At 37.1% G+C, this 144179-nt stretch overlaps 4 protein-coding genes and 1 non-coding gene across 5 annotated transcripts; 2 read left to right on the plus strand and 3 right to left on the minus strand.

Annotated features, from left to right (window-relative positions):
• Positions 1 to 2700: 2700 nt before the first annotated feature.
• NT5DC1 (5'-nucleotidase domain containing 1) lies at positions 2701 to 101556 on the plus strand. The gene is made up of 13 exons (XM_049771382.1): positions 2701 to 2720; positions 2776 to 2888; positions 8495 to 8586; positions 9915 to 9986; positions 13744 to 13850; positions 18826 to 18905; positions 20581 to 20665; positions 87285 to 87459; positions 90014 to 90111; positions 96047 to 96165; positions 97328 to 97480; positions 99922 to 100090; positions 101035 to 101556. The coding sequence occupies exons 2-13, from the start codon at positions 2796 to 2798 to the stop codon at positions 101148 to 101150; spliced, it is 1359 nt and encodes a 452-aa protein (XP_049627339.1). The 5' UTR covers positions 2701 to 2720; positions 2776 to 2795; the 3' UTR covers positions 101151 to 101556.
• On the minus strand, positions 23279 to 30019 carry COL10A1 (collagen type X alpha 1 chain). Its single transcript, XM_049771356.1, has 2 exons — positions 29866 to 30019; positions 23279 to 25179 (listed from the first exon to the last, which is right to left on the minus strand). Exons 1-2 carry the CDS (start codon positions 30017 to 30019, stop codon positions 23279 to 23281), a joined length of 2055 nt encoding a protein of 684 aa, XP_049627313.1.
• LOC126007547 (U1 spliceosomal RNA) lies at positions 77539 to 77703 on the plus strand. The gene has a single exon (XR_007495099.1). It is a non-coding gene; the product is annotated as a U1 spliceosomal RNA (small nuclear RNA).
• Positions 101557 to 111538: 9982 nt separating the features above from the next.
• On the minus strand, positions 111539 to 113439 carry TSPYL4 (TSPY like 4). Its single transcript, XM_049771364.1, has one exon. It carries the CDS (start codon positions 113378 to 113380, stop codon positions 112169 to 112171), a length of 1212 nt encoding a protein of 403 aa, XP_049627321.1. The 5' UTR covers positions 113381 to 113439; the 3' UTR covers positions 111539 to 112168.
• An 8614-nt stretch (positions 113440 to 122053) lies between these two features.
• Positions 122054 to 123214, minus strand: TSPYL1 (TSPY like 1). Its single transcript, XM_049772611.1, has one exon. It carries the CDS (start codon positions 123212 to 123214, stop codon positions 122054 to 122056), a length of 1161 nt encoding a protein of 386 aa, XP_049628568.1.
• Between the last annotated feature and the right edge of the window lie 20965 nt (positions 123215 to 144179).

The raw sequence follows: 144179 nt of genomic DNA on the forward strand, positions 1-144179 counted from the left end.
TTAAACTGAAGTTTGAGGTAATGGCCTGGAATGGTGAGAAGAACTCAAGGAAGAAATATAATTTTTAGCTAATGGAGTTGGATGATTTCTAAATTCTCCCAACAAAGCATAATTGCTTTAGGCTTTTTAGAAGAGGGGCTCTTTGAGTGGGCATGAAGACCAAAAGAAATATAATAGCTGCTGTTCAACAATAAATAGGGTAGTTGTTTAGTGTGTTCAGGGTAAATGAGCACCTCCAGTCCTTGAGTTCGGGGTTAGTTACAAATTAAGGTGTTTTATTTTTTCTTCAAGAAATGCCTTAGGTACCTATAATCACAACCATCAAAACCCTGTCCACAGTTCAACAGGAGCATTCAAGAAATCTTAGAAGGAGAAGTGTACCAAAATTAAATAAATAATGTATGCATTTTTAAAAGTATCCTTTTATATTCTTCACTAGAGCAATGAATAGGCTTGTTCTTTCTTTTATCTTACTTGAATGTCACTAAAGTGCCTATCCCCAAAATGAAATTAAATTTCTTTCATGAAAACTCATGTCTTTCAATGTGCAATTTACTTGGAAGTTTGGCCTGGCACGCATTGTACACAGGAGGCAAAGAAGAAAGCTCAGTTCTATGCAATTCTCTGCTAGTAAGTCATGAAAAAGGAAACTAATGTAAGCTATGAAAAAGTTGTTTTATTTTCTTGATTCATGGACATTAAAGGAATAGGACCGAGAATAGGTCTTGCTTTTCACAAGACCTACCCAGGTTCAATTCTAGGCACCCCACATAATTGCCCAAGCCTGTCAGAAGTGATCTCTGAGTTACAGAGCCAGGAGTAAGTCATGAGCACTGTCATGTGAGACCCCAAATACAAATATGTACATAGTTGTGGGCTCTTTCTTACCAATGAACAGCTTGAACCTTCTTGAGAATTCTTTTCTGTTCTTAGTCCACACAGATTTGTTTGGGGACTTTAAGAGTTACTATGGAACAAGTTAGTGATTTATTCAAATGAATCCACTAGGTATAATAAGTCTCCATCCAAATTGAGCTATCTATTGCAGTAAATTAGTCCCCTGATTGGTACATTAGCCTCCTAAGGGTTAGTGTATTAGTATTTGTAAGAGTTAAAGGTAATTCTCAATCAATTATATTTTCATTATGTCATAAATATTGATTTTTTTCCTATTGGACAAAATGTTCCTTTAAACTTAGAAGCAATAAAAAGATAATGGATATACACACATATATTCTCTTGTTAATGAGATTTGTATTTCTTTTATATAATGTTAACGATCTCAAAGTCTTATATACTTATATCCAGATGACCTCAGAGAAGTAAATATTCACATCTCTTATACACGTGTAAAGTCATACTAATTATGTACAGTGCTTAAGAGCGAAAACGTCAAGATAATTTCTTCCTCTATAGAATTAAAAGCTTGTAATTTTGTTAAGTTCTTTCCGCTGTAGTATGAAGGTTCCGGTGACTTTTCTCCCTTCCCTTACACCACAGAAAAAGTAACAAAATAAATAATAGTTTTATTCATCAATGTCATTTGGCAATATGATTCTGAATTATGGCTAATAACTTATTTTAGTTAAACACTCTTAGGAGAGATCCAGAGATTTTTTTTTCTGCTGAATGAAAGAAGTCAGAGGAAGAGGGATAGACATAGAATAATCTCATTCATTTGTGGGATATAAGAAAAAAAGAGACAGTATGGTAAAAATATCCATAGATAATAGAGATGAGGCCCAGGAGGACTAGTCCATGGTAGGAAGCTTGCCTCAAAGGGCACTTAGAGCAGAGAAGGGTCTACTAGGACAATGACAGTTGGAACTGATGGTTCTGGACAAGAACTGGGTGCTAAAAGGGGATAAAATGATATGCCCTTTCTTAACAAAAGTACAAAGCACAGTCAGAAAAGAAAAGAAAGGAAGGGAAAAAGGAGAACGAGAGGGAGAAAGAGACCCAAGAGAGCCAGGGAGAGGGAGGGTAGAGAGAAGGGGGGGGTATGAGATAGATATGAGAGAGAGAGGGGGGGGGGGGAGGGAGAGAGAGAGAGAGAGGGAGGGAGGGAGGGAGGGAGGGAGAGGGAGAGGGAGAGGGAGAGAGAGAGGGAGAGGGAGAGAGAGATTTCTTTTTGCAACCACGGTGCTTCAATCAAATAATTTAAAATGAAATCGCACACACGCTTCAGGTGGTGAAACTGTAGCTAGTCTCTCAAGACACGACTTAGTCATGTCTGGAACTGCACAACTTGATCCCAACTGTGGCCGGAGTGGTGGCGCAGGGCGTAAAGCGTCTGCCTTGCTAGCACTAGCCTAGGAATGACTGCTATTCCATCCCCCAGCGTCCCGTATGGTCCCCCAAGCCAGGAGCGATTTCTGAGAGCATAGCCAGGAGTAACCCCTGAGCGTCACCGGGTGTGGCCCCCAAACAAAACAAACAAAAATGCAAACAAGAGAACGCGTGGCCCTTCCCAGGACTGTCTTCTCCGCCCCGGGGCACCTCCAGGAGGGAGGCGAGTCGCGGTCCGAGAGCGCAGAGGACAGGACGGAGAGAGAGCAGCGGCCGGACGGGGGCGCTCGCGGGCGCGGGAAGTGCGGGCGGGCGGGCGGGCGGCCGGCGCGCAAGGGTCCCCAGGGGCGGCTGCGGCCCCGCCCCGCCCGGCCAGCTCCGCCCCGTCCCGCCCGCCCGTCCGCTCCGGTCGTCCCCTCCGGCCCCGCCCGCCCGCCCGCCCGCCGCGTCGTCCCCGCGCTCCCGGCCCCGTCCCGCGCGGGCCCAGCCCCGGTAGCCCCGCAGCCATGGCTCAGCACTTCTCTCTGGCCGCGTGCGACGTGGTCGGCTTCGACCTGGACCACACTCTGTGCCGCTACAACCTGCCCGAGAGCGCCCCGGTGAGTGGCGCCGCCGCCTCCCTCCATGGCGGCCGCCCGGGGCTCCCTCTTCCTTCCGGCGGGGCCCTGGGGCCGCCCCGCCTGCGCTGGAGCCCGCGGAAGTGAGCGAGCCGCCGGGTCCCGCATCTGCTTGCAGCCCGAGTCCCGGGCAGGCCGAGTTTGCGAGGGGCTCGGGCAGCCCAGGGGCAAAGGAGAGAATTCTGCAAGCTCCAGCTGGGCGAATGCAGTTTCCAGGGCAAAGATGGGGCCAGAAGAAAGTCGGGCTGTCCTTTGGAAATCCCCTCATTTCTTACCCAGGCTTGCAACCTCCTTGCAAGTGTTTCTGTACTTCCACGGCGTGCACTCTGCACCCCTAGTTAGGGCTTGTGTTTTTCCTAGCTGCATTATTTTTCCTTTTGCGTGTGCATGCTTTTATTTATTTATTTATTTATTTATTTATTTATTTTTTTGAACTCTGCTGTCAGCCAAGGGAGAGATGGATCTATGGCAGGGAGCGCTAACCGAAAATTTGCAACTTAGTTATTAGCCTTTTACCAAGAGGAGGAATGATCTAATGCGCGCCTTCTAAATGCTAATTGCACTTTGAATCCATCAGAACTGAGCAGAGCCCGCGCGAAGTTGGGCTCCGTGGTGCACATGGAGGAGGGGAGGTCAGGAGGCATGATGCCAACTTGGGAATGGGACTTGCTCTCCCCATTCTCTTGGTTTCACTGTCTACACTCTAAAAAGACCAGAACCACGTACACAGGCAGAAAAAAATAGCCTTAGGAACAGGTCAAAGTGAGGATTCCGCAGCCAGACTCTGGATATATTCCTGCTTCTCTGTGACTTTGGGCACATGCCTCGTCTCAAAACAGACCCTTGGATTGATTATTCATGCATGTTTTCTATGCTTCGGCATTGGAGTGGGGGGGGGTGACTACTCTTCTGCTTTCTAAGTTTTCTGCCCTCCTTTGCCCTATTGTGTAGCTGCTTCCTTGGTTATTCAGAGTTCAGAAGAGGTTTCTTAAGACTTTGGTCACTAGTTCTCTCGGTCGCTCATTCATATTCTCCCTCCCTTTCTCTTACCAAATCTCATCTTGGCTTATATTTTCATGAGTCCTGTGCTTATGTGCCGTTTCCTACGCCCCAGAAGTGTCCTAGCCCCTATTACAATTGGGGACAATAAAACAATACATATGCCTTCAAATGACTTTGTAATGAATGGGCCAGATGCTGAAAAGTTAGTTCAGTGCCCTGAGTGTTTGCAGGTCCTGGCTCTTCGTTTCTGTGCCAGGAGACCCCAGCTCTCATCTTACATGCCTTTCCCTTGGTAAACCTTAATGTCTTCACTTCTGCCTTCTACTCTCTTCAGTATGCCTTAAAACTTTACATAGTTTTTCATAGTACTTACATATGGTATTAAATTTTCCTGTTGGAGAATTTTCTTGAGAATTTCCTATGATTTCTTTCTTTTTTTTTTTTTTCTTTTTTTCTTTTTTTCTTTTTTTTTTTTTTTTTTTTTTTTTTTGGTTTTTGGGTCACACCCGGCAGTGCTCAGGGGTTATTCCTGGCTCCAGGCTCAGAAATTGCTCCTGGCAGGCACAGGGGACCATATGGGATGCCGGGATTCAAACCGATGACCTCCTGCATGAAAGGCAAACGCCTTACCTCCATGCTATCTCTCCGAGAATTTCCTATGATTTCTTAACATCTGCTCTCAGATACTTTATTGTCTGTTCTTTGTGCTGAGTTGAATACTTGGCATATGCCCGCTCTCATTGCCACCATTCTCACAAGCATTTTGCTTTTATGAAGTGCTTTCATCAATCCTACAACTGTAGGAGGTAGAGACGCTGTTATCACAGTTGCTTTATAAATATTGACAGTGAGACACAAGAAAGATTACCTAATCAGGTTACCAAGTACAGTGGTGTATAGATGGGTTTAATCAGGCTCTCTACCCTTATCATGAGTTAGGTGGTGCTGCCTGCCCAGAGGAGAGGCCTAGAGTGCAGGATAATTGAGTTAAGTCCCTGAATAAGAATAAAAGCCAGCAGTTAAGGAGTCAGCTCATTGGAGGTAGAAGATCTGTATCCAAGACTGGAGCCTCAAAACACACAACTAAAAAACTATATGGGTCACTTTGGTGTGTGCAGCAGGGGTAGAGATGCAGGAGAAGATGCTTGAGAAGTATTGGTGGCTGCATATGTGATTCTAAACATGTCCCCTATGCAGTTAATAGGTGCTCAGTGTTGTGCACAAGTAGAAATGGGGTTTCCTCTTTGCTGGCTCAGGAAAGGCATCCTCCAGCCAATGGCGTCTGTCCTCTGCTAGGGTTACAGACTCAAAAATCTTTGAGGCCCTGTCATTAACCTACCTGTGTAATTGAGTGGTGATGCCTATGGCCACAAGAATGCTTTTTCTAGTATGCTCAGGGAGACAGGGGCTTGATCTTGCCAGATGGACACTAGTAAGAGGAAACCTCCAGGAGAAGTCATTCAGTTTTTAAATGTTAGTTCATTTTCCAACACAACAGGATAATTCAATTTTAGCAAAGACAACTACAGAATGTCCATTTAAATTTGTATTTCAAATAACAAACAGTTCTGATATGTCATGGCCCATATAACTTGGGATATATTTACACTCAAAAGGTATGTTCTTTATCTGGAAATAGGTATTATTTCATATTGTATCTGGCAACCTGAAATGGGAAGCAAATATAATTTCTGCCCTTCCTATGGGCTACAGAACACTTACTTGCAACCACTTGGGGGTGATTATAAGTTATCTGAGATTAAGGGAATAACTTGTAGTAAAGGCTGGGCGAGGAAGACCATAGAGGCCCTGTGCTGACACAGCTTCTGTAGTAACTCAATATAATCTCTGGAAAAGCTCCAAGAACTAGGTTTTGGGATTAAAACAGGAGTTTCAAAAGCATAGGCTTCCTTATTTTTGCTCTGCACTCTTATGATTTTCTGCTTGCACACTGACCTCATTCTCCTATTACAGAAACTTCTCCAACATGTAAGAAACAATTCAGGGGCCCGGAGAGATAGCACAGCAGCGTTTGCCTTGCAAGCAGCCGATCCAGAACCAAAGGTGGTTGGTTCGAATTCCGGTGTCCCATATGGTCCCCCGTGCCTGCCAGGAGCTATTTCTGAGCAGACAGCCAGGAGTAACCCCTGAGCATCGCCAGGTGTGGCCCAAAAACCAAAAAAAAAAAAAAAAAAGAAACACAATTCAGTTACCTACTCCCATTGACAAATTGCTTTCTTTTTTGGAAGGAATCTGACCTCAATGAAATCACATTGCTAAGGTGTATATTCCTCATTGTTCTGGGCTGCATAAGCTCTGCTTGGATAAGAGGTAGTTCTGATGGGGTATAATAACCATTGACAGTTACTGTAGTGACACTTTTGGTTATAGTGGGTACATATATACCACGGAAATGGGGATTAATCTTAAAAATAAAATCACATGTGGGGCCGGAGAGATGGTTCAGTGGTAGGGCTTTTGCCTTGCACGCGGCTGAACCAGGACCTACCACGGTTTGATCCCCTATATGCCATATGGCCTCCAAGCCAGGAGCAATTTCTGAGCGCAGAGCCAGGAGTAACCCAGTAACACCCCTGACTGGGTGTGGCCAAAAAATAAAATAAAATAAAATAAAATAAAGTCATATGAATGATGATGAAAGCAATTGAGTTAAATTGAGTTTACTTGTATATGAGGCTCTGCTCTAAATTCTTTATATCTGTTATTCCCATAGCACTGATTCCTCTGAAGCAAGAACATGTTGTGTACTTTTTATTATTCATAGTTTTCAGTTCCTGAGTGACTCTATACATTTTCACTTCAATTAGTGTGTGTGCTTTTTTTTTGACAGAATGTAGATAGTGGTTTTCAGTCATTGTTTAGTCCTGTGTGTCCCTGACCTGTGCTCCATCCTATAGTAAGCTTGAGATATCCAGATGATTTTGAAAAACCGCCAGCATTGAAAACTGTTGATATAATGATGTAATGTATGTCTACTCACAGTTCTCAAGGCCACATTGCATTTCAGGAGATAATGATTTTATTTAGCTTTATAACTGACAACACCACTAGCTGACAAGGACATTTTGCTTTCTGCTCAGTCAACCCCTGCACAACCAAACCCATATGGCAGCCTTGTACAGGCCTCTGAGTTTCTTATTCTAGGTTGCCTTCTCTCACTCACCCACTTCCCTACTACATTTTGCAGTTTCCAGGTAAACATCACTGAAGGCCTCAGGGAGACCTCCCAGTGTATTTGCATGTCTCTGCCCCTTGAGACATCCTGGACTGTCCTGAGTTAATATCTATAGAGGGTGAGGCTGCTCATTGTGTTCTCTTGAATTCTGCTTAGACCACTGGTCTACTGTAAGGTTAAGTGTCTTCTGCTGACCTAAAAACAATCTGAAAGAGAATGGGCAAGGGCTAATGACTCTCATCCACCATTTACCTGCAGTTTAGTATGTAAAGTTTTTCAACAAAACTGAACTAAAGACCTGCTTTGTAAGTTTAAGCCACAGCTTCAGTTCCTGGTGCCACCATCTGCACCATGCTGGAAGCCTAGCTGCTCCATCATGTCAACTTGGCAATTCTACTCTCTGATTCTAATATCTCAAGCAGTTTCCTGCCACCAGGTGTGTGTGAACAACAGAAGGGTTGTTTAGTGCTAGTGCCACTAAAGAGAAGATGTTCCACAGCAGGACCACAAAGTGTGGCTCCTGGTGAGTGTGTGAGCAAGTACCTCAAGAAAGTTGTCTTGAGTATTTAAGCACTGCACCACCTTCACAGCCAATCATATGTGACCTTAGGTCATCACAAAAACTGCAGCAAGAAAAGCAGAGGGCAGGAGTCTAGAGAATTTAAAAGAAAAACAAAAACCAACAGTTGAGTCAGCTCTTCACAAAATAAAACACTTAAAACACTGGGATTCTTTTGTTATTGAGAAATCAAACCAGTTATCAAGCAGGTTTGTTCTTGCTTTTTCTTATGTCAATGAAATATTTTCTGTGTCTGAAGTCATATAAGCTCCATGATTCCTCCTTTAAATGACTACCTTGTCTCCAAGGAGATTTTCCTTTGAGTTTCCCTTAAGCTAAAAAAAATTATCCTAGGAAGGATAATTTGCTTATGAAAGAGCATTAGGCTGTTAATTTTGCAGTTAAACTTATTTCCTATCTGCCCAAGCTGAGCAATTCTTTAAGGTTTTCAAATCAGTGAAGTTCAGAATAATAGTGAGTTGCATATTGGTTGACTGGTTGATTAAATGAAGGAACCACCCAAGTGCAGCTTAGGAGTTCAGAGGGTTCCACTAGTACCTCTTTTCTAATTGCCAGGGTCTAATACAAGGGACTGAAGATGCAGTGCTCTTTAGATTCTGTAATGTTCAGAGGTGATCCCAGCTATACTATACCTGGTGTTGAGACTTCTAATAGAATACCTGGTGGTCCTCCAGGCATCATGACACTGTGCAGTAACTGGAACTCAACTGGGTTGGGCTCGTGCTAGACATGGAGCCCTAAATACATAACTATCTTCCAGCCCCTGAGTTACTTAATTAACTTTTTTTTTTACTTCTCTTTTATTTGCAGCTTATTTATAATAGCTTTGCTCAATTCTTAGTCAAGGAGAAAGGGTATGACAAGGAACTGCTTACTGTCACGCCAGAGGATTGGGATTTCTGGTAAGTTTAATTTTTAAGGTCTACACCTTCTTTGAGTCTTAATTGTTGCTGAAAATGTATTAATGCGCTCTCTTCAGTAGAAGTAGCACATGAAATAAGAAGGTGAGTAAAAGGACAAAAATGCCTCTGTACTGATACATTTTTTTCCTAAATGAATTAAAGTCCTATGCTTTAAGCTTTGACTTGGCTTGGTTAAGTCCTAAAATAAGCCAAATATATATGTAACTAATAGATTTTTGGTGTGGTTTAAGTTTGTGGTAATTAATAATTACAAAAACCATAAGAACTGTCTCTAGCATCCTTTCAAATAAAGAATTGGAAAAGAAGAGAGAGGGTGTTTCAATACATACTTAGATTGTGTTTTCTTAATCTAGGTAGGTTTTTTTGCATCTGAATTTCTTAGGGTTACTCTTTTTGAGTTAAGATTTCCAAGTGTGCAAGGCTGGTTTTTTTAATACCTCCTCATAAACTCCAAAAGCAAAATGTTATTAAGCCATTATAAATTGTTCAGTTGACAGTATTGATTCTGAAATGAGTGAAAAATATCTGCATAAATAGTTCTGGAGCAGAAATTTTCCTCTCAAACAGTTCTCCAATATTTGTTTCATCATTTTTGACTTGCCTGTTTAGAAAAAAGGAAGAAAAAATATATAAGCTATGAAAGTTCTGACTAGAAATTTTGCTGTGGATCCAAAGTCTCTAATGCTTCTAAAGTGGCCTACTATTTTTTTCTTTAATTCTTTTGCTATTTGGTGACTTATATCTCCTTGCTTTTTTAATCATGATAATTCCCATTTTACTCACCAAATCCCAGAACTCTTACTTTGAAGAACCTAAATCTTAGTATTTGACTTTTTTTTTTTAGTGGGTTTTAATAATATGCCTTTTCCAGAAGGCAACTTCTTTTATCCTGATTAAAATCAAGAAAAAGTCCAAAGAATATAGAAGAAATCCTGGCTAATAACTTCACTTGTAGACTATAAATATGTGTGTGCTTTATTTGATGGCAAACATTTGCTCATTGTAACAGAGACTTGTAGTGGTATTCATTTTCTTCTTTTCTGTGAGTGTGAAATTTCTTTTTTTAAACTCTGAAGGCTTTTATAAAGTAAGCAGGCTGTTCTTTATTTGCCCACATAACAGTTTTCATAATACGCTTGCTCTTTGGATATTTAATGTTAGATTCCTGGATATTCTTATTCATTTGATCAACATATCACTCATTTGAGTGGGAGAATCTCTTGTTAGAACTGAATTTTTAAAATACAATTTTTTTTTTTTTTTTGATTAGGCAACTATATGCTGATTGGTAAACTTTTCTCTTTCAGTTGCAAGGGCTTAGCTTTGGATCTGGAAGATGGGAGCTTCATTAAACTTGCAGATAATGGCACTGTGCTCAGGTAATCATTTTTAGTTGTAAGTTAAAATTTTGACTCATACTTTAAAAGAATCATATTTACAAGTTACTATAATTGAATTTTAGCAAATAGTCTAAAGTTCTAGCACCAATCAAACCAACAATGTCAGCTTTTTTCCATCATTGTTCCTAAATTTTCTCCCTCTAGTCTTCCACCTTCACGATCACATTTTACAATTTGATTATTATACTACTTACTGATAGCAGTATTAAATAAAACACTTCTAATGTCCTGAAAATACCCTTTTTGTAGTACTCATTCACTTCTCTTCCTTTGTCCCTGGCAATCAATAATCTTTATGCTATCTCTAGTTTCTTGCCAGATTCATAGTTCAAATCATATAGTAAACATTACTTCAGATTAACTGCATTTATTATGGATTTAATCTTCTTCCATGTCTTTTCATGACTGGTTAGCTCACTGTCCCTCCCCCCATGCACACACACACTGATTAATATTCTATTGTTTGGATGGGCTAGAGTTTATTTTAATCTACTAAAGATATTTTCTTTTTATTCAGTGGTATACATTTATATATTTACTCAATAATTATTGTTTTTACATGGGACAAAATTACACTGCCCAGATCTTTTCTTATGACAGCCAACTAGAACAGAAGAGATGCTTATAGTGATTATTATTCATTTTATGTTTTTGATGGGAAGCTCAGGGACGTGACTAGGACCACTCTTAGTGATTCTTGGCTAAATTGACCTACAATTCAGTACTAGGTTCAATATAGTGTGAATATATATATATATATATATATATATAGTGTTGTAGATGTTGTGGACCACTATAACTGGAGCCCCAGGCTCCAAAATGAAGTCCAGACAGATCTAGGTCTGGAAGCAAATATTGATATAGGAAATAATCCACACAGTGAGAAGTGAGAAGGTACAAGAACATGTTCAGGAAACCCAGTACTCAAGCAAGGAATCCCACCACTCAAGCCTGCTCCTAAGAAGGAAAGCTGCTCAGTGAAGGAATACAGAAGAGTGAGATCCTGCCTTCCTCAGACCCCTGCTTTTATTGACAACAACCAGGCCACACCCTAGTGTGAGATAGGAATACTAAATAGGGAATAATCCAGTAATCTCATCCCCAGATCACATGCAGGGTGGAGTTTGAATTGATTACTGGTGTGACCAGTAATCCAACAGACCATTAGGGCCATCCTGATGATGCTTGGAGTTTCTAGGGCTATACCCAATTATGGTCAGAAAGCCATGTGATGCTGGGAATGGAACCCGGTTGTTTTTAACCTTAGTACTTTCTCCTTGGATCCTTTATTTTTTTTATTTTTAAATAAAGTCTTTACTTAAGCACCAAGATTACATTTATGATTATAGTTGGGTTTCAGTCATAAACTCCCTTCACCAGTGCAACATTCCCACCACCAATGCCCACCCCCTTCTCAACTCCTGCCTGTATTTGAGACAGGCATTCTACTTCTACTTCTCTCACTCATCTAGATTGTCTTGATAGTTGTTAGTGTAGTTATTTCCCTAACTACACTCACCATTCTTCGTGGTGAGCTTCATATTGTGAACCAGTCCTTCTGTATTTTTTGTTCATTTAGCAACAAGAGAGAAAATGTATGCCGATATGTAGTGATGCCAAATGCAGCTTTGATTATGAACTTTAATTCTCCAGTGATAATCATATGTATTTGGTTATCTTTTTTTTTTTTTTTTTTTTTTTTTTTGGTTTTTGGGCCACACCCGGTGACGCTCAGGGGTTACTCCTGGCTATGCGCTCAGAAGTCGCTCCTGGCTTGGGGGACCATATGGGACGCCGGGGGATCGAACCGCGGTCCGTCTCCTAGGCTAGCGCAGGTAAGGCAGGCACCTTACCTCGAGCGCCACCGCCCGGCCCCGTATTTGGTTATCTTTAATCATGTGGGACATCCTACAGTTTCATTTTTTATTGTTATGTCTCTCTGACCCCACTCTTGCCTTTCTCCACAGTCCAACCCTCTCCATATAACTTCTTTGCTCACTAACAATTTCCTGCATTGTTTTATTATTCTGTTATGCCTGGTTGCATCCACTATGTGATTCCTTATTGATCACTTCTCATTAAGTATTTCCCATCTTTGCACAGAACTTTATCATGTTCATCTCTATATAAAAAGAACACCATTTGTTATTTTACCTTCACTTGCCCTCTTATTTCATTCTGCTTTTCTGCAGTAATGTGACACAAAAAGGAAAATGCTTTGCAGTATAATATCTAAATAAACTGCATAATATTGACTGGTTTTCAATGGTGTAAGATATATCTGTTTGAATTCATGTTTTTATGTTTTGTAACTACCCAGAAATGGAATGACAGATGATAGAACTGCTAATTTTATATTTTTATCACTCTCTTCACTGTTTTTCATAATGACTGTACCAGTATACATTCCCACCTACAGAGTTTGTTTTTTTCTACAGCACTTGTTGTTTCTACACTTGTTGTTTTGTCCTACAGCCATTTTCATAACTATGAGGTGATATTATTGCTTGAATTTGCATTTCCCTCATAATAAATGATGTTAATTATATTTTTATGTGCTTCTTGGCCATCTTTAAAAATCTTTAGAGAAGCATCAAGCCATCTTTCTAAATATCTTCTTTGGAGAAACATCAAGTTCTTCTGCCTGTTTTTAAGTTAATTTTTATTTTTTAAGTTAATTTTTATTATGGATTTTTAGTTCTCTGTACATAATGGATATTAACCCCTGTTGGACAGGTGATGTACCCATGTTTTCTTCCATGAGGAAGGTCTCTTTTTGTTTTACTGATAGTTTCTTCCACTCTGCAGAGCTTTTGAGTTAATCCAGTTCTGTATGTTTGCATTCTGCTTTTATTACCTTTACCATTGGAGTCAACTCTCCTAACAATATCCTAAGACTGATGTTAAGGGGCATAGTACTGGCGACTTCTTGTATTTTATGGACTTTCTTTTATTGCTATTCAGAGTTTGTAGCCTTTGTCTATATGTTACTGATTGTGTATTTAGCCATGTTGTCATAGCCTTGAGTGGGCATGTTGCTCCCCTACCTTGCCTTTTGCCCTCTTCCCCCATTTCCTGGTTGACTTGGCAACCTATCCCTCCTGTAGGCCAGGAACAACTCTCTTTTTAACTCTGTGCTTTCTTTTTCCTCCTTGATCTTTTCTGCTGCCAGATCACCCACTTAACTTTTTTTTTTTTTTTGCTTTGTCAGGGACTGCAGACTGTGGTGCAGTCATCTGGCACATGTGCTTCCAGTAAGCCATCTTCCAGTTCCTTTCTTGCCAGAAGAATATTATTATCATTAGGATTGCAGTAGCATTTGTAGACAGCACTGAGTTTGAACTCATGATGTACTTGCCAAGCAAGTGCCTTCAGCCATTGAACCATTTTCTTGGTTCCTGATTATTACAGGGAGACTCAGCTTAGATTTCTTGTTAAGTAGCAGCTCATTAGGAAAAGTTTGTGTGTCATATTTCTTCCAGAATTATAGTTTATATATCATAAAAGTACTAACAGTCTGTGACTTGCTCCTGATTGCTTGCTTTTAGCCTGTGAACTTCAGGAAATGCTAAAGCCATCCAGAGGACATAGTATTCAAATTAAGCAAGTGACCCATTGAAAACAAAAATACAAAACATAAACTTGGTTGGGCCTAGCAGGGCCAACAATAGCAGTGCCAGAGGAAGATATGTTCAGAAGAGCCATTGATGATAAGACGCTTCTTCTCTTCAAACAGAGCAAGCAATGGCACAAAAATGATGTCTCCAGAGGCTGTTGCAGAAGAATATGGCAGAAAGGAGTGGAAGCACTTCATGTCAGACACAGAGATGGCATGTCGCTCAGGTAAGACTCATTTGGGGGGGCCATGGTGACTTCCTTGATTTTGGTCCCTGTACCTGAAGCCTGAGGGTGCCCCTTTGCCTCCTTCCAGGCAGGGAGTACCAGGGAATAGCAGTTGTTTTAAAGAAAGGGTGTGTTTTCCATTTCTATCTGATTTCTCTCTGGCATTTTGTTGTTTTATTAAACATTTTTCTTATGATTTTTGAATTGGCATTTGTTCTTGAGGAAGGAATATTAGGACTTAGGTATAATAATTGCTCTCCTGTGCCCAAAACATGGCATGGATCAGAACCCCCCATATTGGGTGGGGCACTTACAGGGTTTGGGCCATGGAGATTGTGTTCGATGGCAACTTCTTGGCTGTCTTGTGCAGAAAAGTAGATGGGAAAACATTTTTTAGGTTTCTATATCTTTTGTAGTTGTAGGTGATCAGTCATTAATTTTATTTCTTCATCCCCTACCCCCACTTTTTCATGTCACTCTCTTTTTCTGTTCTTCAGAATTGTCTTACTTTCTATCAGATTTAGTATAATCTATTTTTCTCTTATTTTAAATGCTCTTCTGCATTTTTGCTTTCTTAATATGAAAGGATTTTTTCAAAAATGGTTGCAGATATTAGAAGATAGAGATGTAGCTCAGTGGTAGAACACTTGCTTTGTATGTGTATGGCCAGGGCTCTCACACATGCAAAGACATTTAAATAATAAAAATTGTGTACAAATAATAGAAAAACTTTACACTCCTCTTTCACTGCTTGATAAATCATTCAAGCAAAAGTGCAACAAGGAAACAGTGGCTCCTTATAGGAGAAAATGGCAGACATATATAAGGCCCTTCACCCAGGATATAAAATTAACATTACCAGACATTTCATATGGGACATTCTCACTCGTAATATTGGCCACAAGGCACAGGTGCCCACTCTTATCACTACTATTAAAACTATATTTTTAGAAATTTTTGCCATAACAAGTAGACAAAATATATTAAGAACATCTTTGTTGGAAAAAAGTTAAACTTACTCCATGCAGATAACATCTACAAAACTAAAACCTACAGAAAACCTAGAAATAATAGATTTGTACAGTAAACTTGTCAGCTATAAAATTAGAGTGCAGAAATCCCTGGCTTTCCTATATGCAAATAATAGAAGAGAAATTTTGAAAAAATCCCATTCATAGTTATCCCTTAGAAAATCAGATACCCAGAATCAGCTTAACAGAGGAAATGAAATGCTTTTACAAAGATAAATCCCTACTAAAAGAAATCAAAAGGATCACAAGGACATGGGTGTTCATGGGTTGAAATAATTAATATTGTCAAAATTACAGGCTTGCCCAAATACTATACAGATTAAGTGCTGTACTGATAAAAATGTTCATTACAGTTTCTAAAGGTATAAACATTATTGAAATTTATATGGCGTAATAAATCCCCATGAATATTCAAAGCAATCCTAGGGAAAAGGAAAATGGGAAACATCTCTTACCCAATTTTAAATTATAATATAAAGCAGTAATAATGAGAACAGTGTGTTCCTGGAGTAAGAACAGACTCTCAGAACAATGGAATATAATTAAATGCCCAGAGGTAGATCTTTGTGTATATGGATAGTTAATTTTAACAGAGGATCTAAAAGTATGAGTAGAACAGAAAAACCTCCTCAACAAATGGTGTTAGGAAAAAGAATGAACTCTAGCCCCTTCTAATAGCATGCAGAAAAGTGAAATCAAAATGGATTGAAGACCTAATATATATCTGCATCCACAAAAATCCAATAAAGTATGTTGAGGAACATATAGGTATAATGTTTGATGAATCTCAAGGTATCTTTAATGTTTCAATGCTATTAAGCAAAAGGAAACACGCAAATGAAACCAAATCAAATTAAAGTCCTTCTGTGCCTCAAAGTAAACAATGACCAGACTATAAAGATACCCCACAGACTGAGAAATATTTCTCACACTTATCTGGCAAAAGGTTTTATATTTGATATGTAAAGTACTGGAAGAACTTCAGAAAAAAAATAATAACCCATCAAAAAATGGGAGGGAGAGATTAACAGAAATGTCCTCAAAAAGGATATACAAATTACCAAAATATATATGAGAGTACTTCTCTGCATCACTCATCATCAGGGATTTCCAAAGCAAAACAGCAAAGAGATATTATTTCACATCAGTGAAACTGCTAAACTTCACAACCAACCAGTTGTTTGTGTGGATATGGTGGGAATTCACTGCTGATGGGAATCTCAACAAGTTTATTCTTTTTGGAAATCAATAAGGACATTTCTCAAAACTAAGAATTAGGCTTCCATACGATTCAGCAGTTCCACTTCTTTCATCAACCCCTAGGACCCAAAAACTATTCAAAAAAGGCATTCTGCACTTTTGCTTTTGTAGTAGCAGCATTATTTAGAATAGCCAAAATCTGGAAACAACCTGAGTAAGAATAACTGAATAAAGAAATTATAATTCATATACAGAGTGGAATACTACTCTAATGTAATAAAAGATGAAATCATACAACCCATGGATGGATTTAAAGAACATGTTGAATGAATTTAGTCAGAAGGACAGGGACAGAGACAGAATTACCTCATTTATATGTAATATATAAAGACAAAGAAATAACAAGTACCCCAAAGAAACAAACTGAGAACTGGTCTTTGGTAGGAAGCATATCACTACAGGCAGGCAACTGGGGAAAAGGAAAACAGAGACACAGGGACAGTGGTAGAAGAAACAAACACTAAGATGGAGAGTGTGGTGCCGATATGTTTTATGAATGAAACCTTGCCATTAAAAGTGTAAGTTACAGTGCCTAAAATAAAATTTAAAAAGTTTAGTCAAGGTGGGTAGTTCCATATCTGCATTCTCTCCCTTTACAGTTTGTCATACACCTGCTTGGCTTTAGAAAATATGATAAACTAAAAGTATTTCAAATTCCTTGTTACTATGATGTTAACTGTTATGTTTATTGTCATTGGAATTTTTTTTATATACGAGTATTTTTTTATATAGGGAGTTGAAAAAGTCAGGAAGAAAATATTCTTGGGCTAAAACGATAGCACAATGGGGAGGGCAGGACATTTGACTTATATGAGCCGACCCAGGTTCGATCAAACAAAAAACATGCTCTAGATGAAACAAAAAGTTGATAGGAAAAACTGAGATTCTGTGTTCAGGTTAGATATGGAATGTTTTTAGGTATCTCAAGTCTTAATAAATAGTACAAGTTCAATGGGCTAGTAGTCTTATGAAGATGATATTGAGAACTACTGTTGTTTCTCTGTGGAAGTAACTTCTGTCCCTTTTCCAAAAAGCTTGGCACAAATCTTCCCAAGCTGGGAAAAGACCATTCACCCAATCTGTGTTCCCACAGCTCTGCCCACTAGGGGGCGGCACTGTCTCATGGAATCCACAGCTTTCCTCTGTGCTTAATTTGCCTTTAAAAGAAATCAGGCAATTTCTGAGCGCGTAACCAGGAGTAACCCCTGAGCATCTAAGGGTGTGGCCCGAAAAACCAAAAAAAAAAAAAAAAAAGAAATTAAAAAAAAAAGAAATCAGAAAACATGTCATCCATTGTTCTGTGCAAAAGCTAAGATCGCTGTATACAGACGACTGGTTGTTACAACCAGGACTGGACAGTACGCATCCAGGGACCAACAACAAGAACAGCAACAAAAAGCTCTAGCCTAGCTTTTGGTCTACGATTTGTTCAACAAACAAGATCTCCAATTTCAGGGGTCTGACTGAGATAACCGCAACTGAACGGGTCTTCCAGAAACATAACGAAAGACCCAGGCTCCATCCTAGGAGCAACATAATGACCAAGACCACCAACTACAGAAGATGGATTAAAACGACACTGAAGAAGCAGAACTGCTAGAACCACAAAGAAAGACTTCATCATAAGCTCCATTACTTGAACTGCACAGTCACCAAGATCTCTAGATACAGAGGTCTGATGTTACCATCCAAGACGAAGTAGAAGTCTTCCATACACCACGAAAGTTGGACCATTTCTTGGTGTTCTTGAAAGGGATGGATGCTGTTTGCACACCTATGATTGGAATCAAACAAGGACCAAGGGACCATGGTATTGTTAAAAGATCTACCCAAGGACAGCAGATTACTAATTAAATCTTTGCCAAGGAAGGACTTAGATTAATGTTTCCCTAAGGTCAATTAGAAAGTCAAGCACAGAGTGTTTGCCTTGCAAGCAGCCGATCCAGGACCAAAGGTGGTTGGTTCAAATCAGGTGTCCCATATGGTCTCCCGTGCCTGCCAGGAGCTATTTCTGAGCAGACAGCCGGGAGTAACCCCTGAGCACCGCTGGGTGTGGCCCAAAAACCAAAAAAAAAAAAGTCAAGCCCCACACATCTCTGAGATACCAGTGTATTTGTCCTGCATTTCTGAGTCGTTTATCACTCAGTTTGTGCCATTGAAATGAAATTTAATAGGGCTGGAGAGAGTACAGCAGGTAAGGTGCTTGACTTGCACTCAGCTGACCCAGGTTCTATCCCCCAGCATCCCATATAGTCCCCTGAGCAAGGCCAGGAGGAACCCCTGAACATCACTGGATGTGACCCTAAATCAAAACAAAACAAAACAAAAATTTGTCTGATAGTTCATAAAATAGCATAAAAATGTACTGTGGTTTTGTTAGTGGACAATCATCACAGATAAAGCACAGTTGTATTTGAATTCCTTATGGTGGGTTTTAAAATTCAGGGACATTAATAACATAAATTGTGGCATTTTCATAATCCATATTGGGGCATAACCTCTTTTTACTTTCTAATATTTTTCAAAATAATTTAGTGTTTTTAATGAAATTAACAATATTATGTTTTTACTTTTATATAACTTCTTACTTACCCTTTAAAAAGATGATGCTTCTGTGGCCAGGTTTCTGTGTATACCACATCAATTAAGCACTAACTTGTCTTATTTTAATGTTTAATTTTCAGGAAAATATTATTTTTATGATAACTACTTTGATCTGCCAGGAGCGCTTCTGTGTGCCAGAGTTGTAGACACTTTAACAAAGGTAAGGACACATCTTTTAGAAACTGTGATAAATATTTAGTATTTAATCAGAGGATTATGTCTGTGTATTTTGAGTTGAGTGCTGCTTTTTTATGTGGGGGTTCCACACTGGCTGTGCTCAGGGCTTGCTTTACTCGTGGCTCTGTACTAATTAATATAAGACAGGGAAATGGGATGATGTTTTGGTTTGGTTGGTTTTTGGCCACACTTGGTGGTGCTCAGCGCTTACCACAGCCTCTGTGCTCAGGGATCACTACTGGTGGGCTCAGAGGACCATGTAGGATGCCAGAGATCAAACCTGGGATGGCTGCTTGCAGGGAAGCTCCCTGCCTCATGTACAATTGCTCCAGCCCAAGACATGAATAATTTTAATTTGTTTGTGTCTAAATTTAATACATGTTGACTTTCTCTTTGCATACCATATATTCAAATTGATACTTAGACCCATGAAAATGAGCCAGTTGGTTTTATATGAGAATCACATTTTTGCATTGTTGTCTTTTTAAATTATAATGATTGTATTAATAAATAACATAGGTTTATTTTTAATCAAAATTAAGGTTATTTTAGAATGTGTTAAGCAATATTGATATGTTTGTGTTGGTTTTTATTAATATTTGAGTCATTTTCTTATTTTATTCCAGTAATTGTGTTCATCTTCAAACGTTTCTGTTTGTATAATAGATACAACTGATGACTGATCTGTTTAAATGGAAAACACTAGTAGTTATATTTTCTAGCAAATCAAATTCTTTATAGTTATGTATTTTAATATAAAGAAATATAAATAACAATATAAAGAAATACTAAAATAGAATTTTTTTTTTATTTTTTGGGTCACACCTGGCAGCGCTCAGAGGTTACTTCTGGCTCTATGCTCAGAAATTGCTCCTGGCAGGCTCAGGGGGGGACCATATGGGATGCCGGGATTTGAACCACCGTCCTTCTTCATGCAAGGCAAAAGCCCTACATCCGTGCTATCTCTCTGGCCCCTAAAATAGAAATTTTAATATAAATTATTTACATTTTGCATTTGGAATTTTTTAAATATCTCTTCTTAGAGACTTGCACTTATTTTATAATTGAAAGTTAGGCAAATGTGGCCTAAATTTTAAGTAGTAAGCTTTGGGGAGTGTTTAAACCTCTTAAGAGAGGGCTGGCTTAGAGGATAGAGTACTTGACTTGCTCAGCACCAATCTGGGTTTAATTCTCAGCAACTCATATGGTCACCAGAGCCCCATCAGCAGTGATTCCTGAGCACAGAGCCAGGAGCAATCTCTAAGCACTGCCAGGTATGGGTTAAAACAAAAATAAAGAAAACCATGAAACATTTCAGCATTTTAGCCATATTGGTGTTGGAGTATTTGTAGTGACATTTTTTTTAATATTGTAAGCTATAACCTTGTAAATTTACTCATGTTTACAATAGTCTGTTATTGTTATGTACGAATCTTACTTTTATTTAGGTTAACTGAACTATATAATACTTAGTTGTGTGTCTTTGTAATAGTTATCCTTACGTAATTTTTTTTCTAAAATCAAAGATGAATGGAAGTTTATTAGCCTTGGATTTCTGTCACAAGTCCAAATTTTAGAGTACAGTAATATATAGCTGTTTCTCTGTTTTGCTTAAAAAGGACAATATTGCTTTTGTTTATTTGAAATTTTTCTTTTAGCACAACAATGGTCAAAAAACATTTGATTTTTGGAAGGATATAGTTGCTGCTATACAACACAATTACAAAATGTCAGCTTTCAAGGGTGAGTAATGAAGACAGACTTTCTAGTAGATATTTGTTAAATGCTTTCTATTTAATAAATTAGATGTTACCTGTTTTGCTGTCTCTGAATGAAAATTTAGTCAGATCCTAAATTTTGCCGTAAAGTAAAAAGCACTTAAATTTTAAAGGTTCTTTATTCTTGACTTTACATCACTGTAAATGACGGTATTTCTAGCATATTCTCTTTACATGTCTGCCAATCAGATTGTTTGTTATATTTTCCTGAAAATTCCACCTTTGCTTTTTCCTCTCATAGGCATTAAAGTTGGAGACACCTGTAATCATTAGTGTAGTATTTACAGACAGGTAGGGAAAGTGAAAATTCCATTCTCGTGGCTTAAATATAGGACTGATTGATCCAGAATGATCATATCCCTAGCTGCTGTCCAAGATTTCACGATTTTAAGAAGTAAAGAAATATCACTGTAGTATCTGTACCCTAGCTTCTTGAACCAGATTATTCTAATTCACACAGGGACTTTTGGATGCTTAAGAACTGTTTTCCATCATAGAAAGCTACTTGCTTTTGATTGATATGTTTTTTAAAAACGTTGCCTTTTCATATAATTTAAACCATCAAAATAATCCTAAATATTAAGATTTTAAAGCATGCCAAAATAATACACAGTAACTGCATAATTTTTGCTTAGACTTCATGTATTTCTGCTGCCTGCTTTTTCCATATGTTGAAGAGAAACATTGTTTCCTGTTGATGGTCTGTCTCCCTCATCGATACCCTATCACTAGGCCTGTTTCCTGGGTCATATGTGCTTCCATGAAGTCTTCACAGTATACTGAGTACTCAAGTAGGGAGCATCCCTGAGAACTGTTACACACACACACACACACACACACACACACACACACACACACACACACTATTATATCTTTTAGTAACCTTGTAAAATGAAACACACATACACACTATTCATTTTATTTTTTATAACCTTGTAAAATAAAAAGCCTTAGAAAATTAGTTGAGAATAACAAGTGCTGTTGAATAAATTTAACGCAAAAGTCTATTGATGTTATTTTATTACATTGTGAATAAGTAGGTAAACATTTCATGCTTTAATAAGTGAGGCACTTCCTAAAAGTTTTAAACAGTAATATAAAAACAAATACAGTACAGAGTATAAATAAATAATGTCTTTCCTTTCTAGTCAGATATTGAAAATATTGGCATTGTTTATAATTTTGCAAGAATAGAAGGTACAAGGCAAGGAAGATAGAAGTGCATATTTCACTATATTATGAACCCACAAAACCATATTACTTAAGTTCATTAAGGAATTGAGGAAAATCTTGCTGGATTAACTGGGTTCCATCCTATTCAGGATATGTTTGTTGCTCATTGGTCAGAAGCACCTTTGGATGGAAGCATCCTTTGGGTTGGTGCCAAAGAACCACCTGTTCTCTGCTGCAGGATGTGCTTGCTAATAAAGACCCTGGGTCTCAGGGAAAAAACGCTTGTAGTTTTGGTTTTTCGCCACTAAGCTTCCGCTTCTTATGAGCAGAAGGCTTTCATGTGGGTGTTCCTGAACCTGTATGGATTCTTTCCTTCGTTGGCATTTGCTTCCAATTTATGTCTCTTCAGTGTCCTGGACTTGGGACATGAGGCTTCTGCTGCAATTCTAATCATACTTGCATTGAATGAAAGAGACTTATTCACAACTTATTTCAAGTTGTGAAGAGTATTTAGAAAACTTTTTTGCAATTACAGCAAGTTGTGAAAAGGTTCATGACTAAAGCACCTTATTTCAAATTAATATTAATGTAATAGATTTTAATATGTCATTTTATTTTTAGTAAAAGGTATAAAAAGTTGATTTGCACCTGTATTTTGAGCAGACCCCGATGGAAGATCAGGGCCATATAGGTCTAGGAATTCATGCAGTAACAAAAATATCTTTGGCTGTTTGGTGTCTTTTCAATTTGAATGTTCAAGTATTTAAGTTCTTTCATGATTTATGATGCCTCCTCAGTATTTCCTAGATATTTCCCTGTTGATTCTTAAAGCCAGGTTTGTTTTAAAAGGATAATGCCAAGGTATTTAAGAGAAAATTTAATATAATTTAAAGCTTCACATTTGAGTGCTTTTTGAAGTCATTTTATTTATTAACTTACTTTTGTTATTTGCTGGGCTTCAGGATGAAGCTCTTGTTTTATTTATTTATTTTTGCCTTCTGGTCTACACCTAGCAGTGCTTGGGCCCAGGTCCATGTGATGCCAGGGTTAGAACTCAGGTTTCCTATATGCAGATTTTGCTTTCAGTCTATTGAGCTCCCTCTTTGGCCTTTCATGATACAAATCATAAATATTGAAGAAGGAGTTCACAGAAAGCTTTAAAAACTCTTTGAATTGCTTATGGAAATTTGATTCTTCACATATTTATCACTGGTACCCACTTTTTATAGAGGGAAAATTTCTTGATCTGAAAGCTTAATCCTGTATTTTGGAAAATTCAGATTTGAGACATTTTTTTCAGCCTACATCCATATGCATTTTGTGGGGTTCAGTGGAGTCAAGGCGGGTACGGGGTGAAGGGTGTTGCCTTTTCAAGCAGATTTCTATTATCTCTTTGAGAACTTGATCACATTGGTGCCACTAGAAATCCTGAGAAGGAGGAGTCAGCATATTTGGAGGAGTGCAGGCTTTTAGGGGCAATGTGGGGCATCTGGAGCCACACCTGGTCATTTTCCCTAAGCTCCAGTATGGTGCTACCCGAAGACTGATCCAGGTAGCCTTTTGTGTATTGAATGTAGGAATACATCACTGGGTTATTGTTCTTATACAGACTCACCCACAGTTGGGACCCTTTCACATGCACATGGTAGGAGAAATAATATATACCTGGTATCCTGCAGGTGAAAATCCCTGTTCTTGGGTTATAATCCTGTTGCTTGTTGTACATAATCTTATCAAAGGGAATGGGAGTCCCTCTTATTGGGTGAGCTTCATCAAGAATAACAGTGAAAGCTGATATAGGCATGCCTGTTATGCCCTGATGAGCACTGCCAAGAGGCATCCCGGAAAGACTAGGCCTTCCACTCGTCTTTGTCTTTGTAAAGCCTGACTGGGCTGACTGGCCTAACTGGGCTGGAGGGCCTGGAGGGCCTGGTGGCCCTGGGAGCCCTGGGTCTCCAGTATGACCTCTGGGACCTGGAGGCCCTGGTGGCCCAGTGGGTCCATTGAGGCCCTTTGTTGCTATGCCAACTGGGCCAGGAGGACCTGGAGCTCCTGTATCGCCTTTAGTTCCAGGAGATCCTGGAATACCTGGTGGCCCAGTGGGTCCTCTGGTGCCTGGTATTCCAGGGGCACCTCTTTGACCATCCTCACCATTGGATCCTGGCACTCCTTTAATTCCTGGTGGGCCCATGGGACCTGGCAAACCAGGAGGTCCTCTAACTCCAGTTTCGCCTTTTGGGCCTGGTAACCCTGGGTCACCCTTAGAACCACTGACACCTGTTTGTCCTGTAGACCCTGGTTTTCCATTTAACCCAGAGGATCCCTTTTCTCCCTTGGCCCCAGGGCGTCCTGCAGGCCCAGCAGGCCCTGGCTCACCTTTTGGCCCTGGCATCCCATGGTTCCCTGGAATGCCTTTTGGACCCTGGGGGCCTATATTTCCAGGGGGACCTTTCAGACCTGTCTCCCCAGGATGACCTATTGGGCCTTGTTCCCCTTTGGCACCTGGGCTTCCTGGCAGGCCAGCAGGTCCTCTTTGTCCCTTTATGCCTGGTAAGCCTGGTTTCCCAAAGCCCGGGGGCCCTGGGGGGCCAGCAATTCCAGGAGCCCCAGGGTTACCCTTTGTTCCTGGAACCCCAGGCTGTCCTGGGGTTCCAGCGGCTCCTGGTTTTCCAGTGCCTTCTGGTCCCCGTCCCCCAGGAGGGCCTTGAGGGCCTGGTGGGCCAGGTGGTCCCCTCTCTCCTGGGAAGCCTTGACTACCTTTGCTGCCTGGCTGTCCAGGAAGCCCATTTCCACCTCTTTTCCCCACTCCCGGAGGTCCAGGAGGTCCCATGGGACCCTGAGGGCCAGGAAGGCCCCTCTCTCCCATTCGGCCAGGAGCTCCGTATCCCTTGTCTCCTTTTCGGCCATTTGTGCCAGGGGCTCCTGGCACTCCTGTTTCCCCAGGAAAGCCCCTAGGTCCAGGGGGTCCTATAGGTCCTTGTTGTCCAGGCTTTCCTGGAGTGGAAATTCCAGTGGGTCCAGGGATTCCCGGCAATCCTGGTGGACCCCGTGGACCTGGTAAGCCAGCAGATCCAGTATCTCCTTTAGGTCCATGTGGTCCTCTCTCCCCTTGTTTTCCAGGTAGTCCTGGTGAACCTGGTTTCCCAGTAGTCGAATGTCCTGGTGGCCCTGGAATCCCTGGCTCTCCCTGGGGTCCTGGACTTCCATGACCTGGTTTTCCCGGTGGTCCAGTTGGACCTGGGAACCCTCGAGGTCCAGTGGGGCCAGGTGGACCAGGAACACCTGGCTCTCTTCTTACTGATATACCTAAAAGACACGATGAAGATACTTAGAAGTAGTTAGTAATCTTACTTGCCCCAGTCTGTTCAGTGCCATGTCAGTTAGTCTTTAATGGCATGCTAGTCATGAATGGTAAAAGTATGTTTTCTAACATTCTAAAACTACCTCTAGAGAAGATGCTACCAAGCTTATGATGATCATAACATTTTCACTATATCTAATCCAAGAAAATAAACTGGATTTGAAGAATTTGTACCAAGATTTCTAAACTTATTGTCCTGCTGTCCCTTTTCAGGGGAAACCAAAAAGATCACTTATCACTCTCCCTGGAAATCTACCTTCTTCAAGTAAACAAACAGCAAATGACCACCCCGTCTCTCCAGATTGCCCCCTAGGGGCCACTTTCACCTTTGGAAAACACTATTCTAGAATTAGAGATTAATGGAAGTGAAAGCAGTTTATTTTGTTTATCTGTCTAGAAAGTGGAGAGGAGATATTTCACAGAAAAGAAAAATTATGGAGCCGGAAAGATAACACAATGGTGGGGCATTTGCCTGGCACATGGCCGACCCAAGACAGATGATGGTTCTATTCCTAGCATCCCATGTGGTCCTCCAAGCCTGCCAGGATCAATTTCTGAGCACAGAGCCAGGTGTAACTGGTTCTGAGCACCACCGGATGTGACGTCCCCCCAAAATAAAATCTTACTCAGAAAAGGAAAAATGAGGCAAGTGTAGGATAAATGGGAAATTTTTTTAAAACTATAAAAATTTTTCTTCATTAAAGCTAATGCAGTATGAAAGAGACTTGAATTCTAATTTGCATCTGGCATGACCCTGTTGAATGCAGCTTACATTTTGGTTTTACCTGTATATTTGTGTATATGTGTGGGTACACAGACATATGTGTATTCTCAGAACATATATATGTATATATGTGTATATATAGTCTCAGAGCATACTGGGAGCTCCTATATTCCCCATTTTTTATTTAAAATTGAAACAAAGTATTAAAGAATTAGACATAATGTACAAGATACATAAAATAATTTAAATTACTTATCTAATGTTTTATTTGCTTAATGCCACTGAATAGAGCTGTGGGACTTTTAAACTATTTCATTTATAAAATGTTTTAATTTGTTATATTTTAATATGATATATTTTCATTCATATTAAAATGTGTTATTTTAAATAACATAAGCAACAAGTGTGGTAAAAAGTATAGGGTACATTTTTGTGGGTGTGTTTTTTTTTGGTTTTTTTTTTGTTTGTTTTTGGGCCACACCCGATGGCGCTTGGATTACTCTTGGCTCTCTGCTCAGAAATTACTCCTGGCAGGCACAGGGGACCATATGGAATACCAGGATTCAGACCACCAATGGTCCTGGGTCGGCTACTTGCAAGGCAAAAGCTGTGCTCTCTCTCCAGCCCCATGGAGTGCATTTTTTTTAAAAAAGGTTTAGTCACAGCAGTAATGAAACAAGTATGCATGTGATAAGTTCTTTAAGTAAGAGATGTAGAAGAACTGTTTTAATCGAAATGTAACTGTCTTACCAACATTAGGCTATTCTATTAATCTAACATGAAATATTACCAAGTCAAGGAATCAGAAGTGTCTATATAAAATATTAGTTCTCAGAGAATTTGGGTCCTAGACCTGGACCGAAATGAGGGACAAGGTGGGATAGAGCCACACCCAGTAATGACCAAAAGCCAATGTTGTCCCTTGTAGTGTTTGTGGACCATATATTGTGCCAGGTATTGACCTGGGGTGGGTCACCCACACGCAAGAGAAGTGACTTAAGGGAAGTGGCTTAGTCCCTGTACTAGCTTTTGTTAAATATTTTTTAACAGAGTAATGATTTTCCACATTAGAAGAATTTGTATTAAATTATTTGTGCTTAATACAGGAAAACAATAATTCAGGAAAACAATTAGAATGCTTTTATATACCTGTTACTTTGAGTTAGAAAGTGATCCAGAGAAAGAGGAGAGATAATAGATGTCACAGTAGTTGAATTGTTTGGTCAAAACCATAATAATGACAGTGGTTTTGACTTATAAACCACAGGTTTTTTGGCACAAAAAATTAATATGCTTATATTACATCTTTAATGACTTAAAATAAAATAAAGATTAATTTAAATTAAGACTAAATATACTTAAATTGAACTCGAAAACATTTTACGGGTAGAATTCATGCTAAAATTAGTTTTTGGTATTGTTATGTTAATAATTTCATATTAAGTAACTGATATAATAGTTAGCCAACAATAGCTGTTAATAATATGCTCTTGGGTAGTGATAGTTCTGACTCTGGGTGATGTTTAGTGACAAGTACAAAGTATAAATAGAGTAGAATTTGTAAGATAAATAGGCTAAGATAGAAAAACAGTTTCAGATGTGACTATTTTTTATTTATTTTACTAAACAGCTATCATTTATTTTATAATCTTCTAATGGAATTTATTCATAGATTTTCAGAAAATGTTATCAGGAAAAACTGAAACAGAACAATTTATGAAAGATTTTCATTGTAAACATATCTTGATTGACTTTATTATTAGTATATATGTTGCCTAGCTGCATGTATCACATGTATAAATACAAACAAAAGATGAATAAATAAATGACTTAAAGTTTTAGCAAAACGTTATCAGTCCATACTAAAAAGCATTGTTTTGGTCAAGTTAAAAATTTGTTTCAACTGTCATTATAAAGAAAAAAATACTCTTAATTAAAGTCTTAATTTGAAGTGACTATTGAGTCCTGTTTGGATTAGAACACCAGTGACAGAATGCTCTCTTACTTGGCATGTTATATTCTAACAGATCCTTTACACTTAGTGCAAGGAAGTGTAATTATGGATGTGACTGTTGTTGTGACCATAAGTCTGTTTTTGTATCCTGATAGAGTGGCACCATCCTCAGAGTAAAAGTTTTACCCAGTAGAGAAGTTTCTTAAAAGCCCACAGACTGAAGTAGTGGTTGCTTTTAGAATGTTTATGCCAATTATTGGACTGAGATCTCTGTTAGTCTGTGCTTTACAGATATGCCTGAGTAGGAACTCTTTGCATTTCTGTTATCAACTCAGTTTTACTTATATAATTGTGGGTTTATATTTGCTTGCCAGTGAATTTCACTATTTGTTTCACCCTGTGGAAGTATAGACTAAGGTGAATTTCTTTTCTAAAAATAGTCTCTAAACTTTACATTCATTATTAAGATATATTATTTTGTTATGCGTATAGACAACATATTGTAGCATCTTTATTTGAGGGGGGTCACATTTAGGAGACCATATGTAGTGCAGGGGGACCCAACCTGCATGCAAAGCAAGTTGCCTCACTTGCTTACTGTCTTCCAGTCTCCAAGACATAAGCTTTCTTATGTTCTTGGTGTGTAAATTAAGAAAAGTAGTAATTTTTGATCACATACTATAACCTGGTACTGCTTATGACAATTTAATTATATTTGTGGTTTCAAGTAAAGTAGCAGTTTACTTTGATTTAACATTGTTTCTTTTCTCCTTTTTCATATTTCACTTGTATTTGAGACATCCAAGAGTAACTACTGTGCAACTGTGGATCTGTTTTTAAATATTTAATCACCATTTGTTAAATATTTTAAAAGGCCCCTCTAAGTTTAATTTTCTTTTAATAGTTGTCTCCAAAAACAGTTTCTAAACCTTATTGCAATATCTTTAACTTTATTTATAGGGTAAAAATACATAACAACAACAAAAAAATTATGGAAAAAGAATTTAAATCATAGAGTCAATGCAGATTGTTCATTTTGCATAAGATACTATTGACTGGAATTTACCAATTTGAAACCAAATAGAGGACCTTCTTTGATGATGTTAGTGCTTAACATGTTATCTCACTACTCTTCCCAGTAACTGAGAAAAACAACAGATGAGAATTAGATTTAAGAATGAAGTTAAAACTTAGATAAAGCTGCACCCTTAAAAGTTCTATAGGGGGAGTATGAGGAAGAGTAAGAGAAGTAAAAGTGGCAGTAATAGAGTAAATCTCAAAACCTCAAGCACTTTACAGAGATCGATTTGGTTAAGCTTCAGAGCAGCCCCTTGAGGTAACTGCTCATTATTTTACAAAAGAAGAAACTAAGGCCCAGATAGGATGTAACTTTGTAAAACTGATTATAGTTAACTGGCAGTTAAATCTGTGAACTTAAGCTACTAAATTAAACAAGAGGGAACTAAAAAAGTAATAATTTTTTCCTCATTTGTACGTTATCTATAGATGATTTTATCTTTTAAGGCTTAATTTCACATGTATTTGTAGGTTAGCTGAGTAGTTTATAAGAATATATTTATATTTTAGATATATAAACTGCTAGCTTTGTACCATTCTTAGTTATAACCTTTTAGTTGAAAAAACACTTGACATATTTGATTGAATTAATCTTTTTATATTATGGTGGTTATTTTTAAAAAACATAATTTGAGGGAAAATTTTCTACATTAAAGTTTTTAAATATTTAAAGATATCTTCAATGATTACGGTATAGTGGGCATTAAATTATTTCATAAATTATTTTGTTGTAATAATTGGATTAATATAGAAGTTTGAAAACAATTCAATATCGATGTTCAAAGCATTTTGTTAAAAACCTTTTGATAAAGTGATCATTAAGATTTTAGAAAACAGTAACAAAGTAATCAATTGAGCCAAATATGCATTGTTTACCTTTACTCTTTATGGCATAGGGAATGAAGAACTGTGTCCTGGTATTGGGCAGTGGACCTTTTATGCCTGTAGTTGTTTGGTATTGATCACCATGAAACCCTCCATGAACCAAGTTCAAGTACATTGTCAACAAAAAGGCTGTTTGTGGTAGCATATTCTCAGATGGATTCTGAAAAACATAAAAGACTCATTTCAAATTTTATCCTGTGTATTTTAATACATTCCACAAATTAATGCCATAATTTTTAAATTACATGAATGTCATTTATGTTGTTGTTTTCTAACCACATTGAATATAGGTATATGTGAAGTGATTCTTTATAAAGCATGCTGGATGCCTTTGGGTGTCTGTATTAAATAATAGGAAATAATTGACAATATGTAAATAATAGGAAATACTTGACAATTTCCTTAGTCTTATACTATGCAGCAATTATATTTAGAACATGTTTTACAAATATGGCCTTAGAGTAATCTTTGATATAAACTGATACAAATTCAATTTTCTAAGTACATTTTAATGGAAAGCCATTCTTTTTATACTGATACTTGTTATATTAACATTGTTTATATCTCTAAAATTATGATTGAGGAACTGTCCTGATGTGCTTTTTCATAAATTACACAACTGATTGATACTTCTGAACTCTATATATAGTAATATAAATTGGGGAATTTTTTATTGACTCATCATTGAACACTTAATTATTTTATAGATAACTTAAAAATGCTTGGAAGAAATGGAGACATTCTTATGAAGTCTTTAAACTATATACAAAAGCCATTTTTTAATCACAGAAAGACAATTTATTGACTTCTTTACTAATAAGTTGTCATGGCAGTCTGCCATTCATAGTCTTACCTCTAGCCTGGGAGTTCCTGGTGGTGCTTTCTTGGCAGCTTTATGAACCTTCCTGTCCCCAGGTAAATGATGCAGATGGTGCCCTGTCCAAAACTGTCCTGTGGTATTTATACTGTTTTTCCCTGGCTACAGAAGGTCATACTGACTCAAACTCCACCCCTCAGAGGTGAAAAGACTAATTACCGTGGAAAGTTCTATTAAGCAGGCATACAAAATCAGGATGGACTCTTACTTGCCTTTTAATAGAAAACTAAACTATTTGTCTTGTATATTAATAGTTAAACTATGTAGCATCTTATGTGATTTTATTTTAAAAATTAGTGTGAACTATTATAGTGAATAATGGTAAATTGTTTTCATTTTGGTTGAAAATATTTGGTAGTATGTAAAATAAGAGAAGAAATTCTTTGGAGGGGGTATAGGTTTAAACTGGCATCTAAATTTTTATTCACATATACAACCATCACTATAACCAGAAATGTTCATAATTTTTTAGCAATAATCTCTCTTAATTATTACTTGTATTTAGGCTAAAGAATAAGATGAAAAGTGTGGAAAATGTATTTCAGGATTTTAGTGGTAGTCCTCAGGTTAATAAATTTAACATATGATAGTATGTAACATTTTTAATTCTTCCATATTAGCCAGTGCAAAATTTTCACATAGAGGTAAGACTTCTTGTGTGTCTTAGGTGTGATAGTAGTATTAGCAATACATTGATTCTGCAGAATTTAGTACTTCATAATACTTTATAGTTCTATTTACTATATGTTCAAAGAAAGCTTCTCTTTTCATTTCTTAGTCATGAATTTTACTTCATAGTTACAAACAATTTGCAAAAGTCCTTAACTTTATAAGTAGATTGAAATAAGGTTGTGATATTCATTTCAGGAGAAAAACAATATATAATATTCTAATTTATGTCTAATTTAAATTTTAAAATATTGTAATTTACATCTGCATTTTTATAAATATTATTGACTTACCTTGCAATTTATAGCATGAATCTTAACTCAATCCAATTATAGTCGTGTTTTCCCAAATATGAAAATAAATATTATCATTGTCATTTTCAGTATTTTGAAAATATTATTAGGAGACTTAGCATCATTTATCTGTAATTTATTCTTCAGTCTTTGTTTTGTTTTGTTTTGGGGTTATACACTGCAGTGCTAAGATCTACTCTTGTCTCTACACTCAGACATTATTGTAATAAGGCCCAGAGACAATAGAGTTAAGGGCTGGAAGGACCAGAAGACCATATCACAGTTTGAAGCTCACCAGAAAGAGTGATGAATACTGTTAGGGAAATAAATACACTAACAATAAGCATGACAATATTAAAGAATCAGAGAAGTTGAATGCCTGTCTGGAATATAGGCAGGGGTTGGGGAGGAGTGGGGACATTGGTGGTGAGAATGTTGCACTGGTGAAGGGGGGTACTCTGTTTATGACTGAAACCCAACTACTATCATGCTTATAATCATGGTGCTTAAATAAAGGTTTTATGTGCTAGAAAAAAAGAAAGAAAGAAAGAAAAAGAAATTGCTCCTGGCAGGTTGGGGGACCATATGGGATGCTGGGAATTGAACTGGGTCTGTCCCAGATTGGATGCTTATAAGGCAAACACCCTACCGCTGTGCTATTGCTCCGGCCTCAAAGTCTTTGTTTTTTATTGAACATGTATCTTGCTTGCTTGTCTCTGTGTCTCTGGACCTGCTTTCTCATACCCCTGTTTTCTCTTCAGCATGTATATTGTCTGCTTGTTTCTGTCTCTTATTTATGTGGGCTTGCTCCTTCAGTACCATGCTCTTTCATGAATATGTATAATTCTATGTCTTTGCTTGCTTGTTCTTTTAAGCTGGTGCTTTTTCTTGAATAGTTTTTCTCCCCACCCCCCATCACATCTTTTTAAGTTTTGTTCAGTAAAAAAATACCTTGCTTCACTAAAAAATTAAAATCAGTTTTTAGGATCCTAAAGATAGGAATTAGAGAGGCGAGGCTGTAGTTTATCTTATTTTATCACTTTGATATAAATCAAAATCAGATATGAATGAACTGTAATTAGTTACATGCATAATCATAGGTATATTTTTAACATCTGTGACTTAAAAGTAATAGGGATTATAATTGATTAATTTTTGAAATAATTTAATATTTTACCAGGAGATGAAATAAGGATCTATTCTTTTTCTTTTTCCTTCTCTTACCCATACACAATTTTACGTATCTCAAACAAAATCATATACAGTGGTTTGTACAAATATAAAAATGTGATTTATTTCACTGCCTGCCTTTCCTTTAGCTCTCATTTGTAACCTTTTTTATTGGATGTCATATTTTAAAATTGATATTACATATCTTTCTAATACTCATAGAAACACATAAAGTGTGACTTTTTTATTAGTATAGATTAACTAGTATTATAGATTATCATCCATAATTTAAAAATATGAAATAACTTATCACAGAATCTTCTATATCTGTAATACACCATGATAGATCAGTGAGAGGAATGGCTCATATTCATTTATGGTTCATTTGGCTAAAATTTTAAAAAAAGTCAGTAATGTAAAATGGATGCTTTTGAATCTAGACTGTAAATGTTGTTTTGAAAGGAGTAATTAGAAATCTGTATACATTTTAAATAAAAATATATTCCAGTATTTTTGTATGTATATATGGTTGTGTACTGTATACTCTTACACATATTTGTTTACAATTGATAAATATTATTAATATGAATGCTAGAAGAAACTTACTCAGATTTTCATATTGTGTACTTATTATGTAAGCCATTAATCATCTTTGGCTATTCCAACTATTCGTAGAGCCTTTCACAATAATCTAGGACTCTGTTTTTTTATCTATACAGTGAAAAGTTTTAACTAAATCTCTAAACTCTGAACTGTAAAATTATTTTTCTGCTAATGTATTGTGTACTCCCATGGTCAGCTTGGTTCCTCATATGTTTTCTAAAGACAAAATCTGTACCAGATAGTGTTTAGTAATTATATGTGGTTATTTGTTATTTTTCATTCCCCAGAAATGTTGAGTTTGTGGCATTCTTAACTGAATAAACCTTGGACATCTAGTCCCTTTTGCTAATACTGTATTTACTTCAGTACAAGGAATCTGACTACTGTTTGCTTTGTTAGTCACACAAGGAGCAGTGTCTTCTCCAGAACAGATTGTAGAATAAGGGTATTTGTAGCCAATTGTGTATTTAAAACTATTTTTATTCCAAAAGTTAGTTGACTTGTAACTGTTTGAAGTGACTAGGTTGTGACTTTATGATGAAAACCCTTTAAACAGAAAGCTCTTTAACCCTTTAAACAGAAAGCTCTTTAACCGAAGTGATTTTTTTAATATTAAACCTGAATGATGGGTTTTGTGCATCTAGAATTTAGATGCTATTTTAAAATTAGCCCCCTCATTTTTACTTCACTTTTTCATTTACAAATATTCATCAAGCACAGAGATAAAAAAAAAAAGGTGAATAATATACAATCCCATTCTTTCAAAGTTTTAAGCAGTTTTTCTTAACCTTTTTCCTCTAGTGGCACAGTTAGCTCATCTTGTCATTCTTTATTATATTTATGGTTTGAGACTATTTTTTAAAAACTCTTAAAGTGATCTTGTGAACTCCTAAGTTGAAATCCTTCATCTGGCTTAACTCTCATGCCTATGTTCTCTCCTCAATGCATATCTCATTTACTTGTCTTTGTCTCTTACCCATGCCCTCTGATCTGTGCAGACTTGCTCTTCAAGTTTGTTCTCCCTTGAATATATATATCTCTCTGTCTCTTTGCTTGCTGGCTGACTTGCGTTTTCAAACCCCTTTTGTCTCTTGAACATGTATTTCCAGATTTTTTCTCCCCTCACATTTTGCTAAGTAAATTTTTTTCAATAAAAATATCTTGCTTAGGGGCAGAGCAGTTGCCCAGCGTTAGGCCATTTGCCTTGCATGCTGCTGACCTAGGACAGATCACGGTTCAATCCTCCGGCATCCCATATAGTTGGTCCCAAGCTAGGAGTGATTTCTGAACGCTTAGCCAGAAGTAACCCCCTGAGCATCACCAGGAGTGGCCCCCCCAAAAAAGCTTGCTTCAGATTAAAAAAAAGCCTTAAGTCTAACATCACTGTTTTCTTATCAAGTTGTTAGGTAAATGTTTCGTTTAGTTTATATAGCTTTTGACTTCATTACAGAAAAGCTTAGTGACACATAAAAGTAGAGGAGTTATGACTAATTCCTGTGTAACCATTACATAAATTTAAGTGATAACAAAATGCAAAATGAATTATACAAAACCTACTTTCTGAATTATCATATTTAGATATCCATGGACAATTCATATATGTGGAATTCATATTGGGAATTGTATGGAAAAGGAATTGGCAGTTTTATATATATGTATATATGTACATATATTTGCACATACACACACTCAAAAAGTAGGTCCTTTTATTATTAATAAATGGTATTGTTATTTTTCTAAATATAAGATTCTTTGTGTTGAAATTTTCCCATTATCTTATTTTACATCTGTGTATATGAAAAATACATGTATGTATTTATATAAAGCATTGAAATATCCAGTTTATATATGTGTACACAGATGACTATGACTATGACTTTTATTGATTGATATTTGTGCTTATCAAGTTCACGACTGTTCCCTGATATGTTTGTTTTTGGTAAGTCTGGTACATATGTTTTTTTTTTTCCCTTTGCAATTTATTCAATAAAAGAATAGAATTTAATTTGTTACCTATTATCACTTAAACTGGTTTTCTGTTATGTATATTTCTTTTAAATTAATTGTTAAATTTAGAAGCTTGATCTAATTCTGCTTTAGGGTGCATAATATATTAAAAAAAATTTGGTAGTTATGGTTCAGTCAGGATGCCCTTCATCTCTAGGTGTTTCTTTTTGTATTGTTACTGAGTATTCATCATTACCTAGATTATTAATTACTCCTTTTTTTATAAGCTAGACTACAAGACACACTTATTCTTCAGCTGTTTGGTTACCTCAAACTATCCTTTGTATAGAAAAAGAGGGATAAAAGCTTTTCCCAGCATTTAGCACAATAAGCTTATTTCCTAGCAACTTCTATAATTGTGTTTAATATTGTTATAAACTCATGGAATGAACATTTTATACAATTTGTGCTAGTTATTACTATTGCTTATATTTTTTTCCTCACTGTCTCATGGGTTCATTTGATAGGATCACAGTAGTTTTGATAGTACTCAATAGCCTCCCATTGAAAGCTCTCTTCATTCTGTATTGAAAAAAAATCCCAGTTTTCATGAGTCATGAAATTACTTACTACTAATATTCACACTACCATAATGAAGTCTTATGTTTGCATACATATAATCATAAATTTTATGGTTGCATACATGTAAACTATACAATTATACAACTGTATAGTTGTACTTTGAATCACTTGAAATCACTGTATAGTAATTTTACCTGTTCACTTAAAGGAGTAAGTAAAACTTGACCTATGTAAAAATAATTCAGTTAGTTTTATTTCTTTTGATTTTAAGAGTGCTTTTAAAAAATTAATTCTGGGAGCCGGAGAGGTTATTACAGCAGTAGGGTAATCTGTGCAGGTAAGCAGTTTGCCTTAGACTCAGAAGGGCGATGGTTCGAATCCTGGCATCTCATCTGGTCCCCGGAACCTGCCAGGACCGATTTCTGAGCATAGAGCCAGGAGTAACCCCAGAGCGCCGCTGGGTGTGACCCAAAAACAAATAAAAAAATTAATTCTGTATTAATATTCTTAAATTAGATTTTTTTTACTGTGGTATTCTGATAAGTTTTTATAGTAACATGAATGGGAAAGGTGTTTTTTGCTTGTTTCTCTAATATAAATTCTTTCATTATGGCCAATATCAAATTTTCAAAGTAAAGAGCAGCTCATAAAACTACTGAACAATTACCAAGAGTCAACACACATCAGTCACAATATTTGTTGCAGATTTCCTAAGTCAATTTTTTTTTTCTGGTTTTTCGGGCCATACCTGTTTGATGCTCAGGAGTTACTCCTGGCTAAGCGCTCAGAAATTGCCCCTGACTTGGGGGGACCATATGGGATGCGGGGGGGATCGAACCGCAGTCCTTCCTTGGCTAGCGCTTGCAAGGCAGACACCTTTCCTCTAGCGCCACCTACCAGCCCCTCCTAAATCAAATTTACAAGCAAGAAATATTTAGAATAATCTGGCTTCCGATGTTAACATATTTGCACTATATGTTGTAAATATGTTTTTATTACCATTTTCTAATTTTTAGATACATGTCATAATGTTTATACTTTATTCTTACTCTTATGTAAATTAATCTTAGAGGTTATATAAAGATGGTCCAAAGTTATTTTTATAGATGCATAGTACTCTGTTACAACTCTACTGTATTATTTTAAACTTTCCCTATTGATTGACTTCTGTATTCTTCCCATTTATACAGATGCTTCTATATTTAACAACTGTGTGTATTTCTATTTTACCTAGAGATTTTTTCAGAGATTCCTATAACTGGAATTTATGGGCTAAATAGTAAATTGCATATAGTTCTGTTAAAAAACCATTAATTATAAACACTCATTTTTTTTGCTTTTCCATCAGCAAATTGAAATTAGAGTGCTGTTTGCCTATTCTTAGCAGGATTTATACATTAGCTTTTATAGAACTTTTAGATTTTTCCCATTTTAAAGGTGAACATGAAAATGTGGTATGGGTAATTTCCACTCGCTGTTAGTAAACAGCTGATTAAGTATCTCTTCAAATCATTTAGACCATTATTTTTAGCCTACATTTTCAATAATATCTTCCCTATTTTAGAAATATAAACCTCTTTTGAAAGATATAATTTGCAACATTTCCCAATTTGTCATTAGCCTTTTGCATTTGTGAGGAGTTTTTTGTTTGTTTGTTTACATGGAAGATTTTCTTTTGAGGCATTTAAATTTGGGTTCAAAATATTATTCATTTATAAACAGGACTGTAAGGGGCATTAAGGTCATTTAGATCAGTCATTTCATTCTTTATGTGAAGAAACTAGTTTCTCTGTTACAAATGTCTCTTTCCCTATGTTTAATTGAGTTAAATTTCTGAAGTGAAGAACTGTTGGTGAGTGGGCCTATTGAGGGAAAATGCCAACAATTAAGCTAATATATTAGTCGCGTTACCCAAATAGGATACTGATCTTCCTGTTCCTCTAATCCCTTATTCTTTCAGCAGTGGAAATGGGAAACATGCCCAGAAGTCCTGTTAGGACACTTGGAGACCCACAGCTTCCACCACCACCTAGCTGCACCTTTCAACTTGTTCCTCTTGAAAGAGGTTTAGAGGAACATTCGTGGGGCAATTACAGAACTCAGAAGCTAAAAATGATCTATTTGTGCAAAGAGTCTATGTGGTTTAGTGGTTTGATACCTGCTGAGGGCTTGAAAAGAGAAATTCATGCATAAAAACAGGTGTTTATGGAAACCCCTGAAACTTGAGACCAGGTCAAGAAAAACTGAGAGTCATTTAATAAAGTTTGAAGGAGGGCTTTATATTCTACCTTCTATTTTACCTAAACTTCCACATTACTTAGAGAACACTCAGTTTTGTGGCCCAAATGCTATTGGCATCACCTTCTTTCCATATTAATCTGCTAAGTTAAAAATATAGCACTTTTTGAACCCTTGACCTGAATTTTTGAAGGATCTTGGACATCTAGCAGCTTCTTGGCTGCTCAGACATCTTCCTACTCTCTTTACAAATTCAATTTTCAAATGTGAAATTGGATAAATTAGTTGGCTCCTTAATAAAGTTGGAGATACAAAATGGAAAGTTAGTTTGGGATGTCACATGGTGACACTTTATTTAGATCTCTTGGCTCTACCTTCAGCTTAGGGTTAGATTGTCTTCACAGTCATCATATACCTGTTGACATACCTAAAGGGTATCTTTACCATGCTCTGCACCATGATTTTTTCAGGTAGGAACAATAATTGGAAATCTACTTTCAAGTTTGGAGGTCATGCAACTATCTAATTTACTCATATTAATTAAGGTACATCCCAGAATTTCCATTTTAAGGAACTCTGGACGTTCTAATCTACTTAGGTTGCCTGACCAGCAGATTTGTACTATACCATGTGTTGAAGCTAATTGATTGGAATCAGAATGCCATCTTTAGTTTTTTCTTGTACACTTGGGTTTTTTTTCCTATGCTTTGATTTCCTCTGAATATTACTTACATGATTTTACATTTTGAAGATTTAAAGAAAATGTAGAAAATAAAAAATGAGATTTTGTGCCATAGAGGTATAATGATTATTTCAATGATTGATTTTTCCTCTCATGACCCTTTTAAGACTAAATTGTATTGTTTTCTTTTATTCACTTATAAGTCAAAATATTTTGCCACATCTACTGTCAGTAGACATATACTGACCCTGTTTTTGTTTGTTTGTTTGTTTTTGAAAAGGGCACTAAAGTTTGCGTGTAGTGGTAGAACAATGTCCGGGAATGCTCAATAAATATACATGATGGTAAAGACCATTCTGGAGCTGAAAACATAACACATATATTTATTTTTTAGCATCAGTTTTTAAATTTTGCTAAACCTTCTTTTAGTTTCTTCTGTATGCTAGTTGCTAGGAAATGCTGCTCCTCCAACTACACATATTCTTGCTAGCCCTGGAGGTGGTAATACCAAGCAGAGCCCCTTTGCTTGGACTTCTGTAGAAGTCTAGATTCTGGTATGAAATCTGTCTTCCAAATCATCCAGTTATAAGTTTTCTCATCACACTTCATGTCTATTCCTAAATGTAATTAAAGAACTTAGTTGTTGTTTTTAAACTTCTACTCTGGCTGGTTGCAAGCAGGATCTCTTAAACAGTTTCTGAGTGAAGAAACTAAGAGCTACAAGTCCAGCCTTCATTATTTAATGAGTGTGGGCATTTGGCTTCCACTCTAAGCATCTAGACAGGACCTTTTACACAGAACTGATTTTGACCTGTGCGACTTGCCTTAAATAATTGAATTCTTGCAATCGTCTCATTATCACCAACTGTTTCCCTATAATGTTTTTGCCATTGAGAATAACTTTACTAAGTTGAGTGACTGTATCTGAGTTTTTCTACTGAATTTCAGAGTCCACAAATGTTGTTTCTCAGAATAGTCAGTTATCAATATAAAGGATGAGAGGATTTAAGAAATGAGAGAGAGGAACAGAGAAAGAAGAGGTGCCAGGCTCAGAGTTGATAACGTGTTGGAAACCTGAGCTGCACAATTAGAATAGTAAATAACTTTCTAAATGAAAATTTTTATGGTGGGTTTTTTTGTTTTGTTTTGTTTTGTTTTGGTTTTTGGGTTTTGGGCCCACCCAGTGACGCTCAGGGGTTACTCCTGGCTATGAGCTCAGAAATTGCCCCTGGTTTGGGGGACCATATGGGACACCAGGGGATTGAACCATAGTCCATCCTAGGATAGCACATGCAAGTCAAATGCCCTACCGCCTGTGCCAACTTTCCATGTTTTATAGGAAACTTCCTATGTTTTATAGTCTGTTTTCTAACCCAGGCCTCATTTGCTTGTTGACATATTAATTCCTTTAAGTTTTTCATTATAGAAAATGCATGTACCAAAAATAAAAACAGCCTGACAGTATTTATTGATTCATTTTTTTTTCTGCTTAAGCTTCCTGTTGACATCTCTTCTGAATGGGGATATATCCATTGAAAGAGAGAAATGTTATTATTTGGGAAAATGATTACTAGTATGTGACTATCACCTTCAGCATCAATAAAAAGGAATTGACTATTAGAACTGCAAGAGATGCTAGTCATTTCAGAATCAGAAACTGATACTTAAATTTTGTATATAGCAAACATCTTTAAAAGATGACATATGGAGCCGAACAGATAGCTTGGAGGTAAGGTGTTTGCCTTCCGTGCAGAAGAACGGTGGTTCAAATCCTGGAATCCCATATGGTCCCCGAGCCTGCCAGGAGTGAGTGTAGAGCCAAGAGTAACCCCTGAGCACTGCCGGGTATGGCCCCTTCCCCCCCCAAAAATATGGCATCTTTCGCATTTTTACATGAATATTCTAGATATAATAACAGACCTTGGGTTATACCTATAACTTAGCTAAGCTAAATTTTGGCAGAATTATCTTCTTTATTTTCTCCATGAAAGTCTCAGATAATGTTTAATTCCATTAGTTCATGAGTGAAATACTTATAATACTAGAAATACTATCCACAGATTTTTGTGAATATTTACCCTGGCTTAATTATTCATTTAGGAAAAATTGCCTTCCCCTAGCTTGTTGTTGTCATTGATAATGATGATGAAGTTGCATGTACTTGCATGCTTAGCTCCAGTGCTTATCGAGCGTTTGCACTTTTTTCATTATACATTTATACCTTCTGACCTGATGATTAAGGGCTTGATCTCATTAATTTCGTGTTCATGCACATTCTGGTTATGGTGCTGACTGGCTGTGGTGTGGGGATCTCTAGAGTGTTCACATGTGCTTGCCAGGGCTATACTTCTTGACCCTAAGTCTAAAACATATTAGCTGTGGTGGTTGCTAAGAATAATACCACTTTCTTGTAGTACTTAAATAGTTCTGGCTATATTGTGACTGGTTATTACTTGTGACCTGGGGATTACCAAAAGCAAAGTTGTCAGGAACCCAACAATAGAACTGTTGTAGATTGAACTCATAACCTTACACTTGCAGGAAAGAAATGCTCTGTCATCTATCCTTTCCTCTGGATCCCTATAATAACTTTTTTATTATTCTATCTGCAGGTATGACACTAGTCTGTGCATCAGCATACTCATCCCATTCATTGTTAGTGGGAATGTAATGTAGTCCATTTTTTCTTTTTGAAAACAATATTAACAGGCTGGATAGCACAGTTGTAGGGCGGTAGGGCATTTTCCTTGCACACGACCGATCCAGGACAGACGATAATTCAAGAATCCCAGCATCTCATATGGTCCTCATATGCCTGCCAGGAGCGATTTCTGAGCGCAGAGCCAGGAGTAACCCCTGAGCACCACTGCGTGTGACCCCAAAACAAACAAAATAACCAATATAAACATTCCTTAAAATAAAGTAATAAAATTTGAGCTCCCATATAACCCAGCAATACCACTCCTAGGACTATACCCTACGGACCCCAAATACAATGTAGAAAGTAATCTTCACTGCTGTGTTCATTGCAGTACTATTCACAATAGTCAGAATCTGGAAATCACTCAAGTGCCTGAGAGCAGATGAGTGGATAAAGAAGCTAGTACATCTACACAATGGAATAATGAACAATTGTTAGGAAAAATAATGTCATGAAATTTGTTTGTACATGGATGGACATGGAAAGTATTATAGTGAATGAAATGAGTGAGAGAGAGCGAGATTAACATAGAATGATCACACTTAATTTGTGGGATTAAAAAAAAAAGATAGTATGGTAATAAATCCAAAATAAAATCCAAAGACATTAGAGATGAGGGTTAGTCCATGGCAGAAAGCTTGAGGGAAAAGAGGGAGAAGTGCAGGTAGGTTAGAGAAGGGATCACAGTGACAATGATAGTTGAAAATGTCTCTTAAGGAAAGCTGGGTGCTAAAAGGAGGTAAAGTGATATGCATGATACCCCTTCAGTAATAATACTGCAAATCATAATGCCTAAAAGGAAAAGAAGAAAGTGTCTGCCATGGAGTCATAGTCATGGTAGAAAGCAGGAGGGAAAATAGTGGCTTTGGTGAAGGGTTGAGTTTTTGAATACTATATGACTAAAACTCAATCATGAACAATTTTGTAACTGTGTATCTCATAGTGATTCTATTAAAATGTTTAAAAATTAATAATAAAAACAAAACATCCATCCCTGGCATGTTTTTACAAATTTCTGACAGTAATTTAGGGAGCATTCAGTGTTAAAGATCAAATTAAGGCAGAACATGTAAGCTCTGTAAGTTATCTCCTCAATCCAACAATTAACTTTTGTTACAAACCCAGGTTCTTTTTAATAAAATGTTTTTAATGTTCACTGTATATGAATTTGTATGGAGAATTCGGTGTCATTTAGAGTTGGGAAGCCTAATAGAAAATGTCCAAATGAACTGCAAAAATATTTTAAATTTTTTAACATGTATTACCATAAACTTTGCCTGTATTATTTCATTGATTTCTTGTGTAGCCCCATGGATTAGAGACTCTTTCTAGTTCCATTTTGAGATAAAGACTTGAGCCATAAAAAGGCTAAACATTCTAACCATGTGGAAATATTTTCTGAAGATTTATACAGGACCCAGTATAATTCTGAGTACAGTGCTATTTTAGTTTGGAATAATTCTGTTTGCTGTACTTGCCAAGTTTGGTAAAAAATCTGATCCCAGTACATTTATTTTCCAAATTACCTCATCAAAGGAAACTCTTCTTCATTGTTTACTCTTAAAAGAGCCATGTTACTCTTATTCCAAAATGTGTGGTTAATTTGGAATTTGCTACTTAAAGAAGTTAATTAAATGCAATTAGTACTGTGTTTTTATGCTTTAGAAGTATCTGATAAAAACATCTTTTATCATGGTTAAAAGAATATTGAAATGTTTGAATTGTTTTTACTAAATATGTAATTAGCTTATATTCTACTTACTACTTTATTACTAAATTTAATACTATTTTAGTGATATTTTAATAGCAATTGGATTAGCTATAATAAACGTCAAGGCTCATTGGTTTGATAGAAAACCAATTTATAAAACATTACTGTAGGATTCTCAAATATATGGAAGATTCAGCACACCATAGTTTCTGTGCCATCCCATCACTCAACAAGTCCTTTTCCTCAGTCCTGCCATTTCTGTGATGGCAATTACATTTTGACTGAGTGTAGGAGTTTGTCAAGGGGTAAAGTTGAACTCAGGGCCTCACCTGTGCAAAACATCTGTGGTCTTCAGTTCAGGATTTACTAGTTGAGACCCTGTGAGATTTTTCTCTCAGGAATTTCCTGACAACTGTTTCTTCTCTATCTTTTATGAGTTTAATATTAAATATGTATGTAGATTTTAAATACATTTTAATATACCACAGAATTCAAGCATTATGCACTGGCACTAGAAACTTATAATGTATTCATATTTAGTGGTCCTCAAACTATGGCTCGTGGGCCACATATTGTATTTGTATCTGTTTTGTTTCTTCATTGCAAAATAAGATATATGCAGTGTGCATAAGAATTCGTTCATAAGTTTTGTTTTTACTATAGTCAGACCCTCCAGTGGTCTGAGGGACAGTGTACTGGCCCCCTGTTTAAAAAGTTTGAGGACCCCTGAATATATATACACATATATAAATTTCTAGTGTATGATTTATATAAAAATGCTATTTTAAAATAGGATTAGTATATTTTAAGCATTTTTTCTCCATATTAGATAAGTTTAGTATTGTATAAGTAGAAATACATATGTAATATAAGTACTAAAAGCTGTATATTCTGATGTGATTTTATTGACTTAAATCTTGAGCTCAGAATTTTATTTTTTCTGTTTTAATATTAAGTCATAATTTATGACTGAAAAGTTCAACCCTATAATCACAAAATTCCTTCTAGCATGAACTCCTATCTTGAGATGCTTCTCCTAAAGCCACTTCTTTCACAAAACATAAGACCCAAAAAACAATCACACCTTTTTCATTCTCAAAACTTAGTTTGGGGAGCTGTGAATCAGGAAGTGTGAAAAAAAGACTCAATATATATTTTCATAGACATACACAATTTCACATATATAATTGTTCCCTATGAAAAGAACTACTGGGGCCGGAGAGATAGCATGGAGGTAGGGCATTTGCCTTGCACACAGAAGGACAGTGGTTTGAATTCCGGCATCCATATGGTCCCCTGAGCCAGCCAGGAGTGATTTCTGAGCATAGAGCCAGGAGTGATTTCTGAGCGTAGAGCCAGGAGTAACTCCTGAGCGCTGCTGAGTGGGACCCAAAACCCAAAAACTAAAAAAAAAGAAAAGAACTACTAACACAGTGTATGTATCTGCTATCCAGCTAAAGAAACTTACAATAGTACTTTTTAAATCACTTTGTGATATCTCCTTGCTTGAATTCCCCTGTTTCCATTTAGATACCTGCTGACTTACGTCTTTTTTCTTCTTTTTTCATAGAAAGCTTACCCTCCTATACCTATCTTCTAAAACATATATAATCCTCAATAATTTGCACTCTTTTTATTACTGGTTTGCTTTAATTGTTTGTTAATAGTCTTCTCTAGGCTACCTCAGATATAAACTTTCTGTATTTACTAACCATACAGCATATTTTTTGGTTCTAGTGTAGTTAGTCTGCTGTCTTTGTTACTTTTATATTAGTTTCTTTACACTAAGTTCCCTCAGTACATGGAAATTAAGACAGTTCCCCCACAACCTAAATTAAGAAAAATTTAAGATTTACTTTTAAGTTTTACCTTTATCAAAAGAAACTACTTACATGTAAATACTGAAACTTTTAGAACTAGGTTTAAAGATAGTATGTTAGTAGACATCCTTTATTATTTCTATTTTCAATTTATAATGGGAGGGAATAAAGTCTATCTTGGGTTTTTTTGTAATATCAGCATGCTGGTTAGACAAGTACAATAAATAAAACTAAAAGTTTCTGAGGTGAAGAAAAGAACAGCAAAGTCAATTGTATATGAATATTGAGACATTTATAAGCTGATAATTTTGTCTTGTCAAGTATTTCTTTGTTTCTGGAGCACTGAAACATTTATTTTGGCTTCTAAACCTTTGTAAGGACATGTTATTTGGGGAGTAATTTGCTGAAAATGACAGTTTATTTTATTAAGCTACTTCTTTGAAAGATACAGGATTACAGTGACCTAGTTGATTCTGGTACACTGTTTCTTATCCCTTTAGAAGGAGAAATGGAAATTTTGGAGGAGATGGAGTCTGTAAGGTCTTTATTTCATAATCTACTATAAAAGAAAGGTCTGTCTTAATTTTTGTTACGCTTTCGTTACAATTCACTTCTAAATATATATGTTCATTTAGTTTTTGGGTTTGAAATAGGAATGTATGGTTGGAAAGTTACAAAAGCTATGAACATTTTTCCTTTATTATTGATTTTTATCCCCCTTCTATGTACTTTAATTCTATGTACTGTGGTGAATACTGTCCAAAATAGCACAGCATCATTTTTGTTGTTGTTAATTTTTTATTTAATTAAAGAATTTTGGTTTACAAAATTATTTATAATTGAGTTTTAGGCATATATAATATTTCAACGCCAATCCCACCACCACTGTCTAAACTCCCATTGCCAGTGCTCCCATATTCTGTCATTCCCCACCCTCCAACCAATCTCCCCTACCTCTGCCTGCCACCTTGACAGGTACATTAAAGTTCAGTGATACGCCATGGCTCTCATGTTTTCAGTGTTGTTGAGTCTGCTTTGAATATATAGCTATACCACTCTCCTACATTCCCAGAGTAAGTGGAATCCAGACACCTGTTCCCCCATTAACATCCCTTTTTCATCTTCTTCCTCCCCACAAGGCAATCCAACTTCTGTATGTATCTCTTATTCTGACAATTATTTTCCATCCTCCTTTCACTATATATCTAAGTAAGCCCTTTTATGTTATAAAATATAAAGAACGCTATAAAATAAAAGAAGTGAAACTAAAAGAGGCCATACTTCTTTTTATCTCTACCCCGATGCTTCTTAAATAATTGTACTACATTTTTCTAATTCAATTCCTTTTAGGTTCTTAATACAAATATTGTATTTTCCGGCATATAAGACGTAATCCCCCTACTTTTCCTGTTAAAATATAGGGCTTGAACTATATTCTCCATATAAGACTACCTCTCTTTTAATACACACAAAATGGAAAGTAAAAAACATAAGATTTTATTTCAATATGGAAATTTTAATTCAAGTGCTTATGTTATGCATGTACTTAGCTGGAAAATTGTTACTTATAAACAGAAGGCTATTTGTCATCAAACTTGTAAACTTAAAACAGTGATCTACATTGAGAGCAGGGAGATGGGCTCCTCCAAGAGCAGCTGACTGGGGTGCAATGATTAATAGGTGATTAATGCGGTGATTAATAGCTAGAGGGAGACAGAGCGCCTTCCTCTGTGTCCCATAAAAGCTGAAAGCTGGAGTAAGTTTTAGCATGCAGTATACAGGCCGACTTTTAAGAAGTTTTTCATGGGTTAAAAAGTAATCTTATATGCTGGAAAATATGGTAACATTCTGTTGTTTTTGAAAAATTCAACTGAAACTTCTACTTGCTGAAAGTTAAATGGTTTATTTATGCACTCAAATTACTGTTCTATAAATTATTTATAATCATTCTTTCTTAAAACCCTCTTTGTTTGAAGCCGAGTGATATAGTACAGTGGATAGGGCATTTGCCTATATCTGCTGACCAAAATTCAATCCCCAGCATCCTGCCTGTCTCCTGAGCCCACTAGACTGATTCCTGAGTGCAGAGCCAAGAATAACCTTTGAATACTGCTGGGTGTGCCCTCCCAAAACAAAGCAAAATGAAACAAACAAACAGAAAATAACCTTCTGTTAACTTTCTTAATATTTTCTGAATTTTTTCCATCAACACTTGACTTACTTTATATCATGTCTTGGATTTTTTTCTTTTGCTTGTTTGTTTGGGGGCCATACCCAATGATGCTCTGGAGAGTTCCTAGCTGGAACACTGCTCTGTTATCACTCCTGACAGTGCTCAGGAAAACCATATGTGTCAGGAGCTGAACTCGGGCCAGTCCTTATACTAGAATCTCTTCAGCCCCAGTATTATGATTCTTTATGGTCTTGTATTTTATGCTTTTTTCCTGCAGGGGCTACCTGCACGGTTATACTTATTATTATGCTTTCACTGTTCCTTTACATTCTTATTTCTCCCTGTTGTGGCCTCTACTTAAGATTTTATGCCTCTACTTATACAGATGCGATTTCAACAATTATTGTTATATTGAGAAAGAAATAAGGATACTTTTATGACTTCCCTGACTAAGGATGATACGGAACTAAACTCAAAAGTTTCACAAAGGGTATAGAAATTTCAGATTCACAAAATATAAGCAAAAATGAAGGCACAAAATATTAGCAACTCATTCCATTTTATGGGTGAATGGATGACTGGGTTAATGAAATGAAAAATGACTAAGATTTTAAGATTAGTCCTTGGAGGTTTATGAGTCCATTAATGGAGTCTAAGAAAAAAATAGGACTTTCAAAATGATGATTGCATTTTTGAACTTTGAAATACAAGATTCTTTGTAGTTTTTATATATGACTAGCACTCCAGAGAGGTATTTGGTATGAACTTGGAAGGAACTCTTCTGTGGGAGAAGCCACAAGCATTAAGAACTGTAGAAAGGGAGGAGCTAAAGAGCCAGGTCATAGCTTGTCCTGAACATTGAATTAATATTTCCCACCCTTTCTCTAGTTATTTGTCCACATCTTCAAACAAAAAAGATATGTTGTCCTGAATATTACACCCACATTTTCCACCCTTTGGTAGGAAGTATCTCTATATCTCCAATCATGGCTTAAGCCATGTCAAATCACTTTTAAGTTCACTTTCCATTGTCTCAATGATTGATCACTCTGAATCTCTGCTTCTCATCTGGCAAATTTCATTTTAGCTTCTAAAATGTAGTTCAAATAACATCTCCAAGAAGCTATAGACAAGTTTAACATATTTCTGTCTCTACTCCAGTAATGCACTTAGAATAATATTTAGAGATTATCTTGTGGTAATATTCTTACACATATTTCCTATTCCATTATTAGTCTGTTATTCATTTAAGACTTATGTTTTCAAGTTCAGAACCAAATATACTATTTATCAAGATAATGGGATTTTGGTAGAGAATTTTGTGTTTAGATGACTCATTAAAAAACAATAAAAGGGGCTTAAAATTAATGTTTGACCATGTTAATTTTTAAATATGTCTTTTTAAAGGGTAGCAAAGGTAATGCTTCTGATTTATTGACCAAACTTTGAATTAATCAGAAGGAAAAAAAGCAGCAAATTTGAATAACCTGTAATTTCCTTTCAAAGTACAAGTCTTATTTTTGTAGTATAAAATATGGAGAAATGATTGCTGCATACTCTGCTACATACCTCCACTGCATTTGGAAAATAAATCCTAATTACTTGAGTAGAGTACTATGTAATTTTTAAGAACAGGTGCCCAATATAAATATAATCTTTATATGAAATTATGTTTATACATGCATAATTTAATCTTTGAATAAAAAGCCATATAGTTTCCTCAGTTGGAATTAAGAGTCACTTTTGGAGGGACCCAATAAAGGGATTAAGGATATTGCTTTTCATACAGCTGACCCAGTTAAATTTCTGCAACACATGGTCTCTCATGCTTGCCAGGTACAGTCCTGGAGGCCTTGCTAGCACCAGTAGATTTGACCTGGAACTTCCCTATCATTGCTCTTAGTTTATGTTGGGTAATTCCCCCATGGAACTCCTAGTTCTGCAATCAGCATTACATTCTCAGGCTCCTGCATTGAACCATTGGCTCCCCAGCCTCCTAAGCATATACTGGAACAGTCTTGCCTTCCCCTCAAAGAAAAATTGCTTCTTGAAAATGTGTAAAAATTATATAACCAGAGTATAGCATGGAGGCACTTGCTTTGCAACTGACTGAACTGGATTAAGCCCCTGGCACTGCATCTAGTCATTCCCCCACCCCACCCCAACCACACCAGGAGTGATCTCTAAACTCAGAGCCAGAAGTAAGACCTGAACGTACCTGGATTTGGCCACAAACCAAACAAACAAACAAACAAAAAGTACTTTATAAAGCAGTAGTAATCAAAAAAGCATGGTATTGGGATAAAGACAGACCCATTGATCAATGAAATAATAGACTTAAATGTCCTGAGACTGACCCTCAGATATATGATCAATTAGTCTTTGATAAAGGGACAAGAAATATGACATGGAGCAAGGAAGCCCCCTTCATCAAGTGGTGTTGAAAAACTTGTCACTTACATGCGAAAAATGAACTCAGACCTCTATAATGTTATGAAAAAAAAGGCAAACTGGACTAAATACCTTGATATCAGACCTGAAAATAAGGTACATTAAGGAAAAGGTAGAACTCTCCATGACATTGAAATAAAGACATTTTCAAGATTGAAACACTACTGACCAAGCAAGGGGGAGCAAATAAACAAATGGGACAACATTAAGCCAAGAAGGTTTTGCACCTCAAAGGAAATGAAGATCAGGATACCAAGACAGCTCACAGAATGAAAGAAACAATTTATCCAAAACTCATCTGAAAAGGGGTTAATATCTGAAATATATAAGGCACAGGTTGCTTAATAAGAAAAGGACATCTAACCCCATCCAAAAATGGAAGGAAAGATGAACAGAAACTCCTCAGAGAAGATATACAGATGACCAAAAGGCACATGAACAAATGCTTCACATTATTAATCAGGTAGATACAAATCTAAACAACAAAGATATCATCTCACACCACAGAGACTGCCACACATCAAAAAGAATAAGAACAACCTGTTCTTGCACAAAGGTAGAGAGAAAGAGACTCATTCATTGCTAGTGGGAATGTTGACTGGCCCAGTCTTTTTGCAAACCACAGCGTCTAAAAGAAAAGGAAGAGAGCTGAGAAAATGTCTGCCACAGGAACAGGAAGGGAGGAGGGGAGAGGGGGGAAAAATGAGAACATGAAGGAAACGTGCACTGGTAAAGGGTGTTGGACATCATATGACTGAAAAGCAATCGTGAGCAACTTTGTAACTGTTGTAACAAAGTTATATAACTCATGATTCCATTAAAGAATTAATTTTTAATTTAAAATATCTAAGAATAAAAAAAAAGCACAAAATGGGCCCGGAGAGATAGCACAGTGGCGTTTGCCTTGCAAGCAGCCGATCCAGGACCAAAGGTGGTTGGTTCGGAGCCTGGTGTCCCATATGGTCCCCCGTGCCTGCCAGGAGCTATTTCTGAGCAGACAGCCAGGAGTAACCCCTGAGCACCACCAGGTGTGGCCCAAAAGCAAACAAACAAAAAAAGCACAAAATTATAATATTGTATGAGTTTAATTATATAATCTAGCTTTGTTTTGTAATTTGACTTAGTTTATAATTAAACTTATGTTACATTTTGGCATTTCACAACATTTTTTTCTTACAATGACTGTTTTATGAACCCTTCCTTAAAGGTGACTAGCTCTGTTACAGGACTATGGGACTAAAACATTTGGTCAGATGGTATATTTTTTAGTAGTGTTTTATAATGTCTAGTAAATTAGATTTTAGAGTGATTAAGAAGATAATATGCTATTTCTTCCTTGAAACTTTAAATTATAAAGCATCAGTTTTCCAATTTAATATTTTCTCAACTCAAGTTTAGTACTAAGTATTTCTATTTGATGTTTACATTTAATTACTATGTTAAGTTGTCTGTATGATATTGACAGTTTTGTCTATCAGAAATAATATAGGGCTGGTTAGAGGGCTCTGATAGTAGAGATAGATTACTTAACAAGAACCTAAGTTGGATCCCCAGGCATCACCAGAAATGGCCCCTATTTTTAAGAAATCAAATATCAGCAATTTCATATTGTTTGACCTAATAAGTTTCTTGATCTAGTAATTTTTATTAATATATCTATAAGATACCCAAATAATTCCTGTGTTTGGGTTCTATTAAGCATGGTAAGCTAAAGATTTGACCTTGAAAGAATGTTTCTTTACCTTCTCTGTGATGAGAGTTTTGTTGAAGATAAATGCATAAGAAATGCAGTGTGGTGACATGATCATCAGGATAATGGTAGATTTTAGTAATTGCCAGTAAAAGTTAAACATCATTTCAGTGTAAAATTACATGTAGTTTGCTGGGGCTGGAATGATAGCACAGCAGTAGGGCATTTGCCTTGCATGCAGCCGATTCAAAACGGACCCTGGTTCAATTTCAGGCATCCCATATGGTCCCCTGAGCCTGCCAAGAATGATTTCTTTTTCTTGTTTGTTTTTTGGTTTTTTGGTTTTGGAGCCACACTAGATGACTCTCAGGGGTTACTCCTGGCTATATGCTGAGAAATCGCTCCTGACTTGGAAGAGCAAATGGGACACCGGGGATCGAACAGAGGTGTGTCCTGGATCAGCTGCGTGAAAGGCAAAAACGCCCTACTGCTGCGTTTTCGCTGCAGCCCCAGGAATGATTTCTGAGTGTAGAGTCAGGAGTAACCCCTGAGCTCTGCTGGGTGTGGCCCAAAATTCAAAAAAAAACTAAGCTTTATATATGTGACCAACTAATTATAATATGGTATTGAAATATTTCTCTAGTTGGATGAGTTAAGTGTGCGTTAAATATTACTTATAGGCATTGGTACTCCTATATGTATAAAAACGTAGTCATAGTATTTATACTTTATATGGTTTCCTAATTTCTTCAAATTATTCAAGGATCTATGATAATTTGAGAAAAATAAAAGTTTTTAATTATATTAACCAGTTCATTTAGTACTTTATAGTAGTGATTTTTATTTTATTAAAATAAAGTTTGAAAGGGGGCTTAAGTAAGCATTAACTTATATGCAATCTTACCCTTTGGAAGAATAGTGTTACTATTTCAATCTACTGATTTTATTTTATTTTATTTTATTTATCTGGGGGCTGGATTTGGGCCATACCTGGCGATGCTCAGGGTTTACTCCTGGCTTTGGACTCAAGAATTAAACCTGATGTTGCTCTTGGGACCATATGGGATCTTAGGGATCAAAACCAGTACCCTGCCTGCTGTACTATTGCTTCATCTCCAGTCTACTGTTTTTATTTTAAGTTACTTAGTGGTAGTTTGAATATCTAAGTAAAAATGGGTGAATTTTCACTTGTTGGAAAATCATTTAGTATTTGAACAAACAACAAATTACCTTCAGTGGTGTTTTTTGACTATATGAAGACTTGATCTATTTTTATTCTTGTATTCTAATACCAACAATGTCCTTGGTAACCCAGCTTTCTTTCAAGGGAAGGCATGATTAAATCTTCTTTTCTTTTCCAAATTCAGAAAACAATTTCACCCCAATAAATTGTGCTCCTTTCTACAGGTGATCATGCTGATGTTTTGGAATTTTTGTGTCAATCTTATTTTAAGTCTTCCAGTAAAAGGTGAAAAAAATACACAAGATTTTGTATTTGCTTTAATAAAATTGTTAGGACAGTGAGTTAGTTTTATAGCTGTTTGAAAATACACTCACTGTTCATGGTGCTTCTTGGGTAAGCATACAAATCAAATTATAAATGGGAGAAGTTCTTCCTGAGAAATATTGGTTGTATTTGATATTAAACTTAAATAATTTCTCGCTTGTTCTCTTTTTCTTTCTCTATCAAAGAAAAAACAAAACACTTTTTAACTAGATGTGGTTCAAGATGTATAATTAGGAAATCCTTCTTAACAAAGCTATCTTAGAGCATTTTTTGACTTGATTGTAATGTCCAAGAAAAATATAATGTATATGAGAAAGTAGTGAATTTTCTTTATAATAAAGCATAATATCCTTTATGTGATAAAATAGAAACTATCAAACTGAATTAAAATGCTGAAATAGTAAAAGCATATTCAGGGAGCAATACACTGATCATAAAGTTATACCTAAAGTTATGCCTAATTCATCAGAACTATCCCAGGTATCCTTCCAAAATCCTTGAGTTCCTTAATGTGAATAACTTCTTTAATACAAACAGCATTGCACGCATGCACGCGCGTGCACGCACGCACACACACACACACACGCATGCATGCATGCTTTATAAGTCTTACAGGTTTTTTAGAAAAGAAAAGTTGTATCAGTACAGTCTTTTTGTAATTTCCAACCTCCCATCTTTTCTTTAACACTTCTTTCTTAAATAGAAAAGACATCACAGGTTGCAAACTTGAGTTCAAAAGAAGACGATTATTTTGAACTACCATGACTTTCTAGTTTCAATAGCAATGAGTGTAGTTGTTCTGCTGCTGCACCTTTTACTAGATAATAACTAATAATCCTGATTATTATTATTCGGTGATGTTTTATGTTACAAGGTTAAGTGCAGATCTGGACTACGTCACCTAAAATGATTTCTTACATGAAGCTACTTGAAATTTCATACACTAGCTTTCATTAGTTGCTGTGCATCTTCAAAGATACTTTCCTCCTTCATTGTCTACATTGAACACTCTTTAAATCCAAAAAGGCAATACTGAGTTTGTTGGTTATTTGGTTTTTGTTTAACCTTGCTTAGCAAAGACACTAAGTTATAACTGTAGCAATTTTAGGAGACAAATAAAATACATGTGCTCATAAATACATTTTATTATCTTCTGAAAAAAATTTAATGTTAACAGTTTTTAAATTGATTTAATCTTCATACTTTTTCAATCTTATTACATTACTAGTCATATAAAACTATTATCAAACAATTGCTTTTCGCCTACCTGGTATTTGCTGAAGTGTTCCTAAGTGCTTGTTGTTGCCTGTTCTTTTAAGTCAATACTTTGTCATCCTGGTGTGTTCTTCAGTTGTTAACAGAAGTTCATAGATGCTGTCCGTGATTCCAATCAGATAAAAACAGTCCACTACTTCTAGGGGCCTTTTGGAATCGTTTTGCGCATTATACTTTTTACACAAAGCTCTTGTGAATCATATTCTAGCTACCAATGATGATAGTCTGCCTTTTGGTTCATTTCCAGGAAAGAATAAATTTCTGTTGTTTTCTAGCCTTCACTGGATTTCTGAGATGCAGATGGGTACTGGGGGATTTTATTTCTTTGAATCCATGTACTTAGGCAAGAATGGCATGACTCCGGGGCCCAAGTACTGTATGGGAATAGATCAGAAAACAAATCTTCAGTGTCTTAATTACTAAATGTAAGTTACATATTCATTTTATGGAGACAGTTTTTTATGTACCTATTAAAAACCAGTAGTGTTAGGGAGTGATATAGATGACTGTTTTTTTGAAAATAAAGATTAAAAAAAAATGACTAGTTTCTTTTAGCATTCTTCTTGGACTCAATGATTTTTTTTAAAATATAAATGTAAAATCCACTACTTTTTGTAGTGAATTGATTTTTATTATCTTTTATTTTTAAGTAACTGTTTAGTTTTCCAAAAGTCAGGGAAGCATAGCCTTGTTTTTCTATAAGCAGAAAAGTGAAACTTTTTACCAATTCATCAGCCTTCTTTTCTCATACTTTTTCCTGATTTTTTAGATTTGAGCATTTTCACATGTTATTATTTTTTCTGCCTATTCTATTATTTTCTATTTTCTCCAAATAAAAATGCACTTTGAATTTGACCATCCTTATTAGTGAAGATTCTTTTCCCTTACATGAGTATCTCTTGTAATCTGTAAAATACCATATGAATCACAAGTTTATTAAATCTTTTCTCCTTTGTTCTATAGTTATGTCTTGTTTCTCCCCCTTCTCCCCTGCTCATACTAAGAAGCATCCTTGGTTAGTCTGTATTTCCCTTATGTACCTGGAGCATATACAGCACAGCACTGAAATGGTGAGACACTAGAAGAAACTTTATAATCCAGTCAGTAATATGCTTGGAAAATGATTCAGTTGTAGTCTGATCTATAGGAACTTTTATATTTTGTGTTTTTCATCTAATATCTGGTGTTTCTTAAATATATTAAAGGTACACTATTACCTGAAATCATTCATGTCTGAGGTGAAAACTGAAATTTTTCAAAGAGATAAATATATGCTTTTTAAGCTTGAGCTCATTGATGCTGCAGAAATAACCTACTTTTCCCTTCATTGTGAATCTTGTTTGCAGCTTACTTTTGGGAGGCTACTATGTTTGAAACCGTATGCTTGGCATAGTAGGGCATTATAGAGTTGGTTCAGAAATATTTATTTTCCTAGGAAAAGTAAGCCATCTCCGTACTGTTCAGAGTATTCAAAGTGCTTAAAAGCATCTGTTACATAATATTTTCACCTATGATTTGTTATGGTGAATGTATCTAATGTAAAAGACATATGTTTGTACTTTAAATAGAATAATTTTCAAAGACAATAAAAATGAAATTTTCAAGGACAATAAATCTTTTAATCTTTTTTATTAATTTTTATTTAAGCACCGGATTACAAACATGATTATAGTTGGACAATAAATTTTTAACATTAATTTTACTATTAATATATTTGATGAAATTCAGGTTATTTTAGAAATTAATGAGTATTCTTTTCTTTTTCTTAGACAATAATTTTTAACATTAATTTTACTATTAATGTATTTGATGAAATTCAGGTTATTTTAGAAATTAATGAGTATTCTTTTTCTTAGCCTTTCTATGCCTTCTATACATTTCTAAACTCATTTTTATAAATATTATTTGTCCTCTTTGTCTTGGAAAAGAAGTTTTAATTTACTTTTTGTTTGGTTTTTATTGAAGACTTCAGAAAATTTAGCAATGGGGGTGGTAAAACATTTTCCTCCTTCACAGCATAATTTTTGTTTTTTTAATGCAAGTTATTTAATAAAAGTTTTTTTTAAATGGCAATACTTATGGCCATGTTGAGCAGTTATTTGGCATAACCCCAAGTAGTGATGAATAGATATGATATTTTTGTTGTCCAAGCAAAGTATAAATTATTACTCTGTATCTGAGTTTCTGAAGATTTTTAAATTTCAACTTTATTCCTGAAGCACATTTTCTCTAGAGATAGAAGTTAAGTTAGTATTTATTTTCCACACTAGCATTTAGTTTTTGTTTTGTTTTATGATGAGTAACCTGTTGTTCTTTAAAAGATAATTTTAGTTCAGAACACACTGGAAAAAATCTTATTTTGCTTTGTAACCTTTTATTATAATGTATTTTCTGTTCTACCACAGTTTTCTTATGATATGACTAACCTCTTTTTTATTTCTCTAGCTGTGTCTAATCTGCCTTTAAACCTTTAAACAAAACCTGCCATTAAACAAAACCAAGTTTGTTTGGTTTTGGTTTTGAGATTCAACCAGTGTTTCTCAGGGGTTACTCCTGGCTCTGCACTCTGGGATCACTGCTGATGGGACTCAGGGGATTAGATGGAATGGCAGTTGAGCGAATCTTGATCATCCTCATGCAGGCAGGGCAAGCGCCAACTCACTGTATTATCTCCCTAGCCCCTAATCCAAACACATTTTGTAGTTGCTCTATTTTTCTGATTTTGAGTTTTCTTTTATATTTTCTAGTTCCCTAGCAAAATATTGATTTTTATTTTGAGGCACCTTGCATTTATTAACAATGGGTTGGTGGTGGTGGCGGTGAGTGTTACTTTTTAAATAAATTTAGTTCATGCCATCAGATCCCCTATGGATCAAATCCTATAATCTTTTCCCTCTTATTTAATTGTTTGTTTTCATGTTTTGTTGTCTCCATGAGTATCTCTACTCTTATTGTGTGTCAGCTATTGTATTTTTTTTCAGCAGTTGTAGAAACCATTAAGGCCTAGACTGACATTTTGTATAAGAACTTACCTTGGCTTCTGGTGAGCACCCAATATGCTGGCATCCCTGGGTCACCTTTAACACATTTTTTTAGTATTGAATCGATTTGAAATTGTGTACCATGCCACTGAGGACTGTATTTAAGTTTAGGTTACCCTTACTCCTATACTGTAACACTTTGGGTCATCACATGAGTATGGAAAGTTTATTAGTTACCACCCTACCTTGGCTGCTCAGCACTCCATTTTTGTTTCCCACAATTCTGTAGTGTTTCCCTTCACCACTTGGGAATTGGCATCAACATTCATTCCAAGAAGTTGCATTTCAGGATCACTACCCTAGATTTCCTTGTTTGTCATCTTTGTCCCTCATTGACTTTCTTTACTATGAGAGCATAAAGGTGTTTTGTTCTTTAAAAATATGGTTTTTATAGAAAATATAGAGAATGCTCATGCATATTATTGATAAGTGAGAAAAGCTATAAATGTTTAAAAATCACTGGACTAGACAAAAAGAACAATGAAAATATATGAAACATTTCATTATGCATACAACTTATAAGTGCTGGGGCCGGAGTGGTGGTGCAGCAGTAGGGTGTTTGCCTTGCACGGACTAACCTAGGACACATTGCAGTTTGATTCCCCAGTGTCCCATATGGTCACTCAAGCCAGGATCAATTTCTGAGCGCATAGCCAGGAGTAACCCCTGAGTGTCAGTGGGTGTGGCCAAAAAAAAAAAAAGAAAAGAAAAACCTCAAGTGCTAAGGAATAAGCAGATCTTTCTTATTCTAGTAAAGAATAACCAACCATAAGCATCATGAATGATTATTATAGTTGATAGCAAAGTGTTAAGATGTTTTTGATTTGGGGGTTACATTCTGTCATGTTCAGGTGTCACTCCAGCACTGCTGGGAAGACCTTATGTGGTGCCAGGATACAACCCAGGTAGAACCAATGAGTAGCCAGCATGCGAGGCCAGCGCCTTATCAATTGTACTGTCTTTCATGTTCCACAACGAAAGTGTCTTTAATAGGGGCCGGTGAGGTGGCGCTAGAGGTAAGCCTTGCAAGTGCTAGACAAGGAATGACCATGGTTCGATCCCCCAGTGTCCCATATGGTCTCCCCAAGAGATTCAAAAGGGTGTGGCCCAAAAAACCAAAAAAAAAATAAATTAATAAAAAGTGTCTTTAATACTTCTTGCAAAACTGGTTTCAAACCTTTGAAATCCTAACATTTTGCTTGTCCATGAAGATTTATATTGTTCCTTCAAACCTAAATTATACTCTTACTGGAAAGAATATTTTAATTCATTTTATTCAGCTTTCTCACCTTTTTTTCTGGCCCATAGAGTCATGTTGTGAATTTTATGGGATTTCTTTTGTAGATATGTTACTTCTTTTCTACTTTCAATATACTATCAGTGTTTGGCTTTGCATTTATTACAGTATGCCTGAGAAGTTTTTCTATTTGAGTCTCTTGGATATCTTAAGATTTCTTTGACAAACAAATCATTATATTAGCCTTTATTCTTGAGGGACTCTGATGATTCTTATATTGTTTCTCTTGAATTCATCACATAGTTCTATACTACTATTCTGTTAATTTCTTGTCAGATTTTTTTTCCCCCATCATCTGTTGTTTATAGAAGTGTCTTTTCTTGTCCTGACCCAGCTGGCCATGGAAAGACAACTTCTGTCCTTCTGATGCATTCAGGATTTAGGATGTTCAACAAAGAAAGAACAGGTCCAAGATTGATGACCTGATAACCAGAGATACTTTATTCCATTCCAGCAATGGTAAGAGAGGTGGGACAAATCAGGAAATCAGGGTACAGTTACTGCCTGAATTGTAAGTCTTGTATATTGCTGAAAATGTTCCTTAACAGTTAGTTACCTTTAAATCCAATTCCTTTATACAAGGAAATTCAAGTTCAATGATGAGCTTTTTGTTTTACTTTCACATTTTTACATTTCACATTTTGGGCACCATGACCTAAAATTGTTAATGATAGAATTTCATGCATACACTGCTCCAATATCACAGCCTTCACCAGTGTGCTCCACATTCTAATGCCCCCCATCCCTACCCTGGTTAACTCATTGCTGCAGACCTACTCTCAGACTGTTCTCTTTGACCATTTTGCTATTCTCTCACTGTATATTCTTTATATCCCAATAAGAGAGAGGTCATTCAGCATGGTACTCAGGATTAGTTTCTGACTTCTCCCTCAGTGGTGAGGATTTTATGGATATATAATTAACCAAATGAATGTTGAGCATATAATATAAGGTCTATTGTGAGAAGATTGAGGAATACAATGATCATATTCTTATCCTAATATTGTCATTCTTATTCTGATACTAATGTTCTAATGTTGTCACTAATTCTTATTCTTATACTGTCATTCAAACAGTCTGAATTTAAACAAATATCAAATGTCAGTTTTTCTTCATATTAAAGATAATTGAACTAGTTGATCATTTCTTTTTGTAAGTTTGTAAACTTTTTCCAAGTAGTATTTCTTTTGTGTGTGTGTGTGTGTGTGTGTGTGTGTGTGTGTGTGTGTGTGTGTGTGTGTGTGTGTGTGTGTGTGTGTGTGTGTGTGGTTTTTGGGTCACACCTGGCAGTGCTCAGGGGTTATTCCTGGCTCCAGGCTCAGAAATTGCTCCTGGCAGGTACGGGGGACCATATGGGACACTGGGATTCAAACGGATGACCTTCTGCTTACCTCCATGCTATCTCTCCGGCCCCACCAAGTAGTATTTCTTATGGGAATTTTTGCAAGAATTTTTTTTGGTCATTTTTTTGGTGTAGTATATACTGTGATTTTAAAGCTTAACAGATTGCTTTATATAGTATAGTTTTAAAGAGTTATTGTATAATTTATTTTAGAGTAATCCTTTGTAATATATTAGCAAAAATGCTTTCATTTCTCTTTAGAACAGAAAAATTATTTGTTGAAGAATTTTAAATGTATATTTAAGTATTAAGGAATCCAAAATGTTTTAAAAAAAACCTTCATTTCTTGCTACATGGACTTCTTGAATTTTGATCTTCAGGAAAATCTCCCTTTGTTCCTGTTTGGTTTTTAAATGATGAAATAAGAAAGAATGCTTTTAGGACTCTGTTTGCAAGAATTTTCTTTTAGAAAACTTTTCAATGCATATTTAGATAACCCATTAAAGTAAGGTCATCTTTTATATTACTTTTTCAACATTTTTAGCAGTACCAGAGATCTCTTGATTTATTAGAAACTGAACCAAATGATTGCAGTAAATAGACATAATTATTTTAGAGGAAAACAATAGAATTATTTTTGTCTGTAATTTGTTACCGACTCAAAATTTGTAGCCCTAGTATGCCTATTTTTCTTGAGTTGTTATCTCTGGTTGCCCTTGATCTTTCAGAGTCAGTGCCCAGAGATGATCTCAGAAACTATTTGTGAAGTTGGTTTAATCAGATTCTGATTGGGATGGCTTCCTCTTTTTGTTTGATTGTTTTGTTTTGTTTTGTTTTGTTTTGTTTTTGTAACACAAACAGCTATGCTGGGGGCTTCCAATCAAACCAGGTGACCATATGGAGTCCCTGGGATGAAACTCAGGTTAGAGTCATGTTGCCTTACCTTCTATACTTCCTCTCGAGCCCCAGCTGCAATTTTTCTATAGGGATATCATGTTCTTGAAACTGCAAGTAATAAACTAATGCATTACTTGAGAAACAGTCTTTGGTCTTCTTAAAAGTTTAATTCATTATTTTATTAGCCCTTTACATAATGGCCTTATAGTTTATTTGTATTTTCTCTTAGTTCCTTTACTTTTTACATTGTTTATGTACAATAGTACTGCCCCACAACATCCGCTAATAAATAAGGAGTGAACATTCTGTGTCACTTTCCATTGAACTGCTGTAATTTGTAAATTAATAACAAAGCTGCGAAATCAAAGTGACTTCCTTCTAAACAAAAGGCAGAAGGATCCCATGTGGTAGGCAGCTGTAGGAGCAAGGAGCACTCTCCTTTGGAAAACAAGAACTGTGTTTCTGATCTGGAACTTGTGATTTGCATACTGTATATATTTACTAACTTAGTCTCTCCCATTTTAAATTGTTGTCTGTATTTGTGAAACAAAAAAAAAGATATTGACTTTTTTTGAGAGCATAAAGCAATATATGCAAGCAATGTTTCCTCAAATGAAAATATCATTTGTTTGAGAGTTATGTATACAAACTACTACTAACAATCATAGAAGCAGGTTTTCTTGCTGTTTTTGTTGTTGTTGTTTTGGGGGGCTACACCTGGTGATGCTCAGGGGTTACTCCTGATTATGCAGTCAGAAATCGCTCCTGGCTTGGGGGATCATATGGGACTCTGAGGGATTGAACCACGGTCCATCCTAGGCTAGCACCAGCAAGGCAAACACCTTCCGCTCCGTGCCACTATTCTGACCCCTTCTTGTTTAAGCAATTACAACTTAATGTTTATTTTAACATTTATAACCAAAACAGTATTTTCAGTGTTCTATTAACCTCAGTCAATACTATGATAAACTTTTAGTTTTTCATTTTTATATGTACACACATATGATTTTGGTATGAAAGTTTAAAAATTTGGTGAATAGTTTAAAATTAAAGTTATTTAGATACTCAAAGAAATAGTTGTGCCTGATGCTATGGTCTAGCCACAAGGCAACACAAGGTGTATGATTTTGAGCAGTTGTGCAAACTAGAAAAAAGAAAATCTATTTGACCTTGATTCAAATAACTTACTCTTCAAAATTCATAAAATGGGCACTAGAAATAGAAGTATAATTCAAGGGCTGGAGAAATATTGCAGTGGGTAGAGCATTTGTGTTGTACATAGCAGATTGGAGATTAATCCCTGGCATTGTGTCTGTTTCCCCTACGCTCCACCAGGAGTGATACCTATGTACAAAACCAGAAGTAAGCCCTGAGCAATGCCAGGTGTGGCCCAAAAACAGAAATAAAGAAAAGTAGTATAATTCTAATACATTACTCATAGAAACAATATGTATTATGAATCAAAGTGCAATGAACACAGACTATTGGCCTTTAATTTTTAGAAATGACATGCAAATACAATGGCATTCAGAAGTTAGGATATAGAAGGGAACCAGAAAGTTGGTTGGAAAGAGGAGTCAGCATATACCCATTTTATGTTGTGAAGATTTTAAAATTGGTGGAAAACAAATAAGTGCTTAAAGTATATTGTTTAAAGTGACTAGTATAAAACAAAAGACTGAATATAACTATGAAATTTGTAAATAAAAGGTAGGATAATAAAGGGTAAAATGACTCAAGTAAATCTTTTTCTTGTGGGAATTCAGATGTACTAAATTTAAAAACTGGAGTTGTACCTGTAAATGGTAAAAATAAAAAAATAGGGGCCAGGCGGTGGCGCTAAAGGTAAGGTGCCTGCCTTACCTGCGCTAGCCTAGGACGGACCGCGGTTCGATCCCCCGTTGTCCCATATGGTCCCCCAAGCCAGGAGCAACTTCTGAGCGCATAGCCAGGAGTAACCCCTGAGCGTTACCGGGTGTGGCCCAAAAACCAAAAATAAATAAATAAATAAATAAATAAATAAATAAATAAATAAATATCTCAAAATTGTGACCTTTCAGAACAATACTGAAATGGGACATGAATAGAGTTAATCTATTGTTTTTCATTGTAATGCCACTCAGAACCAAACTATATAGTACTTTTAATATGTAATGTATATTTACTTTTGTCACCATGATTATAAGATTGTTAACCATGTGGTTTCTTGTATATAGTGTTCCAATCCCACACCCTCCAGGAGAGTATCCTTTCCCTCTTCAAGGATCCCCTCTGACGCACCCCCTCCACTGTCTCCTGATAATTTATGCTTAGTTCTTGTAGGCCAGTTTTCAGATTCGGTTGCTCAGCGTCTTTGTTATTTCTTTCCTTTTTTTTTTTTGTTTTGTTTTGTTTTGTTTTTGGGTCACACCCAGTGACGCTCAGTTGTTAAGGCTATTCCTGGCTATGTGCTCAGAAATCACTCCTGGTTTGGGGAACCCTGTGGGACTCTGGGGATCGAACCAAAGTCTGTCCTGGGTCTGTCACATGCAAGGCAAGCCCCCTACTGCTGCACTACCGCTTGGGCCCTCAGATTTTTTTTTCTTTGTTATTTCTTTACCATGCTTCTTTATAGCCTATAATGAGGAAGATAAATTATTCTCTCAGTCTCTCTCTCCTGAATCCATCACTTAGCAGGATTTCCTTCATCCAGGTCCATTCATAGAACTGAAAATTGCAATGATTCTTTTATTTATTTCTTTTTTACTTATAGCTAAGTGGTATCTGTTTTTGGATACTTGGGTTGTTTCCAGACTTTAATTGTGTCCTTACTGCTGCAATGAACATAAGAACACAGGAACACAAATATATTTTCTGATTAGAATTTTTTAGATCCTTGACTACATACCCAGATACTTTTTTGAAGAAGACATACATGGCCATTATTTATATGGAAAAATTACTCTGCATCATTTATCATCAGAAAAATGCAAATCAAAACAATGTTATGATACATTATACCAGTAAAACAGGCACACATCAAAAAAGAAAAAGAAATGTTAGCATAGATGTGAGAAAAAGAAACCCTTAAATACTGCTGGTGACAGTGTAGAGTGGTTCACCTTTTTGAAAGCACTCTGGAGACTCCTTAAGAAAACAGTTATCTTCCATATATAATAAATTTATTTGTAAGATTATTTTTTCAATTATTGTTGCAGAAATTCATTGTCATTACTGTGATGTGTCACTCCAGTTCTCTATACTGTAATTCTTGAAGCTTGCATTCATCTTACTTCCCTGCCTTCCCAATTCACTATCCCTTTAAGGATTTTTATGTTTAGGCTGGAAATTTATATCATTGAAATTTTTAACTTCCTTGTTCATTGAAATGATAGTAAATTTGTATAACACAATGTACAATACAGGTATTATGTTAATAAGTGAAATAGTATATGTGCTAGTTAGAAAATGAATACTAGGATTTGTTTGTTTTGGGACCAACCCAGTCATGTTCGGGCCTTACTCATGGCAGGGTTTGGAGATGGAAGTCCTGGGTTAGTGCATATAAGGCAAGTGCTCTACCTGTTTTACTATTGCTTTGGCCAGAGATCAGTAGTGTTTATACCAAGATATCAGAATAAAAATCATGCAGAAGCAGCCTGAATTAGGTTGTATTCACCACCAGAGCACTGCCAGGTAAGACCTTGCTCTCCTCAAAATCAGAAGAGAATATTGATTATCACAGACATTAGAAATATTATGTAAACACAATTTTGTTTCCTGTAACTTTATTCTCTTGAATTTACCTTAACTTTTACCTGTTTTATTATTTTAAATAGAGCAGTTATAATATATTTGTTTGATCATGAACAAATGATAAGCATTTACTAAAATACTTATGTACTACAGTGATGAAAACACTAAACTTAAATATTCTATGACCTGGGGCCGGAGAGATAGCACAGCATAGGCGTTTGCCTTGCACGCATCCAATTCATGATGGACAGTAGTTCAAATCCCAGCATCCCGTATGATCCCTGTGCCTTCCAGGAGTGGTTTCTGGGTGCAGAGCCAGGAGTAACCCCTGAGCACTGCCAGGTATGCCCCAGAAACCAAAAATGTATGTATGTATTCTATGATCTGATCTACTACTTTCTCTTTTCTGGTACATAGAATTTCAAGTAAACATTTGTTCTTAATTGTTGAAGTCATTAACAGACAGTGCTATGTCCCAGACATAATTTTGTATTGAGTTCTTTGACATACTCTTGTTATTGTCAAAGGGAGTTTCCAAGTTACACTGCTCTTCAGTTCTCTTTTTTCTCTTAGAGGCAAGCAGCCCTGACATACACCTCACTTTCTTCATAAATGTTCCTCATCAACTTTCTGAGAATGAGCAAGTTGTTTCTAAAGCTTTCAGGAGAGATTCTGATAAACAAAAAGATCCTTTCTTCTGTCAAAAGGCTGGGTGGTCAGTAACTATACCAACAAACAGGGATCAGTCATTCACTTCCTCTCCAAGTTGAGGTCACTGAGCAAATGAATAGCAGTTTTTGGGTAACAGCCATCTATTTAGTACAGTTTACAATTCATTGGTAGGTTTCCCAAGCCACCTTACTGTTCTGCACAACATGTTCCTGAGTCAGAAGATGGCAGACAGCAGGATCAGCAAAGGATGGTATTCATGGAGTTATGGGTTCTCTTTTCATACAGGGTGCATGTAGCTAGGCTCATACAGAAGAAATCATTGCTCTTTTTATTCCTGGCAACTCTTAAATAATTAATTTTATGAAAACATTTTTATTTGGCCCATTCATTAGGAACTAGGAGAGTAAATGATTACAAGTAGGATTCCTTAACCAGAAACTTTCTCATCAACTAATTTTTGAGGTCACAGCATCAAAGTCTTCCTAGATTATCCATGCTTCATAGCCATTAAGTGAGAAATCATTTAGCAATAATATAAACAGTATAAAATTAGATGAAAGGAAGTAACCAGTAAAACTTACCAGTCACTTTTTTAACTGTCATTGAACATTATAGTCATTTTGAACTCTAATACTTTTTTTGGTATGCTGTGCTTTTTCAATAATTTTAAGCATCTATTCTGAATGCTAATGAGGCACAATCTCACTAAGAAAAATGTACCCGGGATTGCCATTAGTAAGAAAATGAAGACACCTTTATTTGAACATCATTATTATTATATAGATCATTTATCTTACAAAAGAAATATGTCCATCTATTAATTCAGGATAGATAGCAGGGCCTATCAGATATTCCATTTAAATTGTCCCTGCTGAAGGGACTACCTTCTGGAATCGCCTGAAACTTTATTTCTTATTCCTCTGAATGGTTAAAATAAGTCTTTAATTTTCTTCCACCTACAAGTTTTTAATTACTAGATAGGACACTGAAGCATTATTGCCACACTCAACTTTATTTCGACACTGCTATTATTAGCCTTGATTCTGAATGATTCCCCTATGCATTCTGAATCATAGTCTACTCATTGAGAAAACAGGTTGTGATTATGATGGGAAGAGAGAAGGAAATGAATGAGAGACTGTTCTATGCATGCAGAAAAATAAAACCTCCAAAATCTTAGATTTTAATACCATTCTCAATTGAAATCATGAGCTAGACTCATTGGAAAAATTTCTTTGTGACTGGAAGAGACAATATACAAAACGATTCTAGATACCCTGTAATGCCAGAAAGTAGGAAAGTGGTTTCCCCCACAAAAGCAAAACAAGAACAACATAATTACAAGGTATGTCAAAGGGATACAGAAACAAAATATCAAAAAAGAGTTCCCACTGAAATATTTTGTAAACAAAATAGAGTAATATTAGATCATAACAGAGTGACCCATACAATAAAATATCAGAAACGTATTGATATAAATAAATGGTTAAACAAATAAGTAGACAAAAGGGACTACTTTTCTTACACAGAAGAATTTCAGAGAATGTATGTGGATAGTTTGCTTTCAAGGGGGTAACATGAATCCCTAGTCCTTAATTATAGCACATCCTTCGAAAGAGCACAGTATAGAAAATGTCAGGGGAGATTGTGTGTTCTGCCCCATCTCAGCTATGTCTGCCAAGAGGGATTTTCAGGTTCCTTATATCACCAGGGAATCTCAGGGCAGCCAGCGCCATCTCCAGAGTCTGCCCCCACCCCCATGCCAGGTCTGTGTCCCAATGCTGCTCCTAAACTCCCATCCCATCTGAGGTGCATTTGTCAAGAGAGGGACTCTTAGGTCCCTAATATCAACCCTACTCTTCCCAAATCGCAAGAATGCGGTTTAATGTATACCAGATTTTAATTTATATCAATTATTACCAGGCAGTTTGGACCTAGCACTTTCTTCTCAGAAAATAGACAACCTCAACGACTCCAGAACCCTCTTTCCAATTACAGCAGAGGCAGCAGCAGGGAAGGCGCTGCTTTGGGGCTTGAAAATGCATCGACAGCCACATGCTCCTCCTAGTCAAGGAACTAGTGCCAGCATGGGACATAGAAAATGCCACACTAAAGCCGCAACAATGGGGAAAAACACATGCCTCCACCATGCGTAGAGAATGAAGATGTTAGGTCCGATGACCGAAAAAGTGCCGTACACCCATAACAATCTTCAAGGAAGAGGATCAAAGACTCCTGAAATTCATTTGAAACAATAAATGCTAAAAATAAAGCTAAAGCAACCCTTAGGGAATAAAAGATGGGAGGCATTACTTTCCTCAACATTAAATTGTACTACAAAGCAATAATTATTAAAAACAGCATGGTACTGGAATAAAGACCTCTTCAAATGAATGGAATATACTTGAGTATTCAGAGAACGACCACTAGACATAAAATCAATTAATCTTTGACAAATGGGCAAAATGGAGCAAGGAAAATGTGTTCAACAAGTGGTGCTGGAACAACTTGTCAACCATTCGTTGCAAAAAATATGCAAAAAGAAAAGTGAACTCAGATCTCTAATACCATGCACAAAGATCTAATTAAAATGGAATAAATATCTTTATATAAGACCTGAACTATAAGGCATATAGAAGAAAATGTTGGCAAAACATTCCATGACATTGAGACTAAGGGCACCTTCAAGTAGGAAACACCACTGTCCAAACAAGTGGAAACAGAGACAAATGCTCTACAAACTGGAAGCTTCTTCACTACAAAGGATATAGTGACTAAGGTAAACAGGTCACCCTCAAAAAAGGAGTAACTATTCACCCAATGCCCTTTAGTTAAGAGGCTAATATTTAAGATAAATAAGGTACTGACAGAACTTAACAAGAAAAAATATATAAATATAACCCCATGAATAAATGGGAAGAACTGAATACACATTTTCTCAAAGAAGAAATACAGGTGACTGAGAGGAACATAAAAAATGCTCCACATCACTAAAAATCAGGGTGATGCAAATCAAAATAACAGTGGGATATCATCTTACACCACAGAATAAGAACAACCAGTGTTGCTTTGGATGTGGGGAGAAAGAAACTCTCATTTACTGTTGTTGGGAATGCTGTCTAGTTCAGTCTTTCTGGAAAACAATATGGATATTTCTTAAAAAAAAAAAAGACTAAAAAATGAACTAATACTGCCTATTATAAGGTATACTAGGGTTCTTCCCTAGAACTACCAAAATACAATACAATTATGCCCTTTGCACTTCTAGGTTTCTTGCAGCACTATTCACAATAGCCAGACTCTGGAAACAACTCAGATTCCTGACAACAAATGAGTGGCTAAGGAAATACTGATACATCTACTTAATGGAATACTACGCAGCTATTAGGAAAAATAAAATGTGCATATACATGGATGGGCATGGAGACTATTGTGCTGACTGAAATAAGTCAGAAGGAGAGAGAAAAAGGCAGAATAGTCTCATCTATCCGTGGGATTTAAGAAAATAAAAGAGGGCCGTTGCGGTGGCGTGAAGGGGTAAAGTCTGCCTTGCTGGCACTAGCCTAGGACAGACCGCAGTTCGATCCCCTGGCGTCTCATATGGTCCCCCAAGCCAGAGCGATTTCTGACTGCATAGCCAGGAGTAACCCCAGAGCGGCACCAGGTGCAACCTCCCCCCCCCAAAAAAAAAAAAAAAGAAAAGACAGTATAGTAATAATATCCAGGGACAATAGAGATGAGGGCCAGAAGAAACAGCCCATGATATAAAGTGGTAAGTGTAGCCAGAGAAATAACTACACTAACAAGTACCTTTGACAATGATAGACTGTCTCGAAGACAGTCAGGAATGGGAGATGTGGGAAATGGGGGCTTTGGTGGTGGGAAAGCTGCATCAGTTTAAGGGGGGGTGTGCATTTTATGGCTGAAACCCAATTACGAACATGTTTGTAACCATGTTTTTTAAATAAATGATTAAAAATGAAAGTACACAACCCCAAATTTAGTTGTACAAACCAATGAAATAATTGGCAATGTTTCTTATACTTATATAACCTTGCTTATTTAGGAAAATAACAGGTATACCTTTATAAAATTCAAATATACCTCTAGCCACCTTTTATACAACCAATTTAACTTTCTTAAACAATCTGAAATTCCAGCATTTCAACCAATGATTCCAATGCAAATAACAATGGGTAAAGTAAGAAAGACAACTGTAGTTGGTGATGTGGAGAAAAACCCAGGCAAATTTCCAAGTCCAGTACAACACTGAGCCTTGTAGATGCAGACCTGAAATCAATACTTATGTTTTAGCAACCGAAAGCAAGAAGCCGCTAGCCTGCAAAATGAAGCAATCTATAGTTGAACAATTCAACCAACTCAGAGAAGAACTCTTAGAGAATGCATACTTGGGATACATTCTAATTTGTTTCCCAGAGTCCATTATGGAACCCCGTTAATCCTACTACTTCCATTATACTAGCGTTCCAGGTCTTATCCTTGGTCAAGAAGTGGAATTCCAAATTACCTGTGCTAGACAGGGGGTGAGAAGAGGGGAGAGATGGGTAGCATTGGTGGTGTGGAAGGTCTCACTGGGTAAGGGGGGTGTTCTTTTATGACTGAAACCCAACTACAAGCAAGTTTGTAATCATGGTGCTTAAATAAAAATAAAGCAAAACTAAACAAAGAAGAACTCTTTTAAAAGATGAGAGAATCTATACAAAAGCAATTGAAGGAACTAAAAAACATGTTAGCAAGCCATACTAGCAGAATTGCTTGGTTAGAGAACTGCATAAATGAATTTTAAGACAAATTTCAAGCCAGTACTGATAAGTCAAAGAAGAAGAGACAAAACAATGGAAGAAAATATAAGGTACTTAATGAACAAAGACAAGAGAAATAATCTCCGAATTAACCAGAAGGTTAGGAAAAAAGGGAAAGGGAATGAACAAGTAGTGAGGGAGATAACAGCAGAGAACTTTGCCATTCTCTGGCTGCTGTAAATCTAAGGGGCAAAAGGAGTGCCAAACTAAATAAACCCTTACAGAATAGCACCAAGACATACAGTGATCTAAATGGCAAAAAGCTAAGAAAGTCAGGGGGAAGTAACTTTTCGGGGGAGAAACTTGCTTCAGGCAGGTAGTCAGTGATAGGTCGTGCTGATAATATGTAACTCTTAATATGATGATGTGAAATAGCACTCTACCTTTGTGTGATTCCTTCTAAAATCCATAACCCCAGTCTCATTATTTCCGGGGCGGGGGGGGGGGGGTCAGATCTAAGTGAAAGACCTGTTACCAAATACATAACCATACTCTCAGAAACTGCCAAGATCATCAAAAACAAGGAAAGTCTGAGAAACTTAACAGACCCCAAAGTCAGAACTACTAAATGTAACTTGGCATCCTGGGATTTAGGAATAGGAAAAAAAGAAAAAGAAAAAGATATATATTAAGTAAAAACTATAAAATTAAGGCAAGGACTGCAGTTAGTAGTATAGCAGCTTCGGTTGATTGATAGTGACAGTGTATCATAACCTTGTATGGCATTAATAGGGGACACAGTAGCAAATTCCTGTTACTGCTTTCCACATTGTTCTATAAATCTAAAATTGTTCTAGAGTCAAAAGTTTATTTCAAAACAAAGCTAAGTAAAAAAAAGTACTATTAGTAATAGTATGCATTAATCTAAAAAGATATCATCAAGTCCTTAATGAGTATTTAATGTCCTTTATTTTAAGTGTCTTCATGAAGTCTGTCAGACCTATATGCTCAGTGATGCTTAATGGTATTAATCTTATTTTATCTCTCTCTCCTGTCACTTTGGAGCAGTTTTAGGTTTCCAAAGAGTACCACAAAATAGGTCTTCACCTTTTTTTATGTCAAATCCTATAACAGATCATGTTTACTTTCTCTTATGAGGAAATTTATGTTGGGTTTCCCACCAAGTTTGAGAGGCACTGCTCTTTTTACAGAAAACATGTATTTTTTTTTTAAAAGAACCAAGCCTGGAAAGATTCCTATTTAATTTCTGTGTGAGCAGGGATGGGGGATGGAGGGAGGTAATGGGAGGTCATATGGCATACCACCATTACAACTGTGAGTTGAAACATAGACTTACATGTCAGTAATGCTGGGTAGATGCAGGATAGTACTGGAGGGAAGTATTGTACATGGTTCATTATAGATACTGAGTGTAACACCACTCTATAAATAAAAGAACAGCATTTGATAAGCATTTATTAATCAAAATGACCAATCAAGTTTCTCTAATGTGGCCAATGATTAAATGCAATCTAAAACTTTACTTTCAAGCATCATGATGAACTGAATATTTGCCATATATTCCTTTTTTTTTTTTTTCATTGTGGTTGTAGGGCTTTAACCCAGGCTTTTGTTTTGCTACTGAGCTGCATTCTTGACACAGACTTTCAGATTTTATTTTAGCTAATTGAATTTTCCCCCATTCCTTTGTTGTTGTTTTTGTGATTACTGAGGGTAACACACTTGGTTATGATGTTAACAGTAGACTTATAGGGGTCGGAGAGATAGCATGGAGGTAAGGCGTTTGCCTTTCATGCAGAAGATCATTGGTTCGAATCCCAGCATCCCATATGGTCCCCCAAGCCTGCCAGGAGCGATTTTTGAGCATGGAGCCAGCAGTAACCCCTGAGCGCTGCCGGGTGTGACCCAAAAAAACAAAACCAAAACAAAACAATAGACTTTCAGTGTGCTCTTAAACATACTTGCTTTGAGTACAATGGAATCACACACTTTGTTTTGCTGGTCATCCCAAATGTCTGTGACTCCTAGGGCATGCTTAGCTTGTGGACTTTAGTTCTGATAGCAATGACCATTTGTTGTTTCTTGTTATGTTTTCATCTTACATATGAAAAAATCTCTCACCCTCTTATATATATCTTTCTGTCTCTTTCTCTCATTTGAGGATATGCTGACACTTAAATACTTATGACCTCCTGGAATTCTGTAAAATTGTAAATTGATGATAATTTAGTAAAAGTGAAGAGAATTGAAAAGCACCTGAAAGGCCAAATCTGAATAGGTATATAAAAGTATACAAAGTGTTTTATTCAAAGAAAGGGGATATTGGCTTAGTTATTTTAGATACTGCTTACATGCCTGCATTAATAAGTTAAAGATTTTAATAAAAATCTCTATAAATGAAAAAAGCCCACCTGATCAGACATAGAATATTCATTCCGGGGCCGGGCGGTGGCGCAAGAGGTAAGGTGCCTGCCTTGCCTGCGCTAGCCTTGGACGGACCGCGGTTTGATCCCCCGGTGTCCCATATGGTCCCCCAAGCCAGGAGCGACTTCTGAGCGCATAGCCAGGAGTAACCCCTGAGCGTTACCGGGTGTGGCCCAAAAACCAAAAAAAAAAAAAAAAGAAAGAATATTCATTCTGTATATGTGAAATGTTAATTCATTATTGCAAATGTATAAAAGGCTTTAGCAAGCTAGAATAAAGAAGCCTTTCTTAGTCTAGTTGGAATCAACCATAAGCACCATGAGTGAATTCTGAGTACTTTGTCATGGCTTTTAAAGAAGTTTCTTTAAAACTTCTTACAAGACTGGTTTCCAGGCTGTGGTTATCCTAAGCTGTTGCCTGTCTCTGAAGCCTCGTATCATTCCTTCAAATCTGAATGATAATCTAGCTGTATAGACTGTTCTTAGTGAAGTTGATTTCATCAAGTTTTTGTACTATAGCCCTTCATTCCCTTTTAGTTTATAGAGAATATATCATGCTGTTTATTTCTTTTTAGGCATTTTTTTTCCCATCTTCTGCTGTTTTCTAGAGTTTTCTCCAATTCATCTTGGAATACTTCCATCTCCTCAGGTGCTGTTGCTGCTCAGAACTGTTGAGTTTTTGTATCATCTACCATACTCTTCATTGCTGCTTATAGTTTTCACTACAACCACTTCTTGTGCTTTACTGCGCTTCACTCACTACCTGTGTCATAGTTCTTTTGTACTCATTTAAAATTCTTGTAGTAATTATTAAGTCGGTGGAACCTTCTGTTTTACTGTTTTTGCACATTGATCTTGATAGATTTCTATATGTCTTTCCCATTGGGATTGCTGTACTCCTCTTGTATTGAAGGTAGATATTTGTAGTTAGCCCTACAGGTCTCTCAAAGGGATTGGGCTGGGAATTGGTTGTTTTCTTCCCTGCTCATCTTTACACAGTTATAAGAGGTATAACTGAACAGTGTGAATTTGATGAGGAGCTGGTAGGGGATGTGCAGCTGGAGTCACTGACATGACAGAGATCAGGCCTGGAAGCTGCTGGGACCTAACCATGAGAGGGGCTATATCTTTGCTTCCTAATTTCCTTTTAAATAGCCACATGTGACTAATGGCTGCTATATTAGACAGCTTGGATCTAGGTAATACAGAAATCCTCTGTCACGATACAGTTTCCTCTTATAAGTATTGTTTGAGATGTAGTCATTCTTTCAGAAAAATATTTTCTGAACCTTAATTTTTCTTTCACTTAGGATTTTTGGGATATGTAAATTCTGGTAGACAAAGCATCTTTTTAAATTTTTACCCAATAAAGTTTTAAACTAAGATTTTAAATTGACAGTAAAAAATAAAATTTGCTCCCATATTCTTCCGGGGGAATTAAGGGAGAATGAGCCATATGCCCTTGATCTACTGTTAAGAGTTTGAACCTTTAGAAAATTATTATTGGCAAAAGATTTATTTCTTTTAATTAAAAAAACAAAGAACTATTTACTTTTATAGATACAGATCTGTTATTTGATGCCTGTGAAGTTCAGTGACACTCTAAATAAGATCGAGTGATATTTACTGAGTACAACAAAAATTCAGTCATTTGATGTTTTTATTAAACTAAGAATGCTGTTTTGAGATTATAGTCTGGGAAAGGGGAACTGTGTTTTATAAATTTAGAGTGGCTTGCAGATGAACATTAAACCATTTGTTTAATGTTTACATTACTATTGTAAATTGTTTACATTATTACAGTTGTTAGCCTGAACTATTGAATTAAGATCTTAGCTTATGCATAATCAGAAATGTAACAGTTTTTAATTATCTTAACAATTGCTTGATTAGAAAATTTCAAGTGAGGAAAGCACAATAATAGTAATAATACTTAAGTAAAAGCAAATGGAAAAAAAAGGAATGATATCTACTAAGAACAATCTTTTATTTCTAATATGGCTTTTGATTTATGAATACAAATACTTTTCTTTTATTAGGGGTGGTCACACCCAGTGGTGCTCAGGGATTACTCCTGGCTCTGCTTTCCTGGCAGGCTCGGAGGATATGGGATGCCGGGAATCAAACTGGAGTCAGTCTAGGGTTGGCCATATGCAAGGCAAATGCCCTACCACTATGCTCTCACTCTGGCCCACAAATACTTTTCAGTTAACTTTAGTAGACTGCTATAGTCCACCAGTTAGATATAACAAAAGTATTTAGGCTGAGAAACAGGAAATAGTGAATTTAATCTAAAAAAATTCTCAATGCAAATTTAATCCAATTAAGTTATCAAATGCTTGCTCTTCTTTACTGAAGTCTTACAGCATCTCATCACTTTAGATTTTCCTTAAATTTCCACTTTAAATTTTAGTTGAGCACTTCTCTATTTCTTGGACTCATTATGGTGATGAAAATGTAAGTTCTTTATCATTTATGTTAATGTGTAGGCATATTTTCACTCAAAGTTACAGCCCTCTTCATGTTCCCTTCCAGCAAATATCCCTTCCCTGGAAGTACATCTATTGTCATATGATTTTGTTGATTCTTAATATTACAAAAGTGGAGTTAGGTAGTGTGTATTTTTTCTCTGGCTTCTCACCATTGGTTCTGTAGTTTATCTCTGTTCTTGAAGGTAACATTTGCCACTGATTTATTATTATTATATAATATAGCATTCTGTTATTATACCATAGTTCACCTTTTCTATACTTTAGAGGCATTTAGTTTAACTTAATTCAGGTACTATTATTATTTATGTTTCTCATATATATTTTGTATACCTATTTGTATTTCCACTTAGCTTTGTATCTAGACAGGGAAGTGCTGCACTATGGAATGTTTTGTTTTAGTAGATACTGCTAGTTTTCCAAAGTATTTATACCATGTTTTAGGTATGTTCTGTTTTCAGTATCTTCATCAACTATTGTTATTGTAGGATTCTTGGTTTTCAGCCACTTGTATGTATTGATAATCCTGATTTAGGATTATAAATTGTCAGTGGGGAGTAACTAGCTTGACAGTTTTAAACTATTCGCTTCTACACACATACTTCAGGATCATGGCATTACACACTCCAAACTTCCCATAGGTTAAAACATGCCTTTGATAGTGCATCAAAACAATTGGGTAAAGGAGAGATTAAAGTTCTATTGTGAGCCTAAAAGCTTTGATGGGACCTATACTAACTATAGATTATGGTATGCATATATGTGGGAGTCCATAAAAAAGTATTTGGATATGATGACAGCAGTTGATCCTCTTTATTCTCAACTATGTTTCCTATATTATAGAAATACTTTTTTATTTAAGTGCCCTAAAGAAAATAGAAAATTCTTTCTCTCAAATCCTCTAGTAATAAATTTCTAAGTATTATTTTCAGATTTGTCAAATTCCCTAGTTTTTTTAGTCTTTGTATTTTACAGTTATTCTTAATTAAATGTTGTTATAGTACTTATGATTAACTTAATGCAGTTTTTTAATATAGGACTGTACCCAGGATATATAAATTTGTATTAGTTACACTGGAAGCAGGTGGAGTGAAGGAAATGAAAGAAATTAAATCTGAGGGAAAAGGAGACTGAATAGGTAAAAGCACTGCCTGCATAGATTTCTCTGGATGTCAATCAGGTACAACATTATTATTCACCTTCTAATGTTCTTGTCCATCTTACCAATGTTTTCTGCCAGAGATCCTCAACAAAGGCTGTAAACTGTATTATTAAGCACTAAGCCTGCACTTCTGGCTTTCCTTTTCTCATATGAAGACTGGGTTCCCAAAATGGATGGATTTTAGTTGTATTTATGTAGTAACTGAGTGTAACACAGCAAGTGTAATACGTTCTTGGCATTCCTTTAGACTGTGAACTACAGACATAAAAGCAGGTTTTAAGAAAGAGTGAAAAGTCTATCCCAGGTCAAGTAAATGGAGGCAGTTGTCCTTCTGACAGTCTTAGGAAATGAACCCTTACATCTAGAATATAACCCTTTTGTTCTATTGTTGCTCATCTTTGTGTGTGCCTTCAAAGCAGTCAAGTCAACTTTTAACATTTTTAAAGGAATAAGGATTTGAACAACTCTGAGCCTCCTTTGCCCCAAGCTATCCCACTTTATTTCTCCTAATTTGTTCCAGCCTTTTTCTTCCAGAGGAGGTGGGAGATTTCAAGTCAGGATAATCACTGGATGGCTTTCTTTGACAGAAACAACCTCCAAGGTGGTTTTGCGTCTGGCAGTTGCATTTTTAAACTATTTGACATTAAACTTAATGTTGTATCTATTTGGAGCTAGCCTGGATTTTACCTGGAGGCATCTTTGACTTGCTATTTATTGCAGGAGAATCATTTCTATTTTTTGTCCTTCTAATTTTCTAAGATTGTATTAAGGCAGTAAGACCTTTACTCATCTCAAACTATAATGTCTTTGGGTTCTTCTAATGAAGTCATCATGTGCCTTTCTAGGACCTTTGTATTTTCCCTGACATTACTAAGGGAAAACCTTTCTCTCTCTTGGCTTTTAAAATTGTATTTATAGTACTTTGTGGTGATCCTTGCTATTACTTTGTTTACAAGTATTACAAATAAAACTGAAAACATTGGGCCCGGAGAGATAGCACAGCGGCGTTTGCCTTGCAAGCAGCCAATCTAGGACCAAAGGTGGTTGGTTCGAATCCCAGTATCCCATATGGTCCCCCGTGCCTGCCAGGAGCTATTTCTGAGCAGACAGCCAGGAGTAAACCAAAAAAAAAAAAAAAAAAAAAACTGAAAACATTTTATTTAGAGACTAAAGAGAAAAGGTTCTGGAATCATAAAGGCAATGGCAAAGTAGATTTAGATTTGCTTAAGCAAAATGATAAAGAGACCTCTCTTCTGGCTCCATGGAGTAGAGTTTGAGAGAACTAAGTCCAGAGAATAATTGAGAGGTAAGCATATCAAACACAGACATACATTGCGGTCCAAAGATAAGGGTATTTATGTTGTCTTTCAGAAATAAGAGTTTTAGCATATGATTTTATAATCTCTAATATTTCTTTCTGCTAAGAAACTTAAGTACTTTTCCTGGCAGGGGAGATACCATGATCACGAAGGTGGTTTCCCCAGGGCGAGGCTTATCCATTGCACTCCGGATGTGCTGACCCCTGCGATTTCCCCAAATGTGGGAAACTCGACTGCATAATTCGTGGTAGTGGGGGCCTGTGTTGGTGCTCTCCCCTGAAAAATAAAAAGAAAGAAAGAAAGAAACTTAAGTACTTTTTAAAAGTTTTCAGCTAATGTTTTTGTTAATTAGATAAGTTGACATTTCTAATAGTCTTAACTGTTATGTATTGTGGCTCTCCTATAATTATGAAATACTGTATTCAAGAATAAGTAAACTTTTATTTATTTTGTGGTGCCAGGATTTTGTACCTCAGGCATGCAGAGCAAATGGTCTGTCTGTCTTTGAACTACATCACTCTCCCAATAAGCAAACTTTCCTTCTTCCTTTTCTGCCATGCTTAGAGGGGCTGATATGGACTAGTGGGACTGGAATGCGAACTCAAGGCCTTATTTACACTAGGTATGTTCTCTACCACTCAAGCTGTCTTCCTAACAGCACAAACTTTTTCCTTTTTTTTCCTTTGCTTTCCTTTGCTTTGCTTTCTTTTCCCTTTCCTTCCCTTCCTTTCCTTTAATTCCCTCTTTCCTTTCCCTTTCTCTCTTTCTTTCTTATTTTTCAGGAGGCATACCTAATGATTCTTAGTAGCTATTCCAGGTCCTATATTCAGGGAACCATTTGTGGAGTTCAGGGATGCCTAAACTCTCTCTAGCCCTTCAAACTTAGTGTTAAATGACTGGCTAGTGAAGATTATAGGCTTTATGTGAAATTGACATAGCCATAGCCATTTAAGTTTCATTTGTGGGCTGTGGTTTGCCAACCTCTAGTGTTTATGATGACCTATTAAACTTGGTCTACTAGGTTTCCCTATCTACTCGCTTATATAATTATTAGTCATCTACTGTTTGCCTGAATGTTCTTGTCTCAACTATTTATTACCTGAAGTGTGACAGATGTTGTAAATGGTGGGAAGTAAGCTGGGAAAGGGCCTAGAGGAAGCTCTACTGAGAAGGAACCTTGTGACAAGCCCCAGACATTTCTCAGCAGCAAAGTGTAAGGACAGTATGTCATAGAGAGATAAGGTTATTACTTAGTAGATGCCATCTGTGTGTTTATTTATATCTTACCCTAATACCTCAGTTAGTAACATAATAATATCTTCTCAAAGACTATAATGAAAATGTTCAGGAAATGGTGTTAATTTAATTTACATGTACATAGATAGATAGGTGTATATATAATGTAAAAAGGTTGACTTTTTCTCCTTCTAAACATGGTACATTTCTTTTTCAGATAATACCCGGTAACATATATCCTTTTATATTCTAATATTTGTTGCAAATTACAGTCTTGAACAAAAGCTGTCATCTTTACTAATTGATATTTATCACAGTAGGGTTAAAGTAGATGATTTCAAAATCCCAATATCTTAAGTTATAGATGTTGTAGCTATAAGTAGAAATCATTATAATAAATGTTTTTTCTGCCAAAATTAAAATTTGTCCAAATTTCAAATACATTTTAATTAAAGCCAGCCTTAAAAATTACTAAACACACACAAAATGTTGTCACCATATGATTTTATGGCAAAATGTTGTAACCATATGATTTTATATCACCATATGATGTCATGATTTTTGTTGTCTCTAGAGATGCAGAATATTTTTACAACAGCCCGTTCAAACAAACTAGCTGCATTCAAGTCCAGTTTTACTCAGTACATTTTAGTTCCTTTTAGCAATTTTCTTAGTCTCTCTATCTCAATTTCCTCCACTGCAAAATGGGAATGATTCATGACTTTTTCACCGGGATAGTATCCGTCCAGGCACTATGACAAAAAGAGAAAACCAGTTTATAGTGACTCATTCTGACATCCTAGGAAGAAATGTTATTATAAACTTCAGTGCCCAAAGGAGAGCTGACTGTTCTGAGTATAATATAATATTTTACTGGGAAAAGGGTTGTGAGGAGTACTGCAGATAATGTAATCCAGTCAGAAATCATTAAAGTGAGGAAAAATTATAAAAGTTTGAAAACTGAATTCAGTCCAAGATCTGACTGTTTGATGGCTTTAGAGAGAGAAAGGAATCTCTTTGGTTTGTCTGTGCTTGTTCAAAGTATTTAAATAATTTTATCGGAAGGAATTCATTCAGCCTTCTTTTCCCAGGAATTCTCTAATCATAAGTGTGAAATATATAATTCTTTATTAAAAATACTAAATTTAGAATATCGTGTATAATTGGAATAAAGAATAAACATTTCAGGATCATCAACCATAAAGACATTTCAGTTAATCAGAAGTAGTTCATATGTACAAGGCTATGTGTTAGGTAATAAAAGTGTTTTAGAATTTAGAACTTAATTTCTAATGACAAGACAGGCAGGTTACACAGAAAATAATAGCATGAGTCCTAGTTTGTTTTCTATCCTAGAAAAGTTAATTCTTCATACTACAAATACATTAAAATTACTTGGGTTGATTCTGAAACAATAGTACAGTGGGTAGAGCTCTGGCCTTGTACTTGTTGTCTTCAGGTAAGATTTCCAGCATCCCTTATGTTATCCTGAGTTTACCAGGAGTAATCCCTGAGCACAAGGCCAGGAGTAGCCCCTGAGCACTACTTGGTGTAGCCCAAAATACACATAAATGAAATTACTTTGATTCATTTAAAAATATACCAATGTCATTGCTATGCCTAGATCAAATAATGAGGAATCTTTGGAGTAGGGAACAGGTGTATGGAACCCATTACAACAGAGATTGAAATAAAAATTATTAACTCAAAAATTTTGGAGAGGGAGGGCTGGGCCACAACTATCTGTGCTCAGTAATCACTCTTGATAGTACTCAGGGGACCATATGTGGTGCCAAGGATTGCACGTGAGTCAGCTATGTGCAAAGCAAGCACCTACCTACTATACTATCTACCTATAATTACAGATTTCTGAAATAATTTTTATACTTACTTTGTTTCCCCCCTTTTTTTTGTTTTTTTTTTTTGTTTGTTTCTTTGTTTTTGTCTTTGTTTCTTGGGCCATAATCAGCGGTGCTCAAGGGATACTTCTGGCTCTGCATTCAGAAACCACTCTTGACAGGCTCGGAGGACAATATGGGATGCCAGGGATCTAACCAGGGTTGGTTCTGGGTTGGCCGAGTGCAAGGCAAATGCCCTACTACCATTGTGCTCTTGCTTCTGCCCCCACTGTTTCCCTTTTTTTTGTTGTCCTTTTCCAGATATTATATTTAGCATGTATACTCACTTTAATCATTTCAGATATCTAGGATTTCTTTATTTTGAAGCCTATTACATACAAATAAACAGAAAATCTAAGTATTTTAGCATTCGCAGGCAATTGATAAGATTTCAGTTATTCTGGGTCCGGAGCAGTGGCACAAGTGGTGCCACCTTAACCGTGCTAGCCTAGACTGCTAGACTGCAGTTCGATCCCCCAGTGTCCCATATGGTCCCCCCAAGCCAGGAGCGATTCCTGAGCGCATAGCCAGGAGTAACACCTGAGCGTCACCGGGTGTGCCCCCTCCCCCCCAAAAAAAACAACAAAAATAATAAGTAAAAAAGATTTCAGTTTATTCTAAAATACATGATGCCATGGAAACAACAAACCTTAATTGGAGGCTGATGGATCGAAGTGTTACCATTCCAACATTTCATATTCCCTTGGATGGCTTTTTTGTTAACTTTAGCCTCAAGTCATACAAACAATAGTGATACAGTGATTGTATTTTAGAAAAAGAAAATTTGTTATTCTGTCATCGTTCTGTGATGATAGAAAAAGTGGCGTGGCACAAATGTCTGTTAAAGCAAAGTGTTTTAAATAATCAAGTTGTACTTATTTTGTTTTACCACGAGAGGTCCCTAATACTGAATGAATCCTGTTTCATAATACAGGCCATTTATTTTTGTATTCAACTGCTACTGTACTTTGATATTATTTTTTTGACTACTAACCAAACTTCTAAGGGAGGGGAGCTAATCTTTTATTTTATAAAGCAAGCTTTTTTGTCTTTCACTTTTGATTCCTTCAAATTTGAGCATCTAAGGAAATGTGGAGAGGGGCCAGGAAAATGAGTTGAAGTGGCAGCAAATACAAATTCCTCTAAAAGTTAACTGAAAATACTGTTACTTTTTGAATTAGGAACAAACAGGACTATTTCATCTTTCCTTTAACTTAAATTTGCTGCCCTCTGCCAATATTATTAGTAAGCATAGCAAACATGTTTTTGATCATTAAAAAATATAAGGATGCTTTAGGTAGAATGATAAGGTTAGAATACAATTTTTCTCCTACTGTTAGATTATATATTTAAAAATCATATTAATTTCCCCAGAGCAGTGTATCCTAGGTCTGCCTTTGAACTAATTCAGATATTTACCTGCTGAATCCATCTCCATTTCAAGCAGAAAGAAAAACTTGCTACAGTCTGTCTTAAGCAAATACACTTCTGGGGTAAGGCCTTTTTGTAATCAGGTCAAGGATTTTTTTTTTCCATTTTCTCCATTTTTCTGGACCTATGCAAACATTGGCAATTGCCACTATCACCTTTACTATATATTTTTTACTCTTATCCTATACAACTTACTGAACGTAAAAACAAATTACTGTAGTACAATGCCTGTCTCGAATACAGGCAGGGGATGGGAAGGGGGAGGGGGTAATGTTGCACTGGTGATGGGGGTGCTCTGGTTATGACTGTAACCCAAATATGATCATGTTACTTAAATAAAAAATATATTTAATTAAAAAATGGAAACTATAAAGTCACAATGATGTTTTATTGTGTAATCTTGCTATTTTTATTAAAATAGTAATATATTAAAGTAATCTGACATAAAAAGTAAAAAAAATAAAGAAAAACTTACTACCTTGAGAGTTTTTATAGGCTTGGGGGGTGGGGGTGGGCAGGGAGTTCATTTAAAGGACAGGTTAAACATGTTAGTACACACATTATTCCTTTGGTATAATAGCTTAGTTTGTTTTATTAAATAAGATAAGTCTATATTTGTGTAATTGTAATTTCATTTCTTTAATGATTGGGGGATACTAGGGATTAAAATAAAAAACTTTTCCAGGTTTAATCCTCAGCATTCCATTTGGTCCTGGGACTTGAGCCTGCCAGGAGTGATTTCTGAGCACACTGCCAGGATAACACCTCAGCACTGCCGAGTGTAGCCCATAAACCAAAAAAAAAAAAGTTTTCTCAACTGCAGCTATTGATCCTTTAAGAGCATCAATTGGATTGGACATTGATTTGTATCAGGACTTTCCCTTTCTAGTTTGGTCTGACTTATGAGCAAAACTAGGCCCTCATTATAATCTTTGAAAATAAATTTTTATATAATTTTGATTTGGTCACTATGTTCTATAATGTTTTTGATAATAAAGTTTCAAGCATATTGTGTTCCACCACCACATCCCCCACAGACCTTCAGTGCCTCTCCAACAATGTCTCAAGTTCTCCCTACACCACTCCTATTGGTAAAGTCAGTTCTATAGACCAACTCCCAGGCTGTTTGCCATTGGCCATTTGTAATTACTTACTGTGTGTCTGTCTATATTTTCATATAAGGGAGTTTATTCTGTAAATTTGTTTTTAGATGTATATACTTTTTTCTTTTTTTTCTTTATTTACATATATGTAATCTTGATTACATATGTGATTGTGATTAGGTTTCAGTCATGTAAAGAACACCCCCTTCACCAGTGCAACATTCCTACCACCAATGTCCCAAATCTCCCTCCATCCTACCCTAACCCCACCTGTACTACAGACAGGCCTTCCAGTTCCCTCATTCATTCACATGATAATGGTAGTTGTCTGTGTAGTTATTTCTATAACTGCACTCACCACTCTTTGTGGTGAGCTTCATGAAGTGAGCTGGAAGTTCCAGCCCTTCTCTCATTGTTTCTGAGGATTGTTGCAAAAATGACTTTTATTTTTCTTAAAATCTATAGATGAGTGAGACTATTCTGCGTCTCTCTTTCTCTTCCTCTGACTTACTTCACTCAGCATGATAGATTCCATGTACATCAATGTATAGGAAAATTCCATGACTTCATCTCTCCTGACGGCTGCATAATATTCCATTGTGTATATGTACCATAGTTTCTTTAGCCATTCGTCTGTTGAAGAGCATCTTGGTTGTTTCCAGAGCCTGGCTATTGTGAATAGTGCTGCAATAAATATAGGTGTGAGGAAGGGGTTTTGTTTTGTGTTCTTAGGGTATATCCCTAGGAGTGGAATAGCTGGGTCGAATGGGAGCTCAATTTCCAGATTTTGAAGGAATCACCATATCGCTTTCCATAGGGGCTATACTAGGCGGCATTCCCACCAGCAGTGAATAAGAGTTCCTTTCTCTCCACATCCCCGCCAGCACTCATTGTTCTCATTCTTTGTGATGTGCACCAATCTCTGTGGTGTGAGGTGGTATCTCATCATTGTTTTGATTTGCATCTCCTGATGATTAGTGATGAGGAGCATTTTTTCATGTGCCTTTTGGCCATTTGTATTTCTTTTTTATCAAAGTGTCTGTTCATTTCTTCTCCCCATCTTTTGATGGGGTTAGATGTTTTTTTCTTGTAAAGTTCTGTCAGTGCCCTGTATATTTTGGATATTAGCCCCATATCTGATGGGTGTTGGGTGAGAATAGTTTCTCCCACTCGGTGGGTGACTCTTGTATCCTGGGCACTGTTTCTTTTGAGGTGCAGAAGCTTCTCAGTTTAATGTATTTCCATCTGTTGATCTTTGCTTCCACTTGTTTGGAAAGTGCAGTTTCCTCCTTGAAGATGCCTTTATAGTCTCAATGTCATGTAGTGTTTTACCGACATGTTGTTCTATATACCTTATGGTATCAGGTCTGATACCAAGGTCTTTAATCCATTTGGATTTTACCGTCGTACATGATGTTAACTGGGGGTCTATGTTTGCTTTATTGCAAGTGACTAATCAGTTCTGCCAGCACCACTTGTTGAAGAGGTTTTCCCTGCTCCACTTAGGATTTCTTGCTCCTTTGTCAAAAATTAGGTAATTGTATGTCTGGGGGACAATGTCTGAGAACTCAAGCCTATTCCACTGATCTGAGGGTCTGTCTTTATTCCAATACCATGCTGTTTTGATAACCTTCCACATTTAAGGAGGATGTAGCATATCTAAACACCCCCCATCACTACTGAGGAAATTGAAACTGTAATCAAACATCTGCACAAAAAGAAGCCCAGGCCCAGATGGATTTCCTAATGAATTTTTTTCAAATCTTTCAAGAGGAGCTACTACCAGTCCTAGCCAGGCTCTTCAATGAAATTGAAAAAACGGGAAACTCCCAAACAGCTTTTATGAAGTCAACATCACCTTGATACTAAAACCAGACAGAGATGCTGCCAAAAAAGAAAATTACAGACCAATATCCCTGATGAATGCTGATGCAAAGATCTTCAACAAAATCCTGGCAAATAGGATCCAAAGCATCATCAAGAAGATCATACACTACGACCAAGTAGGTTTCATCCCAGGAATGCAAGGATGGTTAACATCCGTAAATCTATCAACATCATACACAACATCAACAAGAAGAAAAATAAAAATCACATGATCATATCAATATTATCCTCAATGGAGAAAAACTAAAAGCCTTTCCTCTAAATTCTGGTACAAGACCAGGCTGTCCGCTCTCACCACTCCTCTTCAACATAGTACTGGAAGTTCTTGCTATAGCGATCAGGCAAGAAAAAGATATCAAGGGAATCCAGATAGGAAAGGAAGAAGTCAAGCTCTCATTGTTTGCAGACAACATGATACTCTACTTAGAAAACCCTAAACACTCTACCAAAAAGCTTTTAGAAACAATAGACTCATATAGCAAGGTGGCAGGCTTCAAAATTAACACACAGAAATCAATGGCCTTTTTATACACCAATAATGATAGGAAAGAGAAGGAAGTCAAGAAGGCAATCCCATTCACAATAGTGCCACACAAACTCAAATATCTTGGAGACATGAAGGGCCTATACAAAGAAAACTATAAAGCCCTGCTCCAAGAAATAAGAGAGGACACACGGAAATGGAAACACATACCCTGCTCATGGATTGGCAGGATTAATATCATTAAAATGTCAATACTCCCCAAAGCATTATACAGATTAATGCGCTCCCCTTAAAAATACCCATGACATTCTTCAAAGAAGTGGATCAAACACCTATGAAGTTCATCTGGAACAATAAGCACCCTGGAATAGCTAAAGCACTCCTAGGGAAAAGGAAAATGGGAGGCATTACTTTCCTCAACTTTAGATGTATATACTTTTTTTTTAAAAAGAAAGGTTTTTAATAGTAATTTATATTTTGATCACTAGATGGCACCAAACATGTGCCACTAAGAAAAAAATAACCTAAAAGAGTTATGTTCAGAGTTGCTTTAAAAACTGTTTCTGTCTCTCAGTGAAATGCTTTCATGTATGCCGCAGCTACAATAAATTACAAAAGACATGATTTGTATTACCCTGACAACCACCTACACATTAAATTTCTATGCTTGATTGACTATTTAGATGTAATTTTCTCTTTCTCATTGTACCCTTTCTTTATTAGTAACTTCTCTCTCTCTCTGTGGGAACAGAAGGAAGCATTTTCATTTCCTTTTCCTTGTCTTAACTGTTGTGAGGGCCAGAACTACATGGTGTTTGCACATGTGGTCATGGCAAAGGGGGTTGGGAGTTGCAGTGCTTTCAAATCACGGTGCTTGTGCATCATTAAATTTGGTGCTTGCCAAGGACCACACATTAATACCTGACTATGTACCAGAAATCACACAGTGTTATGACAGAAGTCCCATAGAGCCTCTGGGGCCATGCTACAGCATAAAGAAAACACTGGAATCTAACTCATGATCTCATACTTACAAGACAGGCACTTTTATCCAATGAACTGTATTTCTGACCAAGAATACACATATATAGACATTATTTGCAGGGCCAATTAAATATAGCTCTTACGATTTTTGAGAGGTCCTAGAAATTTAGACACAAGTGTTTTCTTGGTCAAAATAAAAGAATACATCCTGGTTTTGTTCATGTTTAGTATCAAATTTTCTTTGTATAGTTCATTTTGGATACAGATATGATTAATGTTTGCAGTATATTCCTTTCTGAGATGTGATCATCTAAGTGGCAATAGTAGATGTCCTTAGTGTTAAAACTGTGTTTATTTATTTTGGGTCTAAAGTCCACACCCACTGGGGCCAGGCAGCTAGCTACCCCTGACTCAAGCATGGGGCTAATCCAGGGTCAATTTGCAGCCATGCAAATGCGGTCTGGATCCTGCCAGGAGTGATCCCTGCCCATATAATGAAGCAGAATCCCTGTTTGTGGCACAATACAAACAAAAAAACTTATGAATTGAAATTTCAAATCCATTTTGTTTTCTGGTTTTCAAATGCTGGTTATGATATTTATTTGGTCTACTATTTGTAAGTTCTTGTCAAAATGTCAACAGATATTCATAACTAACATTTTCAGTTACCACATTTTAAATACTCTTGAAAAGTAGTAATGGTTTTATTAGAAATTGTTCACATCCAGATTTTTTATTTTAATTTTGTCTCTATATCTTAGACATGAGCTTAATTGAGAATATATTGAGTCAAAAAGGAAGAGCAAAGACAGATCTCTTGGTCTTTTTATTTTTCAGAAAACTATGGCATATATTTTCCAGAAATAAAAAGAGATCCAGGCAAATATATACACAGATGTCCTGAATCTGTAAAGAAGTGGCTTCGACAACTAAAGAATTCTGGAAAAATTCTTTTGCTAATCACCAGCTCTCACAGTGATTACTGTCGACTTCTTTGTGAATATATCCTTGGGTAAGTGATGTGTTATTCCATTTTCATTGTCTTACAAGTAAAATACTAATCAAAGTGATGGTCAAATCATTGTATTAAAGAATCCTTAGTGTAAGTGTCTTATAGCATTAGACAAATTGTGCCTAATAGCATTAGACAAACCGCTGCCCATCCTATGTGCATTTTAGTAAGATGTATTTCTGGAGTATTCTCAGGGCACACTAATACCCTGGAAGGTGGACAGTCCATGTGTCCTTCAAGCATTCTTCCTTGATAACTTTGGATAATTGTTGAGAAACACAAGCTAGAGGTTATACTCCCTAGTATTCTCCAAGTACAATCCTTCAGTAATCATTTCAGTATGGAGTCCTGTATTTTAGCATAGATAAAACTGGACACCCATGAAAATCAAGGTAATATAAATGCACAGACTTTAAAGTAAAATGGGCATAGGTTCAAATTTCTTGTTTCATCTTGATGTGTAGGTTCTATGAGTAAGTCTGAATTTTATCATTTTAAAAGTGGAACAGTACAAAAAGATAGTACAGAGGGGGAAGGTACTTGCCTTGCATGCAGCCAACCTACATCACCACATATCATTCCTTAAACACTTCTAGTAATGACTATTAAATACAGAGCCAGTAGTAAGCCCTGAGTGTAGTGTTTTACTGGGAATGGCCCAAAAACAAAGGAAAAATTAAAAAGTAGGCCAGTGGTGCCAGAAATATTTGAAGGGAAGTTCAAGACCACCAGTGCAGATTAGTATTAGACAAATTACTTTGGAAGTTTCAGTAAATTCAATATTGTCAAAGCAAAACTCTAAAGTGAACTATTAGGACTGGAGACGCCCAGGGTTTAAGGCACTTGTCTACGTGTGGTCAACCCTGACTATGTCAACTATGTCAACTCCAGCATCCTTTATAGCATTGCTAGGAGTATTTCCCACATGCTAGGTGTGACCTTCAAAATCTTTCTCCAAAATATAATTTTTAAATATAAATAAAATTAAAGTAATATTAAATTTAAATAAATTTATTTATTTTTAAAAAAATAAATTAAAATTTAGGATCTCCCTAAAGAGTCCTCAGATTTCAACTAATATTGCATGAGATAAGTTTGAACCTCACAGAGAACTTCTAGCCAACATTTTAGCCTCTTGATTTCTATATTCAGAGCACTTGTGAATTTTTATCTCTAGTATTCTTAAAAAGCTGTGCATAGTTTTTCTACTTTCAGTAAAATATTAATCTTGGGGGCTCTTGAAATAAATTTAGGTTGAGTTCTCAAGACTTCTGAAGGTACCTCATTTGCCTTGCTAGCAATGACTTTGCATCAGAATAAACATTAGAGTTCTTAACATCCTTTTCTTCAGCATAGATAACTAATCTTGTTCTTATTTTTCTCTTTAGTGCAGTTTTGACTTATAAAAACATTTGTGATTATTAGACTTGTAAGAATAATATTGGTTAAATACTGTTTCCACAGTACAAACACTGATTTGTTGTGTTTTGGTTGTTTTTGGTTTTTAATTTGGGGGATGAGTTTGAACTACATGTAGTTATATTCCAGGTCTACTTCTGGTTCTCTGCTTAGTGGTCTCTTGGCAATGCCCATGGCAGTGCCAGGGATTAATCTCAACCCCCATACTATCTCCAGAACAATGTCAAGTTTTCCTTTTCCGTTCTAAGTAATCCTTAATATAGTATTAACTAATTGCTTAAAATAATTATAGTTATATGTCTATACCAATTGAGGAGGCCACACCCAGCAGTGCAGCAGTGCTCAGAGATTACTACTGGCTCTGTGCTCAGAAATTACTCCTGGCAGTCTGGGGGACCTTATAGGATATCAGGAATCAAATCCAGGTGAGCCACATGCAAGGCAAACCCCCTACCACTGTGCTATCACTCTGGCCCCTATAATACCAATTTTCAAAACAAATAATTACTTTAATGTTTTGAATACTTGTTGAAAGATATTACCTGGCTTGATATTATACTTGCTTTCTGTAGGTCACATGTAACACACAAAATTACTAATACTATTCAAGTTCATAAATCCAGACAGATTTTTAATGTCAAATTTGAACAGAGTTCATGAGTATTTTTAGTTATTAGGAAGTATTAAATTTGGCTGGAGAGAGAGCTCAGTAAACTAGAGTTCATGTTTTGCATGCAGGAAATACAAGTTTTATCCCTGGTAACACTTGTTCCCAAGTACTACTATGAGTGTCACCCTGGCACTGGCTGGTAATAGACCCTGAATACTCTAGATGTGGTTCATAAACTAAAGAGAAAAGTAAGAAAATTTATTTACTATTACTGTTACCAAAATTGTAATACCAGCTTTGTCATCTGAGTTATTTTGCTTGGATTTCTTTAGTTTTATTCTTCAGGGTGCCAGTAAGACTGGTTCAGTCACCTTCTTTTTTTACTGTAAGACTCACCTTGAATGTAGAGAAAGCATGGAAAAATTACTTATGGATGAGAAATGATGTTTCAGTCAGATGAAGTTTTGAATGGATATTTACCAACGTTTGAAAATAAATTTCTAAAAAAATCCTGTTGCTTTATAGGAATGATTTTCCAGATCTTTTTGATGTTGTGATTACAAATGCATTGAAACCTGGTTTCTTCTCTCATTTACCAACTCAAAGACCTTTCTGGACACTTGGTAAGTTATATTTTGGTTCTTTTATCTCCTATTTAAGATTTGATCACTTAATTACTCAATAAGCACCTCTTGACTAACAAGTTTGTGCAAAGTACAATCAATATCAGATATAACATCTTTTTCCTCCTGGAGGAGTAAGAAAAATACCTATATTTCTATTTTACTCTCTAACTTAACATATAATAAATATTTGTTTGCATGTCAATTTCTCCTTGACTTTAAAAATGAAGGACATGTACTTTAACCTCATTTGGTTAACTTAAATAAATTACTCAGTAAATATTTCAGGACAAAATTATTATAATGGAGAACATAATGTACCTGCAGAATACTTGAGAGATTTTTATTAAGGCCTATTCCACTGTTGCAATCTCTCTCAGTGAATAGATGGGCCTAGGTGGTCTGTGCAAGTTTGTTGAATGAATACATTAAACTAATAAGAGAAAAGTCTGGGGCCAGAGAGATAGCTCAGTGCTACGGCGATTGCCTTGCATGCAGCAGACGATTCAGTATGGATGGTGGTTCGAATCCTGGCATTCCACATGGCGTTCAAAGCCTGCCAGGAGTGATTTCTGAGCCCAGATCCAAGAGTAACCCCTAAGTGTCGCTGAGTGTAACCCTTAAACGAGAGAGAGAGAGAGAGAGAGAGAGAGAGAGAGAGAGAGAGAGAGAGAGAGAGAGAGAGAGAGTCTGATCAAGCATAAAGGAGTTAATAGATTTGGATATAAAAGCAGTGAGTTTATTTGCTATCTATTTGTGGATCATTGCTATTTTTATAGGGTATAGGGGTGGTTCCCAACTGGTGTTTAGGATTTGGAGGCTACTCCCAGTATATCTCAGCCAACCAGGCCACTTTAGTAGAGCTATGAGTCTCCAGGGTCACAATGAGGAGCCTCAGAGTTTTACCCAGTGATACAGTGATACTTGGTGCTAAGGATCTAAACAGAGTCCAGTGCCTGAAAAGACATGCGCTACCTACTTTTGTATCTCACCAACCCCTCTCATGAAGATTTTTTTTATTGAGCACACTAGTAATATAAAAACAAAGCACACTAAATTTATACCAAACATTTGAACATATTTGAAGTCATAAATGCATTAACTTATGCTAACAAATTAACCACACTTATACAGTATTACACTATTTAATAGAATAATATCCAGGAGCCAGAGACAGAGTGCAATAGGATTCAATGCTTGCACAAAGACAACTCAAATTAGATTCCAGCATCCTATATGATCCCTTAGCACTGCCAGGAGTGATCCCTGGGCATAGAGCCTGAAGTGTCCCCTGAGCATCACCAGGTTTGACCCAGAAAACAATAAATCACTAACCTAATAATACCCAGAGGTAAAGCATGAACTGTTTAAAGATCTTAATTATTTGGAGTACTTACTCTATACATGTGGGATTCTTAGGAGAGAGAAGCAGATTCACTTGTGATGGATATGGTATTGGAATTATGTACACAGATAGCCATTGTTTTATTATATTATTATAACTGACAGAATATATATTATATTGTATATATTGTTTTGTTTTATCTTATATTATAAATCACAGTCAAATAAAAAAAGGTACTTATCCTATGATTTCTACACAGTATTTTCTTTGTGTGGCATCAGATTGGATTTGAGATTTCAAATAACGATGGTTTTCCAAACTATTTTCAGATTATATTTACCTAAAGACTGTATGGATAATCCCTATTGACTGGATTTATAGTACAAATGCTACAAATCTTAACCTTAAGAGATGTTTATTTTAGATACTTTTTTTTAACTTTTGGAACTACGAAGAGCTGAGTTCTCAAAACATACAGTATAGTAGTTTCAGTAATAAAAAAATCCAGTTGATGAAATTGGACCTCAGTATACCACCATTGTCTATAATGGTTTGAAATTAACAGTCAGAACTTAATGGTTAGAACTTAAAGATATATAGAATTATATATGCATCTCATATAAATATATAGAAAAAAATGCCTCTTTTTCACATGCAAAAGACTGGGCTTTTACACAATCTCCAAAGTTTCCTCATCTTTAAAAATTGAAAATATTTTAGTGGAAGATGCAACTGTTTTGAGATTTTTGGGCCACCCAGTGGTACTCAGGTTACTCCTGGCAGGCTTGGGGGTCCAGGGATCAAACCCAGTTCCATCTTTGGAGTTAACACAAATTAGATTATGTTCATTTAAAGTATGCAAACAGTTATTAATAGAGAATGAATATTGTATAGATTAAAACTCTGATTCACTGTCATCTGGAACTTTATTTTGATACTGATTCTAATTCTTCAGCTACTCTAACTGCTTTCTCCAAATTTCACTGCTGGTTTCCCTTGATTTTTTCTTTCATGCTGCTGTTCTCCATCCGTCTGTTTTGAGCCTCCTTTCTTTTCTAACTCTCGAACCTGTACTCCCATGATTTTCAATTCGTATCTCAGTTAATTTGCCATGATAGACAGAGGACTATTTCTGTTTCTAAACTTGCCAAAAATCCCTTGAGATTTGACATGACTATACAACTCATTAACACCCCTTTCCCATCTTGACTTGCCTAAACTTCCCTATTCCATAGTTGCATTTCAAACATAAATCTGACAACCCATCCCCAGTTCTACTGCCTTTGTCTTGTTCTCACCTATCTTGCAGTTTTCTCTATTTTGCACCCTACCGTATTTCCTGCATTGCCATTCTCTTTTGTATGTACTGCTACAATACAATGCATCTCCTGGCTTTACATAGTAATGATCACCCAGCTTCCATGTAATGCACAAGTCATCTACATGTCAGTTAATGATTGCACAAAGTAAGGCATGTCAGCCTGGTATAAGCTCCAGTTTCACATAAATCAAATCTCTGCCTTAAATGGTTAAGATCTGAAGTAAGATTAGGCCCAGCAGGTTGAAATGGAGTTTTGAGCTGTGGCTGCTTGCAGTATAGCACAAGGCTAACACTTTGCCCCTTTCTCGTTGTCATGGAGATCAGAAATAAACTGCAGGTGCCTAATTTGTTTGCACAGACCCAATCCCTATTAAAAGTTTGACCTTAGCAACCTCAGTTTCTTGGCAGAAACTGCCATCACTGCCCCTCACCCCTTCCTTGCCCTTCACTATCCTGCCACTTATGGGTGAAGGCACTGGGGGAGTGTGTGTCTTCACCTCACAGTGATAAATGTAGATTTATTGTCTACAGTTAATCTATCACTCTTCACTGCCCTGTTCCCAGTGTTTCCATCCACTCCCTCCCTCCCCCAATTTGGCAATTATGATTCAATTATGACTTTGTTCTCTCACTCAGCCATGACCAAGCACAGTCTGTCTTCCTATACTGGTCTTCTTTTATCAAAACCTTTTTTTTATCTATTTTCTTCTGCATACCAGGCAGTCCCACTCAGTATTCTGACTTGTTATTCTTATTTCAGCCTAAAAAGAAACAAGGCCAAACTTATTGTTTGTCCTTCATACCTTCCTTGCCTTTGTTATTTGACCACAACAAAATTATGCAATTAAAAAAATATATTATCTTCCCCCTTTTACATCTAGAGCTGTGTGTGTGGAATCCTGTTAAGCTTACCTTGGAAGAAAATCATCTTTTTTTGCTTATTTGTTTTTGTTTTTGGGGGCCACACCCAGGGGTTACTCCTGGCTATGCGCTCAGAAGTCGCTCCTGGTTTGGGGGACCATATGGGGCGTCGGGGGATTGAACAGCGGTCCGTCCTAGGCTAGCGCTGGCAGGCAGACACCTTATCTCTAGCGCCACCACGCCGGCCCCAAGAATATCATCTTTGCCCTCTGTCTTCTAAGTCTCGCATTCACTGAGGAAACTCTTTTTTTTTGGTTTTTGGTGTTTAGGCCACACCCAATGATGCTCAGGGGTTACTCCTGGCTATGCGTCAGAAATCACTCCTGGCTGGGGGACCATTTACCTATTTATAAGTCCTTTCCAGATCTTTTTTTTTGTTTCTCCCCTGTCCTATTCTAGGGTTGACTTGTGAAGGAAACTAATGAGCGTTATTCTTTGAGACCTCTCTTTTATTCTCTCCAAGTCCAAATAAGGAGAATGACATAGTTGTGTTCTTAAATTTGTATTCACATTCTTATTAAAGAGGAATTCTCCAATTATATAAACTTCTAGTCTTATACAGCTTTGTTCTACTTCTGCTTACAACATATGACAAAATTTTACTTGAAAGTACACTGAGAGCTATAGAAAAGAAGACCCAAGACACACACACCCAAAAATAAGCACTCCTTTTTGAAATATGAAATATGAAACAAAGATAGGTTCCCCATGCCAACTCTCTCACACCTGCCCCTCCCTCGCCACACACATGTTTTCCTGCTGTACCTAAATGGCTCAGTGGCTCTGCTGGCCAATATGGTATATCATGTCTTTCACAAAACCTTTATCTTCCTTGTCTTCATTGTTTTTAATTTGGAGGCTTTTTGTTTGTTGGCTTATCTGCAAGGCATAGAACTGCTGGGAAAAAAACCATGGTGGCAAAGATTTTTCTTTCTTGCCTTGATCTTTTGGAGATGGTTGAGCATGCAGGGTGAGGACAGCTTAGAACAGTCCACAGACATGGACTTTGACATGATGCTCCTCTTGCTACCCACCTTTTCTCCATTGTAGGGCAAATTGGAGGGCAAAGCTATTATGGGAGCAAAATGATAATAGTATAAACTTTAGGGTCCTGCAGATATATACCCCTTAATAGCCAGTGAACTTAAGCAGTCTGTGTAAACCTCTCTAACTTCAGTTCTCTTTAGTCAGAGACTGAGCAATAAAAAGAACAAAAGTGAATCAAAAGTAGCTATAGCAAATCAGAATGAGTATTTTTGAGTAAAATATGTAAAAATGTATGCAGTCTTAATTGTTTGTTAAGTCTATTTAATTTTTTAATTATCTTGTCCCAATTCCAACATGACAATATGTAGTAACTTCAATTGGCTTACATAATAATGTTTTATAAAGACATACTGTCAAGCAAACATCCCTCTAACCACTACCAGCTTTGAAGACGTCTTGAGCCTTATTCTTATCAGTTAAGGTTTATTTTAAATAATATTACCTTCCTGTTATCCCAAGAAGTTTATATGTTGGTATCAAACATCAGAGTAATAAATGTGCTATAGCTTATGAACCTACATAATATAATCAGCTAAACAGGGTAGGTTATACTTGCCTATATTGTACAGGTACTGAGGAAAAATTTCTATCCTTTACTCTTTTTTTTCTATAATATAAAACCATTCTTAAAAATTATTTAAGGCGGGGCCGGAGAGATAGCAAAGCGGTGTTTGCCTTGCAAGCAGCCGACCCAGAACCTAAGGTGGTTGGTTCGAATCCCGGTGTCCCATATGGTCCCCCGTGCCTGCCAGGAGCTATTTCTGAGCAGATAGCCAGGAGTAACCCCTGAGCACCGCTGGGGTGGCCCAACCCCCCCCCCCCCAAATTATATAAGGCTAGCTATGTGGCTCAAGTAGATGAGCATGGTCCTCGCATACTATGTCCTAGGTTTGATCCCTGGCACCACATGGCCCTTTCCACCACCAGTGGTGGGAAAAAAAAAAAAAAAATATATATATATATATATAATTTTTAATGTATTTTTCTATCCATGAGGTTCTTTATCTGCCTCTTTTTGTTTTGTCTTGTCTTGTCTTTGAGCTACTCATGGCAGTGTTCAGGGCTTACTCCTGACTCTGCTCTTAAAGATCACTCCTGTTGGAACTTAAAGTACCATATTGGGTTGCTAGGGAATCAAACCCTGGATTGTTGTATACAAGGCAAGCACCCTACCTGCTGTACTGTTCTTGTCACTGCATGATTCCTTCTTGGAACTGCCTCACAGACATTCCTGAACACCATCTGCCCAGTTGGGTGCTTGCATTTGATTTAAAAAAAATGATTGTGAAACGCCCTTGCAGAAAATGACGAGGAGCAAGAGACACTACCATCTCTGGATAAACCTGGCTGGTACTCGCAAGGGAATGCTGTACATCTTTATGAACTTCTGAAGAAAATGACTGGCAAACCTGAGCCCAAGGTATTTTCTGACAAAACGAGTGCTTAATAACCACTTTTGCACTTTAACTATTATTGTAAACTAAAACCACTATTCAGTATTTGTTCACCTTTGCTATTTATGGGAGATTATCTGCTGCTCCTGAATCTACTGGTCTCATTCTTCTCTCTTCTGACTAAATAAACCTTTAGAAACTGGGTCTTAATCTCTGGCAAGAACAAAGAGGAGGCCACAGATAAAGCGAATACATTAGCTTGTGTGTAGGACTCTTAAGGAGTTAATTCCTGATAATAATCCATCTTAAATTTTTTTGATGTGAAACAAATGAAACTTGTTTACTTTAATAACATCCGGCTTACATTATTGATGTTGATGTTGGTGTCTTTTTAGTCTATTTGTTTACAAAATTGTTTGCTAGGAGCCCAATGAATAGAAAAGAGCCCACTCGAATAGCCTCCACATCATTACAGCTAATCAGAGTCTCCTGTTTGAGAAGGTTCAAGGTCATATTCCCTTAACCTCATTGTCTGATATGTACAATAAATCTTTAATATTAGAGATAGATTTGATTGTAAGATGGGCTCCCTCCTCCCCCAGAAAATTAAATTAAAGCCTTCTTCCTATCTCAGAGGAGCTATGTTACTTAAAAACCTGACAACCTGCAAGTCAAAATGGGACATATTGATAGTCACCTATGAATTGACTCAGGGACTTTTAAGACATTGATGCAAGATCTAGTATATCGGGCCCGGAGAGATAGCACAGTGGCGTTTGCTGTACAAGCAGCCAATCCAGGACCAAAGGTGGTTGGTTCGAATCCCGGTGTCCCATATGGTCCCCCATGCCTGCCAGGAGCTATTTCTGAGCACACAGCCAGGAGTAATCCCTGAGCAACGCCGGGTGTGGCCCAAAAACCAAAAAAAAAAGAAAAAAAAAAGATCTAGTATATCTAGCAGAAGCTACTATACATGTTTTACATGTATAATGAGGACCTGTATTTTGATCCCTGGTGGCCAAAAAAAAAGGTATTTATATAAATATAGATATACACACATATATACATATATATATATGATGTGCAATTTTTATCTTCTCTAAAAACTGTTCTTTCTTTGCTTTCTATGAAATTCATGCCATTCTCTTTCACAGTTCTCAGACCTCAAAAACATGTGTTGTCTTACAGGTTGTTTACTTTGGTGATAGTATGCATTCAGATATTTTCCCAGCCCATCATTATAGTAACTGGGAGACAGTCCTCATCCTTGAAGAGCTCAGTGGGGACATGGACATAAAGACTGAGGAATCAGAGCCTCTAGAGAAAAAAAGAAAGTACGAGGTAAGTGGTTTCTTCAACTCTTCTCTGAAAGCAAACTGTTTAACATGTCTTAGACAGTTCTTATTTATACAAAGCAATATAAAATCTGTATAACTTCCATGATCTTCAAGTTCATATCTTCAGATTTGCAGTTGTCACAGATCTTCTTGATAATTCTTGATTTTATCCTCAGTATAGTCCTTCTCCCAAAATAATAAACCTGGATAAAAATTCTGATATTTGGGTAATAATTATGAATACTCAGTTTTAACAAGTATTTAAAGGGTGCTACAGTATTTCATACAAGATGTTAATAATGGAAGGAACCATGGAGAAGATACAGATTTATGAAAACATTCTGTGCTGTTTGCTGCACTTAAACTTAAAACCGTTCTAAAAATTAAATCTCAAAAGGCCGCCAGAGAAATAGTATAATAGCAGCCTAGATTATTTTAGAGATCTGGAAATACTAAAAAAAAGTTTTCCTTACATATGATTAGTAATCCTCTTCAAACCATTTCATGAGAACTTCTTGATGTATTCAGGAAAGGGCAGGGTTTTATACATATACTTTTGTGTCTGTGTTTTGTAGATTTTAGAATTTTAGTGACTAAAAACTTCAGAATTAGAATGAGAAGACTTATTTGTTTTATTTTGTGCAGGCCATTACAGTGAAATACTAGAGGGTGTCTGGTGAAGACACACTTCCACATAGTTCTCCCAGGGAAGCCAGCTTTAGAAACCCTCCTTATAAATACACGGATCCCATCATGAAGGTTTTACTCTCAGAATCAAAGCATGGCCAAAGGACCTACATCCTACTAGCACCTTGGGGTTAGGATTTTGACATACAAATTTGGAGAGTGTGAGGAGCAAACATTTATAGATTCAATAACTAGCACCTTGGGGGATAGGATTTTGATATACAAATTTAGAGAGTGTGAGGGGAAAACATTTATAGATTCAATCACATCTGTACTACAATAAATTGTAGATAGGTCTGTTACACTCTTTTCATAGCAGCATCAATTTTGACATTCAGTGCTTATGGAATTATCTGCATAATTATGTGTGATCTAAGTAATGTCTTCTAACTTATATGTATTGAAAAAAATGCTTTTAACTCTTGAGAAGTTATATTTAAATATCCATTAAATGTATGTACTAAACATATATGCATATGATTTACTAGTTTTTAATACCTGTTAAAATTCAAATACATTATTGCTTAGTAATTTCCAAACACCATCATCTGAAAACATAAACTTATTTTGCTTCATAAAATTAATTCCAATACACACACATAAATCTATATATTTGAAGTTCAATGCTGCTTTAAAATGATTTTTTTTTTTTTTTGGTTTTTGGGCCACACCCGTTTGATGCTCAGGGGTTACTCCTGGCTATGTGCTCAGAAATCGCCCCTGGCTTGGGGGTACCATATGGGACACCGGGGGATCAAACCCGCGGTCCTTCCTACACTAGCGCTTGCAAGGCAGACACTACCTCTAGCGCCACCTTCCCGGCCCCAAAATGAATTTTTTTATTTATAAAAAAAGGTGACAGATTTTATAATTCACATTGTCTAGGTCTGATAGTTTTTTTTTTCCTCAGATCTTAGTTTAATCCCATTTCCACAAGACAAATATTTTTAATGAGCTTTTAATGTGAAGGCTTTTATTTTGGGCCCATACCCTATAATACTCAGGAGTTATTCCTGGCTCAGCACTCAGGGATAACTCCTGGTGTTGCTTGGGGGACCATATAGAATGCCAAGAATCAACTCAGGTCAACCATCTGGAAAACAAGCACTCTTCTGCTGTACTATCCTCTCTGGACCCTGAACATTTTAGTCCATAAATTTTTTTTTATCTGTTCTGTCCTAAGAAAAATACCTGAAGCATATAAAGCTCCATACCAAAAGTACATAACTGACATTGTGGAGATTTTGCTTTGTTTTGTTTGTTTGGGGCTCATGCCCAGCTGTACTCAGGCCTTATTTCTGGCTCTTTATTCAGGTATCACTGCTGGCAGGCTTAAGGATGGCTGTGTGGAAGCACTGTACCTGCTGTTCTAGTCCTCTGTCTCAGACTGCCCTTGAGAAAGAAAGTAGAGTGATAACTCCAAGATAATATTGAAAATTAATATGTAAAGTAAAGAAAAAGAAAGGGGCAGTATGTTAAAGATAAACTCAGATTGTGAAAAGGGAAAAATTAACACAATCTTAGTGGCGAAAGTCAAGGAGACTGCTGGTGACATTCAAGGAATGTACTCCTAAGCCATACCAAGTAGAATACTATCAAAGACTTCTATGCTTCAGTATATATTTATAAGATGTTGTTTGGTTTTAGGTAAATAATTAAGATGCCTTGTTTTTAGTAGTAGCAGAAAATTTAGATGAGGAAATTGGAAATTTAGAATAAGATCAACCAACAGTTCTCACTATTCTGCTCTTATTTCAGGAAATGAAGACAAAATCTCTAAATACCTTATCTAAAAAATGGGGCTCTTTTTTCATTGATTCCATTTCGGGACTAAAACATACCGAAGATTCCTTGGTTTATACTTGGTCTAGTAAAAGAATCAGTACTTACAGTACAATTGCAATTCCAAGTATTGAAGCAATAGCAGGTAAGGAAATAAATATTTGTAGAGCTTTATTTTTTATGGATTGCAGTTTCCCTAAGTATTAGAATTCTTGCCTTTCTGAAAAGGAAATTTTTCTGTGACATATATTTTGTTCAGAAACATCTCGTTTCCCCTCTTGCTGAATTCCAGTCTCAGAAATTCCATCCAGAGATTTCATGTACTCTGTTATTTCATATACAGATTTCTAAACAGTAGAAGGTCATTTCTACTAACTGAAAGAAAATAATTTTGTTTTAAATGAGATAGGAAGATTAAAATAAAAAACCATGACATTCCCCTTTGGTTCTTTTGCATTTTTATACATATAAGTTTCTTATCCATGAATATCTTTCTAGACTTGGTTCTCTCTTGTTGGTACTAGATGCCTAGAGACTATGTTTATAGTTATTGTAAAAGTTTGTTTATAATAGCAATATACATAACAGTGATAGATGGTTTTAAGCATTTTGATATCAAAATTTTTAACCTTACAACCACTTTAGAGACTTAACATTTGGGAGGGAGTGGAAATGTATAGGAAAGACAGAAAGGTGTCTAAGTTTAATTAGCCTGTATCATTTTGGTGGCTTAATAGAAATATAGGGCCTTAGCTTAAAAAATTCTGAAATTTAGTTTGATTCATTTAGGAATGCCTTTTAAATGAATAGAAAAGATTATACTTTAGACTAAGGGAGTGATCCCTGAGCACTATTTGGTATGGCACAAAAGTGAACAAAAAAGATTAGATTATTACTATGCTAATAACTCAAAATCAGAAATTCTGTGAGGTCTAGCAAACCAGTGACTGTGAAAAATTATTTGTTATGAGTGCAGCCTACCCATGTGACAAAATAAAAATTTAAATAAGTTTTATTACCAGTAATCAACTTTTTTATGAAAATCCTTTGCAGTCTACAAAATAATAAAATTATCGCTTGTTTTCCTAGAATTACCACTGGACTACAAATTCACAAGATTTTCTGCAAACAATTCAAAAACAGCTGGCTACTATCCGAATCCTCCAAAGGCCTTATCAAATGGTGGAACATTAAAAACCAAATAAATGATGTTTTTTAAATTATGTAAAGAAATATGTATACAACAAATGTACCATAAAAATGTTACTTTTCAAAAAATACAGAAAATGCTTTATAGAAACACATTCTTAATGAAAATTGACCAAAAAAATTTATATGCTTCTTTATTTTTCTTTCTATGTAGATTATCTTGATGCCAGTAACTCATTCTATCATCACCTCAGTATCTTACAACTATAAAAACACTTGATTACTGTTTTCTGTACCAATAATTCTGAGATCAGAATTTACCTGGGAAGATATACATATTGGCATGCATTCATATACTTACATATTCAAATATACTTATGCAAGTCTTTCCTATTGTGGATGATACTGCCCTTGTGAGGTTCTAGAATGTTCCATGAAGGCGAAAGAAGCCCCAGGAATGGAATTGGGAAGATTATTTCTGATTATTCAGTTTTTTAAAAAACTGTTATATTTTTGTAGCTGGAGATATAGTACAGTGGATAGGGTGATATCCGCCCAGGTTTAATCCCCATATGGTTTCTCAAGCCCACCAGGAGAAATTTCTGAAAAGCATAGCCAGAAGTAACCATTGATTGTGGCCCCAAAGTAAATAATAGCAGATTTGTGGGCACTAAGTTACGGTTTTGTTTGTCTAGTATCCCCTTTACACTTTACACTTGTAACAGATTTTACACTTTTAAAGTGTAAAGGGGCTACTAGACCAAATAATTTAGGAATCTCTGAACTCTAGACCAAAGTGATCCCAAACCACTACCATAGCATCATTAGAACTTCAGAGAAATATAGCTTTGCCTAACTGTAGAAGTTCAGAATCAGAAATTCTGTGAGGCCTAGCAATCCATTTAATGATAGTATGATGCACACTAAAATTTGAAAACTACTTACTGGACAATGATTGTTTTAATTGATCTGGAGATACAAATGTGCAGATGTGTGCAAATGTGATATCTTTACATACTTGCAGAAAATATAACTAATATTGAAAACAACTGATCTACATCAATTTATGTGATTAAAACCCAAATAGAGTCTTGTGAAATCAAATGATTTTTCTAAGCTACCGGATTTCATGCTATTGTATTTTCTAGAAAAAGCAAACACATAATTTATTATAAGATTATATAGCCAATATAGACAAATGATGAAAGAAACAAAATAGTTCATTGTTAATCCATTAGGATTTTCTCCCCTAATAATATTAAAGAATGTTTAATTCATATTCATACACTGTAAGACACACTTTCTCAGTGGAACAAAAATGGTTCTTGAGTAGGAATTATCTAAAATAGGGTCTGGAGCAATAGCACAGCAATAGGGCACTTGCCTTGCACATGGTTGACCTATGACAAACCTTGGTTGGATCCCCAGCACCCCAAAGAGTTCCCCAAGCCAGAAGTGATTTTTGAACACATAGTCAGGAATAACCCCTGAACATCACTGGGTGTGGCCCAAAAAGAAAAAAAAAAGGATTATCTAAAATAATATAATGGAGGGGCCAAAACAATAGTACAGTGGGCAGGGTATTTGCCTGCACATAGCTGACCAGGGTTCTATCCCCAGCATCCATATGTTTTCCCGAGAATTGCCAGAAGTAATTCCTGAGTGCAGAACCAGAAATCCATGAGTATAGCTGATATAGCCAAAAAACCGAAATTATAACAATAATAATAACAAATGGATTATTGACCTCCAGAGCTCAACCCTACTAGATGAAATTTTATTTCTTATTTCTATCTCAAGAAGAAATTCATTTTAAATTAATTCAATTTAAATTTAATTGACTCCTGGGGGACAGAATTTAACCATTCCCTTCCAAAAATTGCTATTAGTTGTTTTGTTTTAAATACAGATTAATTACTGTTCTCTTTGCTATATAGACATATTAATAGCTATTAGCTATAAGATGTTTGAAGCAGGTAGTGTTTTGCTTACAATATAGATTTCTGATACTCTTTGAACTATAATTTCAATCTTTGTCATGGGCATTAGAAGGAAATTAAAACCTCATCATTTTTATTATCATTATTTTACTTGGATAATGTTCAAATAGTTGACATTGATACAAAAATGAAAAGTATTTTGCTTACATTTACAAATGCTTAGTTAAATCAAGTTGAGGGCTAACAGGAAGAAACTATACTTTTAAAGATACTTTGTTTTTTATTTAAAAAAAAAAGACCTTATTCCTTATATGTGTTTATTTGTAGAATGGTAAAATTACATCCTGAGTCTTTATTTATAGACTGTTATTGTTAATATGAAAAGTAAAAAAAAAATGTCAGCTCTTTTTGCCTTTGAGGAGTAAAAATGTGACTGATCACCAAAGTTCAAGTTTCTCCTTTGATAGTGCCTACACTGAATATATTACCACTGAATTTGACCAGTTCTTTTCATCCTACCAATAAAGAAAATTATTAAAGTTCATTTTCAAGTCTGTTTCCATCTTCTAGTAGAGTCGGTGCATCTAATGAATGTTTTTCTTTTTGTATTAATTATACCTTTAACCTTTTTGATTCTAAAGTGTGCCAGTGTGTTCGGCTAAGAAGATGGCTCAAAGGGCCGGGCTGTGTGATTTGCATGTAACCCAGGTTCAATCCCTATCCATAGTCCCTCAGTACTACCAAGAGCTCTCAAGCACTACAATTATGGCCACTTCCCAAAATAAAAATCCTAGTGTTTTTCACTGGAATCAAGAAGTAAAATATAATCCCAAAATGGCACTATAGAAATTAAGAAGAGGAATTGCAAGTTAGCTCTAAGTATGTTCCATGTGAAACACCAAATTAGGTACCTAATACCACTGGGCCTTAGTAGCATAGCATCACAAGCTGAACACTGAGATGTTTCAAGAGTGGCCCCAGGTCCCTGAGCACTACTTGGAAACAAACCCCCACAAACACACACAGAAAGCAAAATAAAACAATATTAGAAAAGAAACAAAAATGTTTTACAAAATAACAGGAAAATTATATAAATAAAAATTTCATTTTAGGGGCTGGAGCAGTGGCGCAAGTGGTAAGGTGTTTGCCTTATATGCAGTTAACCTAGGATGGACCGCAGTTCGATCCCCCGGCATCCCATATGGTCCCCCAAGCCAGGAGCCATTTCTGAGCACATGGCCAGGAGTAACCCCTGAGTGTCACCTGGTGTGGCCCAAAAACCAAAAAAAAAATTTTTTTTTAGTTTTAATTTTAGCATATATATAAACATTTATCATCTTAAAATGTGCCTAAAATTAAATGCAAGGGAGCTGAAAGTTTTCTTTACAAGCCACTACTGTTTCATCAGGGAAAATATAAATGATGCATTGGTTAAGAATTAGTATTTTGGGCTGGAGAGATAGTATGGAGGTAAGACATTTGCATTGCATGCAGAAGGATAGTGGTACGAATCCTGGCATCCTATATGGTCCCCCGAGCCTACCAGGAGCGATTTCTGAGTATAGAGCCAGGAGTGACCCCTGATTGCTGCCGGTGTGACCCGACCCAAAAACCAAAAAAAAAAGATTTTAAAGATTGAGTTAGTACAAACTTCAATTGTTCCATGAATTGTCATCTTAAAAAATATAAATGTATACACATAGCTAAAATATAAACCAACTCAATTTGTTAAATTAAATTAAAATCATACTATTCCCCTATGAACATCCACATCAAAATTAGTTTACCTGTACATAAAGTACAATAAACACATAAAATGAAATGTTGACTCAAACTCTAATATATTATTACCCTTACTATTGGAATAAAGTTGTTTTATTGGTTTTCTGTTTTTTGTTTTGTTTTGTTTTTGTTTTTATTTTTTGTGGTGCCAGGAATTGAATCTCAGGCCTCACCCATACAAAACAAGTCTTCTACCACTGAACTGTATCCCTGGCAAATGGCTAATTTATTATTGTGATGTTGACCAGGAAGATGTTTCCCATCACTTCGTGATTTTCTGAGCAGTACTTGGAAACCATGAGCACCAGGAAGTGTGACCTTAAAAAAAAGAAAGAAAGAAAGAAAATGTAATACTGTAGAAACTGTACTTTTCCTCTTCTAAGACTCTAATACTCTCTTTAAAAATTGAATTCCTAATTAGTACGAATAGATATATCTAAGATTATATCAGCCACTCTGGCCCATTTGCTGCCTCTAAAAATCCTTAAATACAATCCAATTTATATAGGATTGCCTCATAAAGCTGTGAGTCGGGAAATAGCTAACACAGGGTCAGAACATGGCCCCAAGTTTAATCACTGACACTGAATAGTCGCCTATAAGTATGGCCCCTGGTGTCCCCATAACATTGCCAAGAAGGCCCAAAATAAAATATGTCTTTTGTTGGTTGGTCCCTAAAGTCTTCAGAAATAAACTTCATATAGCAACCATATGAAGAATGTGTTATTATTAAATTTTTATGAGAGGGATCTAGAGTAGATCAAAGGACTATTGTGCATGCTTTGCAATGCTTAAAACCCAGAGTTCAATATGTGCCCCCTAAGTCCCACCAAGTGTGATCCTGTAGACCCCATAGCACTGTTAGGAAAGTCATGGCCTCTTAGTATTTGCTTGAGAGAGTCCCAATTTACAGATGAGGAAAATGAAATTCACATTCATTAAATAAAATGCCTGAATATTTAATTGTGATTATATTTTTTAGTCTCACTCCCCTCCCATTAGTTGTTATTAAAGAGCAGATTTGTTCACTGGCCTCAGTTTGACATACATATCCAAATTAGTTGATTGACATAAGGTATCCATCTAAAACATCACTTCAATTTACAATCAGACATGCTACAACATATGGCAGATTAGAAATGAAAACGAAGAGTCTACCCTAAGCAAATTTATAATTCGGTAAAAACATAAACATTATAACATGAAACTTACCTGGAATAATTAAAAATAAAACAGGTTGTGGATGCTGTAAAATGTGTAATGAAATCTGCGCCTCTTGGAAACTATTCATCAATAGGTCCATCTATTTACTTCATTTCAAGTTCAGTGTGTCGCTCTGATACTGAGCAATTTTTCCTCTATGGTGCTGAGAAAATCAAAATGGAAAGGGAGCAATGAAAATTAGTCTGAGTAAACGATGGGAGATGAATTGTCTGATCCTAATGAAAAGTTGGTTCATATCTTAATACAAGAACTAAATCAACGCAAATGGATTGCCAATAAGTTTCTTAAGCTTTTTGTACTTGGAACTTCTCTGATTCGTTTGAAAAAGAAACAACAGAAAAGCCAAGGGTCATTCACACTGATGGAAGGATTAGTATATGAACAGTATATGCCTGAAGCTATTAGCGGCCCTTCTTTTACATTTTTTTTCTTAAAAATGAAAAACTTGTACCTTCTTAGTATTTAGCTTTAGTATTTTTAGTTTAAAAAAACATTAATAAATTTAAATTAAGAAATAAATGATTAAAGTACCTACCTAATAATCACCAAATTGAATCAACTTAAAAATGAGGAGCTAAAGTGATAGTACAAAGGCTAGGGCATTTGGCTGCACATAGCCTTGTCCAACACCTTATATGGTCTCACACAAGCCCTACCAGAAATGATCCCTGAAGTCAGAGCCAGGAGTAAACCCTAAGTACTGCCACCACTCCTCTCTCCAAAAACAAAATAAAATTAAAAAACAACATGCATATAGTACTGAATCAGGCCAAAGAAATCAAGAATATAGATAATTTTGGGGAGGGATGTGATTTTATAAAGAAGTTCATAAAAAAAGAAAAGATTTCAGGAAAATAGCCAGCTGGAGAAAAAAACAACTGCTGCCAAAAGTTGAGGAAAGGAGACCTTGAATAGAAAATTCAAAGAAACCTTTTGTGAATATGTTATAAATACCCAGAAATGGAAAATGATTCCAAGAATTCTGCTACATAAGAATTTGGGAAATTATGAAGTAAATCACTATACTCACAGGGCAATGTGACCTCAGTATATCAAAATAGTAATACTTCTTTGGTGAAGAGCAGGTCAAAGCATTTTAACTGAGTTGGAAGTCCATACAAATATTTGAGTCTATTAGAAAAACAGCCATGTAAAGAAATAGAATTGAACCAATTGGTTGGCAAATGAAACCTAGGGAAGACCTTATTGAATCTTATTAAAATAAATAAACCATATTAATCTCTAATAAGAGAATGATACCAACTTACTACAAAAATATAATCTAAACTAATAACTGGTAATAAACCAAAAATGACATTTTCAAACTGTCTCAAAACAATTTCTTTTTTTTTGTGTGTGTGTGTGTGTGTGTGTGTGTGTGTTTTTTGGGTCACACCCGGCAGTGCTCAGGGGTTATTTCTGGCTCCAGGCTCAGAAATTGCTCCTGGCAGGCACAGGGGACCATATGGGGCGCCAGGATTAGAACCAATGACCTCCTGTATGAAAGGCAAATGCCTTACCTCCATGCTATCTCTCCGGCCCCTCAAAACAATTTCATAATGCTTCAAACAAGTAACTCACAAGAAAGAATCTCACTAAAATGGTTTCTTGAATTTGAAAAGGTAAATGAATCATAATGAATATCATAAGGGGAATTCAGGATTTAGAAGGGTATAGAACTTACAAAAGGAAACCTAGTTCTGTAATAATTTGCTTATGAAGCCTACAAAAATTAAACACCAGGAAGTAGAACCTGTAGTAATAATTGTACTAAAAACTAAGTCTACTTAACTATTTTTAAATGTAGCCTTTTACTCAGTAACTTGGGCTCAAATGTTTACTTAGCCAGCTAAAAGTGATTGGACAATTCTTTCAGATCCTGGTACTATCTACAGCCTTCTTTTATGCAAGATTGCAAAAATATACATCTTCAACCTTTTCTATAAAAGTTGCTGCGAAACAAATATAGATAGCATTGCAGAGTTTAGCATCTGTGTGTGTGTGTGTGTGTGTGTGTGTGTGTGTGTGTGTGTGTGTGATGGAGTAGGGGTGGGAGAACAGAACCAGCTGTGCTCAGGACTTACTCCTGCTGTGTTTAGGGTCATTCCAGGCAGTACTTGGGACATATGCATTGTCGGAAATGAATCCATGGCCAGCCACCTGCAAGGCAAGAGTATTAACCCTTACCAAATCTCTAGTCCTAGTCTGTTTTATTTTAATTTATTTTGTTTGGGGCCACATCCAGCATTGCTCAGGACTTACTTCTGACTCTGACCTCCGGGGCACACATGGAAGTGCTGGGAACCAACTGGGATGCCTAACCACACTTACACTATTGTAGAAAAAGAATTTTAGTATCACTTATTAAATACACAATAATTCTTCCAAAAGCTCATTAAGAATGAGACCAGAGGAACATGACTAAGATAAATATAGTTGGTAAAGAATAGTGCATGGAAACATTTTCCATAAAAGCAGTATGGTGTAAAATACAGTGCTTTAATTACCAGCAAAAAGCTTAATGGTACCATAGTGGGGATACTAAGGGCAGGCTGGTTGTAGGCAGGTTTACTCTGATAGAGGGGGTGGTAATGTAACATTGTTTGCATGAAACCCTGTCATTAATTTTTTAAACCACAATGCCTAAAACTTAAAAAACAATGAAATTCTGACAAATGCAACAACTTGAATGAAACTTGAAGCCATTATGCTGAAATAGGCCACACAGGAAAACCAAATAGTATATGATTCCACTTAAATGAGCTACCTAAAGAAGCTAAATTCATTGAGAAAGCAAGTCAAACTATAATTAGCAGGAACTGTAAGGAGTAGGAAGTGGGACAATGAAATCTTAATTACCTAATGGGTAGTTACAGTATGGGATAAAAATTCATTCTGGAAATGAGTAGTCCAGATGATAATTGTACAAAATGTGAATGCCATTGAGCCATTAACAAATGGTCATTTTATCTGGGGATGTTGTAGGCCAAATCCAGTTGTACTCAGGGATGACTCTTGGCATCTGTACCATATGCAGAGACAAGAACCAAACCCAGGTTTGCATGCAAGGAAGTGCCTTATCCACTATACTTTCTCTCTGGCCCTAACCGGTTATTTTTGTGTTTTTACAATAGTAAGAAAATATAAATGAAAACCTTATTGATGCAAAAAAAGGAATTATGTTAATGAGTATGCTTATTTACCATTTGCTAAGACAAACAATTTTAAGGACTAGTGACCCTTACTTGTCTTGGAACCCTACGAAGCTGGGAATAATGGGGAGAAAGAAGAAGGTAGTAGTCGCTCCTTTGAGTCATCTTGAGCCAAACTTGGCCACTACCAGGGTTTACTCCTGGTTCTATATTCGGGGATCACTCCTGGCATGCTCAGAGGACCAAATGGGGTATTGTTGATTGAGCATGCATCAGATACAGAGCCAAAGCTCTAGCCACTGTACTATTACTCCAGCCCCACCTTTTTTTCCCTTTTATTCAATCTTTCAGGACTCTGCCTCCTATGATTATCTGGCAACTTTTACTTACTCCTAAACTCTTTTTTTAACCTAAACAACACAGACAAAACTTTATTAATTTTTATTTGTTAGTAAAATAGTACAGCAGAGTGACAAATTTAATTTTTTCTTCAAGCACTTAGAAGACAAAAGTACTAACAATCCTTATTTAGTTTGACAGAAATTCTACAAGTACTTATACTGGTAAGGAACATATATCAAGTACATGACTACTGGATTAAAGAAATATCTAGACAACAGTTAATGTTTGTTTTATATTACTTTCACAAAACACAGCAACAACTCTCAAGATTCCACACTCTTCAAAGATCAGACTGTTCAAATAAAACTTTAATTGAGTTATGCATGGAGAGACCAGGACAAGCTGGTATATTATAATCACAGAAGGCTTCAATTACAAGGACACAAATTTGATTTTTCACACATTCTCAATTACAGGCAAAAATAGATTTGTTGATTTTGCTAAAAAACAAAACTGAAAAAGAGAAATTAAAAGAATTTTACTTAAACACAGTGAAATAAGGCATATACATTCATCTTCTACATATAAAAGAGTACCCCTAGAATCAACATCCTGATTTTCTTTTATGTACAAAAATACAACTGAATTCAAGGAGTTGGGGAAAATTGGAGGAAAAGCCCTTCTCCAAGAATTGCTTTAAATAGCAACCAATGATTCTCTAGAAAAGCCTCAGTGGTGCCCCATTACCTCAGACCCTGTTAAGTTCCAGTCTTTCCTATCTACCTTCCAAGCCCAAGTTACAGCAAACTCATTTGTTTCTGGGCTTTGGCTTTCCCAAGGTAGGTTAGGATAATACCTTCAAATAAAAAAAAAGGGGGGGGATAGTCTTTATCCCCACCACATATCTCAATAAGACAGCTCTGGCAGCTAAGCTGTTCCACCTACTGGAATACACCCAACCCCACGCCCCACCTCACCCCCCCCCCCCACATGCACACCTGCTCCAGAGGGTAGATTGAACCTTGGCATCTCTGCAATGCAGACTGCAGTCTGCTCCCTCATTGGCTAAAAGCAGGGAAGTAAATTAGGAAGCTGAGAATCAGAAGAATTCTCAGAAGGATAGAAGCCCCTGGGGGGTATCAAGATGGTAATTAATACAGAAGACAGGATTGGCCCACAAGACAGCTGACTTGGGTGTTAATTTCTTAGTAGTCCATCATAAAAGAAAATATATACCTTTAAAAATGTAAACTGAAATTACATGTGTGTTCCTTTAGATCAGTCTGTTCTGGTGTCTAAATCTCCCCCACATAGTGAGGTCTTCAGACTCTCCTCCCAGTTTATAAAACTACAAAGCACAGGTTTTGCAGACAGAAAAAAAGGATCGAGTTGTCAAAACTGTCCTAAAAGAACCTGCTTAATTATTACCTATAATTAAGCAATTAACCTGTCTCCATTTAGGAGTAGATGCTTCTTCCTCTGGACACAATAAAAAGCAAATTAAATTTAAAAAGACCCTTGCCAATTTTGTTTTTTATTTGTGAAGAATAACAGCCGTCAGAAATGGGGTGAAGAGCACTTTTGGAGGAAGAAAAGGAGCCGAGAAAGAAAGGAAGAGGTAGAGGAAGTGAGAGATGGGAAGATAAGGAGAAAAGACAAATCATATAGATATATTAAACAGGTCCCACAGATCAGAAATACTTTTTAGTGCCATGTTGGTCACGTGTATAATAGGTAAAGAAGGTGTTAGATAAAAAATACCTACAAAATTGCCTCGACAGAAAAACTGACTAGGTTTAAAAAGATTCAAAAGAACCGCATTCCAGCCTTGCTTTTGGCACTCTCTCACAATCACCCAACCAATCTGTCTGATTAGGTTAACGTGTGACCCATGTGCCTGTGGGAGCTAAAGTCCACGGATGATTCTGGGGAATCAGACAATGATGCCTGTGCAAACTTCAGAGGCTGAAAGCAAGTTTTGGTGAGACCTTACACATGTCATGATGCAGTGTGACCAAAAGCATTACAGAACACCTCTCATCTGCTACCTCATCCATGCCTAGTAGCCACCTCTAAGCAACCTGATTCTACCAGATAACCAGCAGGATTCATGGCATGGGCCCAGAAAAGTTGCTAGAAGCTAGTTAACCATAGGTTACCTAAAAATGTCAAGTCTGGGTTGAAGGCTGACATCATTTATATCAGCATCAACTTACACAGCTGAAACTCAAAAACGGATTTAAAATGTGAAGTCCAGTAATTTGTAATTATGTATCAAGATTCTCTGTGGTAGATAACCACTGAAAAACCTGAAATCACAGAAAGGAGCCAAGTCTTGCATACAAAGGAAGAAATGTGTTTATCTACAGCGGCTTGATTTGGCATAGAAGTAGTGGAAGGGAATGCGCGTGGAACGTGTAACTGGGTGTAGAACAGTATGAAGGCCCAGAAGAAAGAGATCATTGGCATACAAGTGTCAATGCTGCAACTGATGGATTCAGAAGACTGTTGAAGAATCAAAGGGCAAAATTCAGTCTGAAAAGATAGCAGTTGGAAGGCTGCAGGCTGATGGCTAAGCGTGAGTTCAAGAGGTGGTATGGAAACTTGAGCAGGACCTTCTACAAGGGGCAGAAGTTAGCCGGACTGGAACCTAAAAGACCTGGCGCTCTCCACTGGAGGTCTGACTGGGTCCCGCACACCTCTGCGGAGCCCATCGGTCATCAGGTAATACTTCAAGGGATTGGACCAAAGTTCTCCTCTGATAATTTCAGCAATCGTGTCGAATTCAAGGAGGCTGTTGTCTGAAAACCAGTTGAAGAAACTCGGGATAGCATTTCCTTCTCGGTTCCGGTGGATGTGAGCCTGTGGGTCTTGGCCCCGGTGCCAGCGAATTGGCGTAGAAAGAGACACCACTCGGCCAGAGGCTCTTCGCTCATATTCCTTGACAATCCCCTCATTTCGGAAGTAGGGGTTGTTTTGGAAGATGAACTTAAACTTGCAGCCTGACCTCGGGTGTTTGAGCTCTTCCACCTCCAAATTATTCATAAACTTCATTATATCTTCATCTTGGGCACTGATCATAGGCGACAGCTGAGGATGGTTCCGAAAGGCGGTGATCCAGAAACCTGGGATATTTTGGATAATGAAGCTTCTGCGCTGCATGTGGAGCCTTCGCATTCGGCCAAACTTGCGTTCCAGCTGAAGAAAGGCCCTGTCAGCCTGGGCATTCACTTGCAACAGTTCCAGATCAATGGCCTCGAGAGAGTCCATGCAGTTATGCATCTTGGGGCCCTTGGTCCTCCTCTCCTCTTTTCCTTCTTCCTTTTCTTTCTGCACCCCTTTTTCTTCCACCATCTCCGCTGCTCCTCCCTCCTTTTCAGCTGCGCACTTTTTCGTCATTTCCTTGACCTTTGCCCCAGCCAGGAGAGGAGACCCCAATTCCACTGCGCCACAAGCTTCTAGTATTTGCTCCTCGGCCAGGCCACGGGGCTCTCTGCGGGGACAGTCTTTTTCTTGGGTATTGTCAGCGGCGGCGGCTGCAAAGCTTGCATCCAGGCCCGGGGTGGAAGGCGAGGCCTCTTTCTGCACCGCTTGGGTGGCGGCGCAGACGGGACACCCAGCCACTCGGATGCGGAGCGCTAAGCCACAGTCTGCGGGTTCCCGGAGTGCGCCTCCCTCCGCGCCGGTCCCCACGATGCTCTCACCTGTCTCCGCCATCTCTGGTTTTAACGCGGCTTGGTCGCCCAGGCCTAGGCTCGGGCCTGGACGTCCCGGGACATCATCAGGAGGAGCGAGGGGGCAGGTTTCAGCGACCGGGAGGGTGCCGCTCTCTTCCGAGCCGCTCATTTTGGCTGAAAGCAGGCCCGCAGGAGGTGCGCGTCGCTGGTCCTCTGCAGAACTGTGCTCCGCCCTCTTCCCGCCCAGCTTTTTCTCCCGGGCAGGGATGCTGCCATGGCAACCGTGGCGTCACTAGCGCCTCTTCCCCTCGCGCGAGAACTCAGTGAGCTTTGTGATGATGAGTCTAAGATTCTTTTGTCTTCTTGCCTACCCGTCTTTAGGAATTTCTTCCGCTGGGTTGAAATATTTCCTCTAACGTATCACTTTAAAATATTAAATATTCCTGATCTGTTAGTTCTTAGGATTTAGTCTCTTGATGCGAATGGAGCCACTTAAGGCCTTTCCTTAATATGTGAATTCTTGAAATTACCAAAGAATCAAGATGAGCAGAGCTTTTTTTTTTTTCGAAAAGGAGGGTTGTGATATTGATTATATATAAAAGAAGTAAAGTTTATCTTCACTATACAACAATTTCAATATGTCATATATGTTAAAGTTTTTTTTTGATGATATATAAAGGAAGGGAACTTTATCTCCTAACACGATATAATTACAATGTTTTACATATTTTAAAGTTTCTATATTCAGGGCAATGTAGACCAACTTTTTTGCGCTTTTAATATAAGTAGCAAAATGTATTTTCTCTACTTAGAAGTGAGCGAATGTGCGCGCACACACAAACGCAATTTAGCCTTCCTGGGAAAAATACAGTCTCAGGGTTAACTCTAAAGTTGTGCATATTAACTAGCAAATATCTTCAGGTTTGATATTAGCCTAAAAGAAGTTCTTGTTTCATAATGACTGTGAACATGAAGCCAGTAAAACTTTTCCAAAGACAATTAATTCACTGCAGAGCAGAGGCAATTAACAGCTGGTACCAAAGTGATTATCTTTATTAAAATACTTTGTGATTAGAGTTTAAGGTGTTAATGTTAAAATACTTAGAGATAAGCACACTTATTACTTACTCAAAACTCTGAGCTCATTCATTCAATAGTACTGTCACTATTCTGCTGTTTTATTTGTTGGAATGTGATGTTAATCTTTAGAAAAATTCAAAATTGAAGGAAAACTTATTTTATATATTTGTTTGTTAACATTAAATAATGGTTTTAACTACTTACTAATTTAATTTCTTATTAAGAACTCAGAAAACCAATGCTATTTCAGAGAAAGATTTGAAAAAGCCACAGAAATAGTAAGACATGTAGTGAGTGAGGGGTAGTACAGAAAGTGACTGGAACATTAGATAAACTTCATGGCTGAGCTCACAGATTTTTTTTCAGCGAATTCCTTAACAATTAGGGAATTGTTAAGGACAGATTGTTCTGGATGAATGTTGCCAGCTAATTAGTTCTCTTGTAAAAAGTAAATGATACAAACAAAATTCACTTCTCCTGGACTAACAATTCTTTGTTCTCCCCTTTCCTTCTAATCTTTTTTCCCCTTTGTATGACGTAAATCATATTGCTTTATCTTCCATGTAACGAAAATTGTTACAATAAGATTTTCTTGACTTATTCTTTGACAGTACTTACGACTTATAGCTTTAATATGAGAAACACTTAGGGCCCATTTTGATCATTTCTATCAACAGAGATTTTTCCATAGAATCTTGTTCACTCTCTAAAACTTCACTCAAGCCTTCCTCAAGCAGACTGCACTAGGCATTTGGAAAAGAGGTAAAGGGAGGATATACCATACATCCAGGGCCTCATAGATTCAAAGCATGTGTTCTTCCACTTAACTATAGCTCAGTCTCACTAGATGTTTGAAATGCATTTAATAATAAAAAAAAAACTCAAAAGATATGGGTAAGTTACCCACACATAGTTAAGTCAATTGGTATTGATTACCAATTGCCTCCTTCTGTCTCCTTTCCCAAAACCTTACTTAGCATTCAGATAATTAAAAATCAACTGCATTTTTATAGCTCTTCCAAGTTTTGCCATCCTATTTATCCTTTTGATTTGTTTTCATGCAGGTCAATTTCCTTCCTCCTTAATTATTGTACAGTAATTTCTTCTTAGCATTGCCATAGCCCAGTGACTATCTTAGAGAAGTTTTACTGCAATTGGTTTAAATGAAAAAGTGTTGACACTTTATTAAAATGGTCATGCCTCTTTTGTATGTTGAAGGAGTTAATGTATATTGTAGCTATTAATCATATTTTGCATCCTTAAACATTAGAATATAGTTAACTTTTGTATACAGCAGAGCCTGTTTGAGTGACAACTGGGAGTAAACCTCCCATAAAAAAAGATCAGTAACTTACTATCTATAAAAAATATACACTGACAGAAAATGTCAGGAAAATCTAGGACACTATTTTTTCCTGCTGTAGGACAAGGAATTTAACAGAAGTTCAAATATAAATTAATGTCATGTAGGAATGACTAAAATGTAAATACTGAGGAATTAATCATTTCTATTGTTTCTTTTGAGATGCAAGTTTGTTTTTTCAGAGATTATATGTTAAAATAAGAAATAAAACTAGTAGTAAAAGCTTGTAAGTGATGTCTTGCAAGTAATCAGTAACTGTTATTTAAGATAGGAAGGGCTAGGAGATAATATAATGATTAGGATGCATACCTAACATACATACAATCCCAATTTGATTTCCATATGGTCCCCTGAGCAATGCCAGATGCATCTTTGGGAGACCTCTCCCAAAATCACAAGTCCATCCCTGGAGACACTGAACACTGCTTGGGAGGCCCCTCTGACACTAACAAAAACAAAAGAAAAAACACTTGAGAATGACAGTATGGTTTATCGATTCTCAACAATGTTTTAGAATATTATCTAGTAGTGTTTATAGACACTAAACTAAGATATTAAATGTATACTCTAACAATTGGATTTATCTGTATCAATCAATACCACCTAAGTCAAAATATAGAGCATCAGCCCTATGCTAAGTTTACTAAGGCTTCTGTTTTTCTTCTTAGTCTGAGGCAACACTTTGAATTTCTAGCACCGTATAAATCTTCCTATTGAATATCACAAATATGAAATTATGTAAATCACACTCTACAGAATTTTTCACTTAATATTTTGAAGATGCATCCATGCTACTTGTTGCATATTCCATTGCATAACTATTCTGCAATTTATTCATCTGTTGCTAAATTGTTGTTTCTAGTTTCAAGTTATTATTAATAGTTATTACGGTTAACATCTTTGGTTTCTTTAAAAATTAAAAGAAAATGAGGTAGTTGCCTTGCACAAGGACAGTACCATATATGGTCCACAAACACTACCAGGATAGACCCCTGTGCAATCACGAGTAATCTCTGAGACCTACCAAATATGGTATAGCTCTCCCCAGCACTAACTCCCAAAGAAATTGGTCAAGATTCTCAATAGGCCAGTAACTATAACTTTTGCAGTTTATTTTTCAATTTTTGATGACCAATTAAAATAACATCATTTAAAAATTTAATTCCCTGGGCGTTCTGAAACATGGTACAGATTAAGGTATCTGTCCTGTATCTTATGCTATATGTAGCTGACCCTAGTTCAATCATAGCCCCACATTTGGTCTCCTGAGCACAGCATGCCCCTGGTACAACCAAGGTGTGGTCCCAAAACAAAGTAACAAAAATGTTTTCTCCTATTCCAAACCCACTAAGTAGAAATAATAATATATAAGCAGGGTTGGGCCTGGTTAGTACTTGGATGGAAGACCGCCTGGGAATACCGGGTGCTGTAGGCTTTAAAAAAAAAAGAGAGAGAAATAATAATATAAAATTTTATATTGCTTTTTAAAAATGATTAGTGGAGATAAGCAAAAGATGAGTAAAAAGTCATTCCAAGTTTTGATAAGGGAATTTGAAAAGCAATGTATACTTGCTCTGAAGGACTGCATTTGGGAACAATTGATGCACTTTTCTAATCCCTCAATTTGTAGGAAGCATTTTACCCTAAGTCTTTGAAGATAGCAAATGTCAGATTGTTTATACCCTAGAATAAAGTTACACTGTTTCAACCTATCTAAATACTATACAGCAGCACATTAAAGTTTGGCAAGTTGTATTCTTATTAGGATTATAAAGGGTAATAATGCTATTCCCTAGCAGCATTATTTTCTTAGGATCCTTTAAAGAACTTTATTCTTTTTAATAAAGGCAGTTAATCCCACTGAGTTCTTTTATTTGGCTGTTCTGTTTAGTTTTGAAAATTAGACTTTAGGAAGAATTTAGTATAATAAAACTTGCTTAATTATACACCACTATGGAACTTGAAGGAATTGATAGAGCTTAGGTGAATAATACATATGATGATGATCTCAAGTATTTAAAGAGTTGCAGAATCAGGCTAATTTTCAACAAGACTCCTATACTATATGGAGTTCATGATACTCAAAGACTAAAGTTATGCACATTAGAGTCTAATTTAAGAATAAAACTCAGGCATCAAGTTTTTTTTCAGAATACTCATGAAGTTAGGTTTGTCTGGACATACAGTACATGAAAAATTGAGAGTAAGTGGGAATTAGTATTTGATTTCATACTTTGCTGCTGTGCCTAGCATACAGTTCCCAATTACAGAGAATTTTGCAAACTTGGGTTTGATACCTGGTACCCCATATGGTCTCTCCTGACTAGGGAGGAAGGAAGGGGGAGAGGGAAAGGAAGGAAAGAAGGGAGGAAGAAAGGAAGGAAAAAAGGGAGGAAGGAAGAAGGATGGAAGGAGGAAGGAAGGGAGGGAGGGAGGAAGGAAGGGGGAGGGAGGATGGAAGGAGAAAGGAAGAAAGGGAGGGAGGGAGGAAGGAAGGGAGGGACAAAGGATGGAAGGGAGGGAAGAAGGGAGGAAGGAAGGGAAGGGAGGAAGGGAAGAAAGGAAGGGAAGAAGGAAGGGAGGGAGGATTGAAAGGGAGAGAGGGGGAGGAAGAATGCAATAAAGGGAGGGAAGGAGGTAGGATGTAAGGGAAGAAAGGAGGGAAGAAGGGAAGAAAGGAGGAAGGGAAGGAGGGAGGAAGGGAAGGAGGGAGGACGAGAGAAAGGGAAGGAGGGAGGAAGGGAAGAAGAGAGGGAGAAAGGGAAGGAGGTAAGGAGAGAGGAAAGGAAGGACGGAGAGAGGAAGAAAGGGAATGAGGGAGGGAGGAAAGATGGAAGGAGAGGAGGGAGGAAGAGAGGGAGTAAGGAGAGAGGGAGGGAAAGAGGAAGGGAAAAAGGAAGGGTGGAAAGGAGGGTAGGAGAAAAGGAGGGTAGGAAGAAGGAAGGAAGGCAGGAAGGAAGGAAGGCAGGAAGGCAGGAAGGCAGGCAGGAAGGAAGGAAGGAAGGAAGGAAGGAAGGAAGGAAGGAAGGAAGGAAGGAAGGAAGGAAGGAAGGAAGGAAGGAAGGAAGGAAGGGAGTTCCCACACCAGAAGTTTTTCTATTTCTCATTTGAGATGCTCATTGTGTCTGTCATTCATTATCTGGTGACAAACCATGCTAGAAGCAGTGAGAAATATAAAGACCTATCCTCCCCACCTCTGTTTTCACAAATTTCCAAACTTTCCAAAAGAGAAAGAGGAAAAAAATGTGAAGATATACTTGCCTTTTTGCTCTCTCACTTTGTATCAAGTAATTTGTTTACCAATCAGCCTTTCCCCAACTATTTAACAATTAAATGGGATAAATTTTAGCCTTTTTCTTCACTTTCTGACAAAATACCTAATATTTGTGGAAACTGCTGAGGTAGGTGTTACATTATATTCTACCCCCACATATTTTTTTGTTTTTTAGTGTTAGGGTCACACCTGGCAGTGCTCAGGTGTTACTCCTGGCTCTGTGCTCAGAAATCACCCCTGGCAGGCTCAGGGGACCATATGGGATGTCAAAATTCGAACCACCATCCATCCTGGATCGGCTGTGTGCAAGGTAAATGCCCTACCATTCTGCTATCTCTCCAGTACCGACACATAAATATTTTTTATTCCCAATGAGTATAGAAACTATAAAATAGAAAAGTTGTAATCAGTTTTGAATAATTCTACTCAGAAAATGAGGCACTTGAAGGAATGCAAGATTTAATAGCAGAATATGCCACTGGTAAGAACTCTGAATATTAATTAAATGTGTAAGTGAATAAAGGATTTGAATTCCTTAAGAATAAAGTGGAGGGCCGAAGAGATAGCATGGAGTCAGGGCATTTGCCTTGCGCTGCTGGGTGTGACCCAAAAACAAAAACAACAACAACAACAACAATAAAAGAATAAAGTGGAAAAAAATAATAAAGTAAAAATGGAAATGGGAGCTACATGAGGAAGAGAACAGATAATAGTCTGTCCAAGTTTTATAGCAATGATTTGTTATAATCATTACCATTTTAAAGCTAGACAACACAGTAACCAGTAATTTCTTTCTTGGAAGGTATAGTATTGTACCTTATTTTCATACCTTTGTAATAAAGAATTATTATGTCAATTTAAGAACCTTACTTCTATAATGTGTTATCTTGAACATTTACTCCAACTACATTTATAAGTAGTATAAAAAAGAAGAAATCTAGGCCTAGGAAGAAAGCTTAACAGCTGGAACTCTAGCTTTGTATTCAGGAGAATCTAGGCTCAAAATCCAGCACCACATGGTTCTCAGAGCAGCACAGGGTGTAACTCAAAATAAAAAATGAAGACATCTAGAAGATGAAGATGCTTTTATTTTACCATCATGCATATAAGGAAAACAACTAGTACATTTCAAATTTGACAGCAATTTCACAGTATTTATAATAATAGGAAAAGAGATAATTATTGAATTATTACAAAAGTAAGGTACTAAGACAATAATTAAGCCACACCTTTACTATAAGTTACTTTCCAAGAAGACAAGTTTCAGTCTTCAGAATCTGACAAGAACAATTCAAATTATATGTTTTAAAAAATTTAACTATAACAAAAATAAGTTGAAAGCTGTCATAAATATTAATCTCTATCATAAAAGAAAATTTTAAATGCTCCCAACTGAAAGCACAAAAGTTCCAGTGGTCCTCAAACTTTTTAAACAGGGGCCAGTTTACTGTCCCTCAGATTGTTGGTGGGCCGGACTATAGTAAAAACAAAAACTATGAACAAATTCCTCTTCACACTATCTTATTTTGAAGTCAAGAAACAAAACAGGAACAAATACAATATGTGGCTCGCAGGCCATAGTTTGAAGACCCCTGGCTCAGTTCTTTTTCCAGTAAATAAAACCAAAGTAATAAGATTTTACTAAATGCTAGTAAAATCAAGGATAGTCTACCATCTTCTATATAAACTAAGTCAAAAATAAGAAAGCACCCAAAGTTGTGTGCCATTTCTTAAAAAATTCTTCTCTAGGAAATGTTATTAACCCTTCAACTCCCTTAGAACTCTTCAATCATTCCATGGAAATACTGAAGTATTTGTCCTCCCATCACCTCTTACAAAACACCTCTTCCTTGAAGCCTCTCTGTCTTATTTTTGGCCTAAACTTTTAATTGTCTCATTTTGCCTTTAGCCTCTTATGGCTTCTGCTTGGAGAAACCACTGCATCTCTTCAGTCCAACTATCAAGTATGATCTATCATTTTTCATTCCTTCCAGACCACCCTTTAAACTCTCAAGGTGTGACTTTAAAAAGTGGAGGGCACAGATAAGAGCAGATTTAAAAGTTTTACAGGACAACTTATCACCAGGATAAAAAAAACTGCTAAAAGGCTTGCTTCTGCTAATTTTGAGAGGGGGAGGGGGTGAGAGAGAAATGAGAGAGAGAGAGAGAGAGAGAGAGAGAGAGAGAGAGAGAGAGAGAGAGAGAGAGAGAGAGAAATGAGAGAGAAATGAGAGAGAGAGAGAGAGAGAGAGAGAGAGAGAGAGAGAGAGAGAGAGAGAGAGAGAGAGAGAGAAGTGGCATTGCCACTTTGGCACTAAACCATGTTCAGAAAGAAAGCAAGCACACTAAAGATACCTAGGTTTTCCACTTAGTTACCAGTTGGAACTGAGAAAGTCTGATAATTAGACTAGTCATAGTCTTTACCGTGTAGATAGTGTCAATCTTACCATTTCAATTACTTTAGTCACATAAAACAGTCACATGAAGGAATGGGGGATGGGGGTGGGAATGACTTTTGAGTGTTGACAGAAAGCAGGTGTCTATCATTAGACTAATTTTGGATATTGTTTACCAGAAAGCAGACAATGGGATTGGAACAGTCAGAACACAGCTAGTAATAGGAAGCAATAGGTTACCAGAGGTATGGGGGAAAAAAGAGCAATAGATTCACATAAACCAAGGCTACAGTAATGTCTTTCCTTGATATTATTAACGGCCAGCAGTTACCAACAAAAAATATATCTGTAGGCAAAATGGGCAGAGAAGGTGTTAGACAAAGGCAAAATTTCAGGTTGTAAGAGGCCAGAAGTCGTGAAAACCAAAAGGGTCCAAAATGTGCACAGAAAAGCCGTACAATCTACAGTATCATTTAGTTGGCTTAGAAGTGTGGTAACAGATGGCAATTCATCACAGACTAAGCAAAGTCGAAGAGTATGAAGGCGATGCAGAAGTCGGGGATCACCAATCTGGAAGGTCTCAGTTCAGACGTTGAACAAGGAAGGTCCAGAGGAAAGAGTTTGCAGAGAAGGGTGGAAGGTCGAAGGGGGACTCAGACCCATCTCTGTTGCAAGCACTGGTCCAGCGAGAGGCGGCACGGTATTTGGTGGTCTTTCTTAGGCGGACATTTAACCAGACTGGAACCCAAAGGGCCGAGGGATCTCCACTGGCTCCCTGATGGGGCGCCGCCGGGCTCGGCCAACTCCACCCCGAGACAGGTAGTACTGCAGCGGGTTGGGCCACAGGTCCTCCTTGATGACCTCGGCGATCTGGTCAGACTCGGGCTGGCTGTGGTCGGAGAACCAAGTGAAGAAGCTGCACACGGGGTCTTGGTCCCTGCGGATGAAGGACTGGGGCTCGCGGCCGCGGCGCCAGACGATGGGCGTGGAGAGCGACACGACGCGGCCCGAGGCGCGGACCTCGTACTCCTTCACCAGCAGCCGGTTGCGGAAGTAGGGGTTGCGTCGGAAGAAGAACTTGAACTTGCAGCCCGCCCTCGGGGGCCGCAGCTCCTTCACCTCGAGGTTGGAGACGTAGCGGAGCATGTCGGCGTCCTGGGCCCGGATGAGGGGCGCCAGCTGCGGGTGGTGGCGGAAGGCCGCGCCCCAGAAGCCGGGGATGTTCTGGATGATGTAGTTTCTGCGCTCCAGGTAGTGGCGGCGCATCCGCCCGTACTTGTGCTCCAGGTGCTGGAAGGCGCGGTCCGCCTGGGCGTTGACGGTGTCCAGCTCCAGCTGGATGGCCTCCAGCGGGTTCATGCGCAGCTCGGGGGGCAGCAGCGGCGGGAAGCGGGCCCGCGCCGCCGGCGGCTCGCCCGGCTCCCGCACGTCCCGCAAGCCTTCCTGGGCACCCACGGCCTCGGAGCCCTTCACGGCCCGCACCGCCGCTTCCAAGTCCAGGCGGCCTCCCAGCGCCCGGCCTCTCGCGAAGCCGCGCCGACCGGCTCGGAGGCGGGACAGCGCAACGCGAGCCGCGGGAACGCCTTCGGGCACCCCCCGGCGCGGCGCCCCGTAGGTGGCGACGTAGCAATGGTCCTCCGCCACCAGGGCCCGCGGGGAAAGGCCCCCGGAGTCGCCGCGCGCCCCGCGCTCTTCAGGCGTCTGGGGCCTCGGCAGCGCAGGCGCCTCCAGGCTTTCCTCGCGGCGGGTCGGCATCGCCCGGGCCGCCTCAGGTTCCTCGCCGAGCTTCGGGCTCGGAGGGGGAACCTCGTCGACCGGGGCCAGGTCGGGAGCAGGGACGCCGGGGGCTGGCGGGAGAGGGGCTTTCTCGACCCCGTCCGCGTCGCTCATGTTGGCGGCACTGAGGGACGGTTCTTAGCAACGATTCTTCTCTTCGCAGACGCCTCAACCGGAAACAGCTGCCGCGGCCCGCCCCCTGATTTAACCTCGCGAGGATCTCCGTGAGGATGACGTCAAGCGTCCCACGGTGATTGGTTCTTCTGTTGCCAAGCGGTAGAAGCCAGTTTCCTGGGGTTCTGTCTCTGTGCGGATTTAAACCACGGATGTGAGGGACAGCATGGAGGCAAGGTGTTTACCTCGCATGCAGGAGGTTCGAATCCCGGCATCCCATATGGTTCCCCGAGCCCGCCAGGAGTGATTTTTGAGGGTAGAGCCAGGAGTAACCCCTGAGCGCTGGCGGGTGTGACCCAAAAACGAAAATAAATCGCACGTGTAACCGTTGGATGCGATTGAAATGACTTTTTTTTTTCTTGGTTTGGTTTGTTTTTCTGTAGATTGGCTTTATTGGAGCCGTAGTTTAATTCCCATAATTAAATAGAGATCGACTTTAGAAACTGAAAGGCATCTTCCTGCAGTGGCTCATTTCTAGAAACTGGATAGTGGCTCCTAGAAAGTGGCTCCTTTAAACTATAAACTAGATACTGGGTCACTTTTAAGGCTCAGACATTGCATTGCCTATTACCCCGTCTAAAATATTCTTTTGCTCCGATTCCCTATATGTGTATAGACGAAAGGTTAACCGGTAACCCCATCGTTTTCAGGAGCAAAATGCTTTTTCACCTAAGATTAATAGAAATTTGAATTTCCCCTATCAAGTCGTTGTGAACAGATACTAATTTTAGCTTATAATATTACTAGGATAAAAGGCTTCTCCGCAGCATTTTAGCCCTAACTGTAGAACATTCTTAATGAAGCCTTCCATTTAAAATCTGCATCAAAGAACTGCTACCTAGTAGAGTCAGGGATTTAGCTAGGTTCAACTTCTTGTATCTTAGACCATTTAGCTCCACACCATGGAGAGGAGCTCCCGACAGAGAGCTATTTCCAGCCCCAGACATTATTAATCCGTAGTCTGCAGAATCTATTTCCACAGGAGGTTGGAGATGTTACTGAAGTGTTTGCTCTTGACCATAAGTACATTTATAGTTTTTTGTTTGTTTGTTTGTTTGTCTTTTAGTGTTGGTTTGGGGGCTACACCCAGCGATGCTCAGGGGTTACTCCTTGCTCTATCTACACTTAGGAATCACCCAAGGGGTGCTCCAGGGACCGTATGGGATGCTGGACATGGAACCTAGGTTCATGCTACATGCAAGACAAGCACCTTAGCCACTGTACTACCCTCTCCAGCCCATTTAAGTTTAAGAGGGCCCTCGGTGAGACTGGTTTCAGTTATTGACTTGGGAAAAAAAAATGTAATTCAGTTACATGGCCTCACAAAATGAGATATGGTACAATTCACTCCCACTTTATGTTAAGTAAAACAAAACAAAAACAGCATGCTCGTTTGCGATTGACTTCAGTTTGCAATTGATAGTGGATGTAAAAGGCAAACATATGAGTTCCCGGCAGAGAGAGCAGGCAATAACAAAGCAGATAAGAGAGGATCAGAGCTGGGGATGAGCTGGAGGCCCTTGTGCTGGGCAGTGGACTCATATTGCGGAGATCTTGCGTCCTCTCCGAGGCGGCCTCGGAACCCGACCCAGACCTAGAAACTACACAGAACCTCTAGCCCTCCCGCCACCTCTTTGGCCAATGGCGGCGACCTCTTCCAACTCAGACCCCGCTGGCCCTCCAGGAAGCCCTGCGACCTCTTCCAACTCAGACCCCGCTGGCCCTCCAGGAAGCCTTGGCCCGAGCGCCTGCGAGTGGCAGCGGGCATAACGGCCTCAGAGGCCCTGATGGTCCGCTGAGGCCCACCAAGGCCAACGAAAGCCAGGCGGTGTAGACGCCGGCCCCTTCACCTAGTCGAGCCCTGGAGCTGCGCAGAACCATGTGTGGGCCGGTTCCATCCCCACGAAGTCGCAGCTAGTCCTGATGACAACGACCAACCGACCAGGGTTCGAAGGGACCCACGCGGTGAACAGAACCCGAAGGACAGGGATGGAAACGGTTACCCGACCACAGGGTGGCTGATCTTCGTCCTACAAATAAATGCTCGCTGGAGAGAAAAATGTTTTCTCACCCAAGTGCCCACCATCGTTTGGCAAGATTGCAACAAAAGGCCGGTAGACATAATATGATAAAGCTGCTCTCAATTTAACCTCCAACCTTTCCAAATAAACTTATGCTACATCTGGATCGAAGGATAATGACGTTGCCGACAAATGATAAAGTAGCTAGAAAGCGACCATGTACTCAGTGCTCATTTGCTTACAAACGTAAAAATGTCTTCTGAAAATGACTTTGAAAGGGACTGGTTACCAGCACTGGAAGCGAGACTTAGGAGCGACTCCCAGCCACATTTATATGCTGACTAGAGGACATGGAGCAAAAGAGCAAGAGAGAAGAACAAGGGTCGATGCTGGAACCGTCAAATTCAGAAGACATTTTTTATATTATAACCATTGTTTTTATTTATTTATTTTATTTTTGGGCCACATCCGGTGATGCTCAGGGATTACTACTGGCTTATGCGCTCAGAAATCATTCCTGGCTTGGGGGGGCCATACGAGACACCAGAGGATTGAACCACAGTCTGTCCTAGGCTAACGTGAGAAAGTCAGACAGATGCCTTACTGCTTGCGCCACCACTCTGGCCCCTATAACCATTGTTTTATGCCTGCATTTTATTCCTTACTGTTTTGTACACAATTGATAGTGTTAAGTACTTTTTTTTTAATAGCCAATCTTAGATGTTCTAAAGTGCCTGATGCTTAAAGTAGAAAGAATGCTTTGTATTTTATTTTATTTCTTTTATTAAAAGAAAACTTGTAATTCCTATGATGGGGAGGATGGGGAATGACAAAGCATCTCTAAGCCATACACATCTTGCACTGATTCAGGCAGGAGCAAGAGAAGTGCTGCAAAGCTTTTGCCAGGGTGGTTATTGTGAGGCAGGGTAATTGTTCCTTCTGGTGGTCCTTTTGTTTCACATTACTGTATCTAGTGTGTATCATACAAAGAGCCCTAAGTTTACCACATCTATCTAGATGTTAACAGAGGTTGCCAATGTTTAACAAAAATATAATGTGTAAATTTTATGCTAAAATTTCTTGGAAAGATTGTCATCTGAAATGTGAGCATTTCATTTTATATATGCTTCTTGTTATTTTCCATTTCCTATTATGCTCATGCTAACTTCAAAAAAATATTTAAAAGCCCTAAAATAAAAGCAAACATTTTCTCCCTCCATTTTATGCTCCTTGTATGTCATGCTGAATAATGACTACTAAAGTGTACATATCCCAATTCTCAGGAGTTGTGACTATATTTGTGGGTAAAAGGAAAATTGCATAAGATTAAGTTAAAGATCTGAATATGGAAAGATTATACTGGATTTTGTGCTTGAACCCGAAGCAGTGTCAGGATCTAAGAAATGAGCATTATGACCTGTTGGGTTGAAGGAGGGAGAAATGGGGGGAGAGTAGTAGTAGGCTGAATGTTCATATTTCCAAGACACAAATTCTGTTACATGTGTGCATGTATTCAAATGTATTTATGTGTGCATAAATTCATGCATGCCTTAATTGAAGACTACTGTGTATATAGTGGACTTTTTTTTTTTTTTTTTTTTGCTTTTTGGGTCACACACAGTGATGCTCAGAAGTTACTCCTGGCTCTGTACTCAGAAGTTGTTCCTGGCAGGAAACCATATAGAATGTCAGGAAACGAACCTGGGTCCGACCAGGTCAGTAGCATGCAAGGCAAATGCCGTATTGCTGTACTATCACTCGGGTCCTTATAATGGACAATTAAGTCCTTATTTGAAACATCTAGTCTTTCTTAGTGTTTAGAAGTGCACAAAGTATGTTAAAAGTAGAGATAGTAAAAATAACACATTTTGTAGGTTCTTTTTTGTTAAAATACATTAGAGATAGTCTTTTGGAAATGGAATGATCAGAATATTAAAAATGCTTCTGAAAAGTTCACATTTCAGATCATTCAGAGAGGGAGGAAAAAGGCTCAAAGGGCTTTAGAATAATATGCTTTTGTTAAGCAAGATTAGCTTTTATCTTTTGTCTGTATTTTGCTTTAATTAGCTGTGTATATAAAGAACAAATTTTCTACATTGCAACATCTAGTCCTTCTAGATCAGGGGTCTCAAACTCAATTTACCTGGGGCCCGCAGGAGGCAAAGTCAGGGTGAGGCATGGCCCCATAAGGGATTTCACAAAAAAAAAGTCCTTAAACGTCATTATTAACAGTTTTAATTATTTCTTCTGAACATGAATAGAACATTGAGTGAAAATCAAGAAAAGTTCTTCTGAACATGGCATTTTTTGCCTATTCCTTGCTGCCAGAGACTTGACAGTGCTTCTTCTCACAAATCTGAACCACATTTGGATTTATAGAGGAAGCAGTTGAGACTCTCAGTATTGCTTGAAGATGATCATCATTAAGTCTAGACCTGTACTTTGACTTATTGAAGTTCAATGTGGAGAATAACTTTTCACACTAATATGTGCTCCCAAAAGGGCACATGGTGCACTTGAACATTTGGGAAAGCTCAGGGAAGCTGGGGGGCAATTCTCTCAAAAGTTGCCCATGCATGTCTGCTTTTCCACTAATCTTCCTGAACTTGGCTTTGAGATCAGAGTTGCATTGCAGGTCAATGAGCTCCATTTGAAACACAGGAGGAGTATCAAAGGAAAAGGGGTCCACAAAAATTTGGAAAGTGGCTCTGTGCTTTTTGAAGTCTGCAAATCTGTGATCAAATTCCTTCTCTAGCTTAAAAATAGTATCAACATATTTCTCACCACTGAATGGTATGCCTGCATCCACAAGTTCCTTGCATGCTGGGAAATGGCAAAGGTTTGTCTGAGAGAGCTGGGATTTCCATAACACAAGTTTTGTGGAGAATGCTCTCATGTTGTCATAGGCAGCACCGATAAGCTGCCCCGGGCCTTGTAACATCTTGTTTAGTACATTCAGCTTATGTGTGATGTCAACAAGAAAAGCTAAGTCCATGAGCCATTTGTGATCACTCAACTCAGAAACAGCATTCCCATCCTTTTCCATGAAGGCTTTCACATCTCTCAACTCAAAAAATTTTTTCAGGACATTTCCCCTGCTGAGCCAATGTACCTCGGTGAAATAGAGCACATCTTCATATTCTGACTCCATTTCCTCTAAAAAAAGCACGGAACCTCCTGTGCTTTAAGCCCCTGGATCTGATTTGGTTGATGCATTTCACAACAACAGACATCACATTGTCACATGGCAGGAATTTACTGAAAAGGGCCCACTGATGGATAATGCAGTAAAGAGTAATGGCCTTCTATACACCCTCCTCTTCAAGTTTTTTTTTTTTTTTGAATAAGTGCCACTGGTCCATTTTTCCTCCCTGTCATCAATGGCGCTCCATTGGTTATTATTCCAACAAACCTCTTCCATGGCAAAACTGCATTCTCAATGGCATCACACAGATGCCGAAATATCTCATTAGCAGTGGTCTGGCCATGCATTGGAATTATTGTGAGCAGCTCCTCTGTCAATTCAAAATTGCAATCAACACCACGGACATAAATTGTGAGCTGTGCAATGTCTGTTAATCTGTGACCTCGTCAAGAGTAACTGAGTATGCATCAAAACATTTGGCTTTCTCACACAGTTGATGATAAATATCACTTGACATGTCAGAAATGTGCTCTGCCACAGTGTTGGTAGAAAGGCTGATTTTCCTAAACTGGCCTTTCTTTTCTGGACAGATAATACTTGCAGCCTGTAACATGCATTTTTTAACAAACTCTCCTTCTATGAATGGTTTCCCTGGTTTTTGGGTTACACCCGGCAGTGCTCAGGGGATACTCCTGGCTTCATGCTCAGAATTGCTCCTGACAGGCATGGGGGACCATAAGGGGTATCAGGATTCGAACTGATGACCTTCTGCATGAAAGGCAAACGCCTTACCTCCATGCTATCTCTCCGGCCCCCCTACATAATTCCTTTTAGATTTAGTAAGAACTGTCTTCTGGGAGAGTCTGATAATCCACCTTTTAGAATAAGAAACTGGCCTTTACTTGGTTGCTGAAATGTTGGCAGAAGAGGAAGGGTGAGGGAAGGGCTTGCTAGTTCAGCTAAAAGACAGTTCTAGATTCTAACCATAGGTGGATATGTGTGCTTTCATATAGGACATGTGCTTATTATGGACAAGGTTCACTGATTACTTTGCAACATCTAAGCTTTTAGATGTCCTGTATGATAAAAATAGAACTAGTGAATTAACCCAATTTGTATTTATCTCTATTATAAGTGATAAAAAGAGAGCATTTTGGACATAAACTTGTGAAACCATCTCTGAATCATAAAACATCAGGCCTTATTTCTGCAGTTTCAGCAGAGGGGTAGAAAGATGAGAAGAGGAAGGGTCTGTTCCTCATGGCATTTGATGTTGTCCATTAAGGTTTTGGTGTGTGTGTGTGTGTGTGTGTGTGTGTGTGTGTGTGTGTGTGTGTGTGTGTGTGTGTGAAGCTGCAGCCAGGACTATGGCATTGGTACTTAGGTTAGCATTTTGGGCTCCTTGCTAATATTTTACTAGATTAATTGGATAATGAATTATCTTAGAAGCTTATACTTTATTTGATTGCTTATCTCATCTTTACTTGAACATTAAGGGAATGCATTATTTTAATTGCAGCTATGCCAATATCTATCTAGAGGTTTTATTGCTGTTTTTGTCTTTTAAGAAAATTTTATTGCCAAGAAAGGCTAGATTATATTTTTTTCTTCCAAACTGAGTTGGTGTTGTGTAGTATTCTTTTTTTTTTTAGTGTTTTTTTTTTTTTTTTTTGGTTTTTTGGGCCACACCCGTTTGAATGCTTCAGGGGTTACTCCTGGCTACGTGCTCAGAAATCGCCCCTGGCTTGGGGGGACCATATGGGACGCCGGGGGATCGAACCGCGGTCCTTCCTTGGCTAGCACTTGCAAGGCAGACACCTTACCTCCAGCGCCACCTACCCGGCCCCGTTGTGTAGTATTCTTGTTTACCAAATACTCATATGGCTTTGGGACTTAGAAATGATAAATATTTATCGTGTACAAACAAGCATGATACATAACCTATGATTTTAATAACAAAATGAATTCTAAATAGTGTAGGAAAAAAGGACCTAGAAGTACATGTGAGATATAACTGTGTAAATGTGACTGTGTTCTTTGCTTCTTGTTATTTTCCATCTCCTTTTATGCCAGAGAGAGCGCATGTAGGTAAGGCATTTGCCTTGAATACAGAAAGACGGTGGTTTGAATCCCAGCATCCCATATGGTCCCCCGAGCCTGCCAGGAGCGATTTCTTAGCGTAGAGCCAGGAGTAACCCCTGAGCGCTGCCGGGTATGACCCAAAAAACATTTCCTTTTATGCACATGCTAACTTAAAAAAATACTTTAAAACCCTGAATAAAAGCAAACATTTCCCCCCCCTTCCATTTCCTGTGCCTTGTATGGCATGCTGAATAATGGCTTCTAAAGTGTGCATATCCCAATTCTCAGGAGTTGTGACTATATTTGGGGATAAAAGGAAAATTGCATAAGATTAAGTTAAGGATCTGAATGTGAGAAAGGGAGGAGCCACCGAACTCTGCTGGATCTCAGATGCCAGCACCCTTCTGCCTCTCTACTCTGCTGTCCTGCATTTTCGGCCTGATTTCACCCTTGGTGCGGCTCATCAGCCAGCCTGCCTTCCTGTGAACTTTCCGGGGAGTCTGCCTTCCCGTGAGCCTTCCGTGGAGGTGAGTCGACACGCCCAGAAAGGGAGGAGCCACTGAACTTCGCTGGATCTCAGATGCCAGCACTGTTCTGCCTCTCTACTCTGCTGTCCTGCATTTTTGGCCTGATTTCATCCTGGTTGCGGCCCATCTGCCAGCCTGCCTTCCTGTGAGCCTTCCGTGGAGGTGAGTTGACACACCCAGAAAGGGAGAAGCCAGAGGAGCACGGTTGCTCTGCTCCCCTTCACGACGGTGCACAGCATTTAGCCAATGAATACAATCACAACACGTAGAAAAACACGCAGTACTAGTGTGACAATGGGAAAACAACATGGGCCAGTGCCAGACATAGAGAATGAAGATGGCAACTCTGATGACTTGAACATGATCAACCACCTAGTCAGTCTCTCAGATAAGGAGTTTAGAGTTGCAATATGGAACATGTTTCAAAGAACTCAAACAAAGTATAGAAGAGAAAAACTAAAAAGAATCAGGAGAATATGAAGATAGAAATGAGAAAACTCCAAACGGAAATTTCAGATCAAATAACAGGTCTGAGAAACTCAGTAGATGAATTGAAGAAAAACATGTTTGAGATTTCCCACAGGTTAACAGCAGCTGAGGATAGAATCAGTACACTGGAAGATGAGATACATAACAATTACATACAGCAGAAGAAATTGAAAAAAGCCTCAAAGCAAATGATCAAACAATGGAAAAATTACTCAAAGAATGGGAACAGATGAAAATAGAAGTCTATGATAAGCTCAACAGAAACAACTTAAGAATCATTGGAGTCCCAGAGACCCAGGAAGAAAATCTCCGGGAAGAATCAACAGTCAAGAACATCATTAAAGAGAAACTACCAGAGATAATGAATACATGTGATCAAATCTGCATGCCCGAAGAGTGCCAACTAAAAGAGACCCCAGAAAAAACACCCCAAGACACATCCTAGTCACAATGGACGAATCCCATAGATAGAGACAGATTCTGAAAGCAGCAAGATCGAAAAGAGAAATTACATTTAAGGGAACATCCTTGAGATTTACTGCAGACCTGTCACCAGAAACACTCAGGCCAGAAGGCAGTGGTGGGACATAGTGACAAAACTCAATGAAATAATGCTTCGCCTAGAATACTGCACCCAGCAAAACTCACTTTCAGGTTTGAAGGAAAAATACATAGTTTCACAGACAAACAACAGCTCAAAACTTCACAGACTCAAAACCATTCTTAAAAGAAAAAACTGATGGCATACTTTAAGACAAGGCTTACCAACAGACACACCAAACTTTAATATAAAGATGGCACTAACTCCCAGGACAATTCTTTCTCTCAATGTCAATGGACTAAATGCACCAGTTAAGAGACACAGAGTGGCTAAATGGATCAAAAAAACTCAATCCAACCTTCTGCTGCCTACAAGAAACGCACCTGAATAGTCAGAACAAACATAGACTCAAAATAAAAGGCTGGAGGAAAATCATCCAAGCAAACAACACCCAAAAAAAAAGCAGGAGTGGCCATATTAATATCAGATGATGCAACTTTATACTTAGGAAAGTAGTAAGGGACAAAGATGGACATTTTGTATTAATCAAGGGATATGTACAGCAGGAAGAAATCACCCTCCTAAACATATATGCACCGAATGAGGGGTCCAGCAAAATATTTAATACAACTGTTGACAAATCTGAAAAATAATATCAATAACAACACAATAATTGTGGGAGACCTCAAACACGGCATTGTCAACACTAGACAGGTCAACCAGACTGAAACCCAACAAGAATATACTAGACCTGAGGAGAGAAATGGAAGTAAGAGGCCTAGTAGATATATACAGGACACTCCACCCCCAGAGGCCTGGATACACATTTTTCTCTAATGTACATGGGACATTCTCTAGGATAGACTACATGTTAGCACACAAAACATATCTCCATAATTATCAAGAGGATAGAAATTTTGCAGGCTGCCTTTGCTGACCCACAAAGCCCTGGAAATTATATATAAACTACAAAGGGACACAGAAGAAAAATTTTAACACCTGGAAGTTAAATAGCCTCATACTGAATAATCAGTGGGTCCGAGATGAAATCAAAGAGAAAATCAAAACCTTCCTGAAAACAAATGACAATGGAGACACAATTTATCAGAACCTATGGGACACAGCAAAAGCAGTACTGAGAGGAAAATTTATAGCTTTGCAAGCACACATCAGGAAAGAAGAAGGGGCATACCTGAATAGCTTAATGACGCAGCTCATAGAATTAGAAAGTGCTCAACAAAAGGATCCAAAAATAGGGAGGCAGAAGGAAATAACAAAGCTGAGAGCAGAAAATCAATGAAGTGGAAACCAGAAAAAACCATCCAAAAGATCAACGAAAGCAGAAGTTGGTTCTTTGAAAAATAAACAAGATTGATAGACCACTGGCAAAACTAACAAAGAAAGAAAGAGAGAGAAACTTGATAACTCGTATTAGGAATGAAAAAGGAGAGATCACTACTGATATGGTAGAGATTCAAAGGGTAATCAGAAACTACTTTGAGAAACTCTATGCCACTAAAAATGAAAACCTGGAAGAAATGGATAAATTTTTGGAATCTTATAATCTTCCACGATTGAATGAAGAGGATGTAGCATATCTAAACACACCCATTACTATTGAGGAAATTAAGAAAGTAATCAAATGTCTGCCCAAAAACAAAAGCCCAGGCCCAGATGGATTTACTAATGAATTCTTTCAAACCTTTCAAGAGGAACTACTACCAATCCTGGCAAGACTCTTTCATGAAATTGAAAAAACAGGAAAACTTCCAAATAGCTTTTATGAAGCCAACATTTACCTTGATACCTAAACCAGACAGAGATGCTACGAAAAAAGAAATTACAGACCAATATCGCTGATGAATGCAGATGCAAAGATCTTCAACAAAATCCTGGCAAATAGGATTCAATGCCTCATTAAGAAGATCATCCACTACGATCAAGTAGGTTTCATTCCAGGAATGCAAGGCTGGTTTAACATCCGTAAATCTATCAACATAATACACAACATCAACAGCAAGAAAAATAAAAATCACATGATCATATCAATCGACGCAGAGAAAGCATTTGACAAGGTCCAACACCCATCTTGATCAAAACTCTCAGCAAGATGGGAATGGAGGGAACCTTTCTCAATATAGTTAAGGCCATCTACCACAAGCCAGAGGCAAATATTGTCCTCAATGGAGAAAAAACTGAAAGCCTTTCCTCTAAATTCTGGCACAAGACAAGGCTGTCCTCTCTCACCACTCCTATTCAACATAGCACTCGGAAGTACTTCGCTATAGCGATTAGGCAAGAAAAGGATATCAAGGGAATCCAGATAGAAAGGAAGAAGTCAAGCTCTCACTGTTTGCAGATGACATGAATACTCTACTTAGAAAACCCCAAAGACTCTATCAAAAAGCTTCTAGAAACAATAGACTCATATAGCAAGGTGGCAGGCTACAAAATTAACACACAAAAATCAATGGCCTTTCCTATACACCAATACTAATAAGGAAGAAATGGACATTAAGAAAACAACTCCATTCACTATAGTGTCACACAAACTCAAATATCTTGGAATCAACTTGACTAAAAATGTGAAGGACCTATACAAGGAAAACTATAAAACTCTGCTCCAAGAAATAAGAGAGGACACGCGGAAATGGAAGCATTATACCCTGCTCATGGATTGGCAGGATTAACATCATTAAAATGGCAATACTCCCCAAAGCACTGTACAGATTTAATGCGATCCCCCTAAAGATACCCATGACATTCTTCAAAGAAGTGGACCAGGCACTTTTGAAATTTATTTGGAACAATAAACACCCTCGAATAGCTAAAGCAATCATTGGGAAAAAGAATATGGGAGGAATTACTTTCCCCAACTTTAAACTTTACTACAAAGCAATAGTTATCAAAACAGCATGGTATTGGAATAAAGACAGGCCCTCAGATCAGTGGAATAAGCTTGAATACTCAGAGAATGTTCCCCAGGACATACAATCATCTAATTTTTGATAAAGGAGCAAAAAATCCTAAATGGAACAAAGAAAGCCTCTTCAACAAGTGGTGTTGGCACAACTGGGTAGCCACTTGCAAAAAATTGAACTTAGACCCCCAGCTAACATCATGTACGAAGGTAAAATCCAAATGGGATTAAAGACCTCGATATCAGCCCCAAAACCATAAGATATATAGAACAATACGTAGGTAAAACACTCCAGGACATTGAGGCTAAAGGCATCTTCAAGGAAGAAACTGCACTCTCCAAGCAAGTGAAAGCAGAAATTAACAGATGCGGAATATATTAAGCTGAGAAGCTTCTGCACCTCAAAGGAAATAGTGCCCAAGATACAAGAGCCACCCACTGAGTGGGAGAAACTATTCACCCAATACCCATCAGATAAGGGGCTAATCTCCAAAATATACAAGGCACTGACAGAACTTTACAAGAAAAAAAACATCTAATCCCATCAAAAAATGGGGAGAAGAAATGAACAGACACTTTGACAAAGAAGAAATACAGATGGCCAAAAGACACATGAAAAAGTGCTCCACATCACTAATCATCAGGGAGATGCAAATCAAAACAACGATGAGATACCACCTCACACCACAGAGAATGGCACACATCACAAAGAATGAGAATAAACAGTGTTGGCGGGGGATGTGGGGAGAAAGGAACTCTTATCCACTGCTGGTGGGAATGCCGTCTAGTTCAAACCTTTATGGAAAGCGATATGGAGATTCCTCCAAAAACTGGAAATCGAGCTCCCATACGATCCAGCTATACCACTCCTAGGAATATACCCTAGGAACACAAAAATACAATACAAAAACCCCTTCCTTACACCTATATTCATTGCAGCTCTATTTACCATAGCAAGACTCTGGAAACAACCAAGATGCCCTTCAACAGACGAATGGCTAAAGAAACTGTGGTACATATACACAATGGAATATTATGCAGCTGTCAGGAGAGATGAAGTCATGAAATTTTCCTATACATGGATGTACATGGAATCTATTATGCTGAGTGAAATAAGTCAGAGAGAGAGAGAAAAACGCAGAATGGTCTCACACATTTATGGGTTTTAAGAAAAATGAAAGACATTCTTGCAATAATAACTTTCAGACACAAAAGAGAAAAGAGCTGGAAGTTCCAGCTCACCTCAGGAAGCTCATCACAAAGAGTGATGAGTTTAGTTGGATAAATAACTACATTTTGAACTGTCCTAATAATGAGAATGTATGAGGGAAATTGAGAACCTGTTTAGAGTACAGGCAGGGGTCGGGTGGGGAGGAGGGAGACTTGGGACATTGGTGATGGGAATGTTGCACTGGTGATGGGTGGTGTTAAAAAAAAAAAAGAAAAAAGTATAAAAGATGCACTACAATTTAGGATTAACTGGTCTGTGTGCTGCTAACTAAAAAAAAAAAAAGAAAGGAAAAAAAAAAAAACAAATGTACTTATATCTCTTACTCCTTATCTCTCTTCAGGTAGTCATAAAAAAAAAAAAAAAAAAAAAAAAAAAAAAAAAAAAAGGATCTGAATGTGGGAGGGTTATCCTTAATTTTGTGATTGAACCCTAAGCAGTGTCAGGATCTAAGAAATGAGTATCAAATCAGAGTGAGAATGAAAAAGATTTGAAGATGCCATTGGTTTTGGTGTTTGGATTGGGTATCACACGCAGTGATGCTCTGGTACTTAGTGCTAAGGAATAATACCTGGTGGTGCTGGTGGTTTGAAGTAGTATCAGCCATATTCAAGACTTCTTATTCTAGCTCTCCAGCTCCTCTACTATTGGTTTTGAAGTTTCAGGGAAGAAGCCAGAAGCTATGGAATGAAGAAGGCAGACTCAAGAAACTGGAAAGATAAGAAAATGTATTTTTTGTAGAACCTGCACTCATCTTATTTTTAACCCCTATAACAGTAGGATAATCACTTGGTGTGATTCTGAGCTGTTAATTTTATGGTCAATTGTTATAGAAACACCATGAAACATGCCCCATGAGCTGAAGGATGGTTATATGCATATGTGCTGTAAGTGTTTTACTGGCAGCAGTCCCTTTAAATCTTGTCCCTTGTTCACTTGTATTCTTGCCCAACCAACAACTGTGATTTATCACATCTTAAGGCTCTTTTTTGGTTATTGAAACCAGAAATCCACAAAACGATAAAATTAAGGAGACAAACCTTAACCATAAAATATTTGAGTAGAATAAAGTGCAAGAGAACAAAACTTGGTGTGTTTTTCAAAAACCATTTTTTAAAAATTATCTTTATTTAAACACCATGACTACAAACACAATTGCAATTGTATGATTACAGTCATGTAAAGAACACCCCCCTTCACCACTGCAAGATTCCCACCACCAATTTCCCAGATCTCCCTCCTCTCCACCACACCCACGCCTGTACTCGAGACAAGTTTTCTACTTCCCTCATTCATTCACATTATTATGATAGTTCTCAGTGTAGTTAGTTCTCTAACTGCACTCATCACTCTATGTGGTGAGCTTCATGTCATGAGCTGCACCTACCAGCCCTCATCTCTCTTGTCTCTGAGATTCTGCTAAAAATGTCTTTCATTTTTCTTAAAACCCATAGATGAGTGAAACTATTCTGCGTCTTTCTCTCTCCCTCTGACTTATTTCACTCAGCATAATAGATTCCATGTAAATCCATGTATAGGAAAAATTCATGACTTCATCTCTCCTGACAGCTGCATAGTATTCCATTGTGTATATGTACCACAGTTTCTTTAGCCACTCATCTGTTGAAGGGCATCTTGGTTGTTTCCAGAGTCTGGCTATTGTAAATAGCACTGCAATGAATATAGGTGTGAGGAAGGGATTTTTGTATTGTATTTTTTGTGTTCCTCGGGTCTATTCCTAGGAGTTGTATAGCTGGATCGTATGGGAGCTCAATTTCCAGTTTCTGGAGGAATCTCCATATCGCTTTCCATAAAGGTTGGACTAGACGGCATTCCCACCAGCAGTGAAAAAGAGTTCCTTTCTCTCCACATCCCCACCAGCACTTTGTGCACTTTCCTTCTTTGTGATGTGTGCCAATCTCAGTGGCATGAGGTGGTACCTCATATTAGTTAAAAAACCATTTTTAGCTAGTACATAGCATACTGTCCTGCATAGTATTGTTGTTAGAATGTTAAAGGGATAAACAATGCAGCTTTTCCTGTCTGCAATTTGGTCATAAGTATATAGTTGTAATTTTTACTCTCCTGCTAACCTGCCACCAGCAAATCAGAAGACATCTCTACTATAGTCTAAAAGAATGAAATACTAATCATGATGAAGTTGTACATCTGGTAACTAATAGCATAGGAGAAATCAATGAGTAAAACAGTTTTGTTTTACAAACAGTTGCAAATAATACAGTGGTTGAAAGTTTGACATACTGAAATGAGTTTAGATAACAAAACCTGTAGATACAGCATATGTCCAATTCTCCTTTAAATATGTATCTTCATTTTTTTGGGGGGGGGGGTGGGGGACACACTCAGTGACACTCAGGGGTTACTTCTGGCTATGTGCTTAGAAATCATTCCTGGCTTGGGGAACTATATGGGACAATGGGGATTGAACGCAGGTTTGTTCTGGGCAGCCACATGCAAAGCAAATGCCCTACAGCTATGCTATCACTCTGGCCCTGTATCTTCATTTTTCTAAGAATTTAAGGATATGATACATGACTGAAATCACTTGAACAAATAAAAATGGAGAGTAGAATTGTTCACAAGATTCACTTCTTCCTAATTGCAATGAAATCAACTTGAAACTGAAGTAACTTAGCTTAATATAGGAACTTTGATTATACCAATATGCCTTCTATTTTTATGAAGATGTTACTGTTAGGCTTTAATCTCTCTTAGATAATGTGACTTTATTTGTCAAAGTAATCATTATGATAACTGCTCTGCTTCGTTGTCTTACTTTGTTAACTTGTGAGGGAAATTTAATTATATTGAAAAAGACAGGGCCTCAAAGAAATGTCAGCAAGGTGGTATTTCAAAGAATAATTTATTACTGCTCTGATAATTTTAGAAAAGACTCCAGTGATCAATAGTTCACATAAATACACTGGGACTCTTAATAAGTTTGGTTTCCCAAGATTGTGTTAAAATACTCTGAGGTCATCTCTTTTTCTCTTGATGTCATATACATTTATACAGAGGCTGTGGTATGGAATGTTTGATTGAATACATACAGAAAATAAAGAAAAAATCAATTTATAATTTGAAATATGTGAAAACTATATTGGATAAGCAAATTATAATTTTAAAATTTCATCATAGATGGCAGTGAGTTCCAGTCAGCATCACTTGAATAAGGGAAAGGTCAAATAAAGGCAAGGATTTGGAAAGAAAGCAAGTTATGTGCCTTTAGGTCATATCTTTTTCTAAAAATAATACTTTGCTTGGAAGAAAGAACCTAGTATCTTAACATGTACCATGTTCTGTAAGTTGAGTTTTGCCATGCTGAAACAAAATTGCCATTGCTACTTGTCACAAAAAAATGTAGGGACATTACTTGTTGAAGATTTTTTCTTATTTCTATGAATCTAAGATTCTAAAAAGGACTTTGTGTCTTTTTAAAACATTCTGGTTTCAGCCTGACCACATCACAAATCTTGTTTTAGAATGTGCTAGGAATTTAACAAGCATCAAATTTAATAAAAGAAACAGTAATGCTGGTAGGCTTACCAACTTAATGATAGTCATTTATATAATATTATATACCCTCTTTCACATGCACACACATCTTGTTTTCCTTTATCACCTATAACAGCTTCCTTTTATGGCTGGTTAATTTCTAAGTGAAAGTCTCTTTGTCTTCTATTGTCCTGAAAGTCTACTCATATATAGGAGCTTAGTTGCTTTGTGTATGTGTGTGTTTACTCAACCTAACATGGTTGAATAAATATATAATATATTTATTTGAATAAAATATATCCTTGATCATACAATAATGAGTAGTTTAGACTAGAACTGTGTTTAATAGGAACACATTTTGGATATAATATTGCATTTATTTAAAATTTTGTACTTAAATGTGCATTTGTTAATTAATTAATATTTGTGATAATTGACAATAATATCTCATCATTCCAAATATTGTCTTTCTCTAGGATAATTCTGTGGGAAATATTCACAAAAATTGTGGTTATTTTTTATTATACTTAGTAATCTTTAATCCTTCCATAACTGATTTCTCAGGTAATAAGTTGTCGTACAAACCAATATACCAATAAAAATGATAAGCAACACTATTGTTAAACACCATCCTGTGAAGCTGTAATATTATGCACTTAATTTTATTCAGGAGGGAACAGAGGTAAAGAGAACAGAGTAATTGACACAGATCTTTGGGTCAATTCCAAGTAGTATGATTTGAGTTTATGTTCTGTGTAAAGGAGTATTTGTCAAGTAAAAGCATAAGGCTATGTTTACTTGAAGTTAACATTTTTTTTGCTTCTTTTATTTCATGCTCTATAAGCATATTATAATTGGCAAGGAAAATGTCACAGAATTTGCTATTTAGAGAAAATCATGATTCCTAAATGCAATATTTATTCAACGTAATTAAATTCAATGTCACATTTTGTCACTGTTAGGTCTTGATTAATAGGAGAGGTTCACCAAAAGGTGGCAGGAACAGGGAGTCCTAAAGTCAGAAATAGTTGCTCCAGTAATTCAGCAGGGACTATCCAGCAGGAGAAATTCTGTAGAGGTGGCATCAGCAGAATCTCCTAGACCCCCAGCACTTCAACCCTGAGCTTTATATAACCCCCCAATTTCTGACTAATATTCTTTGATATAGAATGTACATACAAAACATAACTGCACTGTGTCATGGCTTAATTCTTGTTGATGCATATATAATACAACATTTAACTTAATAACGACTTCAGTTAGATGAAATATATGCTCCTTTCTGAAATTTTGTACTGCTTAAATATAAAACAGTGCAATGATTTTCTTTTTAGATGTGGGATGTTAAATTCAATAGTAAGTCTTAGTAAAGCAATAGAAATATTTGTGGTCATGCCAGGTGACACTTGAGGGTTACTCGCAGCAGTGCTTGTGGAATACATGGTGCCAGAGATAGAACCTGGGCCTCGTGCATGTAAAACATGCTCTCTAGAAAGGAACTCTCATTCACTGCTAGCGGGAATGCTTTCTCATCCAGCCTTTATGGAAAACAATATAGAGATTTCTCAAAAGACTTGATAGTAAGTTTTTATATCCAGCTATCCCACTACTAGGAATATACTCTAGGAACAAAAAAACACAATACAAAAATACCTTCCTCACACTAATATTTATTGTAGCACTATTTACAATAGTCAGACTCTGGAAACAACCAAGATGCCCTTCAACAGATGATTGGCTAACAAAACTGTGGTACATGTACACAATGGAATATTATGCAGCTGTCATGAGAGATGAATTCATGAAATTTTTCTATACATAGATGTACATGGAATCTATTACACTAAGTGAAATAAGTCAGAGAAAGAGATAGACACAGAATAGTTTCACTCATCTATGGGTCTTAAGAAAAACAAAAAACATTATTGTAACAATGCCCAGAGATAACAGAGATGAGGGCTAGACGGACTGGCTCTTGATGTGAAGCTCACCACAAAAAGTGGTGAGTTTAGAGAGATGACTACACTATCATGACAATGTTCTTTAGTGAGAGAAGTAGAATGCATGTCTCAAATACAGGCAGAAACAGGGTGGGGAAGGAAGGCATTGGTGGTGGGAAGGTTGTTCTGGTGAAGAGGGGAGTGTTCTTTTTATGACTGAAACTCAACTACAATCATGTGTGTAATCATGGTGCTTAAATAAAGTAAAAAAAAACTTGCTCTCCAGAATCTTGAGCTATATTAATAACCCAAGTGGCAGAATTTTTTGTTGAGGAAGACTTCCAGTATGACTTCTAGTATTCCTTATGCCATCTAATGAAATCCCCTCTCCCCAAATCTCTTGTTTTTTTGTCATATCCAAAACACATCTATACAGTTTTCAGATATCCCTATCTGTTTTCACTAGAGGGAGCTACTGGTCTTTAAGAAAGTGATAAGCCTTGTGTATGAAAAAAGAACATGAGAACAGTTTCTCCTGAAACTCTCTGGAATATAATTCAAATAATTTTTATTCCCTCTAAATTGTAATGGTTACACAAATATTGTCTCAATCTTAGATTGGTACAATGATTTTCATCATTAAAATTAACACAAAATCGGCTGGAGAGATAGCACAGCGGTAAGGCATTTGCTTTGCATGGAGGATGATGGTTCAAATCCCGGCATCCCATATGGTCCCCAGCGTCTGCCAGAGGTGATTTCTGAGCATGGAGCAGGGAGTAACCCCTGAGTGCTTCTGGGTTTGACCCAAAATCCAAAAACAAACAAACAAAAAAAATTAACACAAAATATCACATGACCCTGCATTCTTTAACACTGTCCAACTATATACAGAGTTGTCACATCTACCTGAGATACAATTTTGTTTTAGGTAAAATAAAGACTATAACAAATACTTTATAGAGCTTTCATGACAAAATAAAATAGATGTCAGTGTTTAGCACTGCTAGCTTTCAGCTGCTAGTAACTGATACTATTTGTATTATTTTATGATAAATTTACATTCAGTAAGCAGCATATAATCATACTTTTATTAGAAACAAATACTTAGGAGTTCAATGAAGAAAGATATCATGTAGTTTAGAGTGGTCAGTGACAGAATCATGGAGAAAATGCATTGAGCCTGGTATGGCTAAGAGTTGAATAGCTTTTGAAAGCAGTGAGGCTTTTGAAAGCAGTGAAATGGTAATCTATTTATCACTCCAACAGTTTAAATGTGATTATAGATTTGCACAGGCCAATATAGTGACCTTTCTATATTTATACATGGTTATAAGTACCTACATATTCATATAGTATAGTATAACCACTAACCACAGATTTAATTTATCTACATTAGCCACATTTCAGAGGGGTTTTTTTTGCGGGGGGAGGGTGATGTTTTGTCATAAAGAGACCTCTCCCAACTGGTGCTTAAAGGTAGTATATGAGGACCTTAGGATGTGGTGTTTTTCAGATAGTATGTTCATGATTGGCCATACCAATAGCACTCAGGGGACTTCAGACATGAAGGATCAGACATGGAAGTTCATGAGGGCTGCCAAGACTGCAATCAACAATTCTCAGGGCCAAAAGTTCTGGAGGATTAACTAGAGCTAATTACATGCAAGGCAAGTGCCATACCCCCTATAATATTCTCAAACCCCAGACACTAACAGTTTCAAGTGTCTGTAGCAACAACTGTCAGTAGCAGCATGTGGTTTGTTTCTCCTATATTGAATAGTGGAGCATTTCATCATGACAGAAAGTTCTGTTGTGTAGTACTGTTCCAGATGTTGTATCTTCAGGTGGTAGAGAAGAGGACACTTCTTAGAACTAAGATACCATGCCACTGAGATAGAAGGCTGGTAGATTTATTATAAGGGAAAATTATTAAAATTGTCTCATTAAAACTTAAGCTTACAATAAAAATTTCTGAATCAAAATTAAATTTACATTTAGAGTATTACCACTAGATATACTTATAATACTTGTTCACATTTACCAGAATGATAATACAAATATTATTTCACTATAAAACAGATTTAATATAATTTGTAAGTATAGATGATTATATTTTATAGAAAGGAATGATATTAAATAAATCAAATGTAGAAGTTTTGCTTGAAAATTTTGTGTAGTTAGGTCATTTTATGTTTAGGTCAATGTATGTTTTTGGGACACACTTCTATATAAGTTGAAGTAAAGTGAAAAGAAAATATGTAAAACATCCACAGCTATACCATGTATGAAAGTAAAATCCAAATGGATTAAAGACCTTGATATCAGACCTGAAACCATAAGGTATAGAGAACAACATGTAGGTAAAACACTCCATGACATTGAGACTAAATGCATCTTCAAGGAAGAAACAGCACTCTCCAAACAAGTGAAAGCAGAAATAAACAGATTGGAAAATATTAAGCTGAGAAAGTTCTGCACCTCAAAGGAAATAAT

This window comes from Suncus etruscus, chromosome 4, assembly GCF_024139225.1.
Source record: "Suncus etruscus isolate mSunEtr1 chromosome 4, mSunEtr1.pri.cur, whole genome shotgun sequence".
Lineage (NCBI taxonomy): Eukaryota > Metazoa > Chordata > Mammalia > Eulipotyphla > Soricidae > Suncus > Suncus etruscus.

Excerpts from the sequence above, each read along its gene's own strand:
- NT5DC1 (XM_049771382.1), top strand. The coding sequence starts at position 2,796 with ATGGCTCAGCACTTCTCTCTGGCCGCGTGCGACGTGGTCGGCTTCGAC. Across the intron at positions 20,666-87,284 it reads CAAAATGTCAGCTTTCAAGG|AAAACTATGGCATATATTTT; the intron begins GTGAGTAATGAA and ends TTTATTTTTCAG. Across the intron at positions 97,481-99,921 it reads AGAAAAAAAGAAAGTACGAG|GAAATGAAGACAAAATCTCT; the intron begins GTAAGTGGTTTC and ends CTCTTATTTCAG.
- COL10A1 (XM_049771356.1), bottom strand. The coding sequence starts at position 30,019 with ATGCTACCACAAACAGCCTTTTTGTTGACAATGTACTTGAACTTGGTT. Across the intron at positions 25,180-29,865 it reads CTATGCCATAAAGAGTAAAG|GTATATCAGTAAGAAGAGAG; the intron begins GTAAACAATGCA and ends CGTGTCTTTTAG.
- TSPYL4 (XM_049771364.1), bottom strand. The coding sequence starts at position 113,380 with ATGAGCGGCTCGGAAGAGAGCGGCACCCTCCCGGTCGCTGAAACCTGC.
- TSPYL1 (XM_049772611.1), bottom strand. The coding sequence starts at position 123,214 with ATGAGCGACGCGGACGGGGTCGAGAAAGCCCCTCTCCCGCCAGCCCCC.